Source organism: Tachyglossus aculeatus, chromosome X2, assembly GCF_015852505.1.
Source record: "Tachyglossus aculeatus isolate mTacAcu1 chromosome X2, mTacAcu1.pri, whole genome shotgun sequence".
Taxonomy (NCBI): Eukaryota; Metazoa; Chordata; class Mammalia; order Monotremata; family Tachyglossidae; genus Tachyglossus; species Tachyglossus aculeatus.
In genome coordinates this window covers 25,650,977-25,795,155 of record NC_052100.1, presented here as the reverse complement: position 1 = coordinate 25,795,155, position 144,179 = coordinate 25,650,977, and the positions used below count along the sequence as shown (strand labels likewise).

General features: G+C 45.1%; 2 protein-coding genes across 3 annotated transcripts; one reads left to right on the top strand and one right to left on the bottom strand.

Moving 5' to 3' along the window:
• The first annotated feature begins 55,327 nt into the window (after nt 1-55,327).
• On the top strand, nt 55,328-104,718 carry NEDD9 (neural precursor cell expressed, developmentally down-regulated 9). The gene is made up of 7 exons (XM_038771127.1): nt 55,328-55,460; nt 76,656-77,105; nt 94,708-94,803; nt 95,451-95,552; nt 96,853-98,103; nt 99,122-99,211; nt 102,330-104,718. The coding sequence occupies exons 1-7, from the start codon at nt 55,449-55,451 to the stop codon at nt 102,837-102,839; spliced, it is 2,511 nt and encodes an 836-aa protein (XP_038627055.1). The 5' UTR covers nt 55,328-55,448; the 3' UTR covers nt 102,840-104,718.
• Nucleotides 90,327-136,475, bottom strand: SMIM13 (small integral membrane protein 13). Of its 2 annotated transcripts, XM_038771129.1 has the most exons (3): nt 136,315-136,410; nt 93,779-93,974; nt 90,327-90,833 (listed from the first exon to the last, which is right to left on the bottom strand). In XM_038771129.1, the coding sequence occupies exons 1-3, from the start codon at nt 136,388-136,390 to the stop codon at nt 90,695-90,697; spliced, it is 411 nt and encodes a 136-aa protein (XP_038627057.1). In that variant the 5' UTR covers nt 136,391-136,410; the 3' UTR covers nt 90,327-90,694. The 2 variants fall into 2 exon arrangements, with proteins under 2 accessions (XP_038627057.1, XP_038627056.1); XM_038771128.1 differs by lacking the exons at nt 90,327-90,833; nt 93,779-93,974 and adding an exon at nt 120,236-124,081 and having other exon boundaries at nt 136,315-136,475.
• Nucleotides 136,476-144,179: the final 7,704 nt, after the last annotated feature.

The window sequence follows — 144,179 nt, the reverse complement described above, 5'->3', positions numbered from 1 at the left end:
CTCTGACAAAACTGTGCACACATAAACACTGCCCTTGCTGTGATTTCATGTTTGTTTCTTGCAGCTCCTGGTGCAGCTTGGCTTGTGCCTCCTAGTCTCATGACCCTTACAAAACTTCCACTCAAAAATAGCTGCTCCTTTCTTGATAGCAGCGTGCCATGCTGATCTATCTGTGGCAACTGACTCCCATTTTTCAGTGGGGATGCAACATTTTCATGCATGAACCTACATCCACAAATGCAGATGCACCTCTCTTTAACACTAGAAGTTAAATTGGCCCGGGTCATGGTATTTGTTTATGAAGATGACGCCCTCATTCATTCAGTCGTATTTATTGAGCACTTACTGTGTGCAGAGCACTGTACTAAGCACTTGGGAAGTACAAGTTGGCAACATATAATGGTCCCTACCCAACAACGGGCTCACAGTCTAGAAGTCTAGAAGCTCTCGACAATGCTGCTATAGTTAATGAAGATATTTTCCACTGCTCTGAAGATACATTTCCAGAAGCTTCCTAAGCTGCCATGAGTCCAGGCTCTTGGTGAAGGCCATCATTGTGCTCTATCTGAGTCTTTTTACGGGAAGTCTTGGGTTCATCTTCTCCTGGTAGCACCTCCTTGTTTATTTTGGGTAGATAAACTGAGCCCTTACTTCTGGGTGGGTAGGAAAGCCTGGGGCTGTAGATTACTGTCCTTTTCTAATTAGAACATTGAGCAGATAGTTGGAATCTCTTGCACATAACAAATGGGACTACAGACTCTGTGTTTGATTACACTGTAATTATAAGTCCCCTTAATATCAGTTAATGACTACTTGTGGGTTTTGTAACCTAAGGGTAAAGAAGGCCTGTTATAACTGGGCCTGTTTTTATTTCAACTGAAAACACTCTATAGCAACACCCTTATGTTGGAGGAGGTTGTTTTCCTTGCATGCCAATAAGCACAGTTACTTATTTTAATATCGTCTGCTAACCTCAGAGGAGGCAGCGTTCGTTTTCAGAGAATCCTTGGAAGAACAGCATGGCACAGTGCTTCAGACCTACCGAGGAAAGGGAACAAATCTACAGTCAGTGACGGCTCTGAGGTTAGAGTTTCCAGATGTCCCCAGACGTAGCCCTGACTCTGACCGTCTGTCTCGACATTTGGGTTGATCTGTCTGGTTTCCTGATTGTGTCAGGGCCTCGGGGAAATATCCCATGCAGTAGATTCCAGATCCTTCAGGGAGAAGCAGCCACTGTGTATTGGAGTGAGGTCTTGTTAGACCACTGTCATTCCAATGGGCCCAGAAAGATATAGGCCTGTAAAACAAAGCTTCAGACAAATGCTACATCCCAGTGGAAAAAAAACCGGGAGTCAATTGCTGAGGATGGTTCAGCATGGCTTACTGGCCATCAAGAAGGGAGCAGTTCTCTTTGAGCAAAAGTTTTGCGTGGAAAGAGAAACAAAGAGGCAAAAGAAAACAGTGCCAGGCTCTGCAAATATTAAGCGCAACACCACAAGGGACAACTTTTTGTTATGCCCAATGTAGTCAGGACTGTGGCTCTGAATTGGTCTTTTTGGCCACGCACACAGTCCTAGGTGGACTTCACTGTTAGTGATGTCTTCAAATATGAAGGACAACTACATATACATAGATCCAGAGGGAAAGATAGAGAAAAAGCAGCAGCATGGCCGAGACTGTGAGCCCACTGTTGGGTCGGGACTGTCTCTATATGTTGCCAACTTGTACTTCCCAAGTGCTTAGTACAGTGCTCTGCACACAGTAAGCGCTCAATAAATACGATTGATTGATTGATTGATTGGGAATCAGGGAATGATTTCTTTCTGACCTGCTGGATAGAGAAAAGCCTACACTGCCCTGGCTCTGACCATAATTTTAGAGCTATTTCGAAGGCATCGATATGCATTCATTTTTTTCAGTTCTTCAGTACAGTCAATCAGGGATTCAGATATCAGATCTCTAGGCACAGTCTTTGAATGACTAAGTTCAGGGGATTTTTCAGCTGCTCTCTGACCTTTGTAGGGCTGGGGTTACAACTTTAATCTGCCCTGAAATTCTTTGATAAGCAACAGAAGCTTCTTGATAAGCACTGTGCTTTGGAGCACCTTAAATTGATTGGATTCTTTCTCTTTTTGCTTCCCTAGGAGATTTAACTTTCCCACTAATTAGCTTAAGCATAGGTGACAAGATGTCTGTGCACCCATGATAGACTGAGGCAGGGCCAGAAATGGGTGGGGCAGCAGGAGGCGGGGAGATAGAAAGAAAAGAGAGGGGAAGGAAAGGTAGAGAGAGGGGGAGTGGAGAAAGACAGGATGAGGAAGACTCATTATTGTTGTTGCTTTTGTCATTGCTGTTGTCATCGCTGTAGCTGCAGTTAGTTTTGCAGTTATTATTCTCTACAGTCACACTTGCCACAACCATTAAGCTGGCTGTCAGCAGCATTCATTCATTTATTCAGTAGTATTTATTAAGCGCTTACTCTGTGCAGAGCACCGTGCTAAGCGCTTTGGAAAGAACAATACAATAATGAACAGTGACAATTCCTGCCTACAATGAGCTCACAGTCCTTGGGCAGGGTAGGGGGAGGGTGAGCAGGGGGAGGAAGAGAACCTGATCAAGTCATTACCAAGGACAGAATCAATCAACCAGTGATACCTAGACTGTAAACTCGTTGTGGGCAGGGAATTTTTTTTTATCATTCTATTGTACTCTCCCAAGCGCTCAAGTAATGAATCAGTAAGCACTCAAGAAATGCAATTGACTGACTTACTGAGTGCCTACTGTGTGCAGAGCATGGTACTGAACTCTTTTTAAAAATGGTATTTGTTAAGCACTTATTATGTGTCAAGCACTATTCTAAGCACTGGGGTGGTTACAAGTTAATCAGGTTGGACAGAGTTCCTGGCCCACACGGAGCTCATAGTCTAAGGGGGAGTCAGACATTAAAATAAATGAATTAATTCTGTATATGTTCTTAAGTACTGTGGGCAGAGGGAGCAGGGGAAAAGATGGCTTAATCAGGGAAGGCCTCTAGGAGGGAATGTGATATTTTAATGAGTCTTTAAGAAGAAACAGTGGCAATGGTGGAGAGTAACAAGGAGGAGGCATGGAGGAGAGGCTCCTCCATCTTCTCCCTCTCTTCTTCGGTGGCTGTTGCCAGCCGCGTGATTAAATTGGTTCATCCTGGACCTCTTCAGCTGCAGTAATGATGAGGGCATCGGCAGTCTTTGCAGCCTCAACCCGATCGAAGGAGGAGAAGAAGTATAAGGAGGACAAAGAGGGAGAAGAGGAGGAGGAGGAGTTGGAGGAAGAGGAGGACGAAGAGGAGGAGGAGGAGAAAGCTAAGCAATTTCACAACCACTCTCCCTTCTCCTTGCTGCTGTGGCCCAACCACTGTCACCACTCACCAGCAAGTTACCTGCCCACCACTTTAGCCAAAAGCAGAATCCTAAAATGACCTTCTCACCTAAAAAAGACATCTGGTCACCTTGCTTAGGCAGGTCCGGGCAATATGGGAGACCCTCCCCACTCTACTCATTTAAGTTACTCTAAAGTCTGCTTTCCCACAGTGCATGTCTTTACCACATGTTTTGGATAGAAAGGTGTTGGGGTAGTGGGAAATGTTCATCTAATGACAATGGCATTTGTTAACACTATGTTCCAAACCCTGGGGTTACAATAAGCAGATCAGACACTGTTCCCATCCCACATGGGGCTCATGGTCTAAGAGGAAGAGAGAACAGATATTGAATCCCCATTTTGCAGATGAGGAAACTGAGACAGAGGGGTTAAATGTCTTGCCCAAAGTCACGCAGCAGGCAAGTGGCAGATCCAGGATTCGAACCCAGGTCCCCTGACTCCCGTGCTCTTTCCACTAGGCCAGGGAGCTTCTCTTCTCATGTTCGTCTGGACGGACCGTGATATGATGTCAGAAGAAGCCATTGTGTACATACATGTGACAATAGTCAAGATTTACTATAACCTGTTTTCCCTATTGCAAGGTTCATTAAAAGCATAGTCCCCACATTATAGAAGAATTGATAGTGTGTGAGAGCACGTAGTATTCCCTCTAAATGCAAAGATATCTTTTTATCCCTCAGATGGTGATCCTTGTGAGGTTCAGGGACTATTTCTTATCTGACTGCATTGTACCTATCCCACTATTTAGCACATTGCTTGACACACAGTAAGGACTTTAGTAGTAGTAGTAGTAGTAGTAGTAGCAGCAGTAGTATCATTATTATAACCATGGTAATCCACAACAGTTGATAGGTGATGATACATTTTTATTTGGATCTGTTTGGATCTGTAGCTCCTCCTTGATTTTATCAGAAATAATTTACCTCCCCTGCGGTGTGTCACACTATCCAATCAAGTATGTTTAGTTATAGGTAAATAAAATATAATACTGAAAAAAGTCCATCTTGTTCCTTTGGATATTCCCCAGTTGGCAGGTAAACAGCCAGTTTTATCAGAAAAGAAAGTAAGGTATACAAAATCAATCATCATGTTTAGCTTCTAGTAACCTTGAGGCCACAGCAACTTGCTAACCACTACACCATACTTTACTCATTTCTTCTCATTCAGTTTAAAATACTATTCCCAGAATTTCTAGACTGTGAGCCCGTTGTTGGGTAGGGACCGTCTCTATATGTTGCCGACTTGAACTTCCCAAGCGCTTAGGACAGTGCTCTGCACATGGTAAGCATTCAGTAAATATGATTGAATAATAATTTATTAAGCACTTACTATGTGTAAAGCACTGTTCTAAGCCCTGGAGAGGTTACAAGGTTGTCCCACGGGGGGGCACACAGTCTTAATCCCCATTTTACAGATGAGGTAACTGAGGCCCAGAGAAGTTAAGTGACTTGCCCAAAGTCACACAGCTGACAGTTGGCGGAGTCGGGATTTGAACCCATGACCTCTGATTCCAAAGCCCAGGCTCTTGCCACTGAGCCACGCTGCTTCTAGCAGCAAAAACTGTAGCAAGAGAAAAGTTCAAGACATTATGTAATTATAACAAAAAGCAAAACCTTTACTATGCCTATGACAAAATATTTAATATAGAAAATGCCTCTCAATAACTTCAAAAGCATTCTAAATATTATGAATGCTTTTGGGTCTATAAAATTCATTGGGTTAGCGCTTAGAACAGTGCTTTGCAGATAGCAAGTGCTTAATAAATGTCATCATTATTACAAACCAATCATTTTTCCTCAGAATTTGTAAATTTGTAAGTTGCCGTGGCTGGTGAAAAGAAGGAGTCAATTCCCAACAACCTGGACTGTAAGCTTCTTGTAGGCAGGAAACATGTCTACTGACTCAAGTGCTTACTGCAGGCATGCTCTGAAGTACATAGTACTTGTATTTATTGAGGAAGCACTCAATAAATACAATTGATTGATTATTCATCCAAAACATGAGTTCCTATCTCAAATAATGATAATGAGAGTGACTTTTAAGAGCTTACTATGTGTCAAGCACTGCTCGAAACAGTTGGGTACATACAAGATAATCAGATCAGGTCCAATCCCTGTCCCTCGCAGAGCTTGCCATCTAAGTCGGAGTGTGAAACTGAATCCCCATTTCACAGGTGAGTTAACTGATGGCCAGAGAAGTTAAATGATTCATCCAGGATCACAGAGCAGGCATGTGGCAGAGCCAATATTAGAACCCAGATTCTCAGACTTCCCAAACCAGTCTCATTCCATTAATTCATGCTACTGCTCTCTCTTTCTGCCACTCTCTCATCCATTCATTCATTCATTCAATCATATTTATTGAGCGCTTACTGTGTGCAGAGCACTGTACTAAGCGCTTGGGAAGTATAAGTTGGCAACATATAGAGACAGTCCCTACCCAACAGCGGGCTCACAGTCTAGAAGACTCTCCTCTCTTTTTCTCTCTCTCTCTCTCTCTCTCTCTCATGTGCTCTTTCATTTCCTCTCTTCAATAATAATAATAACAATTGCAGGATTTAACACTGTTCTAAGCGCCAGGCACTGTTCTAAACATTATTCTCCTTTTCCCTCACCTCTTTCCTTCCTTTTCTTCTCCCCTCAACATAAATTAATTCACCTAGCAAACAACAGAAATCTGGAATATTTCTATCAGCCTTCCCATAACAAATGGTTTTATTAATAAGTACAGCTCATGCCTACAAAAGAAATGTTATGCCTGATCAAGAAAAGAGGTTCTTTATTAATAATGTCCTCTAGTATACTTATTGTTCAAAGACGTTTTTTTAAAAAAAATTTAAGTCATACAATTGGAAGCATGGTTATGATGACATTTTGGCCCAGAGAATTCTGACATAGGGCTTTGGATCAAGAACTCATTTCACCTGGATACTAGAATGGGGTAAAAAGCAGCTTGCCCTTTTCAGGAGAAGGTCAGAAGATGCTTAAACTGCAAAAGTGAAATCCATTTTTCATGCAAAGAGACATATGCAAGTAATATATCCAAGGAGACATGTCTGTGGCTGAAATAAAACAAGTGACATCCATGGATACTGATTGCAAGGAGTCCCGTTGAAAAACAGCAGCAAGGGGTACAGATGTTATTCATGAAAATTCTTTGGCAACACAAGGCAGGAGGGTAATTATGGCTTATTCAGGTTTGCTTTGGCAGAAAGGCTGCGAACACTCTTGGACTCAGTCTCCCGGGAACAAATTCAGGAGCCAAGCTAGTGTCTTGGTATTGCCTCTTTAGCAAAAGGGCTGAGAGATAGGCCAGAGGTTCTACCCTTCTCACATTGAAATGGAAACTTCCAATGGACACAGCTAAATCTAGCAGGTAGAAATTACAACCAGGGCATTGATTCCTTTTAACATAAGCTCCCGAATAGCTAAATGGGAGTTAGTGGCTCACTGTTGACATCATTTAAAGAGTGTTCATTGGTAACTGTCTGACCTGGATTATGTTTGAACTGGTGACTAAAGATTTACCACTTCTCCTAGTGACAAATGAAAGTTGCTTATTGGATACCTAGAGACCAGTCTACACAAGCAGAGCTGTTCGATAATCAATACACTGGATTGTTAGTCAGTGATCATATATGTTTATCTACTCCTTATGAATCACAAACGTCTTTGGTCACAAACATCTTAGTGTACCCTTTATCTTCTGAGCCATGTCTACTTAAAGAACTATTCTTTTGGAGCATAGTTGATACTCAGGGTTGAAAATCCCTCCTTAGATTTTGTTGTAGCCATGGTTGCTTTTGGCTCTCTTTTGCATATGAATTCAGAATCCTTAGACCAGTACTGCTTTGATTCAAGACACAGTCTCATTTCAAAATGACGGCCAGGAAACCCGACCTCTGGGTACTAGGGAAGATTAAGAGTAGACTGAAGCCTGAAGTCTGATGGGTAAAAATGAGCTCATCAGATCTTCAACTATGGAGCTAGGAGAAGCGGAGTGTTTATGAGGGAGGAGTGCAGAGAACTGAAAGTTCCCATAACATTGTGGTCTCAGCACTAATCTGGATTGGGAATCCACTTTATGCAGACTTTGCTAGGCTGCTAGTCAGTTTGCACTACAATTACAAACTATTATCCTCCTCTCTTTGCTGCTTTATAGAGTACTATCCACTGAGGCTTTCTCTTCCTTCCTTCCTTGAAACCTAAGTGCCCAGCTAGCTGGGCATTGATTTACTGACTACTTTTTTCAAGGAACTCTTAAAGAGATCAGGGCCCCACCAAATCACAATGTATGGAATTTACTGGATGTATATATGTATTTACACACACATACTGGTGTTTTTCTGGTAAAAAAATATTCTGGAAGTCAAGTCCATACCAGAGCCACAAAGGTTCAGTCCACACATGGGGCTTGGGAAGATAAAGATGGAACTGCTGCTGGACTGGATGACCATACTAAGTACCCTTGGATAGACTAATGGGAATTCCAGACCTGCATACAAGAATGGAGTTCCAATGAAATACTGGATCCTGGAATGCCATTCTGGTGCATTCCAGTAGACGACAAGCCCTGGTAACACATAAACATACACATGAATAGAACCACAACAGACACAGAGAAGATGGCAAAGAACATGATTCGACTTTCTTTGGCATCCTACCAATCGTACTTTGGGAAATAAACAATAAATATTAAAATTTGGAACAAAGGTAAGAAAATATGCTTTAGCCTCTCTATTCTCTTGGGTCTTTTGGACATCCAGTCCCAGTTATGCTTGATTCTCCTCTCTATTTTGGTATATACTTCCTGGCAGCTGGAGATGAATTCTTTAAAGTGCAGATAGGGGACTATCTTGATTTGCAAAAGGCTTGAATTCTGTCATGCCTTCCACATTTCAAAAGTTTGGAATGAAGTCGACGCTACATCGATGTTCAGAGGCAGAAGGGATCAGCGGGCTGAGAAATCATTCCAAAAGGATTTCATTTGTCCAGGGATTTATCCTTCAGTTGCTCTAGCCAGGGGCTGATCCTAGACCCAGCATTACTGAATGTTTTGTTCAGCAACTGGATGATAGAATAGACAACAAACTCACTGAAGCTTATGGATTGCACCAAATTGGAAGGGATGGACCAGCACTGAAGAGGAGAGAATTGAAGTCAAAACAACCATACCAAATTGATGAGATGGCTAGAAAAGAACAGAATGAAATTCAATAGGAACAAGCACAGTATTGTCCGCTAAGGGAAGAAGACCAGGACTGGGCAAATACTCATCCAGAAATGATTGGCTGAACAAATGTTTGGCAGAAAAAGATTTTGGGGTTACTGTAGACCATCAGATGATGAGCAGCAGAGAGCAAGGCCAGCCTGTGGTCCTGGAGACGTGGTGCAAATGGTTATGATATCAGTTCCCTCTGACCTCTTAATAATAATAATGGTGCTATTGTTAAGCACTCGCTATGTACCAAGCACTGAACTAAGTATTGGGGTAGATACAAGATAATCGGGTCTGGTACAGTCAGTTCCTGTGTTACTTGAGGCTCATGGTCTAAGTAGGAGGAAGAACAGGTATTCAATTCGCATTTTACAGATGAGGAAATGGGAAGCACAGATTGATTAAGTGACTGGCCCAAGATTCATTCATTCACGCATTCAATCATATGTGTAATCATCTGTGTGCAGAGCACTGTACTAAGCACTTGGGAAGTACAAGTTGACAACATATAGAGACAGTCCCTACCCAACAGTGAGCTCACAGTCTAGAAGGGGGAGACAGAGAACAAAACAAAACATATTAACAAAATAAAATAAATAGAATAAATATGTACAAATAAAATAGAGTAATAAATACATACAAACATATATACATATATAAAGGTGCTGTGGGGAGGGGAAGGAGGTAAGGCGGGGGGATGGGGAGGGGGAAGAGGGGCAGAGGAAGGAGGGGGCTCAGTCTGGGAAGGCCTCCTGGAGGAGGTGAGCTCTTAGTAGGGCCTTGAAGGGAGGAAGAGAGCTAGCTTGGTGGATGTGGGGAGGGAGGGCATTCCAGGACAGGGGGATGACGTGGGATGGGGGTCGATGGCAGGACAAGCAGGAATAAGGCACGGTGAGGAGATTAGCAGCAGAGGAGCAGAGGGTGCAGGCTGGGCTGTAGAAGGAGAGAAGGGAGGTGAGGTAGGAGGGGGGCGAGGTGATGGAGAGCCTTGAAGCTGAGGGTGAGGAGTTTTTGCCTGATGCGTAGGTTGATTGGTAGCCACTGGAGATTTTTGAGGAGGGGAGTAACATGCCCAGAGCGTTTTTGGACAAAGACAGTCCGGGCAGCAGCGTGAAGTATGGATTGAAGTGGGGAGAGACAGGAGGATGGGAGATCGGAGAGGAGGCTGATGCAGTAATCCAGACGGGATAGGATGAGAGCTTGAACGAGCAGGGTAGCGGTTTGGATGGAGAGGAAAGGGCAGATCTTGGCAATGTTGCGGAGCTGAGACCGGCAGGTTTTGGTGACGGATTGGATGTGAGGGGTGAACGAGAGAGCGGAGTCGAGGATTACACCAAGGTTGCGGGCTTGTGAGACGGGAAGGATGGTAGTGCCTCAACAGTGATGGGAAAGTCAGGGAGAGGGCAGGGTTTGGGAGGGAAGACAAGGAGTTCAGTCTTGGACATGTTGAGTTTTAGATGGCGGGCAGACATCCAGATGGAGATGTCTTGAAGGCAGGAGGAGATGCGAGCCTGGAGGGAGGGAGAGAGAGCAGGGGCAGAGATGTAGATTTGGGTGTCATCAGCGTAGAGATGATAGTTGAAGCCGTGGAAGCGAATGAGTTCACCAAGGGAGTGAGTGTAGATCGAGAACAGAAGGGGACCAAGAACTGAACCTTGAGGAACCCCTACAGTAAGGGGATGGGAGGGGGAGGAGGAGCCTGCAAAATGACTGAGAATGAACGACCGGAGAGATAAGAGGAGAACCAGGAGAGGACAGAGTTTGTGAAGGCAATGTTGGATAGCGTGTTGAGGAGAAGGGGGTGGTCCACAGTGTCGAAGGCAGCTGGGAGGTTGAGGAGGATTAGGATAGAGTATGAGCCGTTGGATTTGGCAAGCAGGAGGTCATTGGTGACCTTTGAGAGGGCAGTTTCCATGGAATGTAGGGGACGGAAGCCAGATTGGAGGGGGTCAAGGAGAGAGTTGGCGTTGAGGAATTCGAGGCAGCATGTGTAGACGACTCGTTCAAGGAGTTTGGAAAGGAACGGTAGGAGGGAGATAGGGCGATTACTAGAAGGTGAGGTGGGGTCAAGAGAGGGTTTTTTTAGAATGGGAGAGACATGGGCATGTTTGAAGGCAGAGGGGAAGGAACCAGTGGAGAGTGAGCAGTTGAAGATGGAAGTTAAGGAAGGGAGAAGGGATGGAGCGAGAGATTTCATGAGATAAGAGGGAATGGGGTCAGAAGCACAGGTGGCCGGAGTAGCACTTGAGAAGAGGGAGGAGATCTCCTCTGAGGATACTGCTGGGAAGTATGGGAGAGTAGCGGAGAGTGTTGAGAGCCAGGGGATTGGAGAAGTGAGGGGAATGACTTTGGGGAGCTCAGACCTGATGGATTTAATTTTATTAATGAAGTAGGAGGCCAGATTGTTGGGGGTGAGGGAAGGAGGAGGGGGGGGAACCGGGGGCCTGAGAAGGGAGTTGAATATACGGAAGAGCTGACAGGGATGATGGGCATGGGTGTCAATAAGGGAGGAAAAATAGTTTTGTCTGGCAGAGGAGAGGGCAGAGTTAAGGCAGAAAGATCACACTACAGGCAAGTGGCAGAGTCGGAATTAGAACTTGGGTCCTCCAACCCCCAGGCCCATGCTCTTTCCACTAGGCCACATTGTCCCAGGTTGTCTAGCCAGTTGTATACACATCTTCCAGTCTTGGACCTGGATGAAAAATGCACTGATTCTCTCCCCAGTTTAATTTTGCATGATTAATCAAACAGTGGTCCTTAAGGAGTGCTTACTGTGTGCCGCATACTGTGTGCTGAGTGCTTGGTAGTTTCTCAAGCATTTCCATCAACATCACCGGCAAGTGATAAGACCAAATCACCAACAGTGCTAGTCAACCAACAGGGAATTAGTACTCACCACTCACCAGTAGAGCTGGTGCAAAGGTGGTGTACTTGAGCAAAGATTTTGAGAAGCTCTGAGAGAAAGAATAAAAAATGACGATGTTCAAATAGCAATCTGGATGTATGTCCCGACTGCATGAGATTGTAGGTCACTTGACTGCCTTTCAGGCACGTGTTTTGGGAGGGTTCTTTGCCGGTGGTGGGGGGAGGTGGGAGTGGCAGTTCATGGTATTTGTTTAGTGATTTCTATGTGCCAGGCCCTGTACTAAACACTGGGGTAGATACAAGTTAATCAGGCTGGACACAGTCCATGTCCCACATGGGACTCACGGTCTCCATCCCCATTGAACAGATGAGGACCTGAGGCACAGACAAGTTAAATGACTTGCCCAAGGTCACATGGCCGAAAAGTGGCAGAGCTGGGATTAGAATTTCGATTCTTCTGACTCCCAGACTCAGGCTCTATCCACTAGGCCATGCTGCTTCTCTCATTTACACACTTGAATAATAACAGTGGCATGTGTTAAGGGATTACTATGTTCTAAGTATTTTGCTACGGGTTGGGGAAGATGCAAGATAATCAGGCCAGACACAGTCTCTGCTCTACCTGGGGCTCACAGTCCTAGGGGGAAAAAGAACAGATAACGAAACTGAAAGTGACCTAATGGAAAGAGCATGAGTCTGAGCATCAGAAGATATTGGTTTATAATTCCAACTCTGCTACTTACTTGCCTGTTAAATGACCTTGGACAAGTCACTTATCTGTGCCTCAATTTCCTCAAAACACCAAAGCAATATTTTGGGTTACTAGACAAGGGTTACTAGAAGATCAATAGGGTACTGTGACTGGAGGAACAGACTCGAGCTCATCATGGCTCAAAGTCCAATAACCACAGCAGCTGCCACAATCAATAAATCAATCAATCAATCACAGTTATTGAGCACTTACTGTATGCAGAGCACTAAACTAAGCACTTGGGAGAGTACAATATAGCAGCGTTAGTAGGCACATTCCTTGTCCACAGTGAACTTACAGTCTAGAGGGGGAAACAGATATTAATATAAATAAATTACATATGTATATGTAAATATGTAGTACATACATTAAATATGTATATAAGTGCTGTGGGATTGAGGGAGGGATGAATAAAAGGTGCAAATTTAAGTGTAAGGGAGTGGGAAAAGAGAAAATGAGGGATCAGCTGGGGATGTGTTTTTAATAAGGCTATGAAGGTGCGGAGAGTGAGCATCTTGGCTCAATGGAAAGAGCACAGGCTTTGGAGTTAGAGGTCGTGGGTTCAAATCCCTGCTCTGCCAATTGTCAGCTGTGTGACTTTGGGCAAGTCGTTTAACTTCTCTGTGCCTCAGTTTCCTCATCTGAAAATGGGGATTAAGACTGTGAGCCCCCCGTGGGACAACCTGATCACCTTGTATCCCCCCCCAGTGCTTAGAACAGTGTTTTGCACATAGAAAGCACTTAATAAATGCCATTAGTATTATTATTATTATCTATCACATATGAAGAGGGAGGGTATTCCAGGCCAGAGGCAGGACTTGGGGGAGAGGTCAGTGGTGAAATAAATGAGGCTAAAGGCTCTGGAAGGAATTTCTGCTTGATGAAGAGGTGGATGGGCCACTTTCCAAGTGCTTAATACAGTGCTCTGCACACAATAAGCAGTCAATAAATACGAATGAATGAATGATCTGGAGGTTCTTGAGGAGTGGGGAAACAGGGACTGAACGGTTTTGTTCAAAAAATGATCCAAGCAGCAGAGTGAAGTATGGACTGGAGTGGGGAGAGGCAGCACAGCCGTTCGATATTCTGAATTTTGTGGTGTCTTGGGGCAACAATACTCTTTAGGCCTTTCGTGAAGGTTAAAGCAAGAAAAAAAAGAACTACCGCCTACACTGTCTCAGTCACTTCTTGGATTTTCAGACAAAGTACAGCTAAATCCAGCAATGCTTTCTGCAGATCGGAAGGTTATAAATGTCCCAGACAGATTAAACACACGGAGAATTTGATACTATCAATCTGGTGAAGATTTTTTTTTTCCACTATTCCCTAAACTAATGAAGCACTGGTTGGCAAAGTAGCTTAAAGAGAATGAGTGACTAAATAAGCAAAGTATCGGTCCTGGGAGGATAAGACATGATGTATCTCAAACTTAAAGCCATTTCGCCTTTTGCTTTTCTGGCTTTCTAATACCTCCTGCAAGCTATTAAAACTATTAATCATACAGCCGAGACTGCTGAAGTGCTTTGGGTTTTTTCTCTAATTTATCAGCAAAAACGACTCTGCATATTAATCAAATTTACAAGGACACAGTGTCAGACATTCAACTTGGTCATCTGAATCATGAATTTACCCACTCTCTAGTCATTAGGGACAATTTAGCACAACTGAAGACTTGCAATACACAAGTCCACCCTAAACGGGCCCCTTGCATGACTCCATATAGCACCCTCAGTGTTTGTGAAAAACAAAAGAGCAATAACTATGTAGACCTTGGAGCATGGGTGAATAGTTTTGTTCAGGTCTCAAAGACCATTTTTTTCTTAAGCTCATTACTCTAACATGCATGCCCCTAGTTATGGCTTAAACCAGATGTTGGCCATGTCTTCATGGGTCAAGGTAATTTTTTGATAGAAAAGTCCATTTGGGGCCCGAATTGCACAGGATGCTAGGCACCAACCAAATGTTAGTGGGGATGACACCAAGCAGCTAAGGTTAATGTTTTTGAAGTCACGTGGGTATCAGTGATACTTTTGGAGCACATACTGTGTGCAGAGCACTGTACTAAACACTAGTCTGCCCAGCTATCCTGTCTCCATAGACTTGCAGTTGCCTCGGGCTCTATTCAGCTAGGGACACTTACCTTCGCTTCCTGTCATGTATCATGTATGAACTTTGAGGTTCAACTCCATTCCAGTCCCTTCTTTGTGCACAGGATGTCCCATGCTGGCATAGGTATTCCTGCCCCGCCCACCATGCTGAGGTTGGGGAAGGTACCCTAGAGTACTCTCCAGAGTACTGGGAAGTTGGCTTTGGACCGAGTGAGGAAATCACGGGATCCAGGATCTGCAGTCGTCAGGTTGTAAATCACATGGACTCAGAGCCAATCAGAAGCTACATAGGCACACGATTCATATTCTGTTCCCTGAATTCATTTATTCAACCGTATTTATTAAGTGCTTACCATGTGCAAAACACTAAGCACTTGGGAGAGTACAATATAGCAAACCTAACCTTTTTCAGTGACAAGGGCTACTAGCAATAAATCCCCCTAAGCACAGTACACACAGTACAGTGTCCTGTACATAGTAAGTTCTCAGTACTATTGACTGATTGTACAGATGAGGAAACAGAGGCACAGAGAAGTTTACGTGACTTGCCCAAGGTCACACAGAAGGCATGAAGTGGAATGTGTTTCTCTGGTTGGACTCCTGGCCACTTCCCTTGTTCTACAACAATTGCATTCTCCTTCCAGGTCCCTAGTCATTCAGGTGACACTTCTAATATTTGTGGCAATTCTTAAGCACTTACTATGTGTCAGCTAGACTCGCTCACTCCCCTTTCCCTTCACCACTCTCGTACCACTAACCCACAGCCCTGGATCACTGCCACTGTCTGCCTCCTTCACTCTTATGCTTGAGCTGCCGAATGCTGCTGGCGAAAGTCTAAACACCATGCCAACCTCGTTCACTTCAAGTTCATCTTTTCCTGCCTTAACTCAGCCTTCTCCTCTGCCAGACAAAACTATTTCTCCTTCCTTATTGACACCCATGCCCATCATCCCCGTCACCTCTTCTGTACATTCAACTCCCTTCTCAGGCCCCCAGTTCCTCCCCTTCCATCTTCCCTCACCCCCAACGATCTGGCCTCCTACTTCATTAATAAAATTAAATCCATCAGGTCTGACCTCCCCAAAGTCACTCCCCCACCTTTTCCAACCCCCCCGGCTCTCAACGCTCTCCACTACTCTCCCATCCTTCCCAGCAGTATCCTCAGAAGAGCTCTCCTCCCTCCTCTCAAGTGCTATGCCAGCCACCTGTGCTTCTGACCCCATTCCCTCTCATCTCATGAAATCTCTCCCTCCGTCCCTTCTCCCCTCCTTAACTTCCATCTTCAACCGCTCACTCTCCACTGGTTCCTTCCCCTCTGCCTTCAAACATGCCCATGTCTCTCCCATCCTAAAAAAAAACCCTCTCTTGACCCCACCTCACCTTCTAGTTATCGCCCCATCTCCCTCCTACCATTCCTTTCCAAACTCTTTGAACGAGTTATCTACACGCACTGCCTCGAATTCCTCAACACCAACTCTCTCCTCGACCCCCTCCAGTCTGGCTTCCATCCCCTACATTCCACAGAAACTGCCCTCTCAAAGGTCACCAATGACCTCCTGCTTGCCAAATCCAATGGCTCCTACTCTATCCTAATCCTCCTCGACCTCTCAGCTGCCTTCGACATGGTGGACCACCGCCCTTCTCCTCAACATGCTATCCAACTTTGGCTTCACAGACTCTGTCCTCTCCTGGTTCTCCTCCGGTCATTCATTCTCAGTCTCTTTTGCAGGCTCCTCCTCCCCCTCTCATCCCCTTACTGTAGGGGTTCCTCAAGGTTCAGTTCTTGGTCCCCTTCTGTTCTCGATCTACACTCACTCCCTTGGTGACCTCATTCGCTCCCACAGCTACAACTATCATCTCTACACTGATGACACCCAAATCTACATCTCTGCCCCTGCTCTCTCTCCCTCCCTCCAGGCTCGCATCTCCTCCTGCCTTCAGGACATCTCCATCTGGATGTCTGCCTGCCACCTAAAACTCAACATGTCCAAGACTGAACTCCTTGTCTTCTCTCCCAAACCCTGCCCTCTCCCTGACTTTCCCATCACCGTTGATGGCACTACCATCCTTCCCATCTCACAAGCCCGCAAACTTGGTGTCATCCTCAACTCCGCTCTCTCGTTCACCCCTTACATCCAATCCATTACCAAAACCTGCCGGTCTCAGCTCCGCAACATTGCCAAGATCCGCCCTTTCCTCTCCATCCAAACTGCTACCCTACTCGTTCAAGCTCTCATCCTATCCCATCTGGATTACTGCATCAGCCTCCTCTCCGATCTCCCATCCTCCTGTCTCTCCCCACTTCAATCCATACTTCATGCCGCTGCCCGGATTGTCTTTGTCCAGAAACGCTCTGGGCATGTTACTCCCCTCCTCAAAAATCTCCAGTGGCTACCAATCACCCTACGCATCAGGCAGAAACTCCTCACCCTCAGCTTCAAGGCTCTCCATCACCTTGCCCCCCACCCACCTCACCTCCCTTCTCTCCTTCTACAGCCCAGCCCGCACCCTCCGCTCCTCTGCCGCTAATCTCCTCACCGTGCCTCATTCTCGCCTGTCCCGCCGTTGACCCCCGGCCCACGTCATCCCCCTTGCCTGGAATGCCCTCCCTCCCCACATCCGCCAAGCTAGCTCTCTTCCTCCCTTCAAGGCCCTACTGAGAGCTCACCTCCTCCAGGAGGCCTTCCCAGACTGAGCCCCCTGCTTCCTCTCCCCCTTCTCCCCCTCTCCATCCCCCCACCTTACCTCTTTCCCTTCCCCACAGCACCCGTATATATGTATATATGTTTGTATGTATTTATTACTCTATAGATTTATTTTACTTGTACATATTTATTCTATTTATTTTATTCTGTTAATATGTTTTGTTTTGTTCTCTGTCTCCCCCTTCTAGACTGTGAGCCCACTGTTGGGTAGGGACCGTCTCTATATGTTGCCAACTTGTACTGCCCAAGCACTTAGTACAGTGCTCTGCACACAGTAAGCACTCAATAAATACGATTGAATGAATGAATGAATGAATGAATGAATGAATGAATGAATGAAGCACTGTTCTAAGTGCTGGGATAGATGCAAGTTAATCAGGTCAGACACAATCCCTGTCCTACATTGGGCTCACAGTCTAAATAGGCAGGAGAACAGGTATTGAAACATTGTACAATTGAGGAACTGAGCACAGAGAAGTTAAGTGACTTGCCCAAGGTCACACAGAAGGCAAGTGGCAGAGCCAGGATTAGAGCCCAGGTTCTCTGATTCCCTGGCCTGTGCTCTTTTCGATTAGGTCACACTGCTGACAGGTGCAGTGAGCTTGGACCATTTCTAATTTTCAACCACCATGATCTAGGCACCCCTCCTTCTGTTAATACGCCCTGAAGGGGCTATCCATAGGTTATTGCCTGAAGCCCACCCTTTTAATCAGGTTTTCATCAATAATCCATCAAAATCCCTCTTTCATAGTATTTCCATGGTGTTTTCCATGGTATTTGTTGGAGTTGTCCTGCGAATTGCCTGCTGAGCTTCCTTGGTATGTCATCCAACAGGGATTAAGTTGACACATCTCTGTCAACTCCCACAAGAAAAGCCCTGCAGCTGTTCTGGGGCAAAAGGTCTACTCTGTTCAAATTTTGGCAGGAACTTCCAAACCAAATGAAATCTGAAAGCACGTAAGACTTCTGGTTTGTCAGGAAAAAAGTCTTTAGGAGCTGCAGGAATTTGGATTTTAGCAATTGGAGTTCATACTGATGGACCAGTTTTGCAATATGCATAGCATAATGAATCCTGAGGATTTCTTTTACGGCACTTAAATTCATTAGATTAACTGACTAATTTATTTGGCGGCGTTAACAATCCAATCAATAAATCCATTATATTTATCAAGTGCTTTCTGTGTGCTGCGCACTGTACTAAGCGCTTGGGTGAGTACAATATAACAGAGTTGGTAGGTACATTACCTGCCCACACCTAGTTCACAGTCTAGAGGGGGAGACAGGCATTACAATCATATGTAAGAAAACTCTCCCTCAAAAGAGAGTCATTCATTCATTTGTATTTTTTGAGCACATACTGTGTGCAAAGCACTGTACTAAGCACTTGGCAGAGTACAATACAATAAACCAAGCTTAATGTTTTAGGTCACGAAGTACAAGAGATCAGGATCCTCTACGAATTAATTAATCAATCAATAGTATCTATTGAGTTCCTTCTGTACGCAGAACACTGAATTAAATACTTGGAAATTTGACCAGTTTGGAGCTTCCTACGTCCCACATCTGACAGACCACAGCTCTCCCTACATTCAAAGCCCTCCTAAAATCCCACCTCCTCCAACACGCCTTCCCTGATTTATTTCCGGCACCCTGAACCGTATCAGTCTTTCCTCTAAATCTTAGCACTGGTGGACTTTTCTATAACCGCCTCAGCACTCAACGGATATGTGCACTCAATTCTTTATTTTGACCATGCTTGTCATGGAACTTGGGTTCAAATCCTGACTCTACCACTTACCTGTTGTATGACCCTGGGTAAGTCAAACTTCACTTCTAAATGCCTCGGTTTCCTCATCTGTATTATTACCTTCTCTTCCTCCCTCTTAGATTGTGAGCCCTAAGCGGAAGAGGGGTTGTGTCCAACCAGATTATCTTGTATCTACTTCCTTATTTAGTATACTGCTTGGCACATAATAAACACTTAAGTACAACATTTTAAAAAATATTATTCTTATTATTAGTTGTTTATGTTTCTCTTCCCCATTTGAGTGTAAGCTCCTGTGGGCAGTGACTATGTTCTTTCTTTATTCTCTACTTCCCAAGCATCTAGTACAGTGCACCACACTAATGGACATTCAGTGAATGCTGCTGCTGTTATTACTACTATAATAAACTTAGTAGACAAGTTCCTGCCCTCAAGAAGCTTCTACCTTATTAGGGAAGACAGACAGCAAAATAATGTTTAGATAGGAGGAAGAGGAAAAGTGACACATTACCCCCCAGTGGGCTGGTTGAACATCACTTGATGGTGAAGACATATAGTTAAATAACATCTATTCTTTTCCTGACATTCTATTCCAGCTCATAACAAGTTTCTTAACCTTCCTGACCTTCCGTTTCCTCTTCTGCTTCATAAATAGATGAAAAATATTACCTTTCTCTGAAGACCAATAAGGAAACATCTGTCAAGCCCTTTAGAAACCTCCAGTGAATGGACGTACGTTAATACACCTGCCTTGATTCCCTGGGTGGCTGTGGAGGAACACCAAAATAAAGAAAATAATGGAATGCACCTTGCAAATAAGAATCAAAATATTACCAGTCCCGGAGGCATACAAAATATTATGGACCTTAAGTGAATGGGCCTGAGGCTAATTGTAAAACTGGCTTGAGGGGCTATCTCATTACCGAAGAGATGGTATTCATTCATTCGTCGTATTTATTGAGTGCGTACTGTGTGGAGAGCACGGTATTGAACGTTTGGGAAAGCACAATACAACAATAAACAGTGATGTTCCCTGTCCACAACGACCTTACAGTCTGGGGGGCGGGGGGTGACCCTAATGTCACATCTGAGACTCCTGCAGTATTACTGTCTTGGCCCCAGTCACTGCCTGTCAATATATCTACTTCCTGTCTGTTTGGCACTGATGGCAGGGTGACATTGCCACGAGGTCTTGTTTTGTAAGATTATTTGACCTTACTGAAGGTCAGGGGGCAAGAGCTGGGAGTGGGCGCCTTGGGCACCAAAGCCCTGAAGGATCCAGTCTCTCACATTCTCCAGGTGCTTTAGGACAGGCTTGTCCCTTCTCTGCAAACAACTCCTCAATCTCTTATTCTCTTTCTCACATCACCCTCCATCAACGACAAAACCCTCTTCTGCAAAACAACTTCTCTGGGCCACATGGCTGGAAAGAGAGAAACAGGTGTGGATGGAACTGTTTTTTTGTTGTTTTTCATATTGCAGATTTTCTTTTCCTTCATCATCTAAGAATGCATTCACGATTTGGAGAGTTCCCCCCACACCTGCACTGTACATCTTTTTTTCTTTTTGCAGCCTTTAAATGTCTGTGTTTTACTGTGAGACTTAACCACCTGCAAAAGCTATTAATGATCCCACATGCTGCATCACACCCAAATACTCTCTCCTAGGCTATCTTCATTATCTCAATTTCCGATAGCACACTCGCATGCAGGACTCCACGAGGAGTAAGTCACCAACTGGAATCGGGACCAAAACGTTCCCAACATCTCAGAGGTTGACAACCACTGGGAGTTTCGGATAGTCCTACAGACTGCTAAAGCATCTGCTCAGACCAGGTAAAATAATAACCCTTTCCAAGTCAATTACCAAATTAGCCTTCAAATGTAATTTGAAAAAAATATAAAAACCAACAAAGCCACTTCCCCTGACATTCATGAAATTCAAAGAAGCGAGACCGCATTCCGATAGCTGAGTGAGGGTTGCTAAGTACATAGCTAGTGGGTGGAAAAAAAAAATCACACCTTCTCAGCCCCCTCGGTTTTTCGACATCTGTTGGAACAGAGTTCTGACATTTTTTTCTCCTGCAGCTGAAGATGGATATTCTTCAGCAGAGCCCAGCTTAGCAACATTTTTCAGGGATGGGAAGAAAGGAGCAATGAATGGGCAGGAAGGAGAGGAGACAGAGCTGATAGGCAAGATGGGGGAAAAAGCTAAGTTTGGATCATTGCTGGGGCATTAGATTGATAATCATAATACTATTTGTTAAGTGCTTACTATGTGTCAAGCACCGTTCTAAGCACTGGGGGAGATACAAGCTAATCAGGTTGGACACAGCCCTTGTCCCATTTGGGACTCACAGTCTTAATCCCCATTTTACAGTTGAGGTAACTGAGGCACAGAGAAGTGAAGAGACTTGCCCAGGACCACATAGCAGACAAGTGGCAGAGCCGGGATTAGAATCCAGGTCCTTTTAACTCCCAGGCCTGTGCTCTAACCACTAGACCATACTGCTTCCCATGATCATCAATCATATTTATTGAGTGCTTACTATGTGCAGAGCACTGTACTAAGCGCTTAAGAAGATGAATGGCATTTATTAAGCGCTTACTATGTGCAAAGCACTGTTCTAAGCTCTGGGGAGGTTACAAGGTGATTAGGTTGTCCCAAGGGGCTCACAGTCTTAAACCCCATTTTCCAGATGAGGTAACTGAGGCCCAGAGAAGTGACTTGCCCAAAGTCACACAGCTGACAAGTGGCGGGGCCGGGATTTGAACCCCTGACCTCCGACTCCAAAGCCCGGGCTCTTTCCAGTGAGCCACGCTGCTTCTCCAATGATGATATGCAATAATGCTGTTAGTGCAATTCATCCTTTGTGGAACCCAAGAGGGGTGATGGAGGAGAGAAAGGGAAGGCAATTGTCAGCTGTGTGACTTTGGGCAAGTCACTTAACTTCTCTGTGTCTCAGTTCCCTCATCTGTAAAATGGGGATTAAGACTGTGAGCCCCAAGTGGGACAACCTGATCACCTTGTATCCCCCCAGTGCTTAAAATGGTGCTATGCACATAGTAAGCACTTAACAAATACCATTATTATTATTAAGGCAGCTGATCTAAACCCCCATTGGTCTCCTTGCCAAATCTAATGGGCTCCACTTAAACCTCCTAGACCCCTTTGATGCCTTCAACCCTTCTTCTATAAACACCATTCAACCTTGGTTTCAATCAACATATTTCTCTCCTGTTTTGTTTTGGGTTTTTTTTGGAAGGGAGGGGGTATTTAATGGAATTTGCTAAGCAAAGCACTTACTATGTTCCAGGCATGGTACTAAATGCTGGGGTAGATACTAGGTAATCAGGTTGGACATAGTCCATGTCCCACTGGGGCTCACGGTCTTGACCCCCATTTTATAGATGTGGTAACTGAGGCACAGAGAAGTTAAAGGTCACACAGCAGATAAGTGGCAGATTCCTGGGTTTGGATTCCAGGTCCTTCTGACTCCCAAGCCTGTGCTCTATACACTAAACCACACTGCTTCCCCTGCCTCTCTGGCTGCCCTTTTTCATTCTTTTTTGCTGGCTCTTTCCCCACTGCTGCATAACAATAATAATAATAATAATGGCATTTATTAAGCACTTACTATGTGCAAAGCACTGTTCTAAGCGCTGGGGAGGTTACAAGGTGATCAGGTTGTCCCACGGGGGGCTCACAGTCTTCATCCTCATTTTACAGTTGAGGGAACTGAGGCCCAGAGAAGTCAAGTGATTTGCCCAAGGTCACACAGCTGACAATTGGCAGAGCCGGGATATGAACCCGTGACCTCTGACTCCAAAGGCCGTGCTCTTTCCACTGAGCCACGCTGCTTCTCTCCTTGCATGTCTCCTTGTCTCCGATCTCTCCCCTTTCCAATTTGTATTTTACTTTCCTGTCCAGTTTCCTAAAATGGCATAGTTCACTCATCTCTCCAATCCTGAAATACCTCCAATGGTTACCCACCCCTCTCCATGTCAAGCAAAAACTCCTGACCATTAGTTTTATGATAGATCAACAGGTCTTTGCCATTAGCTACCCTGAACATGTATGTTTATTCACTTGAGCAGTGCTGCATTTTCTCCACTTAAATCTGTCAATCAATGGTATTTATTGAACATTTAATGTGTGCAGTGACACTAGGTGCTTAGGAGAGTAATAATAATGATAATAATGATGGCATTTATTAAGCACTTACTATGTCCAAAGCACTGTTCTAAGCACTGGGGAGGTTACAAGGTGTTCAGGTTGTCCCACGGGGGGCTCACAGTCTTAATCTCCATTTTACAGATGAGGTAACTGAGGCCTAGAGAAGTTAAGTGACTTGCCCAAAGTCACACAGCTGACAATTGGCAGAGCCGGGATATGAACCCATGACCTCTGACTCCAAAACCTGTGCTTTTTCCACTGAGCCACGCGGCTTCTCTACAGTACAGTTTGAGTTAAAAAGACATATTCCCTGCCCACAGTGAGCTTACAGTCTAGAGGGGGAGACAGACATTAATAGAAATAAATAAATTACAAATATGTACATTAGTGCTGTGAGGCTGAGGGTGGGGTGAAAGTGTCCAAAGGGACAGACCCAAGCGCATAGACAGCGCAGAAGGGAGAGAGAGTTGGGGAAGAGGGCTTAACTGGGGAAGGCGCTTGGAGGAATTGTGACCTTAATAAGCCTTTGAAGATGGGGAGAGTGGTGATGTGATGTATATGGAGCGGGAGGGCATTCCAGGTCACACACAGGACGTGGGCAAAAGGTTGGCGGTGAGATAGCTAAGATCGGGGCACAGCAAGCAAGTCGGCTCTATACGAGCTAAGTGTGTAGACTGGGCAGTAACAGGGGATCGGTGAAGAAAAGTAAGAGGAGGCAAGCTGATTGAGTTCTTTAAAACTGAAGGTAAGGATCTGAAGCTGTAGCATTTTGCACCTCTGTTTTGACTGTCTGTCTCCCCCATTAGACTGTAAATTCCTGAAGGGACTCTTACTCAGTTGTACTCTCCCAAAGACTTAGCATAGTGCTCTACATGCAGAAAAGTAACTGATAGTGTTTTACTCAAAATTTCAAGACACAAACATCCAACTCCATGATTCACTCCTACCTCTCCAAACATACGACCACTAGGCTAGTCTGGGCACTTGTCATATTCTGATTTGTCTACTGAATCTGCCTCTTCACTGGTCTTCTTTCTAGTCTTTACTTCACTCTGCTGCCTAGGTAGTTTTTTAAAAAACAATGTTCTAAAGCATCTCCCCTTTCCTCAAACCTCCAGTGCTTATCCATTCTTCTCAACATCAAGCAGAAATCCCTGACCATTGACTTGAAGGCATTCGAGAGCTCTCTCTTTATCGCTCCTATTTATTCACTCTCTTCTCTCACTAAAACCCAGCTCACCCTCATTGTTCATCTCAACATTCATCTCATGCTAACCAGCTCACTGTTCTCATTTCTCCCCCAGCAGCATCTTGCTTTATTCATCTCCCCACTCCTCAAGAACCTCCCAGCAGTCTGGAGCTACCTCCCTCTTCAAATTTAACAGACCACTGCTCTCCCCATTCTCAAAGACCTTCTGAAATTACATCTCCTCTAGGAAGCCTTCCCTGATCATAGTTAATGTCTCCTGACTATAACTCCCCTACTTCCTATTCAGCACTTAAAAGGCCACTAAGTTCTTAAATAGTCATTGTCTCACATAGCATTTTACATGTTTCTCATTCATTATTAAGCACTCATTCACCTACACATCTCCTTTTCCTTCTTCCTCCTCTCTGTAATGTAATTCTGTCTGAGGCCCCATTTAAGTTCCTAAGTTCCTTGAGGACAGCAATCATTTCTGCCTCCACCGCTTGTCAGCTGTGTGACTTTGGGCAAGTCACTTAACTTCTCTAGACCTCAGTTACCCCATCTGTAAAATAGGGATTAAGATTGTGAGCCCCCCGTGGGACAACCTGATCACCTTGTATCCTCCCCAGCGCTTAGAACAGTGCTTTGCACATAGTAAGTGCTTAACAAATACCAAAATTAGTATTAAATTATTATTTCTGCTAATTCTATTTTCTCCCAAGCCCTTAGCACTATGCCCTGCCCACAATAGATGCTCAATAAAATGATTGACAGATTGATTGATAGTGCAAAACAGAGCTATTCCAATATAGGAACAGGTAACTTTTCATTAGACTTTGCTATTACTCCCTCACAGAGATCTCCGCTCTCTGGACCCCACCCATCTTTCGGAACGCCTCACACCCCACCTCGCCGCCCTCTCCTCTCTACCCAGTCTTGATGATCAGATTACTGCTCTCAACTCTACCCTTTCTACTCAGCTAGACTCGCTCGCTCCCCTTTCCCTTCGCCGCTCTCGCACCACTAACCCACAGCCCTGGATCACTGCCACTGTCCGCCTCCTTCGCTCTTATGCTCGAGCTGCCGAACGCTGCTGGCGAAAGTCTAAACACCATGCCAACCTCGTTCACTTCAAGTTTATCCTTTCCTGCCTTAACTCAGCCCTCTCTTCTGCCAGACAAAACTATTTCTCCTCCCTTATTGACACCCATGCCCATCACCCCCGCCAGCTCTTCCGTACATTCAACTCCCTTCTCAGGCCCCCGGTTCCTCCCCCTCCTCCTTCCCTCACCCCCAACGATCTGGCCTCCTACTTCATTAACAAAATTAAATCCATCAGGTCCGACCTCCCCAAAGTCTCTTCCCCCCTTTCTCCAACCCCCCGGCTCTCAACATTCTCTGCTACTCTCCCATCCTTCCCAGTGGTATCCTCAGAGGAACTCTCCTCCCTCCTCTCAAGTGCTACTCCGGCCACCTGTGCTTCTGACCCCATTCCCTCTCATCTTATGAAATCTCTCGCTCCATCCCTTCTCCCATCCTTAACTTCCATCTTCAACCGCTCACTCTCCACTGGTTCCTTCCCCTCTGCCTTCAAACATGCCCATGTCTCTCCCATCCTAAAAAAACCCTCTCTTGACCCCACCTCACCTTCTAGTTATCGTCCCATATCCCTCCTACCATTCCTTTCCAAACTCCTTGAACGAGTTGTCTACACGCGCTGCCTAGAATTCCTCAACAACAACTCTCTCCTCGACCCCCTCCAGTCTGGCTTCCGTCCCCTTCATTCCACGGAAACTGCGCTCTCAAAGGTCACCAATGACCTCCTGCTTGCCAAATCCAACGGCTCATACTCTGTCCTAATCCTCCTCGACCTCTCAGCTGCCTTTGACACTGTGGACCACCCCCTTCTCCTCAACACGTTATCTGACCTTGGCTTCACAGACTCCGTCCTCTCCTGGTTCTCCTCTTATCTCTCCGGTCGTTCTTTCTCAGTCTCTTTTGCAGGCTCCTCCTCCCCCTCCCATCCTCTTACTGTGGGAGTTCCCCAAGGTTCAGTGCTTGGTCCCCTTCTGTTCTCAATCTACACTCACTCCCTTGGTGACCTCATTCGCTCCCACGGCTTCAACTATCACCTCTACGCTGATGACACCCAGATCTACATCTCTGCCCCTGCTCTCTCCCCCTCCCTCCAGGCTCGCATCTCCTCCTGCCTTCAGGACATCTCCATCTGGATGTCCGCCCGCCACCTAAAGCTCAACATGTCGAAGACTGAGCTCCTTGTCTTCCCTCCCAAACCTTGTCCTCTCCCTGACTTTCCCATCTCTGTTGACGGCACTACCATCCTTCCCGTCTCACAAGCCCGCAACCTTGGTGTCATCCTCGACTCCGCTCTCTCATTCACCCCTCACATCCAAGCCGTCACCAAAACCTGCCGGTCTCAGCTCCGCAACATTGCCAAGATCCGCCCTTTCCTCTCCATCCAAACCGCTACCCTGCTAATTCAAGCTCTCATCCTATCCCGTCTGGACTACTGCACTAGCCTTCTCTCTGATCTCCCATCCTCGTGTCTCTCTCCACTTCAATCCATACTTCATGCTGCTGCCCGGATTATCTTTGTCCAGAAACGCTCTGGACATATCACTCCCCTCCTCAAAAACCTCCAATGGCTACCGATCAATCTGCGCATCAGGCAGAAACTCCTCACCCTGGGCTTCAAGGCTCTCCATCACCTCGCCCCCTCCTACCTCACCTCCCTTCTCTCCTTCTACTGCCCAGCCCGCACCCTCCGCTCCTCCACCACTAATCTCCTCACTGTACCTCGCTCTCGCCTGTCCCGCCATCGACCCCTGGCCCACGTCATCCCCCGGGCCTGGAATGCCCTCCCTCTGCCCATCCGCCAAGCTAGCTCTCTTCCTCCCTTCAAGGCCCTGCTGAGAGCTCACCTCCTCCAGGAGGCCTTCCCAGATTGAGCCCCTTCTTTCCTCTCCCCCTCGTCCCCCTCTCCATCCCCCCGCCTTACCGCCTTCCCCTCCCCACAGCACCTGTATATATGTATATATGGTTGTACATATTTATTACTCTGTTTATTTATTTATTTATTTATTTTACTTGTACATTTCTATCCTACTTATTTTATTTTGTTGGTATGTTTGGTTCTGTTCTCTGTCTCCCCCTTTTAGACTGTGAGCCCACTATCGGGTAGGGACTGTCTCTATGTGATGCCAATTTGTACTTCCCAAGCGCTTAGTACAGTGCTCTGCACATAGTAAGCGCTCAATAAATACGATTGATTGATTGATTGATTTGCTAGGGTGAAGGGCTCTGCTTCCTGAATTGAAGGAAGTGGAAGGGACACATAGTTAAAAAGTTCATTTGTCTGCACTTTCCCTCTTATTTTTCTCCACCTCCAAGCTAGGGAACATTTTCAGAAGGCCTGGGAAAAGGTCAGCAGCAACTTCCAGGGTCTTCCACGCCAATTTGCAGTGAATCCTACTCATGTGTGTGTGTGTGTGTGTGTACACGCACACATGTGGGGTGGAGCAGGGCCAGGGGTGTTCTAAAGAAAGGGAAGAGCCCATTCAAACTCTGAAGATAAAAGCCACAAAGGTAGGGCTGATCTGAAGAAACAGGCGGAGATAATTTTATATGAATGAGCTATTTACCTAAATATTAGGGATGGGTGAGCCAGGTCAGATACAAGAATAAAGGCCTCTCCAATCTGTCAACTAAAGCTTGAACTGAAGAAGCCTTGGGTTCTTTCATGGTTTAAAGTTGTTTACACCCCCTTTGGACTCCTGATAGAAAGTGAGAATCCCAACAATCTAGGCTGCCGTGCGAAGAAAACTAGGAGTGTCTTCATCCCATTTTAGAAATATTTAGGTAGCTTCTAGACCACTCAGTCAATAGAACAAGCAGTAGTACTTAGAGCATATTCTGGTGCAGAGAACTTTCTAAGCACCTGGGAAAGTTCAGTAGAAACAGCAGACATACTCGCTACCCTCAAGGAGTTTATAATCCAGTCAGGAAGAGAGATATTAAAATAAATCACAGGTAGGGGGATGTGGCAGCATTCAAAGAGCTGTGGGGGTTGAAGGGGTGAATTCTTAAGTGCACAGGGGTGAGGACTAAAAATACAGAGGTGGTGCAGTAAGGAGAGAGATGAGAGATAAGTCAGGGGAGGCTTCCTGAAGGACAAGTGATTTTACATACCTAATTGGAATCACCAGCATTAGTGCAAATTACGAATGAGCCCCAGTCTCTCCTCTTCTTTCCATTTTCTCTCAGAGGTTGAAGTGGACCAAGATGCACTACACATGGAGGGGAAAACGAGAGTAGAAGGAATCACTTCCCTTTCACTGTTGGTGTTACCTGTGTGTACCACAGACCAAAAAGCCGTCCCTGAAGCGGAGCAGAGAGGACTGTGAGAGAGCCAGCCTGTGACTATGCCCAGCATTCCCTCGTTTCCCCTTCAGAGGCCCTAATCACAACCCTCCCCAACAAGTGGGCATAATTAGACCCCTGCCAGCTTTGATCTGACAATTATCTACATTAACCAGGCATATGGATTAATGCAAGAGAGGTAGAGTTCAAAGGGCAGAATGAAGATGCTGATGTGGTCTGGGACAAAAATCCCTATGACTGAACTTCCTCTTGTCTAAAATAGTGATAACAAATTCCTACCACTGCCCACAAGAGCCCTTTGAGCTCTTGAGAGGTCAATTTTGGATGAAAACAAGAACCATTGCTCTTATAACTATTACTTAGTTCAAGTGGGAAGGTAATAGGCAGTCGCAAGTCTGCCCACCCGAGGCTTCCTTAGTCCTGGACCCCACCAGTGTCCATCCCAAGCCCATTGCATGACGTTTGTTCACTGGGGGCCGGGGATTGGGGGTTTATGTCCAAGCATGGAATGCCTGGAAGGCCCAGGTGGAGAGCCAATTCTCAGCCCCGCTCCCTAGGATTTCTCCCTTCCAACACCTTCTTGACTTGGCTGTAAGAGCAGCATTGGGAGGGACGGTAATAATAATAATAATAATAATAGCACTTTGTTAAGCACTTACTATGTGCCAAGCAATGTTCTAAGTTCTGGGGTAGATACAAGATAATCGGGTTGGGTACAGTCCCTGCCCCACGCAGGGCTCACAGTCTTAATCCCCATTTTGCAGGAAACTGAGAAACAGAGAAGTCAAATGTTTGCCCAAGGTCACACAGCAGGCAAATGGTAGAGCCTGGATTGGAACCCAGGTCCTTCTGACTCCAAGGCCTGTGCTCTACCCATTAGGCCACACTGCTTAGAAGGGTGCTGCAGAGATTGGCTGCTGAGGTAGCAGGTCTTTGTTTGGAGCCTGCTTCCATTGGGGAGCAAGTGAGATAACTCTTCCTTTCTCCTCATCCCAAGGTTGTGTTGCTGCATCCTCAGGAGTCCCTGGAGGAAGAGTTGGACTCACATTATTATCTGAAATCCTTGGAAATGTTCCCACTCTTCTTAAGGTGGTGTTGGACTGCACATATTCCCTCCTCTCTCCAAAGGTTGGGCAGGATTTCCCCCTTTGCTAAAATGGAGGTTCTTGTCTCCCAAAGGTCAACCGTGCAAGTCAAGAAGACCCGGGAATAATAATCCGGAGTAATCATAGATTTACTATAGTGCACCCCCAATATAAATTGCCTCTTGATACTGCCTGGGCTCATTATACATACCACTAAAATGCTATATCTGTATATTTAACCATCCTTCATGCTTGAAAAGAGACAGCACTGCTGGTGTACACGGCTGAAATAATAGTCCATGAAGACCCACATTGCTGACTGCACTTTGCAAATCTAAAATTAGCAGAGCATAATATTTCATACCATTGCAACATTCAACTCATGCAATACATGGCTATCCTCTCTTATCCGCGGCATTTCTCCACCCTGGCCCTGCTTCTATCAGGACTATATCCTGCTGATTCTCTTACAATCCCTATCAATCAATCAATAATATTTATCGAGTCCTTACTGTGTACAGAGCACTGTACTAACCGCTTGGGAGAGTACCATACAACAGAGTTGGTAGACACGTTCCCTGTCCACAAGGATCTTATGGGCTCTGACTTCACCTTCCACAATGCTAGACCACCGATTGACTGATTGACTGATTGATGGGCCCCTTTTTTTGATTATCAGTCGATATGTGTCGACAGAAGAGTTTCTTGGTACAGTTCAGCTTCTGGATGACTCTCCATATTCTTGAATTACTGGCCCTTCCTTGATCCTTCTGGTCACCCAAATTTCAATAGAAATCAATTGCCATCCTGATAAATGTATCCATTCTTATTCCACTTGCTTTTTGACCCCTCCCTCCTAGCAACGCATATTGTGCTACCTTAATGCACCATTTCTCTTGTACTTGCGGACTTTGATAGTAAAAACAAACCTATATTTATATAAACTGAACATTTCTTAACTTCTCTATTTTACTAGGTTCTGCTGATATATGATTCTTGCATGGGCATATGAAGAGGGAAAGACGCTATGGGTTTGAGAATGATTTGCAATTCACTAGTTCCCTTTTTACCCTCCGCGTCAAAGGATGTGCTGTATTCCCAGCCCAAATTCTTGGGGCAAGAGATATCAGTGGTATTTATTGAGCCTTTATTGTAGGCGGAACACTGTACATTGGAGATTACAATAGAATAAGCAGACATGATCCCTGCCCTCAAGGAACTTACAGCCTAGCGGAGGGGCTTACAATCATGTGTTCATAACGTGATCTGAATATGACATGATGGAGGAATTGCAGAATATACTTCCCACAAAAAGACTCCTTTCTGAGTTGCAGAAAGAGCACAGACCTAGGAGTCAGAGGCCCTGAGTTCGAATCCCAGCTCTGGCAATTGCTTGCTGTGTGACCTTGGGCAAATCAGTTCACTTCCCTGTACCTCAGTTTTCTCAACTGTAAAATGAGGATTAAGTCCTATTACCTCCTATTAAGACTGTGAGCCCCATGTGGGACAGAGACAGTGTCCAAATTGATTTACTTGTATCTAACCTAGCACTTAGAACAGTATTTGACACATAGTAAACACTTAACTAAGCACTTAGGAGAAGTAGCAGTAGAAAGAGCAAGGGCCTAGGGGTCAAAGGATCTGGGTTCTAATCCCAGCTCCACCACTTGTCTGCCGTGTGACCTTGGGCAAGCCATTTAACTGTAAAATGAGGATTCAACAACTGGTTCTCCCTCTCAGACTGTGGGCCCCATGTGGGACAGAGACTGTATCCAACCTGAGTGACTTGTATCTATCTACCCCATTGTTTAGAGCAGTGCTTGACACATAGTAAGTGTTTAGCAAACATAGAAATAATAATAACAATAATAACATGATGATAATAATAGCACAATCCATAATATGGGCAAAGCAGATTTGAAGTAGGAAGGAATAGTTGTATGTCTGCATGTTATTCAGGGTGGGATGCTACTATGTTCCAAGGTGTCTGCTTCAGCTTTACTTTTAGTGTATCACACTGTGCTTTGTGTTACTTTGCTCCTTGTTGGCAGGGAACTTGTCTACCAACTGTGTTATATTGTACTCTCCCAAGCCCCTGGTACAGTGCTCTGCACACAGTAAGTGCTCAATGAATATGATTGATTGATTGATTTGGGTTCATCCAGCTTCACAATATTTAGCACAGCACATTAAGAATGAGTGGCTACTAAGGTGCATTCTGCTAGTGGTAGACATAATAATTTAGGAATTCTGTCAATCTAACCAGATCTTCAAATCATCTATCCTTAGTCCATTAATTTCCATAGAATTAGTGATAGTCTAATGTGATTTTCCCATAACCCGAGGTTCTTCGAGAACACAACTACCTCATTATGGCAGAAATGCCTGCTCCTGAATTGGTGATGACAAAAAACAGTAACTTTGAGTCAAAGTGTCTCTGTTCAAATGGTGTTGGCTCCAGAGAGGAAATGTAGTCAACTTCTCCAACTTGTGCTTGCTAGGGAAGTCTGGGTGATAGACGACTGTAAAAAAGAGGAAATGATCATCCAGTGGTTTGTAGTATGGATTTGTTTTGTTAAAACTCTCCATGGTCTTTGAATCCCTTTTAAATAAAAGTCCAGAATGATGTTTTATCACAACTCACACATTCTTCCTGGCAGCAAAGTTCCAACTAATTTCAGGAAGACCACCGCGATATAGGGTAACTGAGTGCAGGGTGTAGAGGAAAATAAAGATCCAGATTCCTGTTTTAAAATATTAGTAGTGGAGAAAGACACAGACCACACTTTTTTCTACCCCTCGGGATTAATCAGTATTGAAGAAGGAGGCTCAGTCTGGATTTTTGATGGGTGAACTGCAATTGGAAACTTCTTTTGAGTGAGCTTTTCTTTGAGTACCCCCAATTCCCAGAAAGACACAAGAGTATTCATTGCTCTGAAAAATGTTCCTTAGCTCAGGCTGAGATTGAAAGATAGTTTTTTTTTTATAAATTGCAAGGGTTAAAGTCTGATTTGCAGGTTAGGAGGATCGGATTTTATATCTGTGACATAGAGGGAGGCAGTGTGGGTTAGTGGAGAGGGTATGAGAGACAGGAAACCATGTTTTAGTTCCAGCTGTGCCATTGACTTGCAGAGTGACTTCGCCCAATGCTTAAACCTCTCTGGGCCTCAGTTTCTTCATCTGCTCAATAGATGTGCGATACCTGTTCTCCCTACCCCTTAGATTGTGGGCCTCAAGTGGGATAGGAAGCAGTATGGCCTAACAGAAAGAGCACAAGCTTGGGATTCAGAGGATCTGGGTTCTAATCTTGGTTCTGTCACTTTTCTACTGTGTGACCTTAGCCAAGTCACTTTACTTCTCTGTGCCTGTTACCTCATCTGTAAAATGGGGATTATGAGTGTGAGCCCTGTGTGGGACAGGGACCATATCCAACCTGATTAAATTCCTGAGAGCACTTCCTCTCAGGGCCGCACCCGGAGAGCTTCCAGTACTCTACAGTCTCGGTCACGGGAGGGAGTCGAGCAGAGGCCTACCCATTCCATTCCTAGCTTGAGCAGTGGCTACCGAGTGAAAGTGTTGCCGACTTGTACTTCCCAAACGCTTAGTACAGTGCTCTGCACACAGTAAGCGCTCAATAAATACGATTGATTGATTGAAAGGCAATCTGCTACAAGTCAAAACTCACCCATGCTGGGCAGCAGTGGCATGGAAGAGAGTCGAGGGTGGAGACTTGAGTGTACCGCGCGGAAGGCGGTAATGGTAAACCACTTCTGTATTTCTACCAAGAAAACTCTCTGGATCCACTACCAGAACAATTGCAGATGGAGAGTGGGATGTTTTGGGAGAGATGTGTCCACGGTGTTGCTATGGGTTGGAAGCGACTCGGCGGCATAAAATGAGACGAGACCCCAGCACTTAGAACAGTGCCTGGCACATAGTAAGCACTTAACAAATACCATTATTATTTTTTAAAAAAAGATAGGGACTCTGCGGTGCTTGGCACATGTATGTGCTTAATAAATGGCAGGATTATTGAGGATCAGGTGACCAAGGAAGCATTTTGATTGCTCCCATTCTAGAGTGACTTCTACAAGGTTTCATGGACAGGAGCTCACTTCTGATGATCAAAGAACTCAATTCACTGGGCTCCCAGGGGGCTCTTTTCCTCAAAGAGCAAACTAATGGAATGACCAGAATCAAAGATCATGGCTGAGGTCAACCCAGAGACCCCGCTTGCCTATGAGAGCGGTGAATGCAACTAGCCAGAAGAATGGCAAGCAGAGCTGACCTTTCAGAGAGACTCTGTGAAACAGCCAAAAGGGCTCTGGCCAATGAGCGGCAACAAAAACCCATTCACCGAAAGCAGGAAGAGATTCTAGGAGATTGGAAGCACTGCCCTCTCCCCACAGAATGCTGTGGGCTGTCAGTGATGCCTCCCTGGCATTCAAGCAGAAGGCAGAGAAGGAGAGTAGGAGGAGAGTAGGAGGGCAGACTAGAAGCTTCTTGCTGAATGAAAGAAATGGGAGGTGGCATTTCAGGCTCCAGTGGGATAGCATACAAACGTCTCATTTGCACAGGGCATCAAATTAAATTTCAACTTTAGTGCTGTGCTTGTCTTGGAGATTTATCTCCTACCCCGGGGCACAGACTTACAACTTTTCATTGACTTTGACCTCCGGCCCTGAGAAGAACAGCATCGTATCATTTCTTTGGCTATACCGTGACCTTTCCCTTCCCCTTCTCCCCCTCCTCCTTCCTGAAGAATTGACTCATTTCTTCTTTTGGTAAACTGGGAAACTATTTCTTCCACCTTCCCACCAGTCCTGGCCCCTCTTTGTTCTCCTTCTCTCTGCATCCCCTTTGCACCTCATCGTGGCCCTGTGTTCACCCGAGCACGCATTGTACTGTCTAAATCACCCTTACCAATATGTACAATAGAGAAGCAGCATGGCTCGGTGGATGGAGCACGGGGCTGGCAGTCAGAAGGACATGGGTCCCAATCCTGGTTCCGCCACTTGTCTGCTGTGTGACCTTGGGCAAGTCACTTCACTTCTCTGTGCCTCAATTCATTCATCTGTCAAATGGGGATTAATACTGTGAGCCCCATGTGGGGCATGGACTATATCAAACCTGATTATCTTCTGTCTACCCCAGCTCTTAGTACAATGTCTGGCACATAGCAAGTGTTTAACAAATACCATTAAAAACAACATTAGCAGTATGTAAAATGATTCATCCAACAGCACACCTGTCTCACCTTTCCCTTTGGCAGTAAAATTGGTCAAATCAGCACTCTTTTTTTCCTTTCATCAAAAAGTGCCAATCTAGACAAGTGAACAGGTGACTCCTGCTGGAGCTGTTCTAAACCAGGTTTTGAGCTAATCACTTCATTGTGTGCTCAGGGCCATTTGTGACTTACTAAAGTAAAGAATGAGCATGTTTTGGCTCTTGGCGATCCTTAGAGTGCTCCTGTTCGCCTCCATCAACCCATCCGCCACTAGTAGTCTCTATGAAGCAGCATGGAGTAGTGGATAGACCAAGGGCCTGGGAATCAGAAGGACCTGGGTTCTAATTCCACCTTCGCCACTGTGACCTTGGGCAAATCACTTCACTTCTCTGGGCCTCAGTTCCCTCATCTGTAAAATGGAGATTGAAACTGTGAGCCCTATGTGGGACAGGGACTGTGTCCAACCTGATTTGCTTGTATCTATCCTACTGTTTAATACAGTGCCTGGTGCATAGTACGTGCTTAACAAATACCACAGTGCTCCCAAAGACTGCTCATAATAATAACTGTGGTATTTGTTAAGCGCTTACTGTGCACTTAATCTTACTGATTCCTACTGATTCCTCATTTTTGCCCAGCCTACAGTCTGACACTGGACAAGTCCCTCAACAACTCTGAACCTCTATTTCTTCATCTGTAAAATGAGGATAAGATGCCCGTTCTCACTACCACTCGGACTGTGAGTTGCGTGTAAGCCTCGGATGTGGTTATCTTGAACCTATCCCAGGGTTTATTCCAATGCTTGAACTAATACCATTATTAAGTTTGTGGAAAAGGCAGCTACATTTTTGTTTCTTTTGTAACATGATGGCTGGGAAAATCTTTTGCACTTATTCGAATGGATGAACCACGACTGAAGAATGTAAGGAGTTCCCCTGTTGAGTGGGTATCAGAGCATCTGTTTGGGGGGGAGAAGGGGGAATAATTTTCTCACCTACCAACTGATTTGGGGTGGGTGGAAAAAACAAAAGCCGTCATTTTTACTAATCACAGAAAACGCAGTGGGGAAAATGAACAAAATGCACATACATATACTGGCTCTCAGGCGACTCTGAACACTCAAAGTGAACATAATGGCTAAGCCCCAGACTGGCAGAGCTTTTGTGTGGCTACGGATTCTGGGGCATCATGTGTGGGTGTTACAGGGGGAGGGAGCTGAACGGCGGAACTCACTCATTGCCAATTCCTGGAAATCTCATTCAGAGCCCGGAAGTGCAAGTCAAGTTGCCCAATCGCCCTGAACCAACCTATTTTCTTTTTTTATTCTTACAAATGGAGACAGGAATTTCTGTGGGGCATAGCTGCCCAAACTCTCCAAGCTAATGTGTTCCTGGCTATCTGTCCTCTTATCCCCTCCTCTGCCGTGTCTCAAACCCATCTTGAAATCTGCATGCAGAGAAACGTGGTATTTTTAGACACAGTTTTACTGGAATATTTTGAAAACTTCCTCTCCTGGGGAATGTCTGGGTTTAGGGTGTTCTCGTGTACGTGTGCACGTGTGTACGTGTGCGTGTGTATGTTAGCTATACGTTGCAGTGTGGCCGCTGGTTTCCCCGAAAACTGCAGTTGAAGAGTAGTGGTTTGGCACAAAGTGGAAGTTTTTCAAACATCCATTTTCCAGATGGATCACTTTGTTCAATAAAAAATAAAATAAGTTGGTAAACCAAGTGGAATGCCTCTAAATGAATAACATTGTTTACTAGAATTCTTATTGCATCGTATGGTATCATAATAAAATAGCACTGAGCTCCTAAAGTGGTTTTTTTTTTGAAGGATCGTAATCTTTCTAACAATAACAAAAGAGCAGCAAATATATTGTACAATAGCACGATGGAAAAATGTGCTAAAGTATTTCCATAAATCAAATAGAGCACTTTGGCATTGACTCTAAAGTAGTAAATTTAGAAAATTAGAACCAGATGAATTTAAAATAGAAACTTACATAACTTTATGGTGTGGGGGTTTTTTATTATTTAGCACAAGTTTATCTTGGTGAAGCTGGTTTGGCTGCTACCGTAATATGATGAGGTATTTTAAAAGTGTGTTAAAGTGATTTATCATGTCCATGTTCATTGTCAGGAAAATTTAAATCAATATAAATACATATGCTCATATACACATTCACAAATTCCTTTAATTTTCTGCAGGAATGCTAAATCCCCTCTCTTCTTTCCCCTTTTCATTAATACTTAATAGCTCTATTCCGCCCCCCCACCTTCATGCACAGGAGGGGGTCAGCTCTGTGCCCAAATCAAACTCATAAACCACTCCCAGTCCCTAGCCTCCCCCCAAATTTTCATACTCAAACACACGTGTGTGCACGCACACACACATGTGCGCGCACACACACTCTCTTGCACACACACATTCAAACACATCCACACACACACACACACTCATACATGCTCAACAACTTTAAACTTACCTTCACACACTCTCTCATACATGCTCAACACGTTTAAATTTACCTTCACACACACACACACACACACACACTCTTACACATACATATTTAAACTCACTTTCACACACACAGAGACATATTCACACAACCACTCACACACTTGCTGGCACACACCCTCTCACTCACACATAACGTATTTACACACATACTCACACTCCCAACCATAATTCTCTCTCTCACACACACACAGATACACACACACCACACACTCTTACATAATTCATTCAATCATATTTATTGAGCGCTTACTGTGTGCAGAGCACTGTACTAAGCACTCACACTTTCACATACATACACCCCCCACTCACACATATTCATCATCATCATCAATCGCATTTATTGAGCGCTTACTGTGTGCAGAGCACTGTACTAAGCGCTTGGGAAGTACAAGTTGGCAACATATAGAGACAGTCCCTACCCAATAGTGGGCTCACAGTCTAAAAGGGGGAGACAGAGAGCAAAACCAAACATACCAAGAAAATAAAATAAATAGAATAGATATGTACAAGTAAAATAAGTAAATAAATAGAGAAATAAATATGTACAAACATATAGACATATATACAGGTGCTGTGGGGAAGGGAAGGAAGTAAGATGGGGGGATGTTTTCACACTTATGTATTCACACTCCCTCTCATACATAATCACATACATGTTCCCCCACTCATCCACATACATACTCACTGTCTCTCATACACACATCCACCCTCTCTGTAATACGCACACACACACACATAAAGAGACGCACATGCACACAAAAACATACAGATACACACCCCCTTGGAATTCTGTCCATTCAGGGTGAAGCCTGTTCTCAGAGCCCAGCAACAAGGTGGGAAGAAGTAGCATGCCCACCTAGGCTAGTGAATTCTCCAGGGGGCCAGGCAGAGAAGGCGAGGGGATAGAGGTCTTAGAAGTAACAACTCTGGGGAAGCAGTAAAAGCAAATGTAAGATTATGGTACTCATTATGCCAAGCACGCTTCTAAGCACTGGAATAGATACAAGTAGATACAAGATAAGCGCTTAGTGCAGTGCTCTGCACACAGTAAGCGCTCAATAAATACGATTGAATGAATGAATACAAGTTAGTCAAGTTGGACAAGGTCCCTGTCCCACGTTGGGCTTACGCTCTTAATCCCCATTTTTTACAGATGAAGTAAACTGAGGCCCAGAGAAGTTAAGTGACTTGCCCAAGGCCACACAGCAGACAAATGGTGGAGCTGAGATTAGAAGCCATGACCTTCTGATTCCCAGGCCCGTGCTCTATCTATCTATCTATCTATCCATCTATCTACACCATGCTGCTTCCCGAATTAATGCCTGGAAGACAGGGGCCGGTAAAGTCTCTGAAGCCAGGCTAAACTTAGTCCTTCAGCAACCCTGGATTCACCATGAAGTAGGGATGTGGGGGCGAGTGGTGGGCTGGAAATCATGCCTGGAGCTGTGGATCAGCTGTTTCCCAGGGTATCCACAAGGGAGAGGTCAGGAGGATACCCCATAGAATAGGTCTCTGGTCCCCAAACCTAGGGCTAGTTTCTCAACAGTGAAATAATGGTTCATGGGTCATCACTCTAACGTACTGGTAGCAGTAGTAAAATAGTAGTAGTAGTAGTAGTTGTTGTAGAATTATTAGTAGTAGTCACACACAACCTGTCTCTAGCCTGGAATGCCCTCTCTCCTCATACGCAACAGACAATTACTCACCGTGCCTTCAAAACCTTATTGAAGGCGTGTCTCCTCCAAGATGCCTTCCTTAAGGCCTACTTTCCTCTTCTCCCCCTCCCTTCTGCATCACCCTGATTTGTTCCCTTTATTCACACTCCCCCGTCCCCCCATCGCCCCCGTCCCACAGAACTTATATACATATATGTATCTTTTTTTATGTTAATGTCTGTAACTCTAGCCTGTAAGCTCATTGTGGGCAGGAAAAGTGTCTGTTTATTGTTGTACTGTACTCTCCCAAGCTCTTAGTACAGTGCTCTGTGCACAGTAAATGTTCAATAAATACGATTGACTGACTAGTAGTAGTAGTCGTAGTAGTAGTAGAAATAGCATTTCTTGACTGGCTAGAGTTCAATGCACTGTAATAATACTTATAACCGTGGTATTTGTTAAGTGCTTAGATATAGTATAATCAGATCCGATACAGTGTCTGTCCCACACAGGGCTTGCAAGGGAGGGGAAAACAGGTATTAAATCCCCATCTGACCAAAGAGAAAACTGAGACACAGAGAAGTCAAGTGACCTGACCAGGGTCACACTGCAGAGGCAGCCCTGGGCTCTTTCCATTAGGCCGAGTTGAAGGCCAAGCTTTGAAGAACATGTATCACAAGCAAGTGATGAATTCCCTGGCCACAGGGAATTTCCTCTCTAATGGAAAGTACTAGAAAAGATGCTGAGTGATCGGCCTGCAGTCAGTGGATGGGAAAAAGTGTTTAATGGGGTTTGAGGTCAGGAATCCAGCAATGTCTCTAGACTGTAAGCTTATCATGAGCAGGAAACATGTCTGCTAATTCCATTGTATTGTACTCTCCCAAGCTTTTAGTACAGGGCTCTCCACTTAGTAAGTGCTCAGTAAATACCATTGATTGATTGACTGATGTAGGGCAGCCTCATTAAGTCCAATCTCCTGGGTGAAGTTGCTGGAAATCAGTAGTGATGCCAAGAGACCATGAACCATTGGGTCTGTGTGCCTCAAACAGGATGCTGAAGTGTCTTTCCTCAGCTTTTATTTCCTGTTGCACCAATCAATCAATCAATCAATCATATTTATTGAGCGCTTACTATGTGCAGAGCACTGTACTAAGCGCTTGGGAAGTACAAATTGGCAACATATAGAGACAGTCCCTACCCAACAGTGGGCTCACAGTCTAAAAGGGGGAGACAGAGAAACAAACAAAAAAAAAAAAACCAAACATACTAACAAAATAAAATAAATAGAATAGATATGTACAAGTAAAATAAATAAATAAATAAATAGAGTAATAAATATGTACAAACATATATACATATATACAGGTGCTGTGGGGAAGGGAAGGAGGTAAGATGGATAGGGATAGGGATATCCACCACAGGATAGGGGCAGGGAAGGAAACACAGCTCTCTTGATAATCTCAAGGTGTGAAGCCCTGATGAAGTCTTCTAGCCTTACTGAAACCCTCTCCCTTTGTTAAACATTGTGTAATGTTCTCAAGAAGAAGCAGCATGGACTAGTGCTGCTTCTAGACCGTGGGCTTGGGAGTCAGAGAATCTTGGTTCTAACCCTGGTTCTGAAAAAGGCTTGCTGTGTGACCTTGGGAAAATCACTTTTCTGTGCCTTGGTTTCCTCAAATGTAAAATGGGAATTAAGCCCTATACCCTCCTATTTAGACTGTGAACCCCATGTGGGACAGGGGCTGTGTCTATCCTGATGAACTTGTATCTACCCCAGTTCTTAGAAAAGTGTTGAACACATACTAAACACTTAACTAAGTGCTTTGGAGAAGGAGTATGGCCTAGTGAAAAGAGCAAAAGCCTGCGAGTCAAAGAATCTGGGTTCTAATCCCAGCTTCTCCAATTGCCTGCTGTGCGACCTTAGGCAAGTCACTTAACTTCATGATGCCTCAGTTTCCTCATATGCAAAATGGGAATTCAATGCCTGTTCTCCCTCCTACTTAGACCATGAGCCTCTTGTGAGACCTGATAAACTTGTATCTATGACTTTATACGGTGCCTGGTACATAGTAAGCACTTCACAAATACCACTATTATAATAACAAGCACAATAACAACAACAATAATAATAATAAAACACAGCCTAAATCGGGAACCTACTTTGATATTGCATCACTAACCACTGAATTCTCCAAGGTTGTAGGGGTGCTATGACCTGCCCCTCCTCTTCCCCCTCCATCTCCTCATCCTTCAGGCCCTGGGATTTCCAAACCAGTTTTTTTTTGGGGGGGTGAGTCAGGAAAACCACAGATAATAAAGCTTAATAAATCACTGGAGACCACCATCCCCTCCTTCTCTTCCCGCTTCCCTCTTCCACCTTCAAGTTAATAATGATAATTAATTGTAGCATTTGTTGTTAACTGCTTCCTATGTGCCAAGCAGCATCCTAAATTCTGGGGTAGATATAAAATAATCCAACTGGACCCAGCCTGTGTCCCATGTGGGGCTCACAGTCTCGGAAGACTAAGGGGAGAGTCTCGTGGTCTAAGTTTCTGAACCACCCTGTTCTTGCTCTTAAGCAACTAGCCTGAGCTTCTATTTAACAACTTCAAACCCCAAAGGCATGAATCAGCAGGATGGTAAGAATTCTCCGCATGCTCATTAGCTGGGCCTTCCATCGGTTTGCCTTATAAGAAGAGAGCAGCCCTTTATTTCTCACTACCAGAGGACCGGACGGTATGTGACATCCACACTTCTGCAGAGGAGTTGGTGTTGGATGTTGGTCTCTACCCTGCGTTAAAAGGCATTCCTGACGGGGACGGGATAAAAGATTGCAGATCACCTCCGGGGTTTGTTTGCTTTCTAAAATGAAAGAATCCCCTCAAAATGTTGGAAGCGACAGGCTGGCGTGTGACGTGTCCCAATCTTGCTTATTCCTCTCCCATCCGCTCTTCCACTGGCTCCGGCAGCCCCCGCAAATATGGGATTTTTGCTGCTCCCTTACCAGAGCCGGCTTTGGGAGTGGTTGAGAGGACAGGGAAGCTGAGGTCGGGGCACCTTGTGCTGGCATGTACATCATACGTACACCTCATTGGGTCACTCTGAAGGCAACCAACATTCCTTCAGCTGGGACTGTGTCTAAGCGCTTTCTGGGAGTCTTGGTGGGGAGGGTTGTCAGGGCAGTTGGGCAGTGGGCAACAGAAGAGGAAATGCTTTTCCTGTGTCTGTTCCCCGCATTTCTGGTGGTTTTTCGACAACTGAAATGTCTTCCTCTAGACTGACCTGCATCACAGAACCAGAAAGGAGTTGATTTTTAGCAACAAGCTGATCAAGTCCAGGATTAAGAAAGAAACCAGCCCTTTCTATTGATCCCTAGCTGGGTTGGGGAAAGTGTGGATTGAGCCAGTACCAGCATAGTCCATCTTGGGGCCATCCAGGCTTTGGCAGTTCAAGAAGCAGTAGGAAGGGAGCTCGAAGAAGGCATGTGATGAGGCTTAAATGCCATATTAGCTGGGCAGAAATCAGTTCAACAGGAAATGGGTTTCCAAATTCACAGATCTGGCAGATAAATAACTCCATCCCACTTGTCTGACTCTGTTCCGCTTGGGCTCCTCTCTCCAGATCCCGGCTTCTGGTTTCCTCACCACCACACCCCAAATTCGCCCAGCCACCGCCTTCCTGCTCCTAATAATTCTTATAATAATTATGGTATCTGTTAAGCGCTTACTGTGTGCCAGGCAGTGTACTAATTGCTAGGGTAGAGACAAGATCATGGGGTAGGACACAGTCCCTGTCCTACTTAGGGCTCACAGTATTTGTCTCCATTTACCAATTAGGTAACTGAGGCACAGAAAAGTTAAGTGACTTGTTCAAGGTCACCCAGAAGACAAGCGGCGGAGTTGGGATTAGAACAAAGGACCTCTGGCTCCCAGGCCCACACTCTCTCCACCAGACCACACTGCTTCTCCAACACCTTGCTCCTCCACACACTTTCTCCTTTCTTGGAACTTTTATTGGGTTTTTAACAGTTGCTACTGCAGCTGCTGCAGCAGCCTTGCTAGCTTGTGGTTCCCGCCGCCCAGTCAGCGGTGACCTGGGTACTAGGATTCTGTGACAGAGTTCAGCTCTCTGTTGCCAATATGGATTTTGGGTTATGCGAACCCCCCCAAGCCCTCCTGGCCACTGGCTTCAAGGCACTCAGTCAGCTTTCTCTCCATCACCTATCTTTGCTCTTTTCCCACAGCAACTCAGCTTGCAGGCTTGGTTTCCCTCAAGCCAAACTATTCACTTTGCTTCACTCTCCTCTCCCTCTCCCTCAGCCCCATACTCACACCCTTCTTCCTGCCTAAAATTCCCTCTTCTCAGCCAGCAGACTACTCCTCTCCCCATCTTCAAAAAGTCCACCTAAAGTCACATCTCCTTCAGGATCAAGCTCTCATCTCCCCTCGCTAGTTCCCCCTGCCCAAACCTTCAACAATTCTGGGTCACCTCAGAGAAGCAGTGTGGCCTAGTGGATAGAGCACAGGCCTGGAAGTCAGAAGGACTTGGGTTCTAATTCCAGCTCTGCCAATTGTCTGCTGTGTGACCTTGGGCAAGTCACTCAACTATAATTATTGTATTTGTTGAGCGCTTGCTATGTGTCAAGCACTGTTCTAAGCGCCAGGGGAGATTATCTGTTTGGATGTAGTCCCTGTCCTGAAAGGGGCTCACAGTCAAAGTAGGAGGGAGTAAGATTGAATCTCCATTTTACAAATGGAGAAACTGAGGCACAGAGTGAAATAACTTGCCCAAGGACACCCAGCAGGTATGTGGCAGAGCCAGGATTAGAACTCAGGGCCTCTGACTCCCAGGTCCATGTTCTTTCCACTAGGCCATGCTGTTTCTGGCACAGTGGAAAGAACACGGGCTTTGGAGTCAGAGGTCATGGGTTCAAATCCCAGCTCCGCCAATTGTCAGCTATGTGACTCTGGGCAATTCACTTAACTTCTCTGTGCCTCAGTGACCTCATCTGTAAAATGGGGATGAAGACTGTGAGCCCCCGTGGGACAACCTGATCACCTTGTAACCTCTCCAGCACTTAGAACAGTGCTTTGCACATAGTAAGTGCTTAACAAATGCCATCATTATTATTATTATCATTATTATTGTTTCTCTGGGCCTCAGTTACCTCATCTGTAAAATGATGACTTAAGACTGTGAGCCTCACTTGGGACAGGGACTATGTCCAGCCCAATTTGCTTGTATCCATTCCAGCGCTTAGTATAGAGCCTGGAACGTAGTAAGTGCTTAACAAATACCACAATTATTATTACCATAATCCTTGGACACTCGCTCCTCCAGCCCCCATCCCACCCTTCAGCATTTATGTATCTACCTTTTAAACCCTTCTGCTTCCCCCTACTTGTGATTTATTTTAATATCTGTCATCCCCACTCCTTGAAGGCAAGGACTGCATCCAACAACTCTGTTTTACTCTTCAACATACTTCGTATAGTACTTAGTACAAAGTGAGCGCTCAATAAATACTAATGATTGACACTGATTAGTTGGTTGTATGTAAAATTTCCAAGATGCAGCCTGAAACATTCCCGAACTATCCCTGCCACCCTGATTTGGCAAAAAAAAGATTTTACAATCATTTGCCTATCTTTCTGGGGATGTGCTAATAGAACTCAGTCATCTGCACCTAGCAATTCTTGAAGGAATCTCTTCTGGAAGATGCTCAAAGCCTGGTGAGGTGTTTCCCAGAAAAGTGGAAGTGTACTCTATCACCTGCATCCTGGCTTCTTTTTACCTCATCCTCCGACACATCTGGGAACATTTAATTGAATAGGACCGAGCCCACTTCACATCCTTGCTCTACCCAACTGATAATAGGGAATGGATCAGACAGAGAGATCCCCCACTCTGACCCAGCCAGCCACGTGGTCAGGAAACTGTCTCAGAATCTTAATGGATTTTTCAGAGAAGACAAATTGACTAAGCAATTTCCTGAGTCGACATCTACTGATGATGTCAAGTGCTTTCTTAAAGTCTACGAAAACTGTATGGAAGCCTTTGTGCTGGTTCTGACTGTATCTGACACACTGCCAAAGCAATGTTCCCTGTGTCACAGTCTGATCTGAAGTCAAGCTGTGATTTCAGAAGTGTTCTGTCAATGAGAGTCTTCGAAAGGCAATCCGGGAGTTCATCATCATCATCATCATCAATCGTATTTATTGAGCGCTTACTATGTGCAGAGCACTGTTCTAAGCGCTTGGGAAGTACAAATTGGCAACATATAGAGACAGTCCCTACCCAACAGTGGGCTCACAGTCTAAAAGGGGTTAGGGTTAGGGTTAGTTCCTTGGCTAGCATCTTACTGGTGATACAGAGTAATGAAATGCCTCGCTAATTACCATAATCTGATCCTTCACCTTTCTGATGAAAATGGTGATGATTTCTTCAACTTACTGAGGAAGAGCTTGTGTCCCCTTCCATGCTTGAAGGTCTCAATCAATCAATCAATCGATGGTATTTATTGAACGCTCACTGAGTCCTTACACAGCAATATACTAATCACCCGGGAGAGTTCAATACAATACATTTGGTAGACATGGTCCCTGTCCTCAAGGGGCTTACAGCCTAGTTGGAGAGGCAGATAATTGATTTTATGATTACAGATAGAGGAAATAATTTTGGTTAGGAGAATCTCAGCTAGTATTGCCATCAAGGCTCTGACTTGATTGATTCCTTCAATAGTTGGGACAAGAATAATACCTTTGCCTGTTTTCCTCTCCCCCTACCCCTTTCAAGGCCTAATTGAAAGTACGTCTCTTCCAAGAAGCCTTTCCTAAGCCCTCTTTTCCTTTCTTCAACTCCCTTCTGCGTCACCCTGAATTGCTCCCTTGATTCATCCTCCCCACCCAGTCTGACAGCACTTATGTAAATATCTGTAATTTACTTATTTACATTAATGTCTGTGTCTATTTTATTGTATATTGTACTCTTCCAAGTGCTTAGTACAGTGCTCTGCATACAGTAAGTGCTCAATAAATACAACTGACTGGCTGTTGGAAGGTTTTCTATGCTTTCAGAGTTCTGATCTTCTATAGTAGAAGGCATGTTGGGGAAACTATTGAATCGTTGCTGCCAACTCTTCAGGATTTCTTCCTTCTTTGTAATGAGGCTGGAGACAATTTTCATTCCTTAAAGCTGCTGTGATGGCATGTATAAGGGCCAAATAATGTCTCTAATAGCAATTCAATGTTCAAGTTATTTGTCGTGAAACAAAAAAAATCAAGGGGTCACCAAGAACTAGAAAAAATATTTGGCATCCAACTTGAAATTTTTCAGATAAATCTCTTGTTGATTAGCCTGAAATGGCCTTTTTCCCCTGCCGGACACCTTAAAATGTTAAAATTTGTCCGATTATAAAATTACCTAGGTAGTGAAATACTTTTCTGCTGCCGGGATTTGAGGAAAACAGTTGCTGAGGGGCTCCTTCTTGCCCCATGTTATTCTTTCCAAACCTCCCCATTTTTAAACGAGAGCAACTCGAGAAGAGAAACGGAGGCTTCTCTCCAATCCGCCCTGCCGTGTTTCACCTCATCTGAGGGAGCTCAGTTTACGGGTTATTTAAATTGAGCTTTAACTTTAGGGTTGTCAGCAGAGACCAAGCTTTCCAAAGTTATGACTGCAATAGACCATTAAATAGCAAATATATCACAAATGATATGGTCATTTAAAAGTCAAGTTGATATATTTACCTCAAATAAATCCTTTAGAGCATTATACCTAATTTTTCGGTAATATATCATGATTACAATATCACATAGGCACACGTGTCCCTTTCAAGGTGGATCTCATTTCTGACTGTCATGGTGTGTCCAGGAAATTCAGGACCATGTTGAAAGTACTGCACTAAGTTAGAGTCCTTCTCCCTTCTCTCCTAAAGCCACCTCGAAGGACAAAAGTTTCCAGCAGACTTGGGATGGAAAATGAAGTAGGTGGAAGAAGTGGGGAAATCTTCAAGAATATTACTCTAATACAAGAGTTAAGCTAGACCTAGTTTCAAAAGGACCAGTTCAAGTGTTTGAACTGGAACACTTGGACTCTATTACATTAGCATTTATGGTGAATTGTATGTTTCCTGTATGTTTGTTTATAAATAAATGTACAAATGTATGCATATATTGATTTAAATTTTATGAAGATCCAACCTTGCATGACATTTTCCATACAAATTCCTAGACTATCATTATGCCCACCACTAGCAGAATGCTTTACACCATTGCCATTCATTGCGATTTTGCTGTATTAAATACCAAAATGTTACAGAAACACAAAATACTCTAGAGCATCACTCCAAGACTGTCACCTCCTGCACACAAACTTCTTCCAACACTAAATCTCCTTGTGCCGACTTGTGAATCACCCAGCATAGCCTCAACCAGTGGGATGAGCATCCCCTAATTCTCTCATCGTGTTATATCCAAATCATGTAATTGAAACACAGATTATAGTTTAAGTGTCCCACAAGACAAGGGATAGTTTAGAATCTTTCTCTCTGATAAAATGGTTTTCCTCCAATATGGAGGTTGTGACAATAGTAAAACATTAAACAGTAGAAAAAGAGAAGCAGGTGTCTGAAGCTAGGGGTTTTGAATTGTCCTATATCTCTGTCCCCCCGGAAAGCAGAATGTCTCCTTTTTCTGACTCCAATGAGAGATCCGTGCATGAAAGAGGCAAGACAATCAGACGCATAAACGTTATTAACTTTGGCCATCAAAAAAGAAACTGCCAGCGTCTCGCTTGTAACATTATTTAGGGTAGTAGAAAGACTCTTGATTGGTCTTTCAGTTAAGAGATTTTAAGAGACCCAAGTGAAGATGGAAAGGAATGAGGCCAAGTTGATGGTACAGAATAGGACAGGATAGGAGGCATCTTTACAATCTCTACTTTGATCCCAGCCAGGGGGCCAACTTTACATTTGGAATGAAGGGGCAATTCTGGGGTGGTGCATTGAGGTGAGGGGGTTGGCACTGAGGGGGCAGGGCATTCAAGGGGTGGAGCATTCAGAGGCTGGGGATTGGAGGGAAGGCCCTTTGAGATGGAGAGGGAGAAAAAGAAGGGGAGAGAGAAAAAGGAAAGGAGGAAGGAAGAGAAGAAGGAAAGGAAAAGAGAGACGGGAGAGGAAGAAGAGAGGAGGAAGTGGAAAGGAAATGGGGGAGAATGGAGAGGAAGGTGAGAGGGGATTTAAGACGGTCTCCAGGTTTTCTTGTTCCCTCCCAAGTTGTCAGTGCAGTGTCTCCCTGTTGCCACCATCCACAAGCAGGAGGAATACCACGACTGGCTGAGCTGGAGACAGACCCTCTGTGGATCACTTCATTCATTCATTAAATCATATTTATTGAGCACGCACTGTGCCCAGAGCACTGTATTAAGAACTTTACACTGGCTCAGGCTTTGCTGGTGGCAGATCTGGCTTCACTGGTGACTGCTTCTTGCCTGGGAGCCCGTTGTTGGGTAGGGACTGTCTCTATATGTTGCCGATTTGTACTTCCCAAGCACTTAGTACAGTGCCCTGCACTCAGTGAGTGCTCATTAAATACAACTGAATGAATGAATGAATGCTCCAGCTTTGGTAGTGGCAGCTCCAGTTCTGCTGGTGGTATTCATTCAATCAAATTTACTGAGCGCTTACTGTGTGCAGAGCACTGTACTAAGCATTCGAGGGGGGCGGCTGTGAGCCCGTTTCTAGCCTGTAAGCCTGTTGTAGGGTAGGGATCATCTCTATATGTTGCCAACTTGTAATTCCCAAGCGCTTAGTACAGTGCTGTGCACACAGTAAGCACTCAATAAATACGATTGAATGAATGAATGAATAAACAGACACATTCCGGTATGTCCGGCTTCACTGGTGGCAGCAGCTCTAGCTCTGGCTGGCCTGGCCAGCTTCCAATGCACTGCTGTTTTATTGGTGATGGCTGTGGTCGGGCAGTGACACAGGCAGAGCAAGGGAGCAACATTTGTGCCTGGCTCATTCTTGAGGGGGTAGGGAGTTATCTGGGTCCCTGCGGATGGGGCCAGAATCCTGCAAGTCCCAGGGTGGGGCTTAGCGGTCACGACCTGCCGGCAGATGCAAAGGGGGAATTGTCATCCTGGGTCCACTTCTGCCCCTTTCTCGCTATAAGGGACAGGACAGGCTTGCTATGGCTGCCCATTCTGCCCACAAGGTTTTGGGGATTAGGCTAATGGCTCCCCCCACCCCCACAATGATGCCAAGTCCGCTTTACCTCAGTGGAGTCAGCGCTGACAATCCTGGAAGCAGTGGAAGCAGAGAGGTTTAGTGGAAAGAGCACAGGCTTGGGTGTCAGAGGACGTGGGTTCTAATTCCGGCTCCGCCGCTTGTCTGCCGTGTGACCTTGGGCAAGCTGCTTAACTTCTCTGTGCCTCAGCTACCTCATCTGTAAAATGGGGGTTAAAACTGTGAACCCCACGTGGGACAACCTGATTACCTTCTATCTACCCCAGCGCTTAGTAGTGCTTAACAAATACCAGAATCGTTATTATTATTATTATTATTATTATTAGAAGTGCCTTATTATTAGAAGGGCCCACTTCAGACAGCAAGAGAGAGAGACAGCAAGCACCTCAGGTTTCACCGTTGGAGGGAGGAGCCACAGAGCAGCTGCAGTTGAGCAGTTGTGAAGGCCAGCTCTTCCTTCACCTGAGTCTGAAGTGGGGCCTGGCAGGGGAACAAAAAGACCCTGGGTTAGAAGTCAGGAGTAATCCCTGAGAAATGCACTGGGCAGACTTCTGTAAACAACATGGCCTAGTGGATAGAGCACAGGACTGGGAGTCAGAAGGTCTTGGGTTCGAATCCTGGCTCCGCCTCTTGTCTGCTTGGGCAAGTCACTTCGCTTCTCTGGGCCTCAGTTCCCTCATCTGTAAAATGGGGATTAAGACGGTGAGCCCGATGTGGGACAGGGATTGTGCCCAACCTGATTTGCTTGTAATCTCCCCCAGCGCTTAGTACAGCACATAGTAGGCACTTAAAAAATGCCACAGTTATTTATGTAATTACATTTACTGTGTGCCCACCAAAAAGGCATCACATTGATCAGGAAGACCACCCTAAGAAGAGGATGTGGCATTTTTTCCCTTTGCCTCAGAATGGCCACATGTCTGAAGTTGGAAGTAGCCACCTCCTACCACTTATGATACCTCTGGGATACGTGCACCACAATCCCAATGCCAGCCAATAAACTGCACGACTACATGTACATAGGGACATCAGGTAGATAGTGCAGACTAATTAACAAGGCTAATTTAGCAGCCCTGACATGGCTGATGATGATAACGATGATGATGGTGGTGGTGGTGATGATCAAGATGATAATGGTGACTAAAGTCAAATGAGAACTGCAAATTGTCATGTGACACTATTTACATTTGAGGCCCCAAGTTAAGAAGACCAGGCTTCCAGCTTGCCAGCAAACTAGGACTTGGTCTGTGCTTATTTGAAATCCTTTCGATTTTATACTTGGAGAATTAGATCGTAGAGGTCAACTTGAGCCTGGGCTGAGGAGTAACAAAATAAAGCCACTTTCCTGTTCACTTCTCTGTGCCTGTTTCCTCATCTATAAAGTGGGGATGAAAACCTGCCCCTTATACTATGAGCCCAAGGTACTGGGACAGAGACTGTCTGACCTGATTAGCTTATATCTATCCTAGTGCTGGATACAGCGCTTGCCACATAGTAAATGCTTAACTAATACCACAATTATTAATATTTCTAGTTCTGAAGCCCAGACCGGAGGACTCTATATGTCTACAGTCAGCCTCCCTGCCCCTACTCAGCCCTTAGCTTTGCATCAGACCATTTAGAAAATCAGATTCAGGTTTCCTACTCGAGGAGCCAGAGGAACATTGTGTAAACCTCCTCTACGCCTACCAGACTCTTTTGGAACACAAAAAATGCCTTTAATTACTTTTTCTGATCCAGACAGACCTCATCCTAGTGGATCTCCCCCAAGTCGGTTTTAGTATTAGCAGGGCAGGCCTATCTGGTGGCCCCGCTGCAATTCAATATGCTCTGTATTTAATTTCTTGCACAGAAAGGTCTTGTAAAATCATCTCGGTCCATTTTCACTGTGATCCCAGGCGGAAAAATGCAGATCGTACAGCTGATTCGAACTATCGCACATCACTGGGCATCAGAGCCGAAGGTGTAAAGAGGGAATCTAATTATGACCTACTCTGGTCCATAATCGAGGAATTGGGGCCACACCAAACTGTGAAACTGGGGTCTCCTGCCCTTCTCTTTTAGATCATTAAAAGCAGAGTTCTAACCCATCTGGGACTTGGAAATACTGATTTAGTTCCAACTCGGTCAGAAAAAAAATAAAGCCAGATTTTCCATCCAAGTCATGTAGTCTGCTTGGAGTTCATCCCACTTAGGGATAACTATTGTCTGGATTCACCAAATCCTGGTTCTGAGGCTCAGGGAAAAGGAACGAAGAGGAGACAGAAATGCCATTTCACTGTTGGTTCCTTCTTTATGCCCCTACCCTTTAAATTGAGGCCAAGGATGGCTATTTCCAAGTACGGCTTGCAAATCTGTATTATCGTAGTCATAGAACAATTGAAACTCACTTTCTAAACTTGGTAGCGTACAGATGACTGGTCTTTTCCAGGCAAAGCCAAAAGTTGCTGTGTTTGTGGCACAGCCAAAGGGTCATTATGCCAAAGCCGAAAAGACCAATTTAAGAGGCCACCGGGTTCAAAGCTTAAGAGACAAAATACGTCCCTCAGAGGGACCTATATGTGAAAGAGAGATGGTGTACAGGGTCAGCACTGACCAGATCTGGTGAAATGGTCCCAATCTATGAAGGACCTTTCAAATGAGGTGGTGCTAGTGGTGGCACACAAGAGATGTGGAGGAAACTTCGGGCCCTATGCAGGGGTGTCCTCTTGCACCTAAGGAATTCTCTGGCAGAAAGTTTGCAGATGCCTCAAATATACCGGATTGCTCCTTGTTTCATTCCCTACTAATCCATTCAATTCTGTGAGGCGAAGTCCTGGCAGGGAATTGAAAGTATTGCTTGTATTATTGTCACTTCTTCCAGTTTTATGGACTAAATCAATCTAACTTCCAAAACAATAACAGTGGCATTTGTTAAGCACTTTATTATGTGCCGAGCACTGTGCTAGGCACTGGGATAGCTACAATGAGATCGACCAAATTGCTGTCCCACGGGGCTCGCAGTTTAAGGAGGAGAAGGGAAAGTAGGTACTGAATCCCCAGTTTATGGAAGCAGAATCCGAGGCACAGAGAGGTTAGGTGACTTGCCCCGGGGCCTCTCAACAGACAAGTGGCAGATTAGAGTCCGGATTAGAACCCAGGTCTCCTGACTCCTAGTCTTCATCCCACGCCCCCTGGGTTGTGGTGGGAGTTGGGGTGGGGAGGTAGGGGTCAGTGGAAAGAGCAGGGATTTGGGAGTCAGAGGACTGGGTTCCAATCCCGGATCCGCCACTTGTCTGCTGTTTGACCTTGGGTAAACCACTAAACTTCTCTGTGCCTCAGTTACCTCATCTGCAAAATGGGGATTAAGACTGCGACCTAAATCCAAGGGTCATTACCTTGTATCTACCCCAGCGCTTAGAACAGTGCTTGGCACATAGTAAGCACTTAACGAACACCACCATTATTAATTATTATCATTATCCTCCGCTCAACGAGCCGGTGTTGCTTCTTGCAAATGAAATCCGGCAACTCTGGACTGGAGGCGCTCGGCTTGCAGAGGGGCACGCAGGATCCTTTGAACGTTGAAAAGAACAAAAAAACTCAAGCAACCATCGAAAAGGAGGCAGCAGCAGGGGGGGGGGCGTTCGGAAAAAGGGAACTGCAGACAGAAACCCCTTTGTTCCCCGGGTTCATTTCATGCGGAGATGGCAGAGGAGGTGAATAGCTTTGAAACGAAGCGGGGGTTTACTTAGGAGTTGCTAGGTCACAGGAAACGGGACCGTCAGGACTCGCTTTGTTAGGCCGGTTTCGGGAAAAATAACGAGTTAATCTGAAAAGGAATTTATTCTCCCCCCCCCACACCTTTTCCCTCCCCCCTTTCCATTTTCTCACCCTCCCTTTTTTTTTTCTTTCCCGGGGCCGAGGAAGAACCGTCCCGTAACGCAGCTAATAATGAAAAGGAATTTATTCTTCCCCCCCCCCACACCTTTTCCCTCCCACCTTTCCATTTTCTCACCCTCCCTTTTTTTTTCTTTCCCGGGGCCGAGGAAGAACCGTCCCGTAACGCAGATAATAATGAAAAGGAATTTATTCTTTCCCCTCCCCACCTTTTCCCTCCCCCCTTTCCATTTTCTCACCTTCCCTTTTTTTTTCCCTTCCCGGGGCCGTGGAAGAACCGTCCCGTAACGCAGATGTAATGAAAAGCAGCGTGGCTCAGTGGAAAGAGCCCGGGCTTTGGAGTCACAGGTCATGGGTTCAAATCCCGCCTCCGCCACTTATCAATCAATCAATCAATCGTATTTATTGAGCGCTTACTATGTGCAGAGCACTGTACTAAGCGCTTGGGAAGTACAAATTGGCAACACATAGAGACAGTCCCTACCCAACAGTGGGCTCACAGTCTAAAAGGGGGAGACAGAGAACAGAACCAAACATACCAACAAAATAAAATAAATAGGATAGAAATGTACAAGTAAAATAAATAGAGTAATAAATATGTACAACCATATATACATATATACAGGTGCTGTGGGGAAGGGAAGGAGGTAAGATGGGGGGATGGAGAGGGGGACGAGGGGGAGAGGAAGGAAGGGGCTCAGTCTGGGAAGGCCTCCTGGAGGAGGTGAGCTCTCAGCAGGGCCTTGAAGGGAGGAAGAGAGCTAGCTTGGCGGAGGGGCAGAGGGAGTTATCAGCTGTGTGACTTTGGGCAAAGTCACTTCACTTCTCTGTGCCTCAGTTACCGCATCTGCAAAATGGGGAGTAAGACTGTGAGCCCCACGTGGGACAACCTGATCACCTTGTAACCTCCCCAGCGCTTAGAACAGTGCTTTGCACATAGTAAGCGCTTAATAAATGTCATTATTATTATTATGAAAAGGAATTTATTCTTCCCCCTCCCCACACCTTTTCATCATCATCATCATCATCAATCGTATTTATTGAGCGCTTACTATGTGCAGAGCACTGTACTAAGCGCTTGGGAAGTACAAATTGGCAACATATAGAGACAGTCCCTACCCAGCAGTGGGCTCACAGTCTAAAAGGGGAAGACAGAGAACATCATCATCATCATCAATCGTATTTATTGAGCGCTTACTATGTGCAGAGCACTGTACTAAGCGCTTGGGAAGTACAAATTGGCAACAAATAGAAACAGTCCCTACCCAACAGTGGGCTCACAGTCTAAAAGAACAAAACCAAACATACTAACAAAATAAAATAAATAGAATAGATATGTACAAGTAAAATAAATAGAGTAATAAATATGTACAAACATATATACATCCCTCTCCCTTTCCATTTTCTCACCCTCCCTTTTTTTTTCCTTTCCCGGGGCCGAGGAAGAACCGTCCCGTAACGCAGATAATAATGATCCACAAATACCACTATTATTATTATTATCATTATCATTATTACTAGCATTATTAGTATTATCATTATTATTGGGGAGGATCGGGCCCCGGTGGGACCGCCCCCCGACCTCGCGGAGCCTGCGTCCTAGCCAATGGGAGGAGAGGTATGCAGATGAGGCTTCCGTCGCAGCCAATGGGGGGCGGGGTATGCAGATGAGGCCTCCGTCGCAGCCAATGGGGGGCGGGGTATGCAGATGAGGCCTCCGTCGCAGCCAATGGGGGGCGGGGTATGCAGATGAGGCTTCCGTCGCAGCCAATGGGGGGCGGGGTATGCAGATGAGGCCTCCGTCGCAGCCAATGGGAGCGGGGTATGCAGATGAGGCTTCCGTCGCAGCCAATGGGGAGCGGGGTATGCAAATGAGGCCTCCGTCGCAGCCAATGGGGGGCGGGGTATGCAGATGAGGCCTCCGTCGCAGCCAATGGGGGGCGAGGTATGCAGATGAGGCCTCCGTCGCAGCCAATAGGGGGCGGGGTATGCAGATGAGGCCTCCGTCGCAGCCAATGGGGGACGAGGTATGCAGATGAGGTCGGCGCCGTCGGCCTCCCGACGGGAAAACAATGAGCTCAGATAGGCTGGCGGCGGGGCGGGCGGGCGCAGTCCGTCCCTGGGCTTTCTGCTCCTTTCTCGTTTCACGCGACTGTAAATGGGGCCGCGAGGACTCCGGTCCTCGATGTGTTCCCGCTAATTCCCGGACGCGATCCACCCCACGCCTGCAGAAATGAAGTACAAGGTAAGGGAAGCTCTGCCTTTCAAAACCCGTTTCCGTGTTTATACCCGGAATGAGACTCTTTTTTTTAGGATACCCTGCTTGCCCAGTTGTAGGGCTTGGTGTCAAGTAACTTCTGCATTGCTGCAGTGTACTTCCCCAACTACAGTGCTGTGCACACAGTAAGCGCTCAGTAAATACAACTGAATGAGTGATGAATTTAATAATAACAATGGCATTTATTAAGGGCTTGCTATGTGCAAAGAACTGTCCTAAGCGCCGGGGAGGTTACAAGGTGATCAGGTTGTCCCACGGGGGGCTCACAGTCTCAATCCCCATTTTACAGATGAGGTCACTGAGGCACGGAGAAGTGAAGTGACTTGCCCAAAGTCCCGCAGCTGACAATTGGCAGAGTCGGGATTTGAACCCATGACCTCTGACTCCAAAGCCCGGGCTCTTTCCACTGAGCCACGCTGCTTCTCTAAACGCCAAACTTCATTTGGAGCTCTTGGAGCCCCAACTGTTGACTACAGTGCTGTGCACACAGTAAGCGCTCAATAAATACAACTGAATGAGTGATGAACTTCATAATAACAATGGCATTTATTAAGCGCTTACTATGTGCAAAGAACTGTCCTAAGCGCCCGGGAGGTTACAAGGTGATCAGGTTGTCCCACGGGGGGCCCACAGTCTCAAATCCCCATTTTACAGATGAGGTCACTGAGGCACGGAGAAGTTAAGTGACTTGCCCAAAGTCCCGCAGCTGCCAATTGGCAGAGTCGGGATTTGAACCCATGACCTCCGACTCCAAAGCCCGGGCTCTTTCCACTGAGCCACGCTGCTTCTCTAGACGCCAAACTTCATTTGGAGCTCTTGGTGGGCAGGGAAGGTGTCTGTTTACTGTTGCATTTTACTCTCCCAAGCGCTTAGGACAGTGCTCTGCACACAGTAAGTGCTCAGTAAATACAATGGAATGAATGAATGGATACGGAAGGCTCCATGTGGCATCAAGAGATTTGATATACTTGGGTAATGACAGTTCTCTAGATTGTGAACTTTCTACCAACTCTTTTTAGTGTGCTTTCCTTAGCGCTTAGTACAGTGCTCTGCACACAGTAAGCGCTCAATAAATATGATGGAATAAGTGAATGGATACGGAAGGCTCAAGAGATTTGACATGCTTGTGTAATGACAGTTCTTGAAACTGTAGACTGTCTACCAACTCTGTTATAGCGTACTCTCCTTAGTGCTTAGTACAGTGCTCCGCACACAGTAAGTGCACAATAAATGTGATCGATTGACTGATCGATGCAACCGAGAAGCGCTTCAAGAACCACTAACGTGGAGTTTGTCACCTTCAAAAGTTCCGGAAGAAATGTAAAAAAGGCCTCCTCGGAGCTAAATTACAACAGGATAGGATAGGATCGTATCCACCTCAGCGTTTAGCACAGTGCTTGGTACATAGTACGCACTGAACAAATCCTCAAGTATTATATTGCCTGTCTGAAAGTTTAGCCTGTTACCCTGGAGATGCCTTCAAGAAATAAGGTGATCAAGAAATAAGGGAGAAGGGGTAAGATCAGAGTGACGGACTTTTAAATTTGGCCTTCTTTACTTGATGAAGCATTTGGAGACACTGGGAGAAGTAGAGGTCAGGGCTCTGAAACTATTTTAATCAAGACTGTTCTCCCAGGGGAACGCTCTAAGGTATTGATTGCGCAAAATTGTTTATTTTGGATGCCTGCAACAAAGTTGCCCTTTTGACTACACTTATAAAGCCTTCTTTGCATTTACCCCAGGCAAAGAACTCAGCGTGCTTGTTTAACCTGTCCCGTTTTGTTGCAGGCAATTTGGGGTATGGAATTGACGTGTCACTTTTGCCTAATGTAGAAAGCAGCAAACCAGGAAAGAAACACCTTTTCCTGTCCAGTTCTGGCAGTGCTTCATAAGTGCTCAGAGAAGTTTTATACAAGACCTGGAAAACTTTTTAACTTGACTGGACCTCAAGATGGGACGGGAGGGAGACAGAGTTGGTACTTTTTGAAGGAGCTTTTACATTTCCAGGTTGCCATGTGTGTGTTCCTAGAAATCTTGGGGTTTTTTCCTCTGAAGTTAATCTTGGCTGGCTTTTGTCCAACTTCTAAATATGCGGTTCTTTTTTCCCTTTTTTTTCCAACATCAATTTTAACTCTGATCATTTTGGGGAGCAGGAGTTCAATTTTCCTCCATTTGTAAGTGAATTTTTCCAATGCATCATCATATGGCCTTAATGAAGAGATAAACCCAGATGTCTAAATGTCCCTCCCTCGTTGCATTATTATAACTCTCCTTGAAGGCAATACAATGCCCGGTTATGGATGAAATCCAGTGTTCCGAAAAAAGAAAAGCATAGGAGAACATACTCTTCTCCACACCCTATTCTGACATTTTAAAATTTGGCTCAATATAGAATTTTATTTTATATTTATCTCTTTGTTTCTGGTTGTGAATGGCATGGGTATGGGGCCCATCATTTTACTTAGTTGCTTTCTCTCTGTCTCCCCCACTAGATTGAAAACTGGATAGGGATGGTGTCAACCAACTCTGTTGTATTCTCCTGAGTGCTAAGTATACTACTCTGCACACAGTAAGCACTCAATAAAAACCCTGACTGATTGACTGGTTTCATCCAGGTTGGAGACAAACTCCCACAGGACATGGTATTGTGAAGAGCTCAGGCCACAGTCAAGTTCAGTGCCTCAGTTTCACGATCTGTAAACTGGGTGGGTTCATATTGCCAGCTCCTTGGTGAGAGTTAAATGGTTCACAGTCCTCCAGAACATCTGGAGTAAAGACTTCTAGAAATTACTCTTCCAAGAAACATTATTGTGGCAGAGCATGATGGAATTACTTAGCTTTCATGGATACTTTGCTCACAATTTATTATCTGTCCCTCTCCCCGGACATCCGTGTGGAATATTCTGGCAGCCAAACAGTGCACCTGAATGACTGGTGAGTCACCTTTTAGACTGTGAGCCCACTGTTGGGTAGGGACTGTCTCTATATGTTGCCAATTTGTACTTCCCAAGTGCTTAGTACAGTGCTCTGCACATAGTAAGCACTCAATAAATGCGATTGATGATGATGACTGGTAAAACTCTCTATGATCCTTGCTGTCTTTTCCCCAATTCCTGCCCTACAAGAATGGAGCCTTAAGGGTGGGAGTTAATCCTGGGTTCAATTGCTACAGAAAGCCACAAAGCCCAGGGGGAATTGGAAATGAAAAAAAGAATTTAGCTGCTGATGCCCTTTCCTCTTTCTAGTGTTTCTTTTCCCTCTCTAATTAGAAGCAAAGCGCTTTAGTTCAGGAGATTAAGTAAAATGGTTACGTAACATGATTATGTAACTCAAGAATAGACAAGGCTAGACAAAGAAAGAGAGAGAGTATGGGGGTGGGGGGTTAGGCTTTTAAAACCTTTCCTCCTGCCTGACATGTTTACTTTTCCTGTCAAGTTTGAGGTACTCTATTTAATGCCCTAAAACTTCTCTCAGAGCTTTACCATCCTGAGGCCAGAAAGTGGAGGGAATATGTGCTCAGGTAATTTGTTTTATATCCAGGGCCTGTTTTTGTAAATCCACAGATAAGCAGTAGGTAGTATTCTAATCTGTTCCTAGTGTCAGATCTCTCTTGGAAGTACAGAAGCTCATTTCATAGCCTATTGGACCATTTCATGGTTTTCTGGGTAGCAGCAAATATGGGATTTTGATTCATCAATAATAGTTTCTTGGCCATTTCCCAGGCTGTGAAACAAATGTGATCATAATTTAGAGTCTAGACTGCCTTGACTTGCTTCCCGCCCACCTGCCCCACAGAACGATCTCTTTATAAATTGGGACAGCTGAAATGTTAAACCTGGAGGGGGTTTTTATTTTCCGGGATGATGACTGTGTGGTCAGAAGAAGAGTTATTTTTTGTCCAGCTGGGAAGCAGTGTGGACTAGTGAAAAGAGTCTTGGCCTGGGACTCAGAGGACCTGGGTTCTATTCTGCCATTTATCTGCTGGGTGATGTTGGGCAAGTCACTCAACTGCTATGAACTTCAGTTTTCTCATCTATAAAATGGGGATTAAATGCCTCTTCTCCCTCCTACTTAAACTGTGACTCCTCTTTGTCTGACCTGATTATCCTGTATGGGTTCCAGCATTAAACACATATTCAGTGCTTAACAAATAGCATCTGTACTATTATTAGCTGGGCGTCGGGTGGTTCTCTTGCTTAGTGCTGGGCCATGAGGTTTTGGGGAGCTCAGTAAATGCTGATTGGCTACATCTTAATACTCAATCAGTCCTTTTCTTGCTTTGTTTCCTTGCCAAGTTCTTGCACTGATTTGTGCTTCCGTTCCACATGAATATTATTCTTACCCTTTGGATTATACAGGCATGTTATTATAACTAGAGCAACCTTATAAAATGCTCATAAGAAACCACGGATGAGGTGCAAAGTGCTACTGAATTAAGAACTGTTAAACACTAAAATTTTTATACCTGGGGGACTGGCATTAAAAAAAAGGAATAGTTTGAAGTAGAACTTGGCACCATAAAAATGGTCTGAGGGCACTTGGAAAAACTCTCACTCTGTGTGGTATTTGACTTTTGGGTGGATTTACCCTAAGAGGGCTTTGCTTTAGAAAGGATGGCTCTCAACACTTCTATTAATAATAATAATAACTGTGGTATTTAAGTGCTTAACTATGTTCCAAGCACTGAAATAAGCACTGAGGTGCTTACATGATAATCAAGTCCAAAACAGTCCCTGTCCCACAAGGGGCTCACAGACTAAGAGGGGGAGAGAGAACAGGTATTTAATCATCATTTTACAAATGAAGAAACTGAGGCAAAGATATGTTAAGTAATCTGCCTAAGGTCTCCCAGCAGGTAAATGGCAGAGAGGGGATCCTAAACCCAGTGACTCTCAGGTCACACTGTCTCTATTAATGTTCCTAATATATGACATTTTAGTTTTTGACACGTCCTTTGCTTTTATCTTCGCAATGTCATTCTGCTGCTAATCTGAAATGTCCACGGAGGATTCTACACGTAGCTTCAAGGTACCAAGTTAAATATTCACCTTGAAACCCATCAGCTATTTATGTAGTATCTTTACAGCCAATCATTAACAGTTCCGGAGCTAGGAAAGGTTTTCTCCTGGGCCCTAAAGCATTTGTAGACCCCCAAGGTGATGCTCTAATAATACCAAATATAGCAAGCCACACAGTGTGTAACATACCAAGAATTCCTTTCACATCCTTTCATGGCTGGAATAAACCCGAGTCCTGTTCTGAGAATTCACCAGTGGCTTCCTGTCTACATCACAGGGTCCTCTATTAAAAACCTCTCTTTTTACCCTCTGGTTCCTTTGTAAGCTCACTCCGGCTCTCTGCCCTTCTGACCTCTTTCAGTTTTCTTTCAGTTCTCTCTGCTCCTTCAGTACTAGTTTGCTCCGGGTTTTCTCCTACCCACTTCTCCCCAGGCCCTTGCGACAAACATTCTGATAATCTCCACTCCAGTTTGACCTCTCCTGTTGCCTCTACTGCAGGGCCATATCACTCCGAAGATGCTGAGTTCAGCAGGGGTCACACCTTGCCCACAATCTCTGTTTGTCCACTGGGCCCTCCAGAAGTCAGCCAGGCTGGTACCCCAGCCCCTAATCTCCCACCCCCTCATTTGAAGCCAGGTTCAGGTCGGAATCAATACCTGTGCGTATTTTGAGGGGAGGCTGTAGGAGAGGATGGGGGTGTGCAGCAGTGGCTGTACTGCTATCAGAAGCAGCATGGCCTAGTGGATAGAGCACAGGCCTAGGAGTCGGAAGGTCATGGGTTCTAATCCCGGTCCCACCACTCGTCTACTGTATGACCTTGGGTGAGTCTGGGCCTCAGTGACCACACCTGTAAATTGGGGATTGAGACTGTGAGCCCCGCATGGGACAGGGACTGTGTCCAACTCAATTTGTTTGTATCCACTCCAGCGCTTAGTACAGTGCTTGGCACATTGTAAGAACTTAACAAATGCCATCATTCTTACATGTGTGTGCTTGCGACTGAGAAGAGAAATCTACAGGCTCCTGAGTAGTGGCCTGCTTTACCTAGACCAGGATAGGTGCTAAGGTCTTAGCAGGAATCAGTTCCAGAACTAGGATCGGGTAGGGGTCTGTACTGGATCATCCCACGTGGGTAGGTCATTTCCCCACTGCCTCCATCATGTGATCTCTTCCCTTTGAGCCTGTGCTTGTCCCTGAGGAGTCTTCCTTACCCTCCCATCTCATTAAAGCCTTTAAAGCTTCCTCCCTGTCCTCTTCAGTTTGCCTGAAATCCCCAAAGAGGTTCCTTCTCATCACCTCTGCCCTCCCAAATGACCACTGTTTTTCTCTAATCCCTACCCAACTCAATCACAGCTAAATGATATTCTCTAACCTGCATAGATTACTTGTCTGAGCTGGCCTGCTCTAGGCAGGTCTCATTGAATGCAAGGTAGGACACCCAGTATTTTAGCAAGTACAAACTAATTTGTATCCTGTGATAGTCTTAAATGGAGGATATGGTACAGAATACCAGGACAGTATAATGGTATGCTTTTCTAAAGTGATGCTCTAGTGTCTGTAAGTTTTCAGTTCTCTGTTAATAAAGATCAGGTGGTAGCCTGTTCGCCAGAAGGCTAGATTTGCACCTTTGGAATTCACCGCTCTCACTCCCTCTCTACACGCACACACACGCACGCATGTGCACACACACACACACACACACACACACACACACCCGCCCCCCCCACACACACCCCAGGACTTTGGTGTCTAGCCCAAAAGAGTCAGGAGATCTAGGTTCTAATCCCACCTATACCATTTGCCATGTGACTTTGGAAAAGTCACTTAACTTCTCTGTTCCCCACTTTCCCCATCTGTAAAATGGGGATTGAGTTCCCGTTCTCCTCCCTAGTAAACTGGGAGTCCTATGAGGGCTAGGGGCTGAGTCCAATCTGATTATCTTGTACCTGCCCAGGCGTTTAGCAGTGTTGGGTACATATTAAGTGTCAAAAAATACATTTATCATTATTATTACCTAATCCTAGGAAATCCAGATCGTTGATGATACAGAGCAGGTAAAAAGGAGGAGAAAAGACCACAAAATTGGAATGCCCATCCCCTCACTTCATTTCAGCCAAATAGAGTGATGCAAATGTTAAGTATGAGGGCTTGGTGATCTATTTTTAGGTAATTTGTGGGGCTCAAAAAAACCTACACAAATTGGTTTGCAGTGCTTGCTACCAGGACTGTGGCACTGCTGTGCAGTAACATATAGGCTTAATTGCTGGCCCTGTTGGCCAAGCGAAGCAAAATACTGTTACTGGGAAGAAATACTATATTTCCAATTCCAAATACTTGAGAAAAGCTGCTTGTATCCTAGACAACGAATGACTGCAAATCGCTTGCCACAGAATGGGTAAAAGGACTGTTTGTTCTGTGCCAACCCAAATCCCCACCATTTTGTTTACTGCAAGCATTCCAGAGTTCTCCCTGTGGTTGTTAAGGTATAGACAGGGAGTAAATAAGAACTATGAACTTCTGCCAAGCAGCCATCCCAACTGACAAGACCGGAGAAACCCTTGCCCCTGATCAGGATGTGACGTTTTTACTGGCCACATTACAAACAGGTGGGTGTTTGGCCTTTTCCTGCTTTCTTTGGGAAGATGTATCTTCTGCTAAAGAAAGCACCATTAATGATAACGGCATAGTCCATCTTAACGGGATTAGCAAAACAGCATTCAGTCTAGACATAAAAGATGGACCAGTTTGGACATTTCCCAGGCAAAACATGCCTGGTATAAATCCAGGTGAACATTTGCAAAATTAGACTGTCTCATGGAATTTCTTGGACTTCCAGTTTTCAAGTGAAGAAACTCTGTGGCTTCTGCTTCCCATCCAAACCAGAAAGACCAGTTCACAACTCTAAGAACAAACTGCTCAATAAATGCACACATAGAATTCAGTCAGATGCTTCTCAATCACCAGAGGGATTTGGGGACTGACCTTTTTCCTTTGAAAAAGACCTTTGGTTTCTCTTCTTTTCTCTCTTCCCACATTCTCAGTAGGAATTTCATCCAGTTATGCAAACCTTTGAGGGCGGGAACTTAGTCGGTTGTACCACTTTTATTACTAGTGGCATAGGTGAGAAGGAAATAGCCATGTTATTACCATTTTTTCCACTGATTTTCTGGATGAAACCTCCGTATTAACGAAAGCAGGTAGCAAACGTATAACCCAATAAAGAGCAGTAAGCAGAAAACATGCAGCACATTTAAAACTCTCATCCATAAATAAAGCTTTTTTTCATGATTTTAAATTGTTCAGCCTGCCCATTGTCTTCCGTTCTTACAGAGCAATCTCCATTTCTGCTCATTCTATTGTGCCGAAGGGAAATGACCTTAATTTCTTAAGGAGTTTCTTTTTTCTTAATACATCTGGGTGTGACCTGAAATTTACCAGGCAATGAGTGGGAAGAGCAGCTAACACAGCAGTACAGTTACAGAAAGAGCCGTTTTATGGGTTTTGAAAGTTTCATTCTTCCCTTGTATCCTGTAATAATCCTGTAATAAACGGAGATCCTTATTTATTGATTTTCTTCTCCGGCTCATTCATAGAGCTAAGTTGAAAAGGAAGGCGAGATAAGAATTTAATCAACCCATCAGGGACCTTTTCCTAAACGCCTCCATTCACTATGAAGTTGGAATTTCAGTGGGAACAGCCCTTGTGAATCATCCCTAAACAATGACTTGGTCAAATGCCACAGTGTCCTGGGAATAAATATTCCCTCCCAGTGAATGTCATCCCTTCTCTCTGGGTTCACAGACTGTGACTATCCAGAGGGCTCTGCTCCCAAGCCGTAAAACTCGGTGGCCAGAGTTGAGATGCAGGGAGGCTTGGGCACTGAAAATAAAAACATACGGGACAAAAAAATGCTCCAGTGTTGTATCCATAGTGACAGGAAACAGGCCTGCTGAAAAGCAACCACATCAGTGGTTCAAAACTTGTTGATCATGATGATGATCAGACAGGCTGTAACGTTTAAAGTTGCTAAATACACCCCATTCCAGTAGAGTAATTTAGTTCTTCATAGCCTTCAGCGCTAGCTTTGAATCTCCTTTCATTAAGGTCTTAATAACAGGCGCAACTTACTGTATTTGTTGCTTGAGGGAAAGAAGTTAGGTTCTCAGAGCGGCCTGTTTTTTTGGTGTGGCAGGTGGAAACTTGATGAGATCATTTCGCTCCAAGGATTTTGGATGCTTGCTTTCCTCTGGAGATTTTTGTTTTAGTTGGGGGAGGAGTTCAGTTCATGATCTAGGGCTCCATGAGCTCATAGTAGTAATGACTAATCACAAGGCCTTTTTCTAGTGTGGCTTTCTTCTGCTTCACGTGGTAATCTTTCCTCTCCACAGTGAGCCTGAAACAGGCATTACTATGTCCATTTTACTGATGCTTAGATAGAGGTAAGGAGGTGACATGCCCAAAGCCCCTATTGCTAATCAGTGGTGGAGCGGAACAAGAACCTCAGTGCAAGTTTTCAGGGCCCTGTTCTTTCCCACCATATGCTGTTGTCTCTCCCTGACTCAGAAATGAATCTTTTGGTGGTTTAGACGGTTTGCTCTACTATGAGTCAAAGATCAAAGAGACCCCACAGAACAGCCTGATTTGAGTTTTTCATGTGCCTAGCCCAGATCTCCAATTAAAATTAATTAATTGTGATATTTGTTAAATGATGGCTACGTGTGAAGCACTGTACTAAGTTCTGGGTACATACAATAAAACAGACACAGTCCCTGTCCCGCTTGGGGCTCACAGTTTAAAAGGGAGAGAGAACAGGCACTGAATCCCCATTTTACAGATGAGGAAATTGAGGCCAAGAGAACTGAAGTGACTTGCCCAAGGTCACACAGCTAGCAAGTGATAGAGCTGGGATTCAAACCCAGATCCTCTGACTCTGACCCATGCTCCTTCCACGAGACCATGCTGCTTCTACCAGAGAGAAGCATTTTCTTATTCAACAGCATGCCACAGAGGGGTCTGTGAAGGGTCTCTCAGTTGGGTTATGATCTTAGAGCTCACTGTAAGGCAACAGATCTCGGAATTATACACAAATACAAAGAAATATGAGATTTAAGTTTGAACCCTAAGGGAATTGATGAACTGTTTTAAGGTCAAATATGGTGGCATTGGCTGGAAGTCAAATGGTTGCTTTTTTGGACGTCGAGCAAGGTTAGATTGCAGATTCTCGAGGAGACAGAGCAAACGACCATCACTTTTACCTGGGGGGTTCAGATTTCTCGGGCAGTTTGCTGCTTGCTTCTCAGGATTCCTCTTCCTCAGTTTATGCTTCGTTCCCTTCTCCGAGTAAAGTCCATTCTCCAAAACAAGTGTTTTCTCTGTGGAGAGATGGGAGAATTAGGGGATGCTTCTCTGACCACACATACCTGTCGGGGTGAAGGAAAGGGTGTTTAACTCGGGGTAATCCTACCTCTTCATTTTCCCATGGTATTAAAGTTCATCTTCCAGTATGGGTTTTGGTAATAATAATCATCACTGGTAATTATTTCCATTGATGAATGATATAAAACAAAATTATTTTTGAAAATGACTCTCATGCAGCATAGTCTAGGAGAAAAGCCTGAGGCTGGGAGCTAGGGGACCCAGACTCTGCCACTGGCCTGCTGTGTGACCTTGGGTAAGTCACTTAACCTCTCTCTGCCTCAGTTTCCTCAACTGCAGAATCAGGATTCAATACCTGTTCTTCCTCCTTCTTAGACTGTGAGCCCCATGTGGGACAGGGACTGTCTCCGACCTAACTTGTATCTACCCCAGCACTTAGACCAGTGTTTGACCTGTAGGAAGTGCTGAACAAATACCAGGAGAAAAATGAGCTCACGGTCTAGAGGGGGAGACAGACATTAATATAAAAATAAATGATTTATAATATATGCTATATAGATACGTAAGGGCTGTAGGGCAAATATCAAATGCCCAAAGATCACAGATCCAAGTGCGAGTCCTTGAAACTCAGCCAATTTCATGATTTCTCTGGCAAATATACCTTCCTCCTTGAGTGTCTCTCAGGGTAGTGTGCATTTGTACTGTGTGTGCCTAGCCTGATCAAAGAGTGGTGTCACCCAGAATAGGCCCGCACTGAAGTTAGCTTTAGACGACTGGACACATTCACTGGCTGAATTGCTGCCTAAGCGTGGGCTGTAGGAAGGTAAAAATAGAAAGATAAAGATAGTAATAGACAAGTCATCACAATCTTCCGCAACTGATGACGAAAGCAAATCCAGACAAATTAGCGTCACTTGATGGGGCAGAGGCAAAGTAATCTTTCTTTACTCGATTTCTATTTCGAGGAGCATGTACGGTCGTGGAAATTTAAGTCATACCTCTCTTTGGTTGGAAAAACAGAGATTGTTTCCTTGGCAGTTGTGGTTATTCTATGAATGCTGATAGCAAAAAAAAAAAACAGTGAGTCACATGTCCTACACAATGTACACAGACTCTACTTGCTGTATTGTATTTTCTCCTGAATCCAAAGTGGTAACTTGGACACCAAGCAAACAGCAGAAACCAAACAGTTTTTTTCCCCCCTCTGAAGTGGGATTTGAATGTTGGTGTGTCATCCAACACTCCATTATAGTTGGCTAGATTTAATTAAAAAATGTCAAGTCTCTTTAAATAGGCTATTATATTTAATCTTTCTCAGTTGGTCAGTTGCTATTTCCCTCTTGGCTTTCCTGTTTGCTTCATGGTTACGTACACTCAATACAACTGTATTCTTACCCACGTCATTCCCAGAGTTTGTTGATCGGAAGAGATAGGCTACCGTGGCCATTACCTCTCCTGCTGCCTGCCACCTGCCTCCTTCAGCTATTAAAGTTTGGGGGATGGAAGGGAGCACTGTTTCACGTGGTTCAGTCTGCTCCTACTTTTCCCATCCGGGACAACAACTGAAGATCAGCATGGCCTAGTGGATAAATCACTGCCCCGGCATCGGAACACCTGAATTCGAATCCCGGTTCCTCCACTTGTCTGTTTTGTGACCTTGGGAAACTGCTTAACTTTTCTGTGCCTCAGTTTCCTCAATTGTAAGGTAGGAATTCAATATCTGTTCTCCCTCCTGTAAGTTAATTATGGGCAGGGAACGTGTCTGCTAATTCTATTGTGTTGTACTCTCCCAAGGACTTAGTATAGTGCTGTTCACATAGTAAGTGCTCAATAAATAGCATCGATTGATTGATTGATGATTACTTGACGTTAAGCCCCCATGGGGAACAGGCCTGTATCTGGCCTGATTAGCTTGCATTTACCCCAGTGCTTGACTATAGTAAAGTATCATAAAAAAAAACAACTAGACCAGACTGTAAGCTCTTGTTGTACTGTACTGTCCCAAATGTACAGTGCTCTGCACACAGTAAACACTCAATAGCACTGATTGACTGATTGATTGAATAGCACTGATTGACTGATTGATTGATTGAACCACTCGGGCTAACAGTTATCCAAGTTATCCACCACATCTAGTGCAAGTTATGCATTAAATCCTAGTTGTTCAAGGGTGTTTGAATAAAATGTTTTAACTGCCTTCCCTTCACAATGTATTTTCCTTTCATTCTGTGCCAGGAAAATGGCCTTAAGGATATTCCTGTTAACCAGGATTCTAAGACCCACCCCCTTGCCCTATCTCTTCCAAAATTTTCTGGGTCAACCTTTTCCTCGATAAAGGCCTTTTAACTGAAGCATTCTTAATTCTGGCCTCTTAAGGCATTCTCTAAGTTATGTTCCCCGGGGCAAAATGTTTCGGCATTATTAGTGATGGGGTATGGCTAGATTAATTCATTTGAAAGGAAGACTTTAAAATCCTGGTGTTTTATTGCTCTCGCTGGGCACTCCAAAAACCATCTCTAAGGCTTTGTCCTTTCACTGCTAAACCTCTCTAGACAAATCATTTAACTGGATATAGAGTTGCCATTGTTACCTTATCCCATGTTTGTTTGCTTGCTTGTTGACCTGCTTATCATCTAGATAAAGGAATGCTAGAGAACTGCCGATTCCAAGCTGCTCCAAGCTGCTGAGCTCTCTGTCAAATTTCCTGGATGACTCTTTTTATGGACAAGAGGGTGGCTATGCCCCTCTCCATATATTAATTACCTGTGTTCTAGGGTTCTTAGGTATACGGGTCTTGTTGCCCTAACCTATCTGTGACAAAGTTGAGTTGGTGTTGCATGCACTTTAGCCCTTCTCCCGACCCTTTGACAAAGGCTATGTGTGAATGAGTCCCAAACTGGTATCTTGCAGCCTTTATGGCATGTCTTATATGTGCTGGGAATCTAAGAGGGCTTATCTAAACACTTCCTGGGTGCATTCAAGTTTGTGGCACTTTCTTTAATTCACTTTTAATTGCCATTCAATTATTTGATATGCCATCTTTAAGGGCTGACTCAAAGGGTTTCTATAATAGCAAACTTTCCAGATAATTGGGGACAAACCAACACTCAGGACAAAGGGCATTTGGATAATTTGTTAGTATAGACCTAGCTTGAAAGCCCAAATTTAAATTTACCTTTCATCCCTACACCACTCTCAAAATATATTAGAAGCTGAGATAGAAATCAGAGGTTATCAAAAGAATAAAGCCATCTTGGAGTAGATCGCTCCACTTAAATCTGGAAGGAGATCAATAGCCCCAGTCAAATAAAAACAGCCATCAATCACTGCCTCTTACAAAATGATTCTGTTTTGGAATTAGGCTGGGACTGAGGCTATTTTCTCAAAAAGAAGACCCTCCCTAGGACAGTTCTTCCACTTTTCAACTCTCCGCAAGCTGAAGAGGTTCCAGGGATTCCTAAGAAGCTGAACTGGATTTTCACTCACCTTGCGAAAGGGGAAAATTCTCCATGCATGAGGCTTAGTGGACAGAACTGGCTTTTTAATCCCAGCTTTGCCATTGGTCTGAAGTATGACCTTTGGCAAGTCACTTACCTTTTCTGGGCCTCAGTTTCCTCAATTGTAAAATGGAAATGAGATATCCACTCTCTCTTCCACCTAGATCATGAGCCCTGTGTGTTTTAGCACAGTATTTGGCACCAAGAAAGTGCTTAATGCCAAAGGATTTTTGGGTTTTTATGATATTAAGCACTTACTATGTGTCAAACACTGTTCTAAGTGCTGGGGTGGGTACAAGTTAATTAAGTTGGACACAGTCCCTGTCCTAAATGGGACTGGCAGTTAAAGTAAGAGGGAGAACTGGTGTTTAATCCCCAGTTTACAGTTGAGGAAACTGAGGCACATATATAGTTGTTGTATATTTTGTTCCCCCCTTTAATGGATCACTGCAGATCATCGAGCATGCTTCATTTCTCTGCACTCCAGTCTATCTGAAGTTGAAGACTCAGTCCATGGTTCTCCGGGGCCATGGGTGGGTGGGGTTTTCAATGTAAAATCTTAGACAAAGCAAACTGAGGGGTCCTCTGGTCCAAACTGTCAAAAATTACAAAAATAAACAAAGGAAGCCTTTTCAAAGAAGATTTGAAGTGGGTTTTTTTGTTTGTTTGGTTTGCTGGTGATTCCTGCCCTTCCTGGTCTCCCGCCTTGTTTACCGCTCTGGTCTCCCAAAGGGTTCCAGAGATGTAGTGCCTGGAAGAAAGCAGGAAACAAACACATTTCCTGCAGGCTGGAGCACTTTCAAAGCCAATAGGATCAAGCTTTTTTGGCTTGGTGTAGGAGAGGTGGGATCTCCAACCAGCCAGAACGGTTTGTTATTCAACCAAATAACCTGGAGCTCCAGAAGACTCCAGACTTCGACTTTTAGTGTAAGCTTTATTTGTTGTTACTCTGGTTTTTTTCTGGGCCAGAGGACTGGGAAGCTTGGCAGAAACTGCCTCCCGTTTGACCTTGGATAATTGCATTTTGTGGTTCTTTCTCAATGTCCTCATTTATCAGTTGACCCCGTTTCCTAACAGGGAAAGCTTAACTCATTCGCATTGGTAAATGTTTTGAGAGGTTTGAGGGAAATCCCAGCTCTTCAGGGGGTAGTCATAAATACCATTATGGTGAGTGTTAGTAAAAGTCGTAATAATAATGGTGTTTAGTGGGCATCTCCTGACTGCAGTGAGCTGTACTGAGCAGTTGGGAAAGTACACCAAAAAACACAAGGTATGTTCTTGCTCACAAGGATCATAAGCTCCTTGAGAGCGGGGATCGTTCCTAACAACTCCAGGCTTCCCAAGTGCTTAGTGCAGTGCTCAATAAATACTATTGATTGATTGACTGAGACTTGACTAAACAAGACTGTAAGCCCCCTCTAGACTGTAAACTCACTATGGGCAGGGAACACGCCTACCAATTTTGTTGGATTGCACCCTCCCAAATGCTTAGTACAGTGTTCTGCATGCAGTAAATACTTAATAGATACCATTTATTGACTGATTAACAGACATGGAAGACAGACATAAACATATTTACAAGTAAGTGGAATCTGAATAAATCAATTGAAAGTTTAATTAATAATAATAATATAATAATGGCATTTGTTAAGCGCTTACAATGTGCAAAGCGCTGTTCTAAGCGCTGGCTGGGGGGGGTAAAGGTGATCAGGTTGTCCCACGTGGGGCTCACCATCTTAATCCCCATTTTACAGATGAGGTAATTGAGGCTTAGAGAAGTTAAGTGACTTGCCCCAGGTCACACAGCAGATATGTGGTGGAGCTAGGATTCGAACCCATGACCTCTGACTCCAAAGTCCGTGCTCTTTCCACTGAGCCACGCTTCTTCTCTAATTGAATTGAATATGCAGTGTGGCCTAGTGGAAAGAGCTGGGCCTCGGAGTCAGAGGAGCTGGGTTCTAATCCCAGCTCTGCCACTGATCTGCTGTGTGGCCTCGGGCAAGACGCTTAACCTCTCTGTACCTCTGTAAAATGGGGATTAAGATTGTGAGCCCTGTATGGGACAGGGACTGTGTCTCACCTGATTATCTCATGTGTACCCCAGCGCTTAGTACAGTGCCTGCACATAGTAAGCACTTAAATACCATAAAAACATATTCACAAGGGCTGATGATGGATAGAAATGAATACATTAAGTTTTAGAAGCAGTGGTTGGGTTGATGCAACTTGAGGTATCGGTTAATTAGTCAGGGAGGGCTTGTTGGAGGAGGCAGAATTCAGGGAAGGCTTTTGAAGTAGGGAAGGACTGAGAACTGGTGGATTTCGGGATTTTAGTTCTAGGTCAAGGAGGACGGTGTGAGTGAATTGCTTGCTGGCTGTTTGAAAATGGGTACTTTGGCATATTATCTGTGGTGAATTTGCTGTTTTTCAGTCCTATCACTTATTCTGGCCAGTAAACCCTTGGTACTGTCAACTTTAGCTGAGAATATTCATCTGTGTCATGAATAGGTGTCCTGCTGGTGTAGAGTCTCCTGAATCTGACAGCCTTTTGGAGTGCCACTCTCCAATTGCTAATCTCCAAAAGCCGTCTGGGAAGACTACTGGGAAATAATGGCCAACCAATTAGGATAACTCACCCGCTGGTGCCTCAGTTAACACTGACAATGGAGGGCTGAAAGTATTTGCAGTGAAGTATTTGTGGCAGGCCCGTGAACCATTAGCAGGCCGGCTCCCAGGTGGTGAGAAGGTTACTAGGACAGAGACAATAAACCACCAGAGAAACTTTCACATGGGAATTTCTACCAGTAATAATCAGAGCATGGTTCACCGCTTTGGTTCAGTGTAGGGCATTTCAAATGCATTTCCTTTATTTATTCTGATTTTTCTCTGTAGTCAGCAGCCCTCTACTGTCTTCCATTTCTCTTTTTGCTCCTTTTAGCCCATTTAATTACCCAGCTCTCAACTCTCTGCCCTAGAAGGCTGTGTGGGACCCCTGTGCTTTTCACTGTAAATTGCTTTTCTACTTGACCATTCGCAATAGGAGAACAGTCCAACTTTGGGAGAGATGAAGGGATATTCAGGTTTTTTCCCCCCATGTAAATATAGAACACCAGCAAATCGACTCCCTAGAAAACATTCTCAACACTGAGCCAAGGTCCTGGGTTGAGCAGCTCTGTGGAATTTCTCTTTCCATTCCTCATGGTAAGAATGGGAGTGTTTTTTAAGGTGCTCTAAGCAGAAGGGAAATGTAACTGCTATAGGTTGATATAAACTCCTCCACAATACTGTAGGCTCCTTCACTTGACTCTGTGCTCCTTGCAGGAAGGGATCATGTCTGTCAGCTCTTTTGTACTCTCACAAGAGCTCAGTACAGTGTTTTGCCCACAGTAAGTGCTTAATAAGTACCACTGATTTAGGAGAAGCAGCATGGCCTATTGGAAAGGGCAGGGGAATCAGGGGACCTGGGTTCCAATCCTGCCTCCGCCACTTGACTATTGTGAGACCTTAAGCAAGTCACTCAACTTCTCTGTGCCTTAGTTTCCTCATCTGTAAAATAGGGATAAAATACTTCTTCTCCTCCTTAGACTGTGAGCGCCAGGTGGAACAGGGACTGTGTCTGACCTGATTATTTTGTATCTACTGTAGCACATAGTACAGTGATTGGCACATACTAAGCATTTAACAAATACCACAATTATTACTATTATTATTCAAAGTTGCTGAGTAAAATGAGATTTAACTGAGTTCTCAGAAAATTTGCCCACAGAGTGAAATCCAAATTTTAAATAGGTGGTTGTCCTTTCCCTCCAACAGCACTGCTGTGTCAGCGCAGCTCTCTTGCTGATGTTTTATATACACGGATGAATACATCTTCTTTTTAATCAGTCTCCTGTTATTATTACCGAGAAGTTGTTCCCCACAGCCTCAAGAATGCTGCTGACCAGACTTTTAACACTGAACCAATATGTACTAAATAGCATCCTGAAAGGGTTCATTCAGCATCCCAAGTGTGGATAATAATAATAATAATAATAATGATGGCATTTGTTAAGTGCTTACTATGTGCAAAGCACTGTTCTAAGCACTGGGGGGACACAAGGTGCTCAGGTTGTCCCACGGGGGGCTCACAGTCTTAATCCCCATTTTACAGATGAGGGAACTGAGGTTCAGAGAAGTTAAGTGACTTGCCCAAAGTCACCCAGCTGACAAGTGACGGAGCCGGGATTAGAACCCATGACCTCTGACTCAAGCCCGTGTTCTTTCCACAGAGCGACGCTGCTTCTCTGGATGGAGCTTAACTTAATTTCTTAACACTAAGCCAGCTTGATTCAGCTGTAGGCTAGAGGGCATCAGCAGTCAATGACATTTATTGAGTGTTTACTATGTGCAGGGCTCCATACTAAGCACCTGGGCAAGGGCCATACAGTAGAGTGTGGGTAGACACATTCCCTGCCCACAAGGAGCTCTGAGTCTAGAGGGAGTTAGTGTGACCGGTCAAGCCACTCGTGATGGTGGACACATGGCCTAGTGGATAGAGCACAGCCCTGGGACTGTGAAGGACCTGGGCTCTAATCCTCACCCTGTCACTTGTGTGCTGTGTGACCTTGGGCAAGTCACTTTGCTTCTCTGTGCCTCAGTTACCTCATCTGTAAAATGGGGGTGAAGACTGTGAGCCCTACATGGGACAGGGACTGTGTCCAACCCAATTTGCTTGTATCTACCCCAGCATTTAGAACAGTGCCTGGCACATAGTAAGCATGTAACAAATACCATTAACAACAACAAGGAAGGTACTAGGGGCTGAGGGAGCGCTGAGCACAGGGGAGGGCAACTGCATTTCTCCTATAAGCCCCAGGGATGAACAGTCTGGCCCAGTTCAAGAATTACAACCACCAGAACTAGTAGATCACCCTCCCTACCCTCCTGCTCCTGTTGGCTGAGCTGCATTAAGTGAGCATGGGCCATCGGGAAGATAAAAATGCTAGAACTGAGAGTGAAACGCATGTGAAGTTCAGGCAGCCATTCTTTTGTGGACCAGAAAGCCTAAATTGGTCAGGAGACCAGAGCATCCAATTTTGGGACTGCTCCTCTGAAACTGCAGCATCAAATCACTTCACCCTTTTTCCCCACAAACACAAATGAATGTACTTCAGCTCTGTGGAACTGAATCGTACAAAACATCCTCGTTGCCCAAAACTGCTACTTTTTAGCACTCTAGTGCCATTAGAAAACAGGCAGAATGTGTAAACAGTGTTTTCCCTGCTACCAGACTAGTCCAGGGTAGACACAGTGCCTCTGTAAGTGAGCTAGGGTAAGCCAATTTCCACCCTTTGCTCAATAAATGATCAACCCTGCAGTTATATTTATTTTATTTTGTTAATATGTTTTGTTTTGTTGTCTGTCTCCCCCTTCTAGACTGTGAGCCCATTGTTGGGTAGGGAACCGTCTCTATGCTGTCTCCCACTTGTAGACTGTGAGCCCGCTGTTGGGCAGGGACCGTCTCTATATGTTACCAATTTGTACTTTCCAAGTGCTTAGTACAGTGCTTTGCACACAGTAAGCTTTCAATAAATACGATTGATGATGATGATGCGTTGCCAACTTGTACTTCCCAAGCGCACTTCAGTGCTCTGCACACAGTAAGCGCTCAATAAATACGATTGAATGAATGAATGAATGAATATTACTGTATCCAGATATTTGAGAAGAACAACTTAAGATGCCACCTTTCGTTTTTCAAGAGTTAGAACTGCATTGATAAGTGTATCTGCTGGCTACATGTCCTGGGAAGGGGGCAGGCATGTGATAATGGCTGCCAATGTGCTTAGAAAGCTCACCGGAGCCAAGAAATTAAATCCTCTGAACCTTTGAAAAGGTTCCAAGAATGTGAGCACATACGGCCTACTTTCCACTGAATGCCTGCTTTGGCCTCCTGCTCAGAACTGAATGTGCCAGACAGGCCTCCGCACAAAGAGGGGAAAGTGTATTCGGCCTCTGAAAGGAGCCGGGCACAGATTTTCAAATGTGTATGGAGAGAGTCAAGTCAGAAGTGGCACAATGGACCTGCCTTCTATCAGGGGAGATGTGAGTAGGAGACTGAAAGAGCATAGAAAGGTCCTATATGCCCACAGAGCCAGGATTGTTGCTAGCTCCCCTGAATGGAGGGTGGTTAAGTGGAGCCGTAGATAACCACCCTAATTCTGAAAAACTAATAATGATCACTCAGGCATTCGCAAGTGCTTCTTATGTGCCAAGCATTGTGCTGAACCTTGGGGTAGATAATACAATCAGATCAGACATAATCCTAATGGGAAGGGACGAAAGGCTGTCCATCACCTCGGCCCCTCCTACCTCACCTCCCTTTTTTCCTTCTACAGCCCAGCCTGCATCCTCCGCTCCTCTGCCGCTAACCTCCCCACTGTGCCTCGTTCTCGCCTGTCCCGCCGTCGACCCCCGGCCCACGTCCTCCCCCTGGCCTGGAATGTCCTCCCTCCACACATCCCCCAAGCTAGCTCTCTTCCTCCCTTCAAAGCCCTACTGAGAGATCACCTCCTCCAGGAGGCCTTCCCAGACTGAGCCCCCTCCTTCCTCTCCCCCTCCACCCCCCCGCCCTACCTCCTTCCCCTCCCCACAGCACCTGTATATATGTTTGTACAGATTTATTACTCTATTTATTTTACTTGTACATATTTACTATTCTATTTATTTTATTTCGTTGTCTGTCTCCCCCTTCTAGACTGTGAGCCCGCTGTTGGGTAGGGACCGTCTCTATATGTTGCCAACTTGTACTTCCCAAGTGCTTAGTGCAGTGCTCTGCACACAGTAAGCGCTCAATAAATACGATTGAATGAATGAATGAATTGAATCCCCGTTTTACAGATGAGGAAATTAAGGCCCAAAGAAGTTAAGTGACTTGCACAAGGTCACACAGAAAGCAAGAGGTGAAAACGGGATTAGAACGCAAGACCCCGAAGCATTTTTAGCTTTGTTTTCTAGGCGGTTATTTTGAAGGAAGAACAAAATCTTGCTTTAGAATAATAGAATCGAAGAACTTAGTGGCAAATGAAGTTTTCATAATGCCTCTGTCCCAAGAAAGAAATTTTAAGGCTTTCCAAGCTATCCCAAGGGGAGACCGACATCAACTGGGTTTGTTTTTTGATTTTTTCTTTACAGACTGTTGTTCCAACTTTTGTTTTCTTCCAAAGAAGCCAGCACTTCCACCTGTGAAAGGGCCATGCATGTATTTATATTGTTTCCCTCATTCCTCCTAGAATCTTATGGCCAGAGCCTTGTACGACAATGTCCCAGAATGTGCTGAGGAGCTGGCCTTCCGCAAGGGAGACATCTTGACTGTGATCGAGCAAAACACTGGAGGCCTGGAGGGATGGTGGCTCTGCTCCTTGCATGGTCGGCAAGGCATCGTTCCTGGCAACCGTGTCAAGCTTCTGGTCGGGCCAGTGCAGGAGAGCCCTTCGAATCACGACCAGCCCTCCCCCAGATTGGTGCATCCCGCCTTTGGCCAGCAGAAACTCTATCAAGTGCCAAACTCCCAGGCAAACCTCCAGGATGGAGTCTACCAAGTGCCGCCTTCCTCCTTTCAGACTCAGGGAATTTATCAGGTGCCCACGGGTCACGGCGTCCAGGAGCAAGACGCGTACCAGGTTCCACCTTCGGCTCAGAGGTCCATGGGGGGCCTGAGCGGTCCCAATCTAAGTAAAAAGGTGAGTCACCTTGACTTTCTTTGCAACCTTCCCCCTTCTTGTGGTGGGTGGAGCTGGGAAAGTCTCGAACTTGAGAACCAGAGACTCAGTAACCAGGGCTGCACCCCATTGCTTAGTACAGTGCTCTGCACACAGTAAACGCTCAATAAATATGATTGAATCACTTCTGATACATCTCCCTTCTTCTCGCTTCTAATCTGGGAGGGACCCAGAGCCCAACTTGGGCAGGTATTTGGCGCTCGGTCTTGGGGTGAACCCGACTCCATACCTTTCCTCTCTTCCTCCGGTTCAACGGTTCACTTTCAGATCACACATTTTTTTTTAACTCCTCTATTAAGCTCTGGGGTAGATACGAGATAATCAGGTTGGACACAGTTCCCGTCCCACGTGGGGTTCACAGTCTAAGTCAAAAGGAGGAGGATTTAATTCACATTTTACAGATGAGGTAAGTGAGGTACAGAGAAATTAAAAGTAACTGACCCAAGGTCACATAAGAGACAAGTGGGTGGAGCCAGGATTAGAGCCACTACAGAACCATTCGGTATCATCTCGACCCAGTGTTTGTGTCGATAAAAACGACAAGCGCAAATTGAAAAAAAATGACATATAAATGCCAAGCCTGAGTGGTGAGATGGATGAGGAGGTGGTAAAACTGGAGTTAGCAGGGGATTAATCGAACGAGTGGCAGGATAGATTTGTGGAGCCCCTAAAGCTCTATAAGACTCCCACAGACACTGATCTGGTTATTTTCTATTTGGTGACAGAGGGCCACACTAATTGACTTTTCAAGCTTTTCCCATCCCTGAGAATCTATACTTTGAAAAGAAGAGGGGGTTTTATTAGATTAACTAAAGTCACAGCTGGCTTGTGTTCCCAATGAGGAATGGAAAGTTGAACGGTGTGCTGAAAAATAAATAAATCCTCTCCCTCTTTGGCGGTGGTCGTCTGCTCTTTAAAATCAATTTCAGAAATGAGAGCGAGTGTGGAGCAGACAGGGTGAGAGAACAGGAAATACTTGGCTGCAAGGTGCTAGGATCTAAATTTTCATCGCCGTTTGTGTTGGCAGGAAGGTCAGATGTTTCCTTTTTAGATTCAACCTTTTCTGTCACCAGCCTTTGGAAGGCTTCGAAAAACTCTGAGCCGCTTCATGCCCTTCCAGTTACTTTAACGAGGAGTAGAGTTCCCGCCCGTCTTAAGGTGATATTCCATCCTTCAGTTTCATTCTCTGGAGACGTGGATTCATTTTGTAGCACCAATCCCATTCTTCTTCTTCAAGGCGGAGAAGCAGCCAGATGGAATTACCAGCAGGAATATGAGATGCATCATTGATTTGGCCCGCCAAAAGGAGAAACCACCTCCTTTTTTTGGAGCTCGTTAGACTGCATTGGCTGCTGGGAACCCATTAGAAATTTCTGCAGAACTGCAGCTGCTGTGAAACCTCTGTCAGCCTTCTCCCTGAGGACAGGGGAAATGGCTCAGACGTTCTCCAGTGGTTGGGAAGCCTCGTGCCAAGCTTGAGCAGAGGGGCCGGGGAGGTGACAGGGTCAAGGAGCGATCGCATTGCTTTGGGAAGCAAAAATCCCTCCATTGAGGTTCCTTCCTATCTCTACCTGGCTGGAGGGTCAGAGGTCAACCTTCTTCTATCCGTGCTTCAATTTCCTCAGTCAGACTGTGATAGTGGGAACTTTCTCACCTCCCCGCTGGAGAGGGAAGGCGGCGGTGATGATAGTCCAGTGAGGAATTCACAAGGTGAAAGGTCAGTGAGGTAGGTGTGCGTCTGCCTTTCCCTTTTGTTCCAACTTCACAAGGTTAAATATTCCCATTACTGTACATTCCGGCAGGAATCTGGGCTTCCCAGAGCCAGGCCAGCAGGCCTCTACCGATGAGTCACTGTGAGCCCGCTGTTGGGTAGGGTCCGTCTCTATATGTTGCCAACTTGTACTTCCCAAGCGCTTAGTACAGTGCTCTGCACACAGTAAGCGCTCAAAAAATACGATTGAATGAATGAGTCATGGCTGGCAAGGAAGTCTGCCTGCTATCTGTGCTTTCGGTTAGGTTTTGTCACTAGGGGATCTCCAGTCCCTCCCACTCCACCCTCGTGCACCCACACGGACTCTTGCTCACCATTTATTAAATCAGCACTTAATAGAAACAATCAACAATCCCCCACCCCACCCTAAAATGAATGAGTTACTTCACATCTCCTCCTACTTCTGTGTCTAGTTTAGCTTCAATTCTCCTAAAGTCTAAGGTCAGAATCTATAGGAGCTAAACACCCTTCCAAAGTGCTTATGCACACATACGCACATATGCGCGCACACACACACACCCTCTGAGCACACATACAGACACCTGTATAAACACACGCTTACACTCCTACCCGCTCGATTTTCACCGATCCTTCTTATTCCGGGTGCTTTCTGACCCCCGGATTAGGCCGTAAAACTGACATCTAACCTAACCCCGGCGCACACTGGATCCCGGGGAGCTGTCCGAAATGATTCCGGCTTTGTTTTCGAAGTACACAGCCCTGTACACAGCCCTTGCCTTTGCCCCTTGTGGAATCTTACTCTCCCCTAGAGGACCAGTTCCACAGTCTAAGCCAAGGACCTTAATGCCTGGAGGTGAGTTTTTAATTAGGAGTGACCTTTGATAAATCATAAACTGGAGAGAGGGAAATCATCTCCCTTAACTCACGGTCCAACAGAGCCAATCCTGCTCTTATCCCGCATCCGCTATCCCCAGCCTTCCCCAGCCCTTACCTCACGATCCACAGCAGCCTCATTTACTTAGGTGTGCAGTAATGACTACGGCTCTGTAAATGCCCAAGGCGCTTGCCTGTTTTGATGACTGCACTGTATGGCCCACTCTGGCAGTGCCTGGGAAGTGAGTATCACTGTCCTTCTAGAAGGGACAGGAGGCTGCTCAGAGACAAGCTCAATTCTTCCAGGAAGATTTGGAACCTCTGTATATAGAGAGTCCATATATAGACATAGACATAGATATATAAAATGGTATTAGCCAGGCACTGTACTAACTGCTGGGATAGATCCAAGCTAATAAATTTGGACACAGTCCATGTCCCACATGGAGCTCACAGTCTTAATCCCACATTTTACAGATGAGGTAACTGAGGCCCAGATAAGTTGAGTGACTTGCCCAAGGTCACACAGCAGACAAGTGGCAGAGCCTGGATTAGAACCCAGGTCCTTCTGACTGCTAGGCCCATGCTCTTTCCACTAGCCCACACTGCTTCTCTCAGATGATCAACGTATGAGGAAGGAAGCAGGTGCCTGGGCAGCAGACATGTCTACGAACTCTTGTACTCTGACAAGTGCTTAGTACAGTGCTCCCCCCAACACACGGTAAGAGCTCGATAAATGCAATTGATTGAATGACAGATTGGGTGGCATCTCTGAAGAAAAGTCTTTCAACAACTCTCATTTCTAGCCTGGTGATTGGAAGGGAAGAGAAGAGGGCAGGAGATCAAAATTCTAGAGGCTGTTGAGATCTTTTCAAATATAATAACAATATACTCCGATGATACCAAATTGTAGCAACCAGAGGTGGTGTTGGCCATTTCTCTCCAGGGAGACTGTGATTGCTAGAATGTTTCAGCAGCAGAGTTATCATTATTGTGGTATTTGGCACTATGTGCCAGGCACTGCATGGCAGAGTGGATAAAGCATGGGCTTGGGAGTCAGTTGGGCATGGGTTTTAATTATGGCTGTGCCACGTGTCTGCTCTGATGACCTGGGACAAGTCACTTCACGTCTCTGGGTCTCAGTTACCTCATCCGTAAAATAGGGATTGAACATGGGACAGGGACTGTGTCCAACCCGATTTTCTTGTATCCACCCTAGCGCTTAGTACGGTGCCTAGCACATGGTAAGCGCTTAAAAAATATCATCATTTACTTTTAATTTTTACTGAGCGCTGAGGTAGATACAATATATAGAGAAGCAGCATGGCTCAGTGGAAAGGTCCCAGGCTTCGGAGTCAGAGGTCATGGGTTCAAATTCCGGCTCTGCCAATTGTCAGCTGTGTGACTTTGGGTAAATCACTTAACTTCTCTGTGCCTCAGTTCCCTCATCTGTAAATTGGGGATTAAAACTGTGAGCCCCCCGTGGGATAACCTGATCACCTTGTAACCCCTCCAGTGCTTAGAACAGTGCTTTGCACATAGTAAGCGCTTAATAAATTCCATTATTATTATTATATAAACAGATCAGACACATTCCTCATCCCATATGGGGCTCCCAGTCTCAGGGGAAGGGAGAACAGATATAATAATAATAATAATAATAGCATTTATTACGTGCTATGTGCAAAGCATTTTATCCCCATGTTACAGATGAAGTCACTGAGGCCCAGAGAAGTTCAGTGACTTGCCCTAGGTTCCACAGCAGGCAAATCACAGAGCTGGGATTAGAACCCAGGTCCTCTGACTCCCAAGCCCAGGCTGTTTCCACTATTCATTCAATCGTATTTATTGAACACTTACTATGTGTAGAGCACTGTACTAAGCGCTTGGGAAGTACAAGTTGGCAACATATAGAGACGGTCCCTACCCGACAGTGGGCTCACAGTCTAGAAGACCACTAGACCACTCAGCAATAACCTCATTGGTCCGGGCCACCGCAGCAGTGCGTTGGGCCAGGAACCGTTCTGCAAGCCCGCAGACAAGGGCATGATTGTAGTAAGATGCATTCTCATCACTTTGCATCATCTTTTAGGGCACCTTCTTGCCCAAGTGATATCCCGCAGGATGGTGGAGGAAATGATTCACACAAGCAGGCATGCTCTTCCCCTGATCCCCACCACTTAAAGAGAAACAAAAATAAATTACCTGGACACATTCTTGCCTTCTCGGGAGCTTAGTCATTGTGCGTAGCTACCCGCAGATGAATGAAGCTCTGGAAACCGCAGCCGACTTTGCCAGTTTCATTGGTCTGGCTCATGGATTGGGGATTTACCTGATTGGATGCCGGGGGGCATGGCAAATTCCTCTCGTTATCATCATCCACAACAGGAGCATTTAATGAGAGCCTACTGTGTGAAGAGCACTGTCCTAATCCCTGGAGTTTCCTTAGGCTATTGCCCAATGAATGTGCCATAGGTTGAATGAAGAAGCATAACTCAGTGGCAGAAGAGCCATGGTGGAGCAGTGTGGACTAGCGGAAAGAGCACAGGCCTGGGAATCAGAAGACCTGGGTTCTAATTCCGGCTCCGTCACTTGTCCGCTGTGTGACCTGGGGCAAGTCACTTCACTTCTCTATGTCTTATTCACCTCGTCTTTAAAATGGGAATTCAGTCCTACTCCCTCCTACTTAGACTGTGAGCCTCGTGTGGGACAGGGACTAATTAACTTATCCCAGCTCTTAGAACAGTGCTTTTAAGCTCATAATAAGTACTTAACAAGTACCACCATTTATTATTGTTGTTGTTGTTATCATTATCATTCTACCTGTAAACTAGCCTGAGAAGCCACGTAGCCTGAGTGTCAGTAGACTTGGGTTCTAATCCTGACTCCTCCGCCACTATCTTGTAATGTAACCTTGAACAAGTCACTCAACTTCTCTGAACCTCAGTTTCCTCATCTGTAAAATGGGGATTCAGTATCTGTTCTCCCTCCCTCGCAGGCTGTGAGGTGTCTGACCTGATTATCTTGTGCCTACCCCAGTGCATAGTCAACACTTAACAAATGCCAAAGTCATATCATTGGCTACCAGGAGTTGAGATGAAAGCCAAGGAAAGAGAAAGATCAAGGAAATAAGGAAGCTATCTTCATCATCCACAATTGTTCCCAAATCATTCCCCCCTCTCTGGGCAGAAAGAATTCAAATGGTACCAAGCCACCCTAATAAAAAGATAATAACTATTAAACAAATAGCTAGAGAAGCAGCATGACCTAAGGGATAGAGCACAGAACTGGGAGCTAGAAGGACCTGAGTTCTAATCCTGGCTCCGCCACTTATCTGCCATCTAACCTTGGGCAAGTCACTTAGCTTCTCTGGGCCTCAGTTACCTCATCTGGAGATTAATACTATGAGCACCAGGTGGGACATGGGCTGTGTCCAACCTGATTAACCTCCCCATCTTGTAACCTCCCCAGTGCTTAGAACAGTGCTTTGCACATAGTAAGCGCTTAATAAATGCCATTATTATTATTATTATTAGCTTGTATCTACGCCAGCACTTCGTACAGTGCCTGGCACACAGTAAACGCTTAACAAATACCGTAGGGACGAATAAAACAAAACAGCTTTTCTATTCTTGGACTGGATGGGGAAGCAGTCTCTCTTCCAAAAGATCTGCCCTTAGGAGCACAGAAATTCAGACTTGAAATATTGCACAGAGCTGGAGGACCCGAACGCTTTAGTTCCAGCCACCAGTCTTTGAAAATGAGATGGGTTCCTTCCCAGACTTGAGTCATCTGGTCCAGCAGAGAAAGCAAGCTGCGTCCTTCCTTGTAATGGACAAAGACAGAGCCCCTTGATTTTCGGCCAGCACTAAGGATCGCAAACTCAGTTTGCAACAAATCCCCCAGACTACGGAGGTAATGCATTTTTCCACGGTTACATCATGATCAAATCTCTCAGGAACCAACAAAATGGTGAAGAGATCTCTTCCTCTTCCATTCTCAACTAAATGATTTTTTGCTTATCAGAGTATCTAGGTATGCCAATATGGGTAGAGCTAGATGTACACATTCCAACAGGAGAAGGATCATAAAAATTAGTGGTGCAGCACTTTCAGACTAGGTGTTTCCCAGAATACAAAGTGGCATTTGGTCCGATTGAGACAGATGTTCTACAACATTGAAAGTCCCTGAAAAGCTGATTAAACCCTTCTAGGGCCTGAGAGCGTCTCTGCTTAGAAAGTTGCTGTTTTTATTTATTAACCAGAGACTGAAGCAGTTACATGTACAACCGATAAAGTGCTTAGATGCTGGGAGAATCTGGATCATTGAAGGCAACCAGGTCCCAAATTAAATTACTTCTTGTTTTTGGTAGCGCTTTCATTTTTCCAAAGCGCTATCACTTCACTTAACTGATCCTCACAAAATCCCTCTGAGGTAGGGAGAGACATTGTTTAGATGAGGAAATGGAGGCCCAGAGAGGTTAAGTGATTTACCCAAGGTTACACGGCAGGACAGCGGCAGAGCCGGGGGCTAGAACCCTGGGCTTCTGACTTCCAACCCTGGGCTTCTGGCTTCCAACCCTGGGCTTCTGGCTTCCAACACTGGGCTCCTGGCCTCCAACCCCAGGCTCCTGACTTCCAACCCCAAGCCTCTGGCTTCCAACCCCAAGCCTCTGGCTTCCAACCCCAGGCCTCTGGCTTCCAACCCCATGCTGTTTGCACCAGACCCTCTGCCTTCCAAGAGGTTGAAGAAAGTCCTGCTGGGCCAGCTTACATCACTCCCCACAGCGACAGCGTTTTGAATCACCACAGAAATCTCCGTTGTTCAGAACATTGCTGCATCGGCTTTTTCCGTCATATGGAAATCTCTCCTTTTCAAATGACTTTAAATTGCCCCAAATCATGATGGAAGCCTTTAAAACTATTCCGGAGAGGCTGAGTGCTGTGGTTTTTCCTTACAAAGCCATCTCGCCAGTGAGCAGGAGGGCTCGAGAAATTATCATGCCTAAGGCTCTCCAGACTCTCCTACCTCCCGTGATGTTTCCACGTAATGCACATGGAGCTCCTTCTTTGTGGGTTAGCAGTGAAGTGGGGAAATGAGAGATGGAAAAGACGGAAGAATCATACATCCCCTTCCCCTCCCAGGCTCATCGAAATAGCTTTAGGTCTCGGCCTTTCTAATTCGGCCTAACTGGAACAGCGCAATAGGAGATCCACGCAGGGGCTCAGGGCCGAGGCTGCCCTAAAGGAACTCCTCAAATACTCTCTTCAGAGAGAGACCCAGCATCAACCTCTAACGCCCTCCTGAGCTTTCCTCAGCCCCAGGTCTTCCGCTCCCCGCCCTTCTGCAGGCCTAAAGGGAGGGGTCACACAGGGGGATTGGATTGGCTGACCCCTTCCTGGTGACTTAAGCTCAGGAAGCCTTCTGAGTATTTCTCAAGGGCTAGAAACCTCATCTCCAATTCGTCATGGAGTTGAGAAGGAATCAGCTGTCAGTGGGATTTTTATTGTAGTAAGTACTTATTATGTGCCAAACACTGTACGAAGCGCTGGGGTAGACACATGTTAATCGGGTCAGACACAGTCACTGTCCCACTGAGGCGCTGTCTAAATATAGGAGAGAAAAGGTTCTAAGTAGGGGGATTAAAGGTATCAAATCTTCATTTTACAGATGAGAAAATTGAAGCACAGAAGAGGTGAGTGGCTTGCCCAAGGTCATACAATAGGCAAGTGGCAGAGCCAGGATTAGAAGCCTGGTCCTCTGACTCCGAGGTGCCCGCTCTAGCCACTAGACCACCCTGCTTCTCTGCTTTTCCAGCCCTGCACTGAGCATTGGGGTAGATGCAAGATGAACAGATTGGACACAGTACCTGCCTCAACCAGGGCTCACAGTCTGAGTCTAAGTGGCAAGGAGAGCAGGTAGCTCCATTTTACAGGTGAGAAAACTAAGACCTAGAGAGGTGACATGCCCAAGGTCACACAGCAAGCCAGTGGCAAATCTCTTGATTCCCAGACCTGCGCTCTTTCCATTAGGCCACTCTGCCTCAAGAGCTCTCCACTAGATTGTAAGCTTCTTGAGGACAGGGATCGTGTCAGTAACTCTATTAGAGACTCCCAAGCACTTGGAACAGTGCTCTGCATACATTATCAACCAATTAATCATTGGTATTTATTGTGCACTTACTTGTACAGCACACTGAACTAAGCACTTGGGAAAGTACAGTACTAAAGAGTAGATAGCGATGATCCCCGCCCAAAAGGAGTTTACAGACTAGTTTTGGGTCTTTTTATAGTACTTGTTAAATGCTTGCTATGTGCCCGGCACTGTACTAAGCACTAGGGTAGAAACAAGCTAATCAGGTTGGACACAGTGCTCAATAATTACCCTTGGGTGGAATATTTTGCTCTCCTCTTTCTCCCCATTATAATTTTCCTTTAGGTTACTGCTAAACAGTTTGCTTACCTTCCCATCCCAGCAAACCATCCAAGGCGAGGCATGGAAAACCTGCTCAGACGGACCTCTTGATAAGTCAAGCATATTTTGACACCAAAAAGAGCCCAAATGCTGGTGCTTGTTATAGTCTTCTAGCAGATTGCATTTCAGCTCACAGGTTCTAAAAATGCCCTCCACAATCCTTCAGCCATGAAGACCACAGATTCCCAGCTCTCTGCTGTGCCTCCATAAAAGGCCTCAGTCCGTTGAGTGAAAAGAACCGGGCCCAAACCCATCATTCACCATCTTTTTCTCTCCCTTTGCTGTGTCAAAGAGACTCTTCGGAGTGTGCTCGACCCAGAACTCACTAATGCCTTACCTCCAGCCGCACAAAGGACTTGCTAAGAGCGCAGAGAAAGCCCTGTGGAGGAACCACAATCGGGGCCCTGTTCTTCCATGACAGGCACCCCCCTCTTCCCCACCCCAGTTCAACAGCCTCCAAGGAGTCTCAAAGCAGGGGCTAACCCACTTCCAAGATCCCACTCCCCATTTAACAGAAGGCAACAACAGGGATTTAAACACGGTTGGCGTACGTCTGAGTTCTCTCCTTAATCCCATCTTTAACGTGTCCGAAAAAATAACCCCAAGCAGGAACGAAGCAATTGTGGGGATTAGCTACAGGAATGATTGATGCGGCCACATTCTAACGCCAGGTTCTCATCATTATATTGTTGCTATGTGAGTAAATAAATGAGCTCACCCCTCCACCCTGCCAGGGCAGAACCTTCTTTATAAAAAATTAATAAGTTCAACAGACACAGCATGTGGCTTTTCTTTCTGCTTGCAGAACAGCTAATAATCTTTGCTTTGAACACGAAAACCTCTGTAATGCCACAGTTTTGGAAGACTGGATCCAAGCTCTAATGGGCAGTGATATTTCTTTTCGTAGCTTTTTATTTAAAGGGACAAGGTCAAGTCGGTCACAAGTGGAATTTTGTCTGGAATAAGGACATTTTAAAATCATAAAAACGAAAGCACAAAACACAGTGTTTTTTGTTTTGTTTTTTTCAATATGCGTTTTAGAGGATCTTAAAGTGAAATAAGGCTTTTTACATTTAGGATGAAAACCCAGAACAGCTCAAGACATTCAGAAAAGGTATTACAGATGGACTTAGAAATGCTAACTGAATTTTTACTTCCATACTTGTTGAGCAAAATGAATGTAAATCAGCAGTAATTTGGGGGGAAATAACAACTCATTTTTAGACTCTCATCAGCCTTTCCTGCTACATTCACAACCCTACTTCACAGACATAGGTGCCATACGTGGAGTATGAAGGACAACTATATATACGTATATATTGTTTTAAAGTCCATTGTTTAAGGTTAGTTTTCACCAGTTCCTTAAATGCAGGCTAGATAATGCTTTTATATAGCACTAGGGGAAAACAGTGTCCAGAGAAAACCCAATCCTGCTGTTGTCTTTCAATGCCAAAATCTTTTCTCAATCAATTCACTTGCCAGTACCACTGCTTCTTAGACTTTGATAATATCTCTTGTTGCTTGGTTGGAAGGAGGGTTAGAAATAGGCTTGAATCTGAGAAGGCCCAAATTTCAGTGTTGGCAGCTGTAAGGATGGAAAATTTAGAAGGGTCCAACCTTCCATATGCGTATTTTTTTTTACGGTATTTGTTAAGTGCTTGCTCTGTGCCAGGCACTTGTCTAAGCACTGGGGTAGATACAAGGTAATCAGGTTGGACACAGTCCCTGTTCCACGTGGGGCTCACAGTCTTAATCCCCATTTTACAGATGTGGTAACTGAGGCTTAGAGAAGTTAAGTGACTGGCCCAAGGTCACACAGCAGACAAGTGGCGGAGCTGGGACTAGAAGGCAGGTTCCTTTGACTCCGAGGCCCGTGCTCTATCCACTAGGCCATGCTGCTTCTCAATCAATCAATCAATCAATTGTATTTATTGAGTGCTTACTGTGTGCAGAGCACTGTACTAAGCGCTTGTAACAAGTTGGCAAGGGAATATTCCCTCCCAGCACTTAGTACAATGCTCTCCACACAGTAAGCATTTAATAAATCCTTTTAGTACTATTGCTAGTGATATAGAGTCACTGACAAATGTCAATGGTGATGACAAAATTTGAGATGTAGTAGTAGTAGCCTGTAGTAGTAGACTGTGAGCCCACTGTTGGGTAGGGACTGTCTCTATATGTTGCCAATTTGTACTTCCCAAGCGCTTAGTACAGTGCTCTGCACACAGTAAGCACTCAATAAATACGATTGATTGATTGATTGATAGTAGCAGCGTGGCTCAGTGGAAAGAGCCCGGGCTTTGGAGTCAGAGGTCGTGGGTTCAAATCCCGGCTCCGCCACTTGTCAGCTGTGTGACTTTGGGCAAGTCACTTCACTTCTCTGGGCCTCAGTTCCCTCATCTGTCAAATGGGGATGAAGACTGTGAGCCCCCCGTGGGACAACCTGATCACCTTGTAACCTCCCCAGCACTTAGAACAGTGCTTTGCACATAGTAAGTGCTTAATAAAAGCCATTATTATTATAGTAGTAGTCGAAGTAGCAGCAGCATTTCTTGAGCACCCACTTGGTGATGTGCACTGTATTAGACAGTTGGGAAGTAGAGAATAAAAAGTGACGCAGTCCAGAAGCTAGGTCTCCTGACCCTCAGTCCCATGCTCATTCCACTATGCCCCACTGCCTCCCTACCTGCACAACCCGCAGTCCCAGCTCCGCTCCCTCTTTCACCCTCCAGAACAGAAACAAATCCAGCTCAGAAGTCTGGGTCTCTCAGCCACAGACCTCTAGGGTGCTGCCCAAACTCCTATGCCAAGTGGAAAGAATGTAGGCCTGTGAGTCAGAGAACCTGGGTTCTAAGCCTGACTCTGCTGCTCACTTGGTGTGTGACTTTGGGCCAGCCACTTAAATTTTCTGTGCCTCAGTTTCCTCATCTGTAAAAAGGGGATAGAATACCGGTTGTCCCTCCCCTTTAGACAAGCATTGTGTCCGACTTGTTTATCTTGTATCTACCCCAGTGCTTAGTACAGTGCTTGGCACATCCACCCCAGCAGTTAGTACAGTCCTGGCACAAAGTAAGTGCTTAAAAATACCATCATTATCATAATCACTTGTCAAATATTATTATCAACATCATATTTTTTTAATGGTATTTCTTTAGTGCTTACTAAGTATTAGCCGTACTGTCGTAGTCACCATTTTACAGATGAGGTAACTGAGGCACAAACAGACCTGTATCTGACAGCAGCCCAATGGACACTCTCTGTGGGCCTCTCCCCTCTGAAACAGCAGCCGCAGGACACTTCATGCTTTCAAAGAACATGCACCGTGATCCCACCCAAAAGCAGAGTGCAGTGCTCTAACAATATTTTCCCAAAACTCCTTGAGTTTCTAGTGGCAACACCGAACCTGAGGCAGTTTTACTGCAAACGCTTAACAAGCTCTGCTTCATTCGTCAAATATGTTCCTCCGAACTGACATTTTCTTGGTCATGTTGACTGGGGGAAAGTGAGCTGGAGAAAATCATTTTACCTTTTAAAATGATTTTGGGGGGAAAATGTCTGGGTTCCACAATAATAATGGTGCTTGTATGTGCCAGAAAGTGTGTTAAGCACTGGGTAGGTACAGGGTGATCAGATCAGAAATAATCCCTGTCCCACATGGCTATTTAATCACCATTTTACAGATGGGCAAACTGAGGTACAGAGAAGTTAAGTGACCTGTTTGTGGTCACTCAGCAGGCAAATGCTCCTCCTCCTCCAGGAGGCCTTCCCAGACTGAGCCCCTTCCTTCCTCTCCCCCTCGCCCCCCTCTCCATCCCCCCCATCTTACCTCCTTCCCTTCCCCACAGCACCTGTATATATGTATATATGTTTGTACACATTTATTACTCTATTTATTTATTTATTTATTTTACTTGTACATATCTATTCTATTTACTTTATTTTGTTAGTATGTTTGGTTTTGTTCTCTGTCTCCCCCTTTTAGACTGTGAGCTGTTGGGTAGGGACTGTCTCTATATGTTGCCAATTTGTACTTCCCAAGCGCTTAGTACAGTGCTCTGCACATAGTAAGCGCTCAATAAATACGATTGATGACGATGATGATGATGAAATGGCAGAGCTGGGATTAGAGCCAGAGTCTCCGATCCCAGTCCTGTGCTCCAATCCACTGAACCCCTCTGCTTCTATCTGCACGATCATTTATTTTTAACTAGAAAAATAATTCATTGACCATCTAACCCTCATCTTTGCACCATCTGGGTATCCAGCCTTGCTAATGGACAACTTCAGAGGGCTTACAGGCTGTTCCTAACATGAAGAAGACAAACAATCACATCATCCTGATACTCTGAAACCGAAGCATCAGTCTCCAACCCATGAGTCAGTTGCCATGGAAGAGTCTCCAGGGACAGAAAGAGAAGATGGAGTTGCCATGTAGAGGAAGAAGCAGCAGGAGCAAATGGAAAACGAAAAACTATTTTTTCAGTTTTTCCTTTGACAGAGAAAGCAGAACCTGTTGGGTTAACACTAGTAAAGTCAATGGGGAAGATTTTAGCTTCTTCTTGTGTAAAATTTGGATAAAATAAGAGGTCGTTGTGGAGTTGTCTGGCCCCCTGAAATGTAAGAGAAAAGAAAATGAGTAACTCAGAAATTCATGATCGTCAGCGGTTCCAAGAAATTGCCCTCCTTCACAAATCAAGCTCCTTTTTAAAATGCAGCAGTTCCAATGCTCAACAGATAGCTTTATGATGATTATTCTACGAAGGTACAGAAAAACCCTTCCTTTTCAGATGCTGATGGTTCCTTGACCAAAAAATTTGCAGAAAAGTTTGTTTCAGTTTTGTGAAGCCAGAGAGAAGAGATTAATGGACCACAGAACTGGATACTGTGCAATCACCACTTTTTTTTTCCTGGGTAAAGGAACCACCCATTTGGCATGGAAATGGCCCAAGTCATGAGTCTGGGAGGAGAGCATCCTGAAGAAGAGCAGAAAAAACAAAATTAAATAAAACAAACAAACAAAAAAACTCTTTCAGCTCAAGTTCCCTCTACTGGATTGAGTTTGATACATGCCCCCAAATGGGCCTGGCCAGATGCAAATTGCTGATTCCTGCTAAAACTTGCCATTTAGGGACCAGGCTGAACAGAATGGTCACAACACTTGGGAATGCTGGAGCAGGGTTTTCCTGGGAGCTTTGTTTTGTTTTGTTTTGGGGGGTATTTTTTTGTGGGTTTTACCATCTGTTTCTTTTAATGCATAAACAAGGAAAATGACCAGTTTGGAATGCAGGGTTTTTCGAAACCAGATGACCACAGCATTCTTTCAGGGGAAAAAAGAGGGACTGGAATTCAGGGACATTGACCAGGAAGAAAATTCTTAAACACCAGGAAAAGCTGCTGCCCTGCCAGGAATGGCCAAGAAAGGGTCAAAATACTCTGTACTCCCCTGAGTTTCCTCAGGAGCGACATGGCTTGGTCGAAGAAGCATGGGCTTGTGAATAAGAGGACCTGAATTCTATCCCAGCTTTGCCATGTACCTCCTGTGTGACCTTGGACAAGTTGCTTAAACTTCTTTGTGCCCCAGTTATCTTATCTATAAAATGGGGATCCAACCCCTGTTCTCCCTCTTATTAGATTGTGGGCCCTATTTGGGACAGGGTTGTGTCTGAACTGATTATCTTGTATCTTCCCCAGTGCTTAGAGTAGTGCTGGACACATAGTAAGCATTTAGCGAATACCACAATTATTATTATTCTTCCCCTCAAAAGTTGCTTCTCCGCCTCCAGCATTTCCCCATTACCGTCTCAGGTCTGGTCTAGGGGAAAGAGCAGGACTGGGAGTCAGCGGACCTTAGGCAAATCATTTAACTCCTCTGTGCCTCAATTGCCTCATCTCTAAAATGGGAATCCAGTGCCTGTTGTCCCCACTACGTAAACTGTGAGCCCCATGGGACTGGGACTGACCAGTTAACTTGTATCTACCACAGTGCTTTGGACATAATAGATAAGCTCTTGACAAATATCACAAGCTTGATTTTTTTTTTCAGTCAAAGATGAAATTGTCGAGCACAATTTTGGAGGCACAAGCCTGGGGGTTGGTTACTATTAGAGTCTGAACAAAAGTTGCAATGGGAGAAGATCCTACCGGGAAGTGTCAGAAAGCAATGAAGAGTAGCATGACAAATTCGCCTTCTATCTCCTCTGCCCTGCGATGGGTGAGCAGGCAGAGAAGTGGGTTCCTGCTTTATCTTTGCTAAGGGAACTTGCCTGAACATTCACTTTTGATAGGTGCCCAAAAATGACTCCTCTGTGAAGTGTTCCCTTGCCATTCTTGCCCATAAAACTAAAGAATAGGATGAGGAGCGTGGCCTAGTGGAAAGAGTCTGGGCCTGAGAGTCAGAGGACCTGGGTTCTAATCCCAGCTCCGCCACGTGCCTGCTCTGTGAACTTGGGTGAGTTACTTAACTTCTCTGTACCTCAGTTACCTCATCTGTAAAATGGGGATTCAGTACTTGTTCACCTTCCCATTTGGATTGTGAGCCCTGTGTGGGAAAAGGACCGTGTCTAACCTGATTAAGCTGTATCTTCCCCAGTGCTTAGAATAGCATTTGACAAACAGTAAATGCTCAACAAATACCACACTTACTATTATAATTATTACGATCATGACCAAAGGGTTGCTGAGGACAGACTCTTTTTTCCGGAAAGAGGGACATTTCCTCCAAATGTGGCCTGCAGACTAATCCTTTGGATCCCAGCGCTGCCTTGCAATAGTAAGGGCTAGACAGTTAAGCGCTCAGGGCTTCAAGCCAACCCAGACCCAGAAGTCTTCGCAGATAGTAGCCTTGGTGCTCTTGTTTGAAGGCCACTCTCTTAAGCAATGCCTCATTGAGCTATTTTCCCAGTCATCTTGGATACCACCTGAAACCAGAGTCTTCACATGCTGCAGTATGGTGTAGCGGATAGAGCATGGGCCTGGGAATCAGAAGGTCAAGGGTTCTAATTCCCGCTCCGCCACTTGTCTGCTGTGTGACTCTGGGCAAGTCGTTTCACTTCTCCATGCCTCAGTTACCTCATCTGAAAAATGGGGATTGAGACTTGGAGCCACACATGGGACAACTCGATTTGCTTGTATCCACCCCGGCGCTTAGTACAGTGCTTTGCACCCAGGAAGTCCTAAGTAAATACAATTAAATGAATGAATGAGAGAAAAGATTGAAGAAGTTGGTTGCTTGGGGAACAACCCAGTGCTTCTAATGTGTGAGTTCTGCTGTTCTTAAATATGGTTTGCCATTCTTTGGGGTACCCCATTATTGGTTAAGGAAAAAAAAAACCAGCAACTTAGATGCCCCTGGAGGGTCACTAGGCGAGTTCACTTCTTTTCTCTATTTTACTTCTCCTTTCTTTTCTTTTCATTTTCCCCAAGGTCTTTCTCACCCTGGCCTGGGGCTCAGCATTATGATATATACGAATTAGAGCCAGCCAGCTGAGATTCATTTTATTTGCATTAAGTCCAGATGCCAAGAAGTCCCAGAGGGGATATCTGACCTTTGACATACTTAAGTGCAGAAGCTTGGGCCGCCACCACTCTGGTAGACATAGGAAAGGCCTCCGCTTCTGGGACGGGGTGGTAGAAGACAGCCGCAGGGGCATGATTAGACGGTTGAGTTGGGATGTGGACCGGTCCTCGTTTCTTCTTGGGGTCATGTGATGAGCGGTTGAAGCTCTGCACAGCACCGTGGTCACTAAGGCATTCTAGCAACAATTGCAATAATAAGGATTAGGAGAGAAGGTTAAGACAAATACGGCAGTCGAAGCTACAGAGAAGATTTTCTGCGGTGGGCTGCGTGCTTATTATTCAGTTTGCATAAACTTTCAGAACCACTGAGACTAATTCTGGACCGTTTAGATTCAAGGAGAAAATATACTTTTCAACTCAGGGGTATAATCTAGGACTTTCATGCTTCAAACTGTCAGATAAAGTGCCAAAATGAAGTCTCTCAAGAGAGAAGAATAAATACTCCCTTGGGGCAGATCCTTGTCCCTGACTTGTTCCCAGGATTCAAAGCAGAACGGATCTCCCACAATCCCTAATCCCTCCTTTGTCGGTGTGGAAAAGAGACTTGGAAGTGTGCCCTGAGATGGCAAGCAGAGAGGATGAACTGGTAGTTTTTGATTTGCTATGAGTCCGGCTCAGTGGAAAGAGCACAGGCTTGGGAGTCAGAGGTCATGGGTTCTAATCCTGGCTCTGCCACTTGTCAGTTGTGTGACTTTGAGCAAGTCACTTCACTTCTCTGTGCCTCAGTTATCTCATCTGTAAAATGGGGATGAAGATTGTGAGCCCCACGTGGGACAATCTGATCACCTTGTATCCTCCCACGCGCTTAGAACAGTGCCTTGCACATAGTAAGTGCTTTAATAAATGCCATCCTTATTATTATTATTATTAGGCTAAGAACTTTAAACTTCTGTCTCTTTTCACCTACAGGTGATAACGCCAGTCAGAATGGGTTACGGGTATGAATTCCCTTCCAAATACCAGAAAGACACCTATGATATCCCACCATCCCATCCTCACCAGGGGGTAAGTCCTAAAACTCCTTTCACCAACCCAATCTCAAATCATTAAGCCTGCAGCTGAACCATTAAGCAGCTTTTCCACTACAAAGTAGAAATTACATTTCACCCAGCCTTCTCTGCTCTGCAGATTTATTTTTGTTTCTAGAAAGCTAAGCATACATTTAAAGCAGAGCTTAATCCAAGCAATTACCAACAGTAACTCTACGTCTGTTACCTAGTTTGCATACTTTGGATTCTTTTCCTCTGAAAAACTCAGCTTCTTGTCTCAAAGAATTGCCCTTCATTATTTCACAAATCAGTATTTTGGTCAGGAAGTGTGGATTTTCTTCTAACTATATGGTTCAAGTTCAGAGTCAAGGTTTCAATTAAGCTTCCCCGTAAATCTAGATTATAGTTTATATGACCCCTCAAAGGGAAGCAAAACAGGGTTTATTTGGCCGGGGGGTGGTGGGGGGTTGGAGGGAGGAGAGCTGAAGGGTTAGGGAAGGAGTACACTTACTCATTATTATGTGAAGCCCACAAAAAAAATCCAAATCTGCAAATAACTTCACAAACACTAAAAAGTTTCCAACAGTTACCTGGTGGCTAGTCACAGAGCACAACGGTCACGGAAAGCTTGCATTTTATCTGACTGACATATTTCTCTGGCAGGTATACGATATCCCTCCTACAGCCCTGAAAAATCCCATGTTTTCCGTTTCGGTAGAAGAAACAAAACCCCACGGGGTATATGATATTCCTTCGGCCAAAGGGGTGAGTGAAATACCTTTGGGGTGTATTGCTTTTGTGTTTTCAGTTGTGAGGCAGAGAAGTGTGTGATTTAAGGAAAGGAAAATGGTTCTGGATTCATATCCGGTGCTTAGAATAGTGCTTGGCACATAGTAAGCGATTAACAAATACCATAATTATTATTTGTGTTGATATCCTGTTAATGCAGTTAGTAAAAACTGATAGTGTGAAGAGCTGGGATCCCCTGCTATAATGTTCTTTTTGTAGCATTCGTTCAAGATAGCACTCAAATTTTACTGCTCATATTTCTTCCAGCTCTCTTTCACTTTGCACTCTGAGCAGCATACTTGCATCATCGTCATCAATCGTATTTATTGAGCGCTTAATATGTGCAGAGCACTATACTAAGCGCTTGGGAAGTACAAATTGGCAACATATAGAGACAGTCCCTACCCAACAGTGGACTCACAGTCTAAAAGAGTGGGCTCACAGTCTAAAAGACTTGCATACTGTACTGTACTTGCATACTGTATGTTGGGCATTCACAGCCCAATCACTCAGTCAGTGGTATTTACTTAGCACGTGCTATGTGCAGAGCATTGAACTAAGCGCTTCGGAGAGTACCATACGATAGAATTGGTAGACACGATCCCTGCTGTACAGTCTACAGTCTAGCGGGAGAGCAGACAGTCCACTGGCCTAGTGGAAAGAGGACAGGCCTGGGAGCCAGAAATACCTGCCTTCTAGTCCCGGCTCCACCACTTGTCTGCTGTGTGACCGTGGGCAAGTCACTTCACTTCTCTGTGCCTCAGTTACCTCATCTGTAAAATGGGGATTAAGTCTGTGAGCCCCATGTGGGAAAGGGACTGTGTCCTATCTGATTATCTTGTACGTACATCTGCAGTTTATACAGTGCCTGGCATAGTAAGTGCTTAACAAATACCACTGAGTCTCAACATGCTCAGTTGGTTTTTTCAGCACTGAGGTTATTTCTCAAATAAACAGTCTTCATTTAGCACTTTTTCACTGACCTCTCTATTTTCATCAAATCAATTAAGAGTGCCAACAGGGGAACCCCTGTAATATCATTACTCTTGTCTTGTGTGACTGTCATTAGAGCTAAGTGGGCATTTTGCTCATTGTCATCTAGCTGTCTATATGGGGAATTTGCTTGCATCGAAATCAATGTCAGTTAGTAAAAAAGAAACTGTACTGTGAAGCAAAGAGTGACTTCATTTAGTCAGGGGTTTTTTTTTTTTACCCCCACTTATATTTAAACAGACTTGCCGAATAGCAGTTCAGTGTATCTCCTTTTGTGTTTCAGATCTACGCCATTCCACCATCCGCGTTCAGAGATGACACGGGGTTACGGGAAAAGGAATATGATTTTCCACCTCCGACGAGACACCACCTCAGGCCAGAAGCCAGGCCAGAGGGAGTTTATGATATCCCTCCACCGAGCACCAAGGTGGCGGGAAAGGATCCCCCCGCCAAATACTCCTGTGACATGACAGGGCCGGGGGATTTAACCCCCAGGAGAACCCAGGGTCTCTATGACATTCCCCCGAGCCACCAGCATCCCCAGGCTGGGCAGCCCATGGTCCCTCAGAATGACGCATATGACATCCCCCGCGGAGCTCAGTTCCTCGAGCCCCAGAAAGAGACCCACGACAGGGCACCTCCCGAAGAAAGAGACGGGGTGTATGACATCCCTCCCCAGGCCCCGCAGGACACTAAAGGGTCCCAGGATGTGACCGACGGAATCAACCGGCTGTCCTTCTCCAGCACGGGCAGCACCAGGAGCAACATGTCTACTTCTTCCACGACGTCTAAGGAGTCCCTGGTCTCGGCCTCCCCCTCTCCGGACAAAAAGCTGTTGCTGCTGGACCCTGACACGGCCATCGAGAGACTGTATCGGCTCCAGCAGGCATCGGACACCGTCGTTTCCAACCTAATGGCCCTGGTGACCGCCGACTGGCGCTCTTATGGGTACATGGAGAGGCACGTCAACGAAATCCGCTCGGCCATGGAGAAGGTGGAACAGTCCCTGAAAGACTACCTCTGTTTCGCCAAGGGCGCCGTGACGAATGCATCCTGCCTCTCAGAACTCACCCTCCACCACAGGATGAAGCGGGAGCTGCAGAGGCTGGAAGACTCGCACCAGATTCTGGCCCATACGAGCCAGGAGCTCAACGGGTGCAGCTGGTCCCTGAACGTCCTGGCTGTCAACAAGGCCCAAGGCAAATGCGACAACCTGGACCGGTTCATCATGGTGGCCAGGACGGTGCCCGACGATGCCAAGCAGCTCACGGCCAGCATCAGCACCAACGCAGAGGTGCTCTTCAGGCCGGGATCGGGCCTGCGTTTGAAGAACGGGACCGAGAGCATCGTGAGTGCGGCTGACTACCCCCACAATGGCCCCCAGGCCCAGACGCCGCACCCTGGAGAAGGCAAGGGACCGACATCCTTCAGGCCGTTGCCTTCCGGCCTGGGCAGAGACCACCACCCTGACTGTAACAGCAGCGATGGCTCCGAGCGCAGCTGGATGGATGACTATGATTACGTCCATCTGCAGGTGAGGAAACCAAAGCAATTAATCAGCAGGGCGTCGTCTGTTAGAGGCGAGGGTTCACCCTGGGCCTTTGGCCCCACACGTGATCCAGCTGGCCTGCAGAATGGATTGGTTAACTGTGGGAATTAGCCTCTTCAGCCCCTGTAGACTTCTCCCACCCCACCCAAAACACACACACACCACCACCACCACCACCCCTCCACTTCCCGCTCGTCACTAAGCTATGCTGTCTGTGTGTTCGTTTGTGTAGAATGGTTACAGAGGATCTTTTGGGAACACCAAGGAGTAGAACTTTGAGATGATGCCTATAGAGAGATTATGTATGTGGAAGTGGATGGGCCAGGGATGAGGAATGAGTTGTAAAGATGGGGAAAGAGTGAAAAACTTGAAGAATCATCTCTCAAGAAATTAAGATTGTAAGCCCCATGTGGGACAGGGACCGGGTCCAACCTGATTAGCCCGTACCTACCCCAGCACTTAGATCAGTGTTTGACACATAGTAGACGCTTAACAAATAGCAGCAGCAGCAGCCCTCAGCAACCTCGCCACATTGGTTCGTGATCCTTGGAACAGAATAATTGCCCACCCATGGTTTTCTGAGTGACTTGGATGTCTTTCACCCTAAATGATGGAACTCTCACTTTGCGGGTCCAGAAAAGGGTGACCCCCTTAGGGGTTCAAAACAGACTTAATCAGTCAATTGAGCAAGAGTACTCTGGGGCACCTCCTGGGTGGTGAGCCCTAGGTACTGGGTGAGTGAGTAAAACAGAGATAGAAGGTACAATCCTTGCCCTGAATGGGGCCTGGGCAACTAGTTTGGCTCCCTAGCAGTAAGAAGGTTTGCGAATTGGTCAGTCGGAGGTATAAGGCCAGGTCAATATCACCTGTTTACCTGTCTAACCTGGCAGGTGTGTTGCCAACAAGCAGGGAAATAGAAAACCAGGCACTATCTCCCCAGTTATCCACAAGTGAATGATGGATGACAGTGATGTAATGCATCCTTTCTGTTGAAAAATCCTAGGGAAAGGAGGAGTTTGAAAGGCAACAGAGAGAGCTCTTGGAAAAAGAAAACATCATCAAACAGAACAAAATGCAGCTGGAACATCATCAGGTAAGCTCATCAGAAATACAGGCCTTTCCTTTTGCCTTGACGCTTTTCTGTTCAGTCTTTCAGATGAGGGAAGATGAAAAATCAGAATCTGGCCCTTTAAGTCAGAGCAGTCAATCAAGCAACCATTCATATTTACTGAGCACTTACTGTGTGCAGAGCACTGTAATAACAGCTTTTGAATCACAAAAGCGTTTCGAATCACACAAGAGCGTTTGAATAAAAAACATGGAGGTTATTTCATCCAATCCCTAATTCATCATCATCATTATCCTCATCATCAGTAGTGTTTATTGAGTACCTACTGTGTACACAGCACTGTACTAAATGCATTGGAAACAGCAGAACCTCTGGGAAAGAGCACAGGCCCAGGAGTCAGAGGTCCTGGGATCTAATCCCAGCTCTGCCACTTGCCTGTTGTATGACCTTGGGCAAGTCATTTAACTTCTTTGTGCCTCAGCTACCTCATCTGTAAAATGGGGATGAAATTCCTCATCTCCCTCCAGACTGTGAGCCCCCTATGGGACAAGGGACTTTGTCTGACCTGATTACCTTATATCTATGCCAGTGCTGAGAACAGTGCTTGACATATAGTAAGTGCTTAAGATATGCCATTTGTATCCGTAACAAATACTAATAATGGTATTATTATTATTATTCTGGGGGAGTACAAAAGAGTTAGAAGGCACAATCACTGCTCTCAAGGAGCATGCAGCCTAGTTCTCATTACAAAGCCAAGGAAAGGACGCTAGGAAGAAACAGAAGGTTGAAACCTTGCTGATCAGTCGTGAGTTTGGCTGCATCTCTAGGTGGTGCTCAGCCATTAGTTTTCCAAGGCTGACTGGGCCCAATCCAGCCTGGCGAGCTTGAGAAAGAAAGAAGTTACACAGAGGATTTTATGCTTCCAAAGTCAAATGAACAACGCTAATGTAATGGACAAATCATGCATGCTCACATCCCGAAGAAATAATAATGATGGCATTTGTTACGCGCTTAAAGGCAGCAGAATCTCAAGTCGAGTAAATGTAGCCATGCATTTCCTGGGTGAAGAGAGAGGCCATGCAATCTAAGCTTTGCCCTTCCACTGACTCACTGTGGAGCCCGTGCATTGTGTCCCTTGCTCGTAAAAGGGAGGTGGGGTGAATTTAATTGTCTCTAAGGGTTCTTAGGTGGTTCTTAGTTGGAGAGCATTACTGTAGAAAATTGAAAATGATTCAATTTCAGCAATAAATGAATACCCTGGGGGTACTCCACTTTTCATGAGTTTCTATATGCGTCTCTAATCCTAATAGCAGTCTGCTGGTTGGCTCGCCTGCTCCTTCCCCCCACCCCTGCACATGCCTCAAATCAGGGGCACCCACTAGAAACAGATCAGGCCTGGGGTGGAGCACGCCACATAACCCCCCACAAATATGGCTCCTCCCCTGTTGAGGGGCTTGATTTTCTCATAGGGCTGCATTTCCTGGTTGAGCTAAAGGGAGCTGGACCCTGGACAGTGAGCCCAGCCCACTCAGGCTGGTGGGGCTGGGCCGGGCCAAGACCTGGTGGTTCTGGAGGGGCTGCCGATGCTGGCAAGAAAGTGGGCTGGAAGACACGGGCAGGAGTCGGGGCAAAGGTCATGGACAGCCCAAGATGATGGTACTCTGGACCAATGGGGAGTTCTGGGGAGAGGTCAGAGAAGGCTATGTGGGTCAGGGGGCATCAGGAAAGGCCCTGACCAGTAAAGTCAATTTTTTGGCCTTATACCCCTCCCACCCCAGTCCCCCAAGTTCTTGTCTCACCTGGTCTTGGATAGCAGGACAACACACCTAGTGCTCGATGTGCATTGACACCCTCCACGAGCAAACAGAACCTCTTTTGCAATCTCTCAAACTGTAGTCCTCTAGACTGTATGCTCACTGCGAACAGGGAGCACATCTATCAACTCCGTTACATTGTACTCTCCCAAATGCTTAGTACAGTGCTCTTCAATCAATCTATCAATCAGTCGTATTTATTGAGCATTTACTGTGTGCAGAGCACTGTACTAAGCGCTTGGGAAGTACAAGTTGGCAACATATAGAGACAGTCCCTACCCAACAGTGGGCTCACAGTCTAGAAGGGGGAGGCAGAGAACAAAACCAAACATAACAAAATAAAATAAATAGAATAGATATGTACAAGTAAAATAGAGTAATAAATATGTACAAACATATGTACATATATACAGGTGCTGTGGGGAAGGGAAGGAGGTAAGGCGGAGGGGATGAAGAGGGGGAGGAGGGGGAGAGGAAGGAGGGGGCTCAGTCTGGGAAGGCCTCCTGGAGGAGGTGAGCTCTCAGTAGGGCCTTGAAGGGAGGAAGAGAGCTAGCTTGGCGGATGTTGGGAGGGAGGCCATTCCAGGCCAGGGGGATGACGTGGGCCGGGGGTCGACGGCGGGACAGGCGAGAACAAGGCACGGTGAGGAGATTAGCGGCAGAGGAGCGGAGGGTGCAGGCTGGGCTTTAGAAGGAGAGAAGGGAGGTGAGGTAGGAGGGGGCGAGGTGATGGAGAGCCTTGAAGCCCAGGGTGAGGAGTTTCTGCCTGATGCGTAGGTTGATTGGTAGCCACTGGAGATTTTTGAGGAGGGGAGTAACATGTCCAGAGCGTTTCTGGACAAAGACAATCCGGGCAGCGGTGTGAAGTACGGATTGAAGTGGGGAGAGACAAGAGGATGGGAGATCAGAGAAGAGGCTGATACAGTAGTCCAGACGGGATAGGATGAGAGCAGTAAGAGCTCAGTAAATATGATTGACTGATAGCCCCTTGTGTGATGGGGACTGTATCTGACCTGATAATCTTCTCTCTGCCACAGGGCTTAGAACAGTGCTTTGGCACATAGTGAGCACTGAACAAATACCATAATTATTATTATTCTCATTCTTCTTATTATTATTAGCATCTTTAAGAACCGAGTCAAACACTTACCCAGGGCATAGAAAGCCCTGACTCTGATGTACTCCCTGCTCCTTTCCTTGGTGAACACTGCAGGTTCTCCTTGGGTCTCACAAGCAGCCCGGCCACCCCAAGAAGGAATCAGAGCGGAGCCGCTCTGACCTGAGAATAAGACCATCTGAACCAAGTTTTATTTTCTGCCTTTCAGCTCAATCAGTTCCAGTTACTGGAGCAGGAAATTACCAAGCCAGTGGAGAACGACATCTCGAAGTGGAAACCCTCGCAGAACCTTCCGGCCACCAACAGCATCGTCAGCTCTCAGGACAGGCAGCTGCTCTACTTCTATTTCGATCAGTGCGAGACCCATTACATTTCCCTGCTCAACGCCATCGACGCTTTCTTCAATTGCATCAGCACCGCCCAGCCCCCCCGGATCTTCGTGGCCCACAGCAAGTTCGTTATCCTAGGCGCGCACAAACTGGTGTTCATTGGCGATACCCTGACGAGGCAAGTGGCCGCGCAGGAGATCCGCAACAGAGTGATGAACTCCAGCAACCAGCTGTGCGACCAGCTGAAGAACATCGTTCGGGCCACCAAGTTGGCCGCCCTCCATTACCCTAACACGGGAGCGCTGCAGGAAATGGTTCACCGAGTGACCGACCTTTCTAGAAATGCCCAACTGTTCAAGCACTCTTTGATAGAACTGGCCACTCTCTGAGGGGATGGGGGAGAACGGACCCTGGGACTCAAGTGTACAACTGGAAATACTGTCTCGGCGATGTAAAGGTTTCATCTATTTTTCTGTAGATAACTGTATTTTATATGAGATATTTTAAAGGCATTCAAGGAGTAAAGACACAATGAGAAATCAGGGAGTTGACGGGGGAAATCTTTTTCACTGTTATATTCTTATATATTCGTATGCATAGCTAAGATATATACCAATTGTACATAAATATAACAGTGTGCCTTTGTATGTATATGTGTATGTCGATACATTCCAGAAAAAAAAAAATCATGAATTAAAAAGCACCTTAGCCTGCACCCAAATATGGGGCATCTTTGTAAATAGCCCTTTTTTCATGACAGTGTCCTTACTGCCCATTCTGGAGGGTTGGATCGTCCACTTAACTCTACTGCCTAATTATTGCTGTAGATAGGTCTCTTTCCAGAACTTCTTCGAATCCTCTTACAGCAATGAACTATCCCCTTGACATAGTCTCTTCCATTCAGAGAAAGGCATGCTGGAATCTTAAATAGAATTTTAATAGAAAAGTGTCACATCACTGGGGAGGTGGTAACTGTATAAGGAAGACCGTGACTTGTTTGGTGGAGGAAGAGGGGAAAAGCATTGTCTACGAATTAGGAGGAGAGCCTCTAAACTGGGAAGAAATCAGAACAGAGTTAATCCCATATTCCTCCGGCTGCTCGGTCTTTTGTTTTTCTAAGTAATGTAGCTTGAGGATTTCCAGAGGAGAATTTTAGGTGGCATAAATATTATTCTTTAGGTGGCATAAAATATTATGTTTAAAGACACGTCCCCCAGTAAATTGCCTTTAGAGAAGGCAACCCTCCACCTGCCACATGGCATCAGGGAACATCGGACTAGCACATTTACTTCCATCAGCCAAGGACTGGGTGCTACTACTGACAAAAAAAGTCTTCAGTGGGTTCTGCTAGAGTTTAGGGTGCTGACCCTAAAACAGGAACCCTTGCCCCCTCCCGAAACAAGCACATCATCAGCACGACCACTATTGGAATTTGTGGCCTAGAGCAAGTATCAGATTTTCACTTCCAAGCCCGCTTCTCAGGCACCCCTCAGTCGACGGCTATTCATTGTAGCAGCTGAGACTCACAGGTGACAGTTCATACAACTTCAGACTTGAATGTGCTTGTAGGTGATTTTACAGCCCAGGTCTCCTGCCACAAGTTTTGGCAGATTTACATTGGGGATTGCAATGCTTTCCTACCAGATTACTGGTAAATATAGTCTACTCTATATTACCGAGTCAGGAAGTATTTCAATCAGACCCTCATTTCAATCAATCATATTTATTGAGCGCTTACTGTGTGCAGAACACTGTAAAAAGCGCTTGGAAGAGTACAATGCAACAGAGTTGCTTTGATACCTTGATTCTATTCTGTGTTGAATCGCTGCCTTTCTTCAGCAAACTTATTTATCTTTGACATTCAAACTGTATGAGGCACAAATAGTGTTAAGAAAGCATTCTGGAGTCTCAAAGTGATGACTTATTACTGAAATTTCTCATAAAGGTGCCACCAAAAGGTACATCTGTGACCATTTATAAAGGTCTGTTTGGCCAGAAGGAGACAGAAAATGAAGATTCTCCGAAGAAAATAGAATGGCCCAAATCAACAATAAACTTGACCTGAACTTGGGTACAGATGCATTTTTTTGGGATTGTGTTCTTGTGGTTTATAGTTGGTGTATTTCTTAGGCAATGACAGAGTTGTTCTAAAATTATGTGGGGACATTTCAAAACCAAAACTGGGATGTTAAATCCATATTATTGTTTTTGTTGTATTCTTTGTAAAGAATATTTTTCAATCATTAAATTTTGCAGCTTTTTAAAATAGCAACTGGATTTTCCTTTGTATGTTTCCATTTCCTTTTTGGAGGCCAATGTTTGACTGGCTCCCAGGAGAAGTTAACCTAAGTGACTCATATTGCTGTCTGAATATTTTAAATTCAATTTTTTTCATTCATTCAATCCTATTCATTGAGCACTTACTGTGTGCAAAGCACTGTACTAAGCAGTTGGGAGAGTACAATATAACAACAAATAGACACATTCCTGCCCACAACGAGCTCATAGTCTATAGGGGGAGACAGACATTAATATAAATAAATAAACAAACAAATAACTGATATATACATATGTGCTGTAAGGATGGGAGGGAGGATGAATGAAGGAGCAAGTAAAAGTGGGCAAGTGGCTGGGTTGGGATTAGTATTTAGTCTTCTGAATCCCAGTCCTGTGCTTTTTCGCCTTGGCCACACTGCCTTTTCCACTTCTCTTGCTGTTATCCCACTAGCCACCCTTAAGATTCACAGCTATATCTGCTTATTTCATTTATTTTCCTACTTTTGTTTTATTTCTATCAATACTCTTATTTTTGGTCCTATGGTATGATGGTAATTTCTGTTCTCCCATTAGACTGCAAACTCCTCAATGGCTGGGAGGGTATCTTTAACTTCTACTTTACATTCCCAAGAACTCAGTATAGTTCTCTGTACACCTCAGGTGCTCAGTAAATGCAAGTATTGATGATTATGATGAGGCAGAGGAAGAGAAGGAGGTGAAGAAAAAGGAGAAGAGGAGGAGGAGGCGAAGGGAGAGAATGAGGTGGAGGAATGAGGAGGAAAAGGAGATGGAGAAGGGAGGGAAGGGGAGGGGAGGAAGGTCAGAGGGAGATGAAGAAAAGGATGGTGATGATGATTAAGAGCAGGTGGGAATTTAGACAAGTCAGGCAACTTTGCCTTTGAAAGAAAGCACTTACAAAGAAAGAAATGCCAGGTTTTTTAATCTGGCTTGGCACCCAACTCAGAGGAAATGGGAATTTGTCACAAGCCTTTCATTAAGTGTCCTTTAGGAAAAAGAAAACATTAAATATGATGATGATAATACCCTATAGAGCAAAGTCTTGATTATCTGGAGGAAGAGGAGTCAAGGGAAGTTTGGAAAACTAAGAACACTCTTGTTTCCGAGACCTCTCACCTTGGGTGAGGGAGAGGAAGCCATGGTCAGGGCTTTGGTATTAGCAGAATGGTCAGAATGTTCTCGATGTCTACTTCAGTACATGTCTTCCAAGGACTCAGTGACTCAGGAACATTCCTCTTCCAAGAATATGTGCAAACCCTGCCCATGGTAATTTCCAAATGCTTACCTCCCAAAGGGAAAAAACCCTTGTCTTCTGTTTGTTTTTTGAACCTACTTTCCTTCACCTTCGATGGATAATTATGATGGCATTTATTAAGCACTTACTATGTGCACAGCACTGTTCTAAGCACTGGGGAAGTTACAAGGTGATCAGGTTGTCCCACTGGGGGCTCACAGTCTTCATCCCCATTTTACAGATGAGGTAACTGAGGCACAGAGAAGTTAAATGACTTGCCCAAAGTCATACAGCTGATAATTAGTGGAACCAGGATTTGAACCTATGACCTCTGACTCCAAAGACCGTGCTTTTCCCACTGAGCCAAGCATGCTGATGTCTTGGGATTTGATGGCCAGCACTTCCAGATTTTCCCTGCCACATCCTTCATGCAATTTGTAAATGGCCAAATTGTGTCACTTAGCCTGAGCCTTTCCACAGTGGGTCCTAACTAACGCTTTCAGTCTCTCCTCATACGACTTCTCCATCCCACTGATCACCTTTGGTTGGCTTTCTCTGAACTCCCTCCATCTTAAGACATCCCCCACCAATTGGGGCCTCGATCCCGGCCAGCCTTGCTCCATCACGGTAGGAAGGACAGAAGGGATGGAAGCCCATTGTTGCCAAATGCTGTAATGGTCACTGTGGCTCTAACTTTTGGATTCCAAGCTGTGAGAAGCCTGAGTCTCTGCTTTCCTAGGCCCAGGACCCTACAGCTTTTTCTTTTATTTTTCTATTTACCCCCATCCTTCATCTTGAACACTGATTGTGCATTTTTATTGTTTCCTTTTATCTTTTTGTGACCGATACCAGCCCCTCTCTCTCCCTTTATTCTTAGATTGAGTCCCTTGAGGGCCAAGGACCCTATCTAATTGTCCCCAGCATATTCTTTCCCAGCGCTTACTACGATGCTCAGCAGACAGTAAGCACTTAATAAATACTACTACTACTATGTGTCAACTGGATCTTAGCACAAGAGACTCAATGCTTACCCTCTAGAGTTTTCTACATGGGTAGCTATGCTGGTAGCGACCCCAGCTAATACGAATATACCCTGAAGAACCAAACGGCTAGAAGACACTCCTAAAACAACCCAGCCATATGAAAAAAAGTCTGTCCTTTAGACTCACCAGCCACATGGGCACAATAGACTCTGTAGAAGGTTTTCTCCTGAGGAAGCCAAAATGAATTTCATGTAGTCAATTAATCGTATTTATTGAGCACTCACCTTATGCAGAGCACTGTGCTAAGAGGTCTGGAGAGAACAACATAGCAATATAACAGAGTTGGTAGACATGCTTCTTCTCACCATTGATAGATAAGAAAGAGCCATCAATAGCAGCAGAGGTGGAATACGGTAGAGGGTTCTTCATAGGCTGAAATCCTGGGTCCACTCGCCCTGCCCAAAACAGCCCCTGGGCCAGGCGAGTCCCGGGAAAGATAAGCTAACCTCAGACTGAGGCCCTAGGAACCCAGCTCTTCAACAATGGTGGTATTTGTTAAGTGCTTACTCTGTGCCAAGCACTGTACTGAGTTCTGGGGTAGATGCCAGATAATCAGGTCAGACTTTGGGGGGCAAGGACTGTGTCTAAGGGGGGAGAACAGATGTTGAATCCCCATTTTACAGGTGAGGAAACTGAGGCACCAAGAGGCTGTGACTTCCCCAATATCACCCAGAGGGCAAGTGACGTAGCTAGGATTAGAACCCAGATCCTCTGGCTTCAAGGCCTGTGCTCTTTCCACTAAGCCACGTTCCTCAATCCTGAATGGGGGAGGAGCCATTCACAACACAGGGAAGTAGTTAATCCCGTTTGCTCCTAGGATGAAGATGCCCATAGGAAGCACCCAGGGACTGGGTGAATGTGTGATCTTTTTTTCAAGTTGTTAAAGCAAAGAACAGCAGCAGAGCCCCAGTGTCTACCAGGAGCCACCATGTCTACCAGGAAGTCCAAGCCTGAGATCTCCCACTCCATGCCCCAGTCCAACACAGTCCACGCAGATCCCTAAATCCAGTGCCTCAGACCTCCTGCTCCCTTGCGGTTGTCATGCTCTGTGGTCCCATCTTTAATGTCCAGATGAATAGACAAAGGAATTTAAAACATGTAAATGATATTGAAAAATGTAAACAATTTAAACTGAACAAAGTATCACGCTTCTTTCCGCCTCTCTTCCGAACAAGCTTCCTTTCATACTGGATAAACACAAAGAAGCACTGAAAAAGGCCTATTGCATTTGTTATAGCAACCACTTATGTTAAGGCCCTAGACAGACTTCCATTCTAACCCCCCAGTTAATTTGTGAAACATTAACTTCACTGTCTAACACTTCCTTGGTTTGGGCTTTTTTAAGTTTGAACCAGACCTGATCAACCACTGAAGTATGAAAGTAGGACTAAAAATTGGACTTCTTCCACTTTAAGAGCCATTCAAAGTATTTAGAGCAAAGATAACTCTAAAATTGGCTGTACATAAAACACTTGACTCTCCAAATGGAATGAGAGATGTTAAATTAATTTGAATGATAATAGTTTGGCCCAAGGGGGAGGTTTTAATGAAAGGATATTCAACAGGAACATTTCCATTTTGAGTGAACAAACTTTCAGAAGATAGAAACTTCGTATAACCAAGACCAAGGAAAGATGTGGAAGAGCCTGGGTGGCCTAACCTTTGGGTACACAGCACCTTGTCATTAATTTAGAGCTTGGAAAAGGATTTGGACTTAATCGATCAATTGTATTTATTGAGCACTAACCGTGTGAGGAGTATTGTACTAAGTTCTTGGGAGAGTACAATATAATAGAATTGGTATGCATATTTCCTACCCACAAGAGTTTTCAGTTTAAAGGGGAGACAGACACTAAAATAAATTACAGTCAGGGGAAATAGCAGGGTATAAGAATAAATCCATAAGGTGCTGAAGGTCAAGGAAGGGGTGAATAACAAAGTGCTTAAGAGGTCCATACCCTAGTGAGTAGATAATACAGAAGGGAAGGTGCATGGGCTGGGGAAATGACTAGTTATTCTGGGAAAGCTTCTTGGAGGTATGATTTTAGTAAGACTTTGAAGGTGGGGGAGGGTGGTGGTCTGTCAGATATGGAGAGGGAGGGAGTTCTAAGTAGAAGGGAGGATGTAAGCAAGGGGCTGATGGTGAGAGAGATTATGTCGAGGCACAGTAAGTAGGTTGGTGTTAAAAGAGGGAAGTGGGCTGGGTTGTAGTTGGAGACAAACAAGGGGAGGGCTGATCGAGCGCCTTAAATGCCAATGGTCAGGAGTTTCTGTTTGATACAGAGATGGATGGGCAACCCTGAGGAATAGGGAAAAGTGTACAGAATTTTTTTTTTAGAAAAATGATCGACAGCAGAGTGAAATATGGACTAGAGCGGGGAGAGGCTGGAGTCAGGGAGGTCAGCGAGAAGCAGTAGTTGAAGCAGCAAGTGCCATTCCTCCCTTAAGCCTTATTTCCCTTCATCTTGCCAGAAACGTAGTGAAAGACGCACTCTGTCTCTGTCTCTTTCTCCCGCTTTTTAAGTCAATAACAAGGGGGGAAATCGCCCTCTGCTGGACATCATATTTCCTCCAGGAAGCCTTCCCTGCATAATCTCTAGTTTTCCCACCTTGTAACCCCATCCGTCACTTTGGCCCTTTAGTGTCTCCTAAGCACTCTTACCACGACCCCTCCCGTTGCAATTACGTACATCTCATATATTCTGTTAATAATAATAATTTTTAAAAAATTGGTATCACCATCATCATCATCAATCGTATTTATTGAGCGCTTACTATGTGCAGAGCACTGTACTAAGCGCTTGGGAAGTACAAATTGGCAACATATAGAGACAGTCCCTACCCAACAGTGGGCTCACAGTCTAAAAGGGGGAGACAGAGAACAAAACCAAACTAACAAAATAAAATAGAGTAGCTATGTACAAGTAAAATAAATAGAGTAATAAATATGTACAAACATATATACATATACACAGGTGCTGTGGGGAAGGGAAGGAGGTAAGCTGGGGGGATGGAGAGGGGGACGAGGGGGAGAGGAAGGAAGGGGCTCAGTCTGGGAAGGCCTCCTGGAGGAGGTGAGCTCTCAGCAGGGCCTTGAAGGGAGGAAGAAAGCTAGCTTGGCGGATGGGCAGAGGGAGGGCATTCCAGGCACGGGGGATGACATGGGCCGGGGGTCGATGGCGGGACAGGCGAGAACGAGGTACGGTGAGGAGATTAACAGCGGAGGAGAGGAGGGTGCAGGCTGGGCTGTAGAAGGAGAGAAGGGAGGTGAGGTAGGAGGGGGCGAGGTGATGGACAGCCTTGAAGCCCAGGGTGAGGAGTTTCTGCCTGATGCGCAGATTGATTGGTAGCCACTGGAGATTTTTGAGGAGGGGAGTAATATGCCCAGAGCGTTTCTGGACAAAGATAATCCGGGCAGCAGCATGAAGTATGGATTGAAGTGGAGAGAGACACGAGGATGGCAGATCAGAGAGAAGGCTGATGCAGTATGGTATGGTATTTGTTAAGCACTATATGCCAAGCACTGTTGTAAGCGCTGGGGGAGATACAAGGTAATCAGGTTGTCCCACATGGGGCTCACAGTCTTAATCCCCATTTTACAGATGAAGTAACTGAGGCCCAGAGAAGTTAAGTGACTTACCCAAAGTCACACAGCTGATAAGTGGCAGAGCCGGGATTAGAACCCATGACCTCTGACTCCCAAGCCCGTGCTCTTTCCACTGTAATTTATTTACCCCCCAATTGTAATTTATTTTAATGTCTGTCTCCCCCGATTGACTGTAAATTACTTGTAGGCAGGGATAATGTCTTCTAGACTCCCAAATGCCTAAAATAGTGGTCTACACACTGTAGGCACACAAAATTGTTACTATGGAGATGGTGATAATAGTATTTGTTAACCCTTACTATGTGACAAGTACTGTACTAAGGACTGGGGTAGATACAATCAATCAATCAATCGTATTTATTGAGCGCTTACTATGTGCAGAGCACTGTACCAAGCGCTTGGGAAGTACAAATTGGCAACACATAGAGACAGTCCCTACCCAACAGTGGGCTCACAGTCTAAAAGGGGGAGACAGAGAACAGAACCAAACATACCAACAAAATAAAATAAATAGGATAGAAATGTACAAGTAAAATAAATAAATAAATAAATAGAGTAATAAATATGTACAACCATATATACATATATACAGGTGCTGTGGGGAAGGGAAGGAGGTAAGATGGGGGGATGGAGAGGGGGACGAGGGGGAGAGGAAGGAAGGGGCTCAGTCTGGGAAGGCCTCCTGGAGGAGGTGAGCTCTCAGCAGGGCCTTGAAGGGAGGAAGAGAGCTAGATACAATCAATCAATCAATCGTATTGAGCGCTTACTATGTGCAGAGCACTGTACCAAGCGCTTGGGAAGTACAAATTGGCAACACACAGAGACAGATACAGACAGTCAGGTTGGACAAAATCCATTTCCCACATGGAGTTCACAGTCTGAGGAGAAGGGACAACAGGTACTGAATCCCTCATGTAACAGTCGAGGAAACTGAGATATAGAGAAGTTACATGACATGCCCAAGGTGACACAGCAAGCAGACCTCTAAGTCCCGGGTCCATGTTCTTCAGGTAAACCACACTGCTTCTCATGATATTGGTGGATGCATGACGAATCCCTCAAATTTTCTAGGTATTTCTTTGTCCACCTACTTTCTGTTTTTCATTCACATATATTGGCTTTGGAAGCCATTGGAGGGTTTTGAGCAGAGGGGAGAGAAGCGATGCTTCACGTAGATGACAAAAAAGAGCACAGATAAAAATGATGAGAAAATAAGCACATAAATGCATCTATTTAGCAGTCTGTTTTCAAGACAACTAGTAATAGGAGTAGTAACTAAGCGTCCACTAGGTGTGTACCCGATATTAGGCACTTGGGAGGCACAAACTATAATAACATGTTCCTTGCTAACGAGGGGAGACGACATAAAAATGTTTACAGCTAGAGTGGCCAAAATACGCAATTTGAGCATACACCTATACAAGAGTGCTGAGGGTATAAATAAATTCACAACCGTGAGATCCTACCCATTCGTGTGAGAGTGCTGTGTGACACCAATGTGCGAACGACACACCCCTTCGCAGTATTTGCTTGCGTAGACCGTCTATTGTCACTCTTCAGCATGGTTAGAGTCAAAAGGCACAGTGCTCTGGGGAGTGGGTTTTGAGTTTGATGAGAGAAGTAGCACAGTCCAGTGGCAGGAGCACGGTTCCGGGAGTCAGAGGACCTGGGTTCCAATCCCGGCTACCCTACTTGCCTGCTGTGTGACCTTGAGCAAGTCACTTCTCTAGGCCTCAGTAATCGCATCTGTAAATCGATCAATTAATGGTATTTACTGAGCACCTACCATGTGCAGACCACTGTACTAAGTGCTTCCCAGAGTACAACAGAATTAGCAGACAGGTTCCCGGCCCATAACGAGTTTCTAGTCTAGAGGAGGTGGGGATGAGGTAAATGGGGATTAAGACTGTGAGCCCCGTGTGGGACATGGACTGTGTCCAACCTGATTAGCTTGGCTCTTCCCCAGTGCTTGCTGTAATAAATACCATTAAAGAAAAAAAGAGGGCAATGCCTAGGGTACCTTTTGAACTCCTCCTGGGGAGCAGTTCATCCTGAAATAGAGCAAAGAGGGTATTACTAAATGCGACTGCTGCCTCATCCATGACAGAAATTCATTCAATCATATTTATTGAGCGCTTACTGCATGCAGAGCACTGCAATGCCCAAGACCATGTGCCAGCTACCTGCACAAGATTTTGATTTAAGGGAGAAAGGGATATCACTGGTCAGCAGGAGTGGTGACAGATTATGCCGAGCCATACACAGGAGAAGCAGTGTGGCCTAGTGGATAGAGCATGGGCCCGGGAATCAGAATGAACTGGGTTCTAATCCCAGCTCTGCCACTCGTCTGCTGTGTGACCTTGGGCAAAGCACTTCATTTCTCTGGGCCTCAGTTACCTCATCTGTAAAATAATAATAATAATAATGGCATTTATTAAGCGCTTACTATGTGCAAAGCACTGTTCTAAGCACTGGGGAGGTTACAAGGAGATCAGGTTGTCCCACAGGGGGCTCACAGTCTTAATCCCCATTTTACAGATGAGGGAACTGAGGCCCAGAGAAGTTAAGTGACTTGCCCAAAGTCACACAGCTGACAGTTGGCGGAGCCGGGATTTGAACCCATGACCTCTGACTCCAAAGCCCGTGCTCTTTCCTACTGAGCCACGCTGTAAAATGGGGATTAAGACTAGGAGCCCCATGAGGGACAGGGACTGTGTCCAACCCGATTTGCTTTTCTCTACCCCAGCACTTAGTAGAGTGCCTGGCACATAGTAAGCACTTAAGTGTCAGTTATTATTATATGTATTTTCTTGTCCATTCTCCTGCTGGAGTCTCTATTGATCTCCTTCTGGAGGGATGTAGCTATGTAGATTTCTAGAAGCTTCAGGTGGGCTCATTCGTCCATGAATTAAAAGGGTGTTTGCAGCTTGGGAGAGAGCAACCAAAATAGATGTAAAGACCTAAAAATCCAGGCTTCATTTAAAATTCACACTTTAGGTCCACCCCTTCTTCTCAGACCCCAAGTCGGACTCGTGTTTACCAGCAGGGCAGGGAGGAAGGAAGGAGCTGAGCCCATTTGTCCAAGAATAGGCTGTTTGAGTTGGGGCAACTGAAAAAGGTTTCACTTTCAACCAGTCTCACCACAGGTTTACACCAGAACACTAAAAAATAGCAGTTAGACACAAGTGTCAAGCGGGGACTGACGGGATGAGGAGGGAAACAGAAGAGTTTTTGAGGGTGAGTCCTAAAAGTGCCTTTTGAGATAATTTAAGGAATTATATATCTTAGCTGGGTACCCCTTAAGTACTTTGTGACCCACAATACTTCCATACAGATCTTTATACTCTACTATTTCCCCTATCCTTAACTTATTTTCTGTCTCCCCATGTAAACTCGGAGATCCTATTGGATGGAGATCATGTCTAGCAACTCTACTGAACTGTACTTTCCCAAGCGCTTAGTTCACTGCTCTACACAAAGTGCTTAATAAATACCATTGATTGATTTTTTTTTAATGGTATTTGTTAACGGCTTACTACGTGCCAGGCACTGGATTAAGCGCTGGGGTAGATGATACAAATTGATCAGATTGGGCACAGTCCCTGTCCCGCATGGGGCTCACGGTCTTAATCCCCATTTTACAGATGAAATAACTGAGGCACAGAGAAGTTAAGTGACTGGCCCAAGGTCACACAGCAGACAAGTGGCAAAGCCGGGATTAGAACCTATGTCCTTCTGACTCTCAGGCCTGTGCTTTAACCACTAGGCCATGCTGTTTTTTGTGATTGAGTCATTGATTGATCGTAAATGATTAAGAGGGGTAAGAAACCAATAATAATGCAGCTGAGAGGTGCCGGGGGTTTGAACCAAGGTGGTGGGTCAAAGGATGAAGAAGAACAGCAGAATCAGAAGAGATTGTGGGGGGAAAAAAGAAGCAGTGTGGCTTAGTGGAAAGAGCAAGGGCTTGGGAATAGAGGACATGGGTTCTAATCCTGTGTCTGCCATTTGTCTGCTGTGTAACCTCGGGCAAGCCACTTAACTTCTCTGTGCTTCAGTTACCTCATCTGTAAAATGGGGATTGTCTGTGAACCCCACTTGGGACGTGATGCCCTTGTATCTACCCCAGTGCTTAGAACAGTGCACGGCACATAGTAAGCACTTAACAAAGATCATTATTATTATTATTATTATTACTACTATCCAAACAGGCAAAGCTTAAGAGTGAGGTTGAAAAAGGCAGCAAAGCTGCAGATGACTGTCTTTCTCAACTAGGATATAGACAATTGGGCCATGAGGAGAATAATAATAATAATGATGGCATTTGTTAAGCACTTACTAGGTGCAAAGCACTGTTCTAAGCGCTGGGGTGGATACCAGGTGATCAGGTTGTCCCACGCGGGGCTCACAGTCTTAATCAGCAGCGTGGCTCAGTGGAAAGAGCACGGGCTTTGGAGTCAGTGGTCGTGGGTTCAAATCCCGGCTCTGCCAATTGTCAGCTGTGTGACCTTGGGCAAGTCACTTAACTTCTCTGGGCCTCAGTTCCCTCATCTGTAAAATGGGGGTTGACTGTGAGCCCCCCGTGGGACAACCTGATCACCTTGAAACCCCCCAGTGCTTAGAACAGTGCTTTGCACATAGTAAGCGCTTAATAAATGTCATTATTATTATTATTATTATTAATCCCCATTTTACAGATGAGGTAACTGAGGCACAGAGAAGTTAAGTGACTTTTGTTGGTATGTTTGGTTCTGTTCTCTGTCTCCCCCTTTTAGACTGTGAGCCCACTGTTGGGTAGGGACTGTCTCTATGTGTTGCCAATTTGTACTTCCCAAGCGCTCAGTACAGTGCTCTGCACATAGTAAGCGCTCAATAAATACGATTGATTGATTGATTGATTCCCCAAAGTCACACGGCTGACGAGCGGCGAAGCAGGGATTAGAACCCACGACCTCTGACTCCCAAGTCCGTGCTGTTTCCATTGAGCCACGCTGCTTCTCTAACCACCTTAGATTCCAAGTATGAGAGAAACATCTGAATAAAACAAGATTAAGCTCCCTCCAGAAATTAAACGTGTGACCTTGGGGAAGTCACTTCACTTCTCTGTGCCTCAGCTCCCTCATCTGTAAAACGGGGATTAAGACTGGGAGCCCCAGGTGGGACAGCTTGATCACCTTGACTTCTCCCCAGCGCTTAGAACAGCGCTTTGCACATAGTAAGCGCTTCCCAAATGCCATCATTCTTGTCATTCTTTTAGACTGTGAGCCCACTGTTGGGTAGGGACTGTCTCTATGTGATGCCAATTTGTACTTCCCAAGCGCTTAGTACAGTGCTCTGCACATAGTAAGCGCTCAATAAATACGATTGATTGATTGATTGATTGATTGTCACCGTCCGCCCTCGCAGAAAAGTGAAGGATGGCGCGGGATGGGGCAAAGCTTGGAACCGACTGCCACCTAGTGGTTCAAAGCCCGTAATGCGCCTCTAATTACCTCAGCAGGGACAAGCCCAGGAAAAACCAGGCCTTTCTCCGAGAAAACAATTAGTTTAATCAGTCCGAGCTCTTGCACTGATCCATCCCCCCATCTTACCTCCTTCCCTTCCCCACAGCACCTGTATATATGTATATATGTTTGTACATATTTTTTACTCTATTTATTTATTTATTTTATTTGTACATATCTATTCCATTTATTATATTTTGTTAGTGTGTTTGGTTTTGTTCTCTGTCTCCCCCTTTTAGACTGTGAGCCCACTGTCGGGTAGGGACTGTCTCTATTTGTTGCCAATTTGTACTTCCCAAGCGCTTAGTACAGTGCTCTGCACATAGTAAGCGCTCGATAAATACGATTGATGATGATTAAAGGAAGAAGTGGAGACGCTTGCCGGAGAAGCGCGTCACGTGGCAGGCAGTTTGGAGCCCCACAGAACAGCTATTGTAGGTGGTCCTTTGGGTGTCGACTTCCATGCACCCATCCTGACCTCTGAACAGAATAAGCGCTCAATAAATAGGATTGAATGGAACAAAGTGTGCCCCTGTGGCCAGTCATTTGACTTCTCAGTGCACAGGGTCCACTACCCCTTGCAGATCACTCCCTCGGGAAGTCCAGTTGGGAATAGGAAAGAAAAAGCAGCACGGATGGAAAGAGCACAGGCTTTGGAGTCAGAGGTCGTGGGTTCAAATCCCGGCTCCGCCAGTTGTCAGCCGTGTGACTTTGGGCAAGTCACTTAACTTCTCCGGGCCTCAGTCACCTCATCTGTAAAATGGGGATTAAGACTGTGAGCCCCCCATGGGACAACCTGATCACCTTGTAACCTCCCCAGCCCTTAGAACAGTGCTTTGCACATAGTAAGCGCTTAACAAATGCCATTATTATTATTTTATTATTAAAAACGGAACAAAACAACAGGCTAGATCCTGAAAATTTAGTTCTTCCCAACCAATCCTCTTCACTGGGCCTCATTCATAACTCTCCTGCCTCCAATCCCTGGCCAAACCCATTCTTTCTGCCCAGAATTCCTTCCTTCCTCTAATTGTGCCATCTTCAAAGTACTCTTGAAATCCCACCTCCTCCAGGAGGCATTTCCTGTTTTCCTTGGCTCTAGTCATTGTCTCCCAGCTATCATTTCAGCACTTGTGTCCACCCATAGACTTTTGGTTGATATTGACTTGCATATTCTATGTAAGTGCTTACCTATCCCTCTTCCATTCTTTTTCCTCTAAATTTATTTTGTGCTACATTCCCTGTTTCCCTCTCAGGGTCACACCTGGAGAGTTCCCAGTCTTGACTACGGGAGGTAGAGTCAAGCAGAGGCCTACCCATTCCTAGCTTGGGCAGTGGCTAGCGAGTGGAAGGCAAATCTGCTACAAGTCAAAACTCACCTGTGCTGGGCAGCAGCGGCACGGGACGAGTCGAGGGCAGAGACTCCAGTTTACTGCACGGAAGGCGGCAACGGTAAACCCGTCCCGTATTTTTTCCAAGACAACTCTATGGATCCACTACCAGAACGACTGCAGATGGAGGTGGGGTGTCCTGGGAGACACGTCCATAGTGTCGGAGATGACTCGACGGCATAAGACAACATTTCCTGTTAGATTGTAAGACCCCTGTGGGAAGAGATTGGGTCTTCTCTCTATCACTATTGAATTGTACTTTCCAAGCGCTTAGTACAGTGCTCTGCACACAGTAAGCACTCAATAAATATGATCGAATGAAGTGCTATATTTGGTAAGCAACGTCAGCCCCGTTCTAAGTGCTATGGCAGACGCAAGTCAATCAGGTCAGACATACTTCCTATCCCACGGGGACCCCAGTCTAAGTAGGAGAGACAACAGGCACACTTCACTTCTCAGTGCCTCAGTTATCTCATCTGCAAAATGGGAATTGAGACTGCCCACATGGGACAGGGACTGTGTCCAACCCGAGTTGCTTGTATCTACCCGAGCACTTAGTACAGTGCCTGGCACATAGTCAGCTCTTAAATAGCATCATTATTATTTCACAGATGAGGGAAATGAGGCTTAGAGAAGTTAAGTGACTTGCCCAAACTTACAGAGTGGGCAACTGGCAGAATGAAGATTAGAACCCAGGTCCTCTGATTCCAAGGCCCGTGTTCTTTCCACTAGCCATACTGTTCCTCTAGTGTCCAGTACCGTACACTCAGTTCAGTGCTCTAAACACTACAGGTGCTATAATTGATCAATCATATTTATTGAGCACTTATTATGTGCAGGGCACCGTACTTACTGATTGGAAGGGTGGCTCCCTCTGAACCTGTTGTTACTTGGCAGTTTGAGGGACACCCTACAGTACTACTCCATCTCATTTTTGGAAGGAGAAAGGGGAGAAAGGAAGGGGCCTCAGATGGCCCCTTGAGGGCAGAGGGCAGAGACCATGTCTGCCAACTCTGTTGTACTCTACCAAGCACTTAGTACTGTGCTCTGCTCACAGTAAAGTGCTCAGTAAATACAACTGATCGATTGATTGCGTGTCCCAACCTGGGGTCATCAAACAGCGCTCATACCATCCCACCATAGGGCTCAGTTGTCTTGGATAGTGCCAAATTGTCACAGACCTGCATCTTTTAGCCCTCATAATAATAATGGCATGTATAATCAATCAATCAATCGTATTTATTGAGCGCTTACTATGTGCAGAGCACTGTATAAGCGCTTACTATGTGTCAAACACCAGAGGTGGATAAAATACAAGCAGATCAGGCACTTTTCTCCATTCCTAATCTAATGTCTGTCTACCCCTTTGGACTGTACGCTCCTTGTGGGTAAGGATCATGTCTACCAACTCTAACCCATTGTACTTTCCCAAGTACTTAGTACAATCAATCAATCGTATTTATTGAGCGCTTACTGTGTGCAGAGCACTGTACTAAGCGCTTGGGAAGTACAAATTGGCAACGTATAGAGACAGTCCCTACCCAACAGTGGGCTCACAGTCTAAAAGAGTGCTCTGCTCACAGTTTGTGCTCAATTAAAACCACTGACGGACTGATTCTCTGTCCCACTTAATCCCCATTTTACAGGTGAGGAAACGGAGGCAGTTAAGTGACTTGTCCAAGGTCACACAGCAGGCAAGTGGCACAGCAGGGATCAGAACCCAGGTCCTCTGGTTCCCAAGCCTGTGTCTCTTCCATTAGGTCATGCTGCTTCTCTAAGATGTACATTGGAATTGTGACAGAGATAATTCCCCAACTGACAATTGTCCAGAACCTAGGCAACCTCAGACACTCAATAAGTTGTGGGTGTCCCACTGACCAGGTCAGCCAAAATCTCTTGTTGCCCAGTTGATCCAATAGATAACACGGGAGCAGCTTTGGTCCCAAGTAGGTCAGATCATCTGTTTTCGATTGAGTAACTGTCTCTGCGCCTGGAAATGGGTTCCTGGACCTGCAGTTCAAGCTGTAGAGCCTGGAATCAGTGCCCACCACTTCCACCTTTGCCCTCACTTACTGTGCTATCCAAATATAAACGCAAAACCTAAAAACCACCCTTCACTTCAGTCGACAGGAAACCCTTGCAAAACCCCTTTACTTGTGCAAGCAATAATCCAAAAGGTAAACAGTCAAGATGCCCTAAGGAATCCTAGCAGCTCCAGCAATATATGATGTCGGGTAAATGAGAATCAAAACCACTGTGAATGTGGGTTTTAAGGAGATGGCTACTTGACTCTGTTACTCCAAAACTGAGAAGCTTGATCTTACCATAAAGTATTATCAAAACTCCAAATTATTTTAAGCCCATCTTTCTACTTCTTAAAGGTAGTAAGTAAAAAGATCTGACGCAGCACTGAGTTGAACCGTGGGCCTCTTTCTAGCAGAAAAACAATATTACTAAGAGTAACTAAAATATACTTGTTACCAGAAAGAGTCCGCGGCACAGTGATGCTGCACTCTGAGGTTAATCCTATTTCTTTGCCTTCTGGTAAAACTCAATTATCAGCAGATGGTTCCCCAATCATTAGTGCCTATTAGTAAACTTCTACCACACAAGGCAGAAAAGGTAAACAGATTAAGCTAGGGAGCTTTAAGATTACTCTAGAGGCCACAGCCCTGTTAGGACATAAAAAGAAAAGAATTATGCACAACAGCTCATTCCTTTTGGTTTTTTTTATTTTTTAGTATCTGTGCAGTCAATTTAAAATGAAACAGTTAAAACGTGATGATACAGACAAACCACAGAAGCATTAGGTACAGTATCTAACAGCCTGGTTTTTGTTTTGTTTTTAACACTGAAGAGGCAAATGATCACTCGCACGCATTCCTCATCATCTCCAAACAACTTCACATCTTTTTCAACATGAGAACTGTTGGACACATACAAATCTAATTCAGTGTAAACCTAATGTTAAGCAGCATGTTGACGGATGTTTTGCAGCACAGCCCACGGTTTTACTGGTAAGTAGCTACAGCAGCAATAGTAGAATGAACTGCATAGAATTACCTTGATGGGTAAATGTTATATATCCACCATCAGAATACGGAAGGAAATCAGCAAGTCCCTCATAACAGAAACAAATAATGTAATCTCTATTAAAATAGAGTTTTTAAAAGGATGCAACTTCATTTTTCCTAGGTTTTAAACCATAATTTACTATTATTTCAACACAGACAAAGGTCTGTGCTTATGCTAGTCTCTTTAGCATGATCTCCCATTCCTGCATTATACAGGACCCAGTGGGATTTTTGTTTATTCATTTTTCAAGTCAACTTCAAGTAAACGATAAGTACTTGAAGTTAACAAAAACATACACTTATATTCTCCAGACAAGTTGCACCACTAAGGCATACCTTTTAAGATAAATGCAATTCTAAAAAAGATTGTATCATTGATTTAAATGATTTCTGTTTAGGAATTTCTTTAGTTAAAAACAGAAACAGTGAATTACACTTCAGATCTCTGAGGCGTGTTTGGTGAAGGAAAAAAAAATGCCTAAACAGTGTGACCCCGCAATCTTCTTGGAAACCTGAAGCCAGTCTGAAGTCTCCCAAACTTTCCTAGATAAAGCCTTGAGATTTTATCTGAGCCTAACAGCCCATTTTTCAAAATTGCTCCTTGAAACATCTGCAATTGTTCTCAACTGAATAGCTCCGTCTCCTGGTACCCATTCACATCCTCATCCAAATGAATTTAAAAATTACCAATAGGAAACCCATGCTTTGACTACAATAAGGATTAGGAGCCTAATTTATCAGTTGCAAAATGATTTAGTGTTATTGGTGTCTAGGCTAGAGCAGCATTATCACCAGAATGCAATCGGCTAAACCTTCAAAAAATGTCCCTTCGCTTCTTCTACAAAGAAGTTCAGAACCTTTGACGCAGCTTGAAAAGGAGAGCAGTGTTTGAGAAGGGGCAGTGTTTAGAAGGGTTGAGCGGGAAAATATGAACACCCACAAACTTCCCAAAGATGAGTACCCTTTGGCTGTTTTCCAGAGTGCTTCAAAGGTTTATTCAAATTCATTTTCAGTTCTTAGAAAGCAGCAGCTTGCTTGTACATCCTTAAGTACAGTTCAAAGTCACTGTCTCACTCTGATATTCAAGCCCTCAGATTATGAACATATCCTCTAATGTACAGATTTTCAAAGCTTTAGAGCTTGCATCCATTATCTCTCAAGGTCACCAATGGGGCATTCCAACTGGATGCATTTCTGCTGCATTTCGCAATATATGAAGTGTCTCTACAGTAGAAAAATCCTGTGAACATCTACGATTTAGTAGACTGCTCTTCCTTTTTCCCCCTAATAAAGGAATATGGCCATAGAAGGCAGAGTCAAGAGAAAAAAGGTTATTTACAATAAGAAGAGGGGAAATTGACTCCTGATAGGGGTAGTCTGGGAAGCAAGGTGCACTAAACAAGAATTCGGGCCACAGAAATCCAACACCTATCACCACTAAATGAGGAAAGCAACTGATGCTTGTCAGTTTATATCTAGAGACACTTAAAGACCTTAGCATTTTTCTCCCATAAGGGAGATGGTTAATGGCTAGGGGCAGAGTGAGCTGGTCAGTCCTTATGACTTTGCAGGTATTTTACAATACCGAATGGTGAGTTAAAGTGACTCTGTACTTTTCCTAAAAACTAGAACCCGGCCAACATGAGACATGCTTATGACAATCGGGCCAATAAATAAGGCTGGACCTATTTCTTTTCCAAGGAAGCATTCATGTCGGGGAGAATTTTCAGAGGAGGGTCGATACCCATTTAATTTCCATGGGCAATGATGTAGCTGTAAAGACTGCAAGCTGCCTACCAGGTTATTCAGGGAGACTCCTGGCAGCATTACACCTCAAGTCTTATGCTCTGAAGCCCCACCTCCAGCGAACACCTGGTGATTAAGACCGTACAAATGTGCCACAACTAATTCTTTCCCCAGGATCAGTAACCTAGTCAAACATTACACAGAAAAGTATCCCAGCTGATCAATCCAGGTACTGTTTCCACTGGTTCCTCATAAAAGTCAATTCTATAGATGCCACAATTAGAGTTCAGCTATTGGGGGGGTGGCGGAGCTATAAGAGTTCCAGGAACTCACTTTAATCTGTCCTAGAAACACCTTTTGTTAATCACTTGAAATAAAAACTTAAGCAAAATGGAATCCAGCAGCTAAAATTAGATACCCACTGACTCCTTTCTCCTCACAACTTGGTTTAAACGTAAAAGGTGATGTTCTCTGGATTCACTTTTACTACCTCAATTCAGGTCTCAAGCAGGATTTTGATTTGTTTTTAGTCACACTGGGCAGTGGGGAGATGATTTAGTAACATGAGGTACCAAACATCACATCACACCTTAAAGCAGGTAGCAGTGGTGTGCACCAAGTTTGTGAAAACTTTAAGTTAGCTAGTTCTAGAGAAACAAATAAAACCTCTGGTACCAAACAGGATATGAAAATATTTAGTCTTTATAATGTGAGAGCTAGGTGTGCAATTAGTACCTGAACAAAGCAGATGACAAAGGAAACTCAACAGTGAGGTTTCTTGACCGATATGCCTCTTTACCACTAGTAAATACTGAGTCTGAAGATCAAACAAGATGAACATCTACCACGAGTCACCTTCCAGTTAAACTGGTACTTTCCACCATCTCTCACTCCGTGACTTTCTCACAACCAAGAACCTTAGAGGTCTTTTCACTCTAATTTTTGTGTGAAGTATTACCGCCTCCACACAGCAAGTGCCTTTAGCACACAGACTTCCCACAGAAAGGAAGGAGAAACAACCCCAATCTAAAGCAGGTATCTGAGAAATATTTCCCAAGTTTGTATGGGTTCTTCACTAGTTGGCAGATAAAAACAGGTGCCTGATTAAAGGAAAACGATTTTATCAACAAAGGTCAAACAACTCCCTTATAAATAACTGCTGGATTGTAAAGCAAAAAAACAACAACAACAACAACACAAACCATTTCAAGTCTGTAATGATTACCATGTTCAGACCAGTGCAAGGAAGTAGATCAAAAGGCCAGGGACTGGCCGACGCTGACTAAGCACGCTAGAGAAGCACACAAGCATCTTGAACCTTGCAGTGGTCTCACTTGTTTTTTATTCCCTTTGTTTCTATATGGCTTTGACTCAAGCCCCTTCCGAACCCCTAGGGGTGTTCCGCATTGGCATCCCAAGAGTACAGATTCACAGCAATTTTGTTTTCTAAGTCAGCATTTTAGGATGAAAACCATTGAGTCATACAGTGCAGAGAGAGGCTCCCTACAGCCTCAAGAAGGTTGCCCTCTGGCCCCAGGGTGCTCTGTTAGGTTGCTTCTTCTGCAGGGGTTCTCCGCTGCCGGACGGATTTGGGCCTAGCCCTCTGGGGAGTAGCTGGGATGTCCTGTTCTGCTTCAGATTCTGAAGGCTCATTATCTCCCTGCTGGGATCCCGTGTCTCCTATGAGCTCTCTGAGGAACTTGAATTTGGACAAAAACAGATGCCAAACGACATACCAACCTGAAAGGAGACAAATGACATCGCTCATGTTATTTCACAGAATGTTAACGGAAGTGAACGCACACGAGACTGGATACAACCCACGGGCCTGTGGCCAAGGTGCCAGACCACAAAGATGGGACCTGACATGCGACCTGCGCCTCAGTTCTTCTATCTGTAAAATGGGGAGAAGATACATGCCTCCTCACCTCCTTAGATTGTGAGCCCCACGTGGGACAGGGATTTTGCTATTTCAGCTTAGCATATGTAGTACAGTGTTTGAATTACTCCAGTGTCTTTAACCTTCCCCCCACAGCTGAAAAACTGGAAGATCGGCAGAAGCTCAGGGTTGAAAATGTTCATGTCCCAATTACAAATGAACACTGAAATAGTGAATTGTGCAAGAAAGACAATCACATTTCAACTACTATTTGTTAAATCAGCTTTTTAGAAACTGAATGTAGGTCAAGCCATATGCCATTTATCAAAAGTTCACCAAGAATCATTTTGCTAAGCGTATATATGCCAATGCTTGATTCTACTAAAACAAATATACCTTGTGGTAGGCAAGGTTGTTTTATACTAATTAATTTTGTTTATTCATGTGTGCCTTTAAAAAAAAAATATCCATGGGTAAGTGCATGCTCAACCAGAATGAGTATTTTCCCCCCTGCTTAAATTGAGCAAGTGTATTTAGCACAAGAGGGAAGAAGAAAGTTGGAGCAAGATACTAATCAGAAAGGCAGAGATGGTGGTTGTTTGTATTACAAATTTGGGGCAAAAATGTCAATTGGTGGGGCTCTCCCTCTTGGCCTACGTACAGCTAGGAAAGTCAGCCAAAAAAGGAAATATGTTAAATGCAAAAATCATAGGAGCTCAGGAAATGTTCTCCTGGGTTGGAAACGAGGTCCATCCAGATTGGCATTCTGTCCGTCTCAAAAACATGCACCCTCAGTTCTGCCAGACCAAGAACTATGTGTTATGACGGGGGCACTGTTAGGGAAATACCACACGCTCTTCTAACTATAGCACGGCTCTGGCACGCCGCATCATCAAAGAAACCATATGTGCACAGGATATGTGACGACTACTACAGCGTGAGTCTTCTCCAATGTGGGATTTGGCTTGCCGTGTGGCCTTGGGCAAGTCACTTCATTCTTCTGTGCCTCAGTTCCCTCATCAGCAAAATGGGTTTTTTTGTTGTTTTTTTTAATGGCATTTGTTAAGTGCTTACTATGTGCTAAGCGCTGGGTTCAATACCTGTTCTCCTTCCCACTTGAACTATGAGCCCCATGTGGGACCTGATATCTCGTATCTACCCCACAGCTAAGTACAGTGCTTGGCACACAGTAAATGCTTAACAAATAGAAGAACTATTATTAGTGGCTGTGGCCAGGTGGAAGCAACTGATAGGTTACTGGCAGTTAGAACAATTGGCCTCCCCTAAGGGAGGGGTTCCCAGAAGTGAGTTTCCTCTTCCTCCTCTGCTTAGAGTTTCTCCTCTCCCTTGCTCTGAAAGTTGGGCTAGCGTGGGTGTCTACCACACCCACTTGGAATGGCCTAATTCCAGGAGAGCAAACTGGGTCTTTTTACAAGGAATTCATACTTTAAGGTAATAATGGCCTGTAATGGTAATGTAAGGGATGATTCCCTAGCGACCTAAAAGAATAAATATGCCTCTAGATAGAGGTTTCCTGTAGGGTGCTACTCACCTCGGGACCAAAATGCTAGACCAAGTATAAGAAGCAAAGCCCCTGATTATTGCCTTAAGTGAACTGTTTCTTCAGTTTTGCCTAGCTTTACCGATTTCTGCCTAGACTCCCCAAATTAAAGATGAGTTGACTGCAAATGTATTAATGCCGAGTATTCATTAGGCCAACAATTCACTTCTGAGTATCAAAAAAAAATAACATGAGTTTTTCAAAAGCAAATACAAGAACTACAAAAAATACAGTCGCTGAGCTCGAGGGACAGAAGCTCAAGGGTGGTGCTGGCCAGTGGACCTGTGAGCTCTGGTGGAGCTGTCATCATCATCATCAATCGTATTTATTGAGCGCTTACTATGTGCAGAGCACTGTACTAAGCGCTTGGGAAGTACAAATTGGCAACATATAGAGACAGTCCCTACCCAACAGTGGGCTCACAGTCTAAAAGAAAATTTTTTCTCAGCACTCTTAGGTGATCTATTCTAGACCCTCCTAGGTATTTACAATCTTTTTTTTTTTTTTTAAACTCTCATACCAGAGAGGGGATTAGAACCCAGGCCTCCAGCCTTTCAAGGCTGTTACTTTCCCTCTGAGCCACCACAGGCCACCACACTGAGCCACCACAGCTGTCCACACTGGAGTTTAGATACAGAGGACCGCAGTCACTCCAGAAGGGAAAAGAGTCAACCAGAAGCTACAAAGTAAAGCCACATATTATTGCTTTATGGTGAAGCCAGCCCCACCCTAGAAAGGAAGTAACTAAGGGGGAGGAGGGGGAGAAGAATGGGGAATAGTCTAGTCCCTTCTAGACTGTGAGCCCGTTGTTGGGTACGGATTGTCTCTATCTGTTGCCGAATTGTACTTTCCAAGCGGTTAGTACAGTGCTCGGCACACAGTAAGCGCTCAATAAATACGACAATGAAATGAATGAATGGAGAAGAAACTGGAATGAATGAAGTAAGGAAGATGGATGCAAAAGGGAGACAGAAGGAGATTTAGGAACATAAATCCCATGCTAGCTTCCAAGTAATTTGGCTCAACATCAGTTGGTTTAGCTTGTGTTAAACCAGCTTAAGACGCAGAATCTAGTATTGTCATATTGGTACGTTTGCTAATCTGGTCTTCACCAAAGTGGCATATATTACTGTATTTATTTGCAGTAACAAAATGAAAAGACATCAGACAGTTACAGCAAAAGAAAAAGGATCTGCAAGCAATAAGTTATACTTTTAAAAAAAACTGTAATAGAGAATGAACAATATTGAAAGACTATTTATTGCAGGATATAGGAAAAGGTTCACAAAATGATACCATATGTCATGACTTTTGGGAGGTCTAGATAATCAGATGATTTGCCTTGGCTAAAGTAAAACTCCTGCAAACTTTACTCCAGTTAATTAACTGTACTTTTGAGGATCCTTATTATGTGCAGGTTAAAGTTAGAGCTGTTATTTGACTTGCAATTTTAGTGATATGGTGTTTACCCATGCAATTAACTACAATTTATATGAAGTGCAAGAATGTCAGTGTTTCATACTAAGATTAACTCAAGGGGGTATCCACAAAAATATGGTAAACTTAAAAAGTAATCTTATGTCTTAACTGACTAATTTGAAAAGAAGAGCTGTATGCAAGATAAAATGCTAAAAAGAGACACGATATAGAAGTAAAAACAGAATGCGGCTTTTGATTTGGGAATTGGCTCGCAGTATCAGAATCCAGTGTAGATGAGTGTTCTGTAACACTGGACTAATTTCAATGCTGAGTCCAGGGTGTAAAATATGGATGTGCTGGTAATTTTTACTGTTACTCTTAAGAGAAAATAATAATAATAATGGTATTTGTTAAACACTTACTATATGCCACGCACCATACTGAGCTCTGGAATATAGTTCAATACAGGTGATGCCGGAACCACCATGGTGCTACTGATGGATTTTTTTCAAACCAAACAAATTACAGGTTGCTTGGTCCCCACAGGCATGTAAAAGTTGAGTAATCCAAAACCTGCTGTGTGGGAATGGAGTCCTTCTGAAGGCTGAGGTAGAAGACCCAGCAGCTCAAAAGGGATCTTTAGGCTCTGTCCAAAACCAAAAATGGGCGTCAGTCACTTACAGCACCACCAAGCCCAGAAACTGGCCAAATGAAGGTCATATGGCTAACAACAGAGATGTTTTGGTTGCTCAGTCCCCTATCCACATGGCGCTTACTGCCTGGGTGGGGCTGGGAGGTGGGGGGCAGACATTAATATAAGTAAAAGATATGTACATAAGTGCTCAGATGACCTACAACAATCAATCACTGGTATTTATTGAGCACTTGCTGTGTTCAGAGCACTGTACTAACTGCTTGGGAGAGTGCAATACAATAGAGTTGGTAGGCATGATCCCTGCCCACAAGGAGGTCACAGTCTAGCAGAGGAGACAGATATTAAAATAAATTACAGATGGTTGAAATAGCAGGGTATAAGGATAGATATAAAAGAGCTGTGAGGTTGAGGGTGGGATGAATATCAAGTGTTGAAGGGTACAGTTCCAAGTGCACAGGCAATGCAGAAGGGAGAGCGAGAAAGAGAAATGAAGGCTCAGGCAGGGAAGGGCTTTAGGAGGAGATGAGATCTAAGTAAGCTATCCAAGTTGCCGGAACTTCTATTTTGGGGCCCCAGAATAGTCAGGATGTTTCAGAAGCTAGAGGAAGGCTTCTGATTGTTTTGTGGAAGAGTGGACTTCAAAGGAAGCCCGTCTGCTGCCACTTTGTAAGGGAAGTGTGGAGCAAAACTATTCTCTGCTGTGTTGAGCAGTATGGCACCTAAAGTAGGGAAGGTGGAAGTTACGAGTGTGTGAGTGTGGGTTGTGGTGTGTGCATGTAAGGGAAGTGTCAGGGCCAATCAAAGGCTTTATTGTACGCTTACTGTGTACACAGCACTATAGTAGGCACTCTGGAGAGCAATAGTCACGCTGATGGATATGTTCCCTGACTACAAGGAGCTTACAGTCAAGTGGGGCACAGCAATGTAAGTAGAAGTGATATACAATGTATGGTGAGTGCAGTACTGCTATTTTTCAACATACCATATTTTTAAGTATTTCATTTATATCCAGATGATTGGGAATGTGTCTACCAACTTGGTTACACTGTACTCCCCCAAGCACTTAGCACACAGTAAGTGCTCAATAAATATAACTGACTGCTATTTATGATATAAAATACACTAACATAGCTATATCACCCATCTGGAGTTGATTTTACAATGTAAAAACACTAGCTTTTCCACAAGTTTGTCATAGCATAGAACCTTTAAACATGGCCATCAAAAAAAAAAAAAAACCAAATCCTCTAGAAATCTGTTCTCTTGCACATGTGTGGCACACAATTATTCCCTATCCAAGAACAGCCCACAGTAATCATGTTATTGGAAAAATCATCCTACTGAGATGGGAACAGAACTCTTCTTTTCTCCCCCCAAATAAATGGTCCTCTTGACGGTTACATTTTAGATATATTTTATTGGATTCTTTGGTTAAAAAGAAAACGGTTTGAAGTTGAAGTTTAGCAGCTCAAGTTTTAAATGGTGCTGCCAAAATTTAAGGGAGTTGATTGCTGCATTAGTAGTACCAGAAAAATATTCTTTGAGAAATACTGATCTACTCCAAATGTTCTTGGAGAACTTCTGAAGATGTGACAACCCTAAATTTTACTCTGAAAAACAATCAAAATGTGGTCTAGGCTAGGCTGGATTAATTCCAACTAGACTAGAAACAGGCAACACAAAACAACTGTCGTTCCATTCTGAAAAATAAAAGAGAGGAGACGTCTACTCCCTAGGGCCCTGTTCTTGTCTCTTTGGCCACTGACCCCTTGCTCACACCCTCCCTCCCACCTGGAACCCCCTCCTCCTCTTCATATCTACCTGACCATGGCTCTCCCCAGCGTCAAAGCCCCTCTGAAATCACGACTCCTCAAGGAGACCGTCCCCACTTAACTCCCATCTGCCCACCTTATATCCCCCAACTCCCTCATCTGCACTTCATGTCACTGTAGGACCTGGGGACTCAAACCCCTCCAGAGAATCTGCAGAAATATCTTATGTACTCTATTACTTCCACTTATCTGTAAGGTATTTAACGCTCAACCTTGCCTCATAGATCGTAAGCTGCTTGAGGGCAGAGATGGTGTCTACTAACACCCTAGTGCAGTGCTCTGTCCATAAAAGGGGCTCAGTAAATACAGTTGTTGGATAGGGCCATCCAGGGGGAGGTAGATGTGATGCAGTTACAGGTCAGTTTATCAATGACACTGTGCATCTGTGTGCCATTTCACTAAGATCTGGTACAAGATCGAAACAGAAACTCCTTACCATTAACTTATAGGCAATTAGCTCTCTTCCACCTACCACAAGCCAGCCCTCCCACTCAGCTCCTCAAACACCAGCCTACTCACTGTCACCTCACTCTCGTCTATCTCACCACCTACTCCTTGTCCACGTCCTCCCCCTGGCATAGAACTCCCTCCGCCTTCACGTCCAACAAAGAACCAATCTCCCCACTTTCAAAGCCCTCCTAAAAATCACATCTCTTTCAAAAGGCCTTCCCTAAGCCCTCGATACTCCTATTTGCCCTTCCTTCTGCATCATCTATGCACTTGAATCTGTAACCCTCAAGCATTTGGTATTCACCCAACCTTCAGCCCCACAGCACTTAGGTACACATCCTCAAACACTGCCACATCCACTTTAGGTAATTTTTTAAAATTGCCTTCTAGATCATAAACGTGCAGGGCTTAGTGTAATGCTCTGCACACAGTAAGCACTCAATAAATACCATGGCTTGATTAGTATTTACCAAGCACTTAATTAAGGAGTGGAAGACATTGTCCCCCATTCCGTGGACCTCATTCAGGAGCTTAGAAGGTCAGAAGAGCAGGAGCCCCAGGGCAATGTCAGGAATCTCCAGGGCAGATATTCCAAATCTGAAAACATTTCCTGATCCTATCAATCAATGGTATCCATTCAGCTCTGTGTGCTTGGGAGAGTATAGTACAATAGAGTTGGTAGGCACATTCCTCTCCCACAACGGGCTTTGTGCTTGTGTGTCACCCCTGGGGCCTATGCTGAGAGTTGGCAATCTAAGATGCACTAGAAGCCAGTAGCGCCACTCACAACAAGCTCATTCCTGACAGGACTGCACTTTCACTACATGTTTTGGCCAGAACACAGCAGCAGAAATATGGAATATTCTTCTGTCAATGCAAGGCTGACGGATGGAGCCTACAAAGTCATAGGAAACGGTTTTACGCATGGCCTTGGGCACGGTGAGCCCCACAACGTGAGTTTTCCTGGGACTCTGCAAGAATGCAATTCCTTCATTGTAGAACTACCTGCACTTCTTTAAAGCTTGCACCAGAACTCCAGGCTTTGAAGATTACTCAAACCACATAAGAAATTTCACTATGACTGCAAGGAGGGAGAATACAAATAGACAGAACCATGGGCTTTCAAAAATGCCCCATCATTACCAACAGGAACTTATTCTAAAGAGATCATCCAGTGTGTAGTAGTAATACATACTATTTATTGTTTTCCTTTCCTTCTGCTGCTGATGGCTATGAAGGAATTTCTGTGCTTACTAGCACCTTTCATCAGTGGTCACAGAGGCAAAGCAAAGCTCATGAATCACTTTTGCTCCTTTTCAAAAACGGCTCTAGCAAAGACTTTTTTTGGAGGGGGGGTAAAACTTGAAACTATTGGCCAAAATGAGATTTTTTCATTCTTTTTTTTGTCTTGATGCCTTGGATAAACAAGTTATTTGTATCTAGGTCTACAACTCTCCTCATCTATATCCTGTCAGAAAACAAGAGCTGGAAGCAGTTCAAGAAATGTGCTGCGAGGATCTATATTTTTATAGGAGTGTCTAAACATGTTATGGCCCGTGTCACTGCACTCCTTAAAAGAATCCATACTTGGTGAGCACTCATGGGAATAGGAGGAGATTTTAAGAGCTCTCTCTTGGTAGTGTAGAAGGTGATTTACACACAAACTTCACTGAAATTTAAACACCCAATTGCTCGCATGCCTGGTTATATTTAATCCCAGCCACTGGAGTTTTCTCCAGATTGCTGGGGATGAATGTGGAGAATTCCATCACCCTCGAAGCACACCCACAAGTTCCCAAATATAAAGCCAAAAGGACCTACTTCCAGGCCATGGCTTCAAATCACAGGAGGAGGGTACCTTCCTTTACCGCTTGGATCCTTGGATATTTAGGGATCCAAGAGAATGGCTAGGTATTTGCCTAGGTCTGGCAAAGAGGTACCATCCCAAAGAGGGATGGTAAATCCCTCACCTGCCCTCATCGATGAAGTTGGCATCATCTCACCTGCTCTCCTCAGTCCGCAGATGTGAAAAACAAAGGAGTATCCATTCAGTTTGTTAGTTAATACTTTTTATTGAATGCCTACTGTGTGCAAAGCACTAGAATGCAACAGAATTAGGAGACAAGTTCCCTGCCCTCAAAGAGTTTGCAATCTATGTCATGATGGGTGAGGAGGCGTTGGCAGAACAACTGATCAACTAATGATCTTTTCTGAGGTCTTTACTGTGCACAAAGCAATGAACTAAGTGCTTGGGAGAGTACAACAGAGTTGGTAGAGAAGATTTCCACCCACAAAGTTTACCATCTAGTGGCAGCGCAGGACTCTATGCTCTAGTGGAAAGGACACTGAACCTGCGGGTCAAGAGACCTGAGTTTCTTTCATTACTTGCCTTTTCTGGGCCTATTTCCTTATCTGTAAAATGGGTATCTAATACCTGTCTGGAACAGGGACCGTATCTATTCTGATTTCACATATCTACCTCAACCATGCAGGCCCATGCAGGACTCCTACCACTAGGTTCCCTACACCAGACAATGTTTTACATCACCATTTTACCACCTCAAGTGGTTTAAACACAAAATGGAATGGAAAAAAACAGTTAATGGCCATTTAGAAGAAAAATGAAAGATCCCCCATTTGAATTCCAGGCTCCGGAGTAACAAAAATTGGCATCCGCAGAACTTTCCAGTGAAAAACTACAAAACTCAGTTCATTTATGCCAACCCTAAAGAAACAGGATTTTTTTCATATAAAATAAACATGTTCCCCATTGGCAATTCTCCACTAGCACTACAAAATTATTTTAAAATATTAAAGAGTGCACAAGAGAAAATCAATTACCTGATTCTCAATTATTTGAATGACAGATTACCTGACCTGAGATTTACTCAAATAATTCCCTCCCTCCAAAAACAGTTTGACAACTAAACAAAATTGGTCAAACACCTGTCCACTTTAAAAAAAAATGAGGTTCGGCTAAGTAAACTCTCAGTTATTTAGCCTAACCTTAGTCCCAAAGGGTATAAAGGTGATTATCCAGCTATGTTATTAATTGGAATTAACTGAACAGCTCTCAAATCATCATCAGATTTGCTACTCCATAGATAAAATACAATTTAATGGAAGTCTGAAGAGGAATTTGAGTTTTGTTCTGATAATTGTGAGGAAACTAATTCTTCATTCTTACTCTAAAAATCCAAGTTGTAAACAATTTGAACCAATTCTGGGGAAAAGGAACTAAAACTTGTATCACCCTGATTAGAAAATAAGTAGTAGGCTCAGAAATTTCAACAGTCTATTCTCCAACCAGCAGTATTTATACAGCATTTACTCAGAGCACAGTTCACAATCTTGCTGGGTTATGTTTATATGACAAATTCTGCAAAACCATCTTTTCTGGGGACAGTCCCTTTGTAATGATCACTAAGTTACAGATTTGAAGAATAGCCCAAAAGTCCTATCCTTCTTTGAAAATGTTTTTGATGTTCCCCAAATCTGTTAACTTTGAAAATACATATTTTTCCAAGGTTATGTTCATCAAATAATTTCTGGCAATTTAGCACAGTTTACTATAACTAGAAACCTTTCACCTTCACTCTTGCAAATCTAGCAGGAGATTGCTTTTAGACTGTGAGCCCACTGTTGGGTAGGGACTGTCTCTATATGTCGCCAATTTATACTTCCCAAGCGCTTAGTACAGTGCTCTGCACATAGTAAGCACTCAATAAATATGATTGATGATGATGATTGCAGGCACCCTGCATCCATCCTTACACAATGATTTTTCTACTCTGCAGTGTTCCACCATTCTTTGCTAAGAGAATTCATGTCTTCAATAACAGTTTTATAAAAAGGAGTCTACCCTGGTGTGAAATTGAGCTAATGTTGTCCTGAGACAAGTTTCTTCCAGCATCAAGATGAAAATTTCTCACAATACTGAGATTCTAGCCCTTTGAGCTTAACCTACTTCCTTACAAGGTGACTTACTATCACCTTCATTTTCAATATTTGACCGCTAATATGGACCTCGACTTGAGTTTGCTTTCAAAGGCTTCACCATCTTGCTAAAACTGATTTAAAAGATGACTACCTAACCAGAGAAGCTCCATGTAAATAAACTTGCTCTGAATTTGTAAGAAGAGACTGGGAGAGATAATTGCTTAAGCTTTAGAAAATAGTTCATGGTTAAAAAAAATGTGCATAGATGCTGGCAGACTGAAGGAGTGGACAGCTACCGGTGAATTAGAGACAAGAGGCAGCCATGCCCCAGTTACAGATCTCCTCCTGACAGTCTGTCCACCAGATGGTCATTTCCCTCGCCTGAACCGCAGATAATGCTATATCTCACCTGGAATGGAAGAAATCACATTTTTTTTTGATGTGACTTAATTTAGCCTTGGAAGCCGCCGCGTGGCCTAGTAAAAAAAGAGCACAGGGCTGGGAATCAGGAGACCTGGGTTCTAATCCCAGCTTCTCTACCGCCTGCTGGGTGACCTTGGACAAGTCACTCAACTTCTCTGTGCCTCCTTATCCTCAACTGTAAAAACAGGGATTAGCTACCTGTTCTGCCTCCTACTTAGACTGTGTGCCCCACCTGGGAAAAGAACTATGGCTGCACGGTACCTTACCCCAGCACTGAGCACAGTGTTTGCACGGTGTGGCAAATAGAGCATGGGCCTAGGCGTCAGAAAGTTCCAGGTTCTAATCCCAGCTCTGCCACTTCATCATCAATCGTACTTATTGAGCGCTTACTATGTGCAGAGCACTGTACTAAGCGCTTGGGAAGTACAAATTGGCCACATATAGAGGCGGTCCCTACCCAACAGTGGGCTCACAGTCTAAAAGGGGGAGACAGAGAACAAAACCAATCATACTAACAAAATGAAATAAATAGAATAGATATGTGCAAGTAAAATAGAGTAATAAATATGTACAAACATATATACATATATACAGGTGCCACTTGTCTGCTATGAGACCCTGAGCAAGTCCATTTGTCTGCTGTGTGACCTTGGTCAGGTCGCTTCATTGTGCCTCAGTTACCTCATCTGTAAAATGGAGATTGAGACTGTGAGCCCCCCCAAGGGACAGGGACTATGTCCAACCTGATTTGCTTGTATCCACCCCGGCGCTTAGTGCAGTGCCTGGCACATAGTAAGCACTCAAATACCACAATCAGTATTACAGAGGATGAGCTGAGCAAGTACTATCCTTTTGAAAATGATGATGGTATTTGCTAAGAGCTTATGCAGCAGCTAAGTGGTGGGATCAGAATTAGAACCCACATCCTCTGACTCCCAAGCCCGGGCTTTTTCCACTAAGCCACGCTTCTTAATGAGACTTCTAATCTAGTACTACCTTTACCCCCCAAAATATTCCTATCATTAGCCCTGCACCTTCGAGGGCCGAACAAAATTTACCGCAAAATCCCGTTTCGTTGGTGCCAGTTTCCACCGACCCACCCTGTCTGCGGTTTCCCGGGATAAAACCCCGAGGCAGAAAGTGGAGGGTGGGAGTGCTGGAGGTGCGGTGGAGGAGGTTTTGGGGGTGCAGTGCGGGGTGGAGGGGGTTTTGGGGGTGCAGAGGGGGTGGAGGGGGCTTTGGGGGTGGAGGGGGTTTTGAGAGTGCAGCAGGGGTGGAGGGGGTTTTGGGGGTGAGGAGGGGGTGGAGGGGGTTTTGAGGGTGCATTGGGGGTGGAGGGGGTTTTGAGGGTGCATTGGGGGTGCAGGGGTTTTGAGGGTGCATTGGGGGTGGAGGGATTTTGAGGGTGCATTGGGGGTGGAGGGATTTTGGGGGTGCATTGGGGGTGGAGGGATTTTGAGGGTGCATTGGGGGTGGAGGGATTTTGAGGGTGCATTGGGGGTGGAGGGATTTTGGGGGTGCATTGGGGGTGGAGGAATTTTGAGGGTGCATTGGGGGTGGAGGGATTTTGAGGGTGCATTGGGGGTGGAGGGATTTTGAGGGTGCATTGGGGGTGGAGGGATTTTGGGGGTGCACTGGGGGTGGAGGGGCTTTGGGGGTGCGGTGGAGTTTTGAGGGTGCGGTGGAGGGGACTTTGGGGATGCGGTGGGGGAAGGAGGTGGGTTGGGGGTGCGGTGGGGGGTGGGGGTTTTGGAGGTGGAGGGAGTGGGGTTTTGGGGGTGCGGTGGGATCCCCGGGAGTGGGGGCGGCACTCACCGCACAGCATGAAGAGGAGGACGCACAGCAGCGTGGCCACGATGACCAGCAGGGTCAGCCCGATGCTCTGCCACATTTTGGGCGGGGGGCGAAGGGCCGAGCCCCGGGCCTCCGCGGGCTGCTGCTGCCGCTGCCGCTGCTGCTGCTGCCCTACAGGGGCCTCGGGCCGGGGCCGGGGCTGCCGGGCGGCATCGGCGGCGGACACCGCAGGCCCCCTCCGCTCCGCTCCGCTCCCCTCCCCTCCCCTCCGCTCCCCTCCGCTCCTAGCCCCGGGACGCGGGGGAGAGCCGGGGCCCCGGCCCTGGAGCGGGCCCGCCCGACCGACACCGCTCCATGGCGGCGGGAGGCTGCAGGGAAGAAGGAAAAAAGGAAAGAAGAAAGGGAGGAAGGGAGGGGAAAGCGGCCCGGAGAGGACGGTGACCCGGCCGGCGGACAAGCGAACGAACGAGCCGCTCTGCTTCCGTCCGTCCCCGGCTCCGCCGCGGCGGGGACTGCGCCCGCTCCTCCTCCTCCTCCCCCCAACTACCCCGCGTCAGGCCCCAGGGGCCCGTGGGAAATGTAGTCCTCCTCGGCGCCGAGCACGCTACCGCTCCCAGGAGGCCGCGCGCCGCGGAGACTACGACTCCCAGGAGGCCGCGCGCGCCGCACTCCTCGCCCCGCCCCACCCCGGCCCCCGTGCGCGCGCGAGGCCAGCTGTCAGGAAGCCCCGGGGCTGCTGCTGCTGCTGCTCTCGACGCTCCGGCGCCGTAATAATAATTGATAATAATAATAATAATAATAATAACTACCACCTCTATGCAGATGATTTCCAAATCTACATCCCCAGCCCCGTTCTCTCCTCTGCAGTCTCGCATTTCTCCCTGCCTGTTTAATAATAAGAATAACGATGGTATGTGTTAAGCGCTTACTAGGTGCAAAGCACTGTTCTAAGCGCTGGGGAGGTTACAAGGTGATCAGGTGGTCCCACGGGGGGCCCACAGTTTTAAGCCCCATTTCACAGATGAGGGAACTGAGGCACAGAGAAGTCAAGGGAGTTGCCCAAAGTCACCCAGCTGACAGTTGGCGGAGCCGGGATTTGAACCCATGACCTCGGACTCCAAAGCCCGGGCTCTTTCCACTGAGCCACGCTGCTTCTCCAAAGCCAAAGTGACCGCAACGTTGTGCCAACCTGGGCCAAAGTGCCGGCGGTCACAGACCAGCCAGCAGTTGCCAGGATAGTTCCGTCGTGAGCTCGTTGTGGGCAGGGAAGGTGTCTACAAACTCTGTTACATTGCTGTATTGGACTCACCCAAGCGCTTAGTACAATGCCCAGCACACAGTAAGTGCTCAATAAATACGATTGATTCAATTGTATTTTTTGAGCACTTACTGTGTGCAGGGCACTGTACTAAGCACTTGGGAGAGTACAATACAGCAATAAAGAGAGACAATCCCTGCCCACAACGAGCTTACAATCTAGAGGGGGGAGACAGACATCAGTACCAGTAAACAGGCATCAATAAGATTGGTAACTGATGCTGTCTTAACCGCCCAGTTAGCCTGCTATATTCAGGCTAAGCCCAGCCAGCTATCAATCAATCAATCAATAGTATTTTGAGTGTGTACTGAGCCCAGAGCGCTGTACTAAGCACATGGGAGAATACAATATAAGAGAGTTGGCAGGCACGATCCCTGTCCTTGAAGAGCTTAGAGTCTATGATGAAGACACCCCAGGTGGTTTGTTTTTTCATGAAAGATTTTTACCCCAGGTGGCCCAACCCACTAGGCATTCCCCTACTTCTGTGAGCACTGCTCAGACTTTAGCAGACTTTGGACGTTGGAACAAAACTAATGGCTATAGAGTTGTCAGATTTGCTGATCTAATCCCAGCTCTGCCACTTGCCTGCTGTGTGATCATGGGCAAGTTACTTCTCATCTGTAAAATGGGGATTAAATACCTGTTCTCCCTTTCCATTAGACTGTGAGCTCCACAAAGGACAGGGACCGTGTGTGACGTAATTATTTGGTATCTGCCAATTTGGGATAGATAGCAGTTGAAGAATTAAGTCTTTTTAGACAGACCTGGGGCAGGTTTGAGTTGAACTTTGCCCATTTTCAAGACAAGAAAAATGAAAAGTGCTAAACCAAATATTTCTTGTAATTTTCCACTTCATCATGAATGTGTCAATGTCACACGGTCCCTTGGATGAGCAGCGAGACAGGGGAAGTGTTCTAGAAAAACCTTTTAACTGTCTCCTAAGATTCCAAGGTTCGTTAGGATCAGCCATCCACACAGGCTGCAGATAGAAAGAAGTCAATGACCCACGAATAGCATGATGACCCTGGAAGACACCCAAACAAGCAAGACACGCCTGTCCTTGATCTGTCCCCCTTGACTCTTCAATGGAAGCCAACAAGCTAATATTCCATCTCTCACAGAAAGGCAGGCCAATCCAAGGGAGCTCTGAACACACAATACTCTCTCAAGTGGTTTTTCACAGGGGGATAATACAGTGATGTGCTTGGAAAGGACTCACCAAAGACATTCAGTTCAGTTATCTTGTTTAAGTCAAGCACCCCAGAGAAACCTATATAAGCTCACTTGGTGGCTCTACTGCTCCCTTAGAATCTCCGTTCTGCACTCCTTATCTTCTCTGTTAAACCCTATTCACCTCTCTGGTAAATTTATTGAGAAGAAAGAAGATTTTGTCCCCAATTTTTAATGAACCTTCCTGATAGTTCTTTCCCCTCAGAGGGTAAAAGATGGATTTGAGGTGTACAGAGACCTGGACGTTGGAACAAAACTAATAGCTATAGAGTTGTCAGATTTGCTGATCTAATCCCAGCTCTGCCACATGCCTGCTGTGTGATCATGGGCAAGTTACTTCTCACCTGTAAAATGGGGATTAAATACCTGTTCTCTCTTTCCATTAGACTGTGAGCTCCACAAAGGACAGGGACCGTGTGTGACATAATTATTTGGTATCTACCATAAGCTTATTACAGTGCTTGGTATTTAGGAAGCATTTAATAGATATAACAATCATTATTATTAGATGAGGAACAAAAGCATCCTGGTCACTAGTAGTATAAATGGAAACAGGGACTGCATTCCCTCTTTTCCCTTTTGGTGGTGGGGAAAGAATCAGACACCTCCTACTCTCCCCACCAAAATCAGCCATGTTGTCATGGAACAGTTTCAAAATCTTAATGAACTTTTCAAGGCAGCCAAATGTACTAAGCAATTTCCCAAATCCAGATCTAAAGATGGACCAGCTGCTTTGATAAAGTCTTTGGCAAACAGACTGTTGTTCTAGGGGCAGTTCCCAGCTTCTCTGCTATATCTGGAGTGCTGCATTCATTCGTTCATTCATTGTCATATTTATTGAGCACTTACTGCGGGCAGAGCACTATATTTGGGAAAGTACAATATAACAGAGTCGGTAGATGACACATTCCCTGCCCACAACGAACTTACAGGCTAGAGGGGGAGACAGACATTAATATAAATCCGTATATTACGGATCTGTATAGATATGCCGTGGGGCTGAGGGACGGGTGAATAAAGGGTGCAAATCCAAGTTACAAGGGCAACACAGAAGGGAGTGGGAGAAGAGGAAATAAGGGCTTTGCCAGGGAAGGCCTCTCGGTGGAGATCCATTCATTCGATCGTATTTATTGAACGCTTACTCTGTGCAAAGCACTGATGTGCTTTTAATAAGGCTTTGAAGATGGGGAGAGAGATCGTCTGTCGGATATGAAGAGGGGAGGCGTTCCAGGACAGAGGTGGGATATGGGTGATGGGTCGTTGGCAAGATAGGCAAGATTGAGGTACGGCGGGAACCCGAGAAACCGACATCTCCTTCAGGAAGCCCACCCGGACTAATCTCTCCTTTCCCCATTCCCCACCCCATTTCCCACCCTATTGCTTCATCTATTCACTGGGTTCTCACCCTCTAACCACTTAGGAAATCCTCCTCACAGCACTTATGTATCTATCTTCAAGTTCAGTTGCTTCCACCTACCTGTTATTTATATTAGTGTCTGTTTCCCCTGTTAGAATATGCACTCCTTGAGGGCAGGGATCCTTGTCTACTAACCCTACTGCGCTGCTGCTGCTGCTGATGATGATAATGTTATTTGCTAAGCGCTTAACTATGTGCCAGACACTGTTCTAAGCGCCGGGGTAGATACAAGATAATCAGGTTGGACACAGTCCCTGTCCCACATAGGGTGCTCTGCATAGAGTAAGTGCTGAGGAAATACTACTGATTGATTGTTGGATTGAAAATCTAAACCACTTGAGACTCGGATTTCATTTTTACGGTTTTACTTTGGAAAGAAAATGTAGGCAGGCACTGTTTATATGTCGGATAATCCCGTGCTCCATTATTTCAGCAGAGGGAGCTAAAATCTAAATTTTAAATGTTGAAGCATTAAAACAGCTATCCATTCAATTAGCAGAAAGAGGTGGCCTATTCGATCTTTTCATCATGAGCGATTTCATTGTGTTATGGTTATTCTGGAATTTGGGGTTTCTTAACTCCCAATAAAATGTCCATCTGATGAAAATCTCTTAGACAGCCCCATGATGGGCACGGGTTGGGTCTGAGCCAATTAAGTTGTAGCTACCCCAGTGCTTAGAACGGGGCTTAACACAAAGTGCTTAATAAATACTTTTAAAAATCAAATAATGTATTTATATGATATAATAATAATAATAATGGCATTTATTAAGCGCTTACTATGTGCTGATATAGCAAAGCGCTGATATATAAATATATCAAAATAAAAGGTCAAATTATTGTGGAGAGGAGGATTTGCAAATAATGTGTAGAGAAGCAGCATGGCATAGCAGCATGGCACCCCTGGAAGTCAGAAGGTCATGGGTTCTAATCCCGGCTCTGCAACTTGTCTGTTGTGTGATCTTGGGCAAGCCACTTCAATTCTCCGGGACTCAGTTAACTCATCTGTAAAATGAGGATTGAGACTGTGAGCCCCTTACGCGACAGGGTAGATACAAGCTTCATTTTGGACCCAATCCATGTCTGCGGGGCTCAAAGTCTTAATGCCCGTTTTACAGGTGAGGTAACTGAGGCACAGAGAAGTTACGGGGCTTGCCCAAGGCCACATAGCAGACAAGTGGTGGAGCTAGGATTAGAATTAGGTCCTTTTGACTCCCAAGCCTGTGCTCTATCCACTAGGCCAGGTTGCTTCTCTTTACACTCCTATTCATTAATTCATGCAATCGTATTTATTGAGTGCTTACTGTGTGCAGAGCACTGTACTATGCGCTTGGGAAGTACAAGTACAATCCTATTAGATAAGGATTACATCGAAGAAGGTGTTACCACCTATGCAAGTAGAATTCCCCCTTGTCCCCCTCTCCATCCCCCCATCTTACCTCCTTCCCTTCCCCACAGCACCTGTATATATGTATATATGGTTGTACATATTTATTACTCTATTTATTTTACTTGTACATATCTATCCTATTTATTTTATTTTGTTAGTATGTTTGGTTTTGTTCTCTGTCTCCCCCTTTTAGACTGTGAGCCCACTGTTGGGTAGGGACTGTCTCTATGTGTTGCCAGTTTGTACTTCCCAAGCGCTTAGTACAGTGCTCTGCACATAGTAAGCGCTCAATAAATACGATTGATGATGATGATGATAGAATTAATGTTCAATAATGAGCCAACTCAGCTATTTCAAAGGTGGAGTTTAGCTTGGGAGGGAAGGTAAAACAAGCTACATTCCCCTAGTAAATGACATAATTTTATCTGTGTAAATAAAAAAAAGCCGTAGGCTTTCGACGGCAAACGTGGCCCTTTTTATTTTCTTCCCTTCCTTCCTTTTCTCTCTTCTTCTGCCTCACCCACTCTCTCTCAAGACGTTTCTCCCCCTTTTCCCCCAACCCCTGGCTATCTCTAGTCACGACCACGGCTGCAAATGCAGCCCTTTTTGCCTGCTCTCCGTCCTTCGCCATTTCTATGCCCTTTCCCCCTAATTCCTCTCTTGCTTCTGGGGGCCAGGAATGTGTTCGTCAGAGGAGAGGGGAAGCCAGATGACAAATGTCCTTGGGAGTAGCCAGGATGGGGGTAGGTGTGGGATGCGCCGGGCATGTAATGATTGGCTTGGGGACTATGGTGCAACTCACTGAACAAATCAAACATCTCCCAGCTCAGGGGAAGGTAGCAAGGAGATATATGACCCAGAACTAAAATGAAGTGTTTTTGCCCTTCAAAATCTTCTTTGTTTTCAAGTCCACTAACTGCTGCGCAAGATCACAGACTAGCTTCTGTTGGGGTCACGGTGACCTACCAACACGACCCGTTCCTTAAGCAATGAGGCGCACACTTCGTATATGAGGTTACGGTTGTTCAGCTGTGCCTAGCTCGGCACCATGCCTCGGTGGGTGACTACAAAATCCCCCCGCCCCAAAGTTGTGGGGGGAGGTAGGAGAGGTTTGGGATGGGGGGGAAAGAGATAAGGCTATCTAGATGTGTGTGTGGGCGGGGTGGAAATGGAGCAGAAAAAAGGAAAAGGAGGGAAGGGGAATGGGGAAATAAAAAAAGGGAGGAAAATTATAAATGTATATCCTTGCTTTCCTATTGCATCTCAATTTTTAAAGTAATTAGTCTAATATTTCTATTTGCATAGCAGCAGCTCAGTTGAGTGGAAAGAGCACACATCAGAGTCAGAGGACCTGGGTTCTATTGCCACTTGCCTCAATTGATCAATCAATCAATCGGTGGTATTTACTGAGCACTTACTATGTGCAGAGCACTATACTAAGCCCTTGTGAGAGTACAACAGAGTCGGTAGACGAATTCCCAGCCCATAATGAGTTCACATGTCTAGAGGGGAAATAGACGTTAATATAAACAGATTGTGGATATGTACATAAGTGCTGCCTGCTGTATGACTTTGGGCAAGGCACTTAACTTTTCTGTGCCTCAGTTTCTTCATCTGTAAAATGGGGATTAAGTGCCTGTCCTTCCTCCCCGTTAGACTGAGAACCCCATTTGGGATAGGGACTGTTTCTGACCTATTCATACTGATCTACCCCAGAGCTGAATGCAATGCTTTACATACAATAAGTGTTTAACAAATACTACAATTATTATTATTCATTCAATTGTATTTATTGAGCACTTACTGTTTTCAAAGCACTACACTCTGCACTTGGGAGAGTATAATATAACAATGAACAGACAGATTCCCTGTGGCTTGGAAGCATTCACCAGGCCCTCTGAATTATGTTCTGCTGCATGTACACACGGTGCAATATAAAACAATCTTTGCGTACAATAAGCGCTCAATAAATATCATTGATTGACTGACACCAGGCGCAATGGTTTGTGCCATTACTTCCAAAGAACACTTTTCCATCTCTCTCCCCAGACCCGCATCACCTCTGTGGCTGTCCGGCTCCTGCTCTGATACCCCACCCCCCAGACTAAGTGCCCCGGCTAACTGAGCTCAGAGACCTCGACTTCCCCACTCGACATCCCCCACTTGACCTTCACATCAATCAATCCTGCTACTGACATCTTGCTGAGGGGCAGAGACACGAATCATTTTTCTAAAAAATTATTCCATGCTCATCTCCCCCTTCCTCCAAGACCTCCGATCGTTGCCCATCCATCTCTATATCAAACAGAATTCCTCACCCTCTACTTTAAGGCACTTCTTTCCCATTACAGACCACCTTACACAATACTACCACTCTATTATCATTATTGTTATTATTGCTATGATTATTATTATCGTGTTTATCAAGTGTTTACTATGTGTCAAGGACTGTTCTACCTGCTAGGGTAGATACAAGTTATTCAGGCTGGACACAGTCCCTTTCCCACATAGGGTACACAGTCTAAGTAGGA

Excerpts from the sequence above, each read along its gene's own strand:
- NEDD9 (XM_038771127.1), top strand. Across the intron at positions 77,106-94,707 it reads GTCCCAATCTAAGTAAAAAG|GTGATAACGCCAGTCAGAAT; the intron begins GTGAGTCACCTT and ends TTTCACCTACAG. Across the intron at positions 99,212-102,329 it reads TGCAGCTGGAACATCATCAG|CTCAATCAGTTCCAGTTACT; the intron begins GTAAGCTCATCA and ends TCTGCCTTTCAG.
- SMIM13 (XM_038771129.1), bottom strand. The coding sequence starts at position 136,390 with ATGTGGCAGAGCATCGGGCTGACCCTGCTGGTCATCGTGGCCACGCTG. Across the intron at positions 93,975-136,314 it reads CCTCCTCTTCATGCTGTGCG|AATGCCTTAGTGACCACGGT; the intron begins GTGAGTGCCGCC and ends AATTGTTGCTAG. Across the intron at positions 90,834-93,778 it reads GCCCAAGCTTCTGCACTTAA|GGGGCCAGACAACTCCACAA; the intron begins GTATGTCAAAGG and ends CTTACATTTCAG.